The sequence below is a fragment of the Oenanthe melanoleuca genome, chromosome 1, assembly GCF_029582105.1.
Source record: "Oenanthe melanoleuca isolate GR-GAL-2019-014 chromosome 1, OMel1.0, whole genome shotgun sequence".
NCBI lineage: Eukaryota > Metazoa > Chordata > Aves > Passeriformes > Muscicapidae > Oenanthe > Oenanthe melanoleuca.
The window spans coordinates 5,725,155-5,869,333 of record NC_079333.1 but is presented as its reverse complement, the minus strand read 5'-3'; the positions used below and the strand labels follow the sequence as shown (position 1 = coordinate 5,869,333).

General features: G+C 40.2%; 2 protein-coding genes across 5 annotated transcripts in view; one reads left to right on the top strand and one right to left on the bottom strand.

Moving 5' to 3' along the window:
* The first annotated feature begins 24,650 nt into the window (after positions 1-24,650).
* Positions 24,651-127,519, top strand: HTR1F (5-hydroxytryptamine receptor 1F). Of its 4 annotated transcripts, XM_056493352.1 has the most exons (4): positions 24,652-24,804; positions 72,469-72,569; positions 116,467-116,604; positions 123,523-127,519. In XM_056493352.1, exon 4 carries the CDS (start codon positions 123,561-123,563, stop codon positions 124,662-124,664), a length of 1,104 nt encoding a protein of 367 aa, XP_056349327.1. In that variant the 5' UTR covers positions 24,652-24,804; positions 72,469-72,569; positions 116,467-116,604; positions 123,523-123,560; the 3' UTR covers positions 124,665-127,519. The 4 variants fall into 4 exon arrangements, with proteins under 4 accessions (XP_056349318.1, XP_056349327.1, XP_056349344.1 ...); XM_056493343.1 differs by lacking the exon at positions 116,467-116,604 and having other exon boundaries at positions 24,651-24,804; XM_056493369.1 differs by lacking the exons at positions 72,469-72,569; positions 116,467-116,604 and having other exon boundaries at positions 24,658-24,804.
* Positions 127,520-142,807: 15,288 nt separating this feature from the next.
* LOC130250821 (cell surface glycoprotein CD200 receptor 1-B-like) overlaps positions 142,808-144,179 on the bottom strand; it is a 12,023-nt gene continuing 10,651 nt past the window's right edge. Inside the window, exon 7 of the mRNA XM_056486919.1 lies at positions 142,808-144,179. This exon is cut by the window's right edge and continues 2,740 nt beyond it. The gene's annotated coding sequence lies outside the window, so the exon portion shown is untranslated.

Sequence of the window (144,179 nt, the reverse complement as noted above, 5' to 3'; positions counted from 1 at the left end):
CCTCCATGCAGATGGCTGACAGTGGTGCCCTCAGAACTAGAATTGGGGTTGGTTATTTTACTCATTCTCCTCCCTGCACAGGATCCTTGGGTAAGCCATATTCTAGCTTTGAGCTGAGCCAAACATAAGCTCCCAAGTTGTGTTTTTGAGTAGATTTAATTACAGCACCATGCAGCCTTTAAAGAGCTCCCCTGAGCTATCACAGCATTGAGGTTTGGTCCAACTCCTACGTGCTGTCCTGGAACAGAAGCATTTGGAACGTGTCTTTCCAGCAAAGAGCCAATTACATCAAAATATTCAGCAAGAAAAAATACTCCCCAGTTCTTGTGAGGGCCACATGAGTTCACCTGGGGCTGCAGGCAGGATTTAAACAGCCTGGGGATAGCCAAACACCCCCAGTGGATGCACAGATCAGCTGCTAAACCTCTCTCCTGCACATGCAGCTTCTCACAGAGCACAGCACACGCTCCTGCTGGCAGCTGCAGCCTTCCTGCCTCAGGCAGCATGCTTCTCAGCCTGTGCTCTCCAGGCTCAAAAAAACTCTGCTTCTCTACTTGCTCTCTGAACAAAAACTCTCCACAAGCTGTGTTGAGGCTTTGCCTCCCCTCAGTGAGTTGTTTTCCAGAGCACATCGGCTTTCTGCAAAGTATTTCCTCCAGCAAAGGGCTGGTTTTGACTTTTGGGCATGATACAAAGCTTAAACACATTAATCATAGATTTATTTACAGGATTAGCAAAGACCCAAGTTGTGGTTTGGATGGGAAGGGAAGGATGGTGTTTGGATGTGAAAACTGTGATAAAAGAGAATTAAGATTAAGGTGTTAAGATATGAAAATCAGCATCTCTTCCTTGATCAACTAAAACACAGTTTACTCTCTTTTCTCCTAGAAATCTGTTACTAGGAACAAGATGTACTTTACAATATTTTCATGCTTGTTGTTTTGATAAATCTCTTCCCCCATACAGGATCACTCACACAGAGCAGCCACTGTGCCCAGTGTCAAAGAGGAGAGCCTGAGATGTGCTGCATAAAACCTCAGGCTTTAGAGTTTCAAGCACAAACCAAACACCATTAAATCAACACAGAAGTCCCAGGCAAGGTAAGGCAGGAGCCAGGCAGGATCCCAAGACAATCTCTAAACCAGTTCTGTAGGGCAGGACCTGCCCAGAGGGTCCCCCATGCTTCACTGAGGAAAGACAGGTCTCTCTCCCACAAGTACTCCAAACCTCACTTCTCTCAGTGAATGACAGTGTGAATTATTTTTTTATAGAAAATGACCAGCCATCTGCACATTAATAGCACCAAGAAAGTTTAGACTAATGATCTTCCAGCAGCTGGGGGTGACCAAAGCTTAAAAAAAATATGGTGAAAACACCATATTCTCCATACTGGCAGAATTGCCACTACTGCATTATACTTTCCATGCTGGTAGACAAAGCTAGCAGGAGCAGCAGGTCAGGATTTAAGATAAATTATGGCCAGAAATAGGCTACCACAAGCCAGTGGATCACACTGGGTAGAGCCTGCCCTAGGAAACCATGGTCTACTCTACAGGCATGGCTGAATCAGTCACCAAAGACATGGCTGCAGTTACCAAAGCCATCCTACAAGAAACATGCCCATGACACTGCATGCAGTCTTAGTGGATGACTTGAAAATGACTAAAATATTAAAAAACCTCACCCTTCTCTTCTGCAAAACAGTTCCTGTGGCTGCTTAAGCAAAAGGGAAGATGATACCATCTCCTCTACCAACATTTGCGTCAGAGCAACAGCTTGCAGCAGCTCACACCACATTCCTGTGATCACACAGAATTTCTGGCCAGTACCATCTTCAGATTTTGTTTTTCACTTTTTCTGAAGGGATGATGAGTCCATGCAGAGAGCACATCATTAGAAACAGGAGCAAGGGGCATGTAAGTGTCTGTTCAGTTCCATATCCCTCCTGATAAATTGATAGTTCACAAATGTGTGCCAGCTGTTCGTAAATGGATACTCGTTCACTTGAATTACAATAGGCACTTGTTTTGTATTGTTGCTGTGGATAAGCTACATCTACCTCTTCTCATCCTTGAAGTCTTGCAGCAGCTTCAAATATTTGAAATGCAGTGGAAGTTTTTCATGTTTAGCAACAGCTTATTTTGTAATGTTCTTTGTGTTTGTGAGCTGTACAAAAGAAACTGAACAATAGCTACTTGTACTAGCAAACAGCTCTGTTGGATACCTTGGGATACAGTTCACCTCTGCCATGCCACCAGCATGACACTAGCAGTAGGACAAAGCTGACACTCTTCCATATTTTCTTCCAAAAAAACATTGGGATTCTCCTTGAGGATCTTGCTCAGTGACTATAGTAGAATCCTAAAGATCCAGTAAAGTTATGCAGATTTCTTTTTAATTAAAAGGGCATCTGCACAAACCCAGGCCCCAGAAGTGCATAACCAGTTAGACGTGGTTAAAATGCTGCTGTGGCACAAAACAGACTTTCAAAGCCTTTTGCAGGATCTTTCCTTTCACTCATAGCCCTCTGATTTTCATTTTCTTACAAGCTTTTTCATTCTCTTTCAAGTCTGACTGCAAGGCTTGCCAGGACATCTCAGGAGATCCACACAGAAGCAGTGAGCACTTTTCTGAAGGCTCCCACATGCTCAGGGAAGATGCAAGAGCAATCTTGAGATACAAGTGCAAGGATTAAAGCAGAATTTACTCTATTTTGATACCATTTTCTCTGCTCAAATGTAGGTTTCAGTAAGACACTGGACAACATATCCTCTACCCAGGGCTTCTATCCCATGTCACTTAGCAAGAGCACCCACTCACATCCAGGGTCTGGAGCTCTCAGCCTTGCCAGGAGTGTTTGAGAGCCAGGTGTGCTCAGAAACCCCCCAGCCTTTCTCAGCAGAGGAAACTGGGACTGCAGACCCTCCACTGGACTCTGCTCTTTTGTTTTACAAGTGAGTCTAGAAAATAGTGCCAAAAATGTCAAAGTGGAAAGGCTTTTTATTGCTCCTCAATTAAGACTTCTACAAATTCAGCAAATGGTATTTTCAGACAGTTTTCCAGATTGCAGATGTTGGCATGAGCATATCAGCTCTTGGATTCTTTACCCACCAGTCCAACCTTCAGATTTTTTCAAATGATTAACATAAGTTCTCCAAGTAAAATATTTTCCCTGATGTGAAATAGGAAACTATTTCCAAAGATATTGATTGCTGAACTCCCACTCTCTTCAGAAGAATCCAGATATAGACAAGGATGTGCATTATTAGTTTGATGACATACAGTGTAATCAAGCTAATTAATTTGACAACTTGAGATTGAAAGGTACAAATTGAGGCATGTGCTGTAACAAAAGTAGGAAAACATGACAGATTAAAGCCAAATACTGCACACAGAATGCAATGCTAAAAAAAGGAAGTTAATTAGAAGCATCATAGTTTTTATTATTTTGAAAACCAGTAACTAGAAAAATTTTCAATTTGTTAATTGGAGAGAAGGTGAAAAACTCGTCACAGAGATAGAACTGAAATAATTTACATACAAGCAAGCCAATAAACACTGCATTAGAAGACTCCTACAAGTTTTAAAAAAAAGTTCAAAATGTCATAATAAGCTGGCAGTGTGAAAATCACTTTTTGTTTCAGGCCTGTAGTAACTTTTCTTTGAAAAATCACCAAACCAGGCAACCCTGTTGAAGTAAATTTCACTGGAGGAAATATTTTACTCATTATTTTATTGCTAACTATCTAAAATCAGCAGTGACTTCCAGTTCAAAGCTACATCTCTACCATCCAAGCCTTCTGACAATACTGAGTAGCACACAATACTCCACACATCAGGATTCATTATCTTAAGAGCTTAAAGGAAAAAAAAATGCCAATTGCAATGTCTCCCCTAAAAAGTTTGTTTTAAAATCATTCCTTCTCAAAAAGGAAAATTTAACCCTAAAACATATTTGTGAAGAAAAGGCCATCAAGTTCAAGTTACTTTTGCAACCAATACCCAAACACACCAATTTCATTTAAATGATACAGCTTCTCAGTTAAGAGGAAAGGCTTTAAATTTTCTACTTCAACTGGAGACTTCTGGTTCTCCAACTCAAAACAGTTCACTCAACTCCATGCTCCCTCCATGCTACACAATTCTGTCAGATCTTCCAGTGATCAGAATATATAAATGTAAATATATAAGAGTAAAAATTTGATCTTCCATCTTATAATTCATGCTGTTACTAAGTGTTCATAAATATATTTTGGGAAATAAAAATAATCTTTCTATTCCTGCAATGTGATTAATCACCATCAACAAAAAACTGAAATTATTACACTAAATCAACAGAGTCTTTTTAACCCTCTTAAAAGTTAATAAGAACCCCTTTCTATGATATTAAACTGAAAACATTGAACTAACATCTGTACATCTTACAAGAAAAAGTGAGTGTAATTATGTGGAAAAGATCAGTGGATTCCTGTTATAGGAGATTTAGATCCCTCAGACCCACACTCAAGTCTGACAAAGTTGTGTTAGCCATTATTCACAGTGAGGGTGAGCAAATACTGAAAGAGCAAAAGTTCTTGGCAAGATCTCTCATAAGAAAAAAAAATTGTTCCTCTCCATACAAAAGAAGCTAAATCAGAGTGCAGAAACTAGATAAATTATAACTGGAGTGTTATAATAAATTAAAGTAGAAGAATTACTTATGTTTTTTAGGGAGGCAGAATTTTTTTGTACAGATACCACTGCAGCCCTGCCTAGTGCATGCCAAACATGAAAAATTACAAAGGTGTGAGTGCAGCAACTTTAAAATAATTTATGAAGGTTTATATATATAAAGATTAAAATTTTGGCATAATTTTCTCTTGTTCCAGCATTACCAAAATTCCTTCATCCTCAAAGAACTTCCTTTTGCTCCAGAGCTTGATTAGATAGAAACCAAACCATTTTGTTGCAAATGCCAAGTCTAAACAGGGAAAAACTGCTAACTTTGCTGCAAGTTTGTATTTTGGTCCTTTTCATGAAGAGATTATGTCAACAGCCTTGGTATTTAGTTAACTTTCTGTAATAAATCACATCTCCTAGTAATTATACTATCACTCATCATAAATTGTGTCATCTTTTCACTGCTATGATTGAGACAGATTTGCAATCTTATAAGAAAAGATTTCATTTTTGTTGGGGTAACAAAGAGCAAAAGGGAAGAATCCAAAGGGAAAACTAACAAGTAAGGGGATTTTGGGAAAGAAGGAGAAAAGAACTGGTATAGGAAAACAAGCAAACCAAGAAAATTCAACATTTCATACCTTTGTGAGAGTTACTTTGCACTCACATTATTCCATGCATCCAAAGCAACATATACACATACAAGTGGCAATACCAGTGGCAATGACCCCCTTCCCCATTAGATAAGTACATTTTAAATTAATATAAAATTGTATTAGTATAAATTATAACAAGAGAATTATTTATGTTAATTGTTGTTAAACTTAAGTGGTAAAATATGTTACCTTTAGAGGAAGAGGAGTAAAATATTTCAGTTACATAAAATGAACTTAATCAGTGAACCTACACCACTGAGTACCAGAAACAGGTGGTAAACTTCTCTAAGAAGAAAAGATAGAACACAAAGTTGTGAGCTCATGTGCACATCCATACAAATCCTCAGATTCTAAATTCCTTTATAGTAAAATAGGCATTCACATCTCCACAGTGACTCAGTGATGATTTTTGCCAAGGGCCAAGGCTGCAGCTCACTGCACTTGTACATAAAGATGGAAACATTTTTATTCCTGCAAATTATGCAGCAATCACCAAGCATCAGAAAAATCAGCTATACCAACACCAGAGAGATGCTTACCAAAGAGGACTTGTCAGTGTCACCATGTCCTACACACATGGGGCCAGTGGAAAGAAATGCTTAAAAAACATCCCAAAAAGACCTTATCAAATCAGAAGGCAGAAGACAAAAATTTTTATATTTATACTGCAATTGAAAATCTAAGTACTTTCAGTAAGTGATCTCCATAAAGTGCAGCCATTGAATTTCCCATGTTTAGCATCTTGCAGTATCAAGAAGAGAATCAAAGTTAAAGGTCCAACCTTGCCCATTCATGACAGATATTTCAGCAAGCACTGTACCCATGCAGCAGCATTAGTGTTCTGCAGGCATCTTTTTCAATCTGCATCAAGAATAGCTCTACCATTGTAATTCAACCTAAAATCCATTTAGGCTACTATATTGTGCATAAAAATTGATGAACAGCAAATTTTTGATCAAACTTAATCACCCATATATTTGGAAACATCTGTTTGATTTTCACAGGAAGGCTCAGCAGGGTATAACATGTGGCATAAAGCAATGTATGTCTCAGTTAACTATAAATCCTGGAACTAAATTAGAATTACAACAAACATAACAAATCTGGGGTTACCCTGTGGTTTCACAGCAGCCTCCTGCTGCAAATGACAGTTTCAAAATACTGATCTAATCTTACATTTATCACATTGCTATTCAGTCATTCTCAGAAGGAGTAACAGATAGCCTGATTTCATATCAGCACAAGAAATAAATATGAACCATACTGTTCAACAGCTTAAGTCACCACCTGAAATTCAAGGCAGCTGAGAGCTTAAGACTTCAGGTCAGAAAAAAAATAATTCTTCAGTGAAAAACAAAAGGAAGAGAAAAATAAAAGAAGCAGCAAGGAGTCATTGGTTGACCTTGAACTGCTTTGACTTGTTTTATTTTTCAGTCAACACCTTCAAGCACAATTAATTCTCATCTTCCTCCCTGTTACACAGATGCTTTTCTAAGTTTGCCTGAGCTCCACATTTTCAGTGAAATACAAATTTGTAAACTCATGAAAACATAGGTAGGAGAATAAACAGCTATCTCAATTTGTCCTCCTGAAAACCTGCTTGTGTCCACAGGAAAATCAACACACCATAGTTAAAAGGGCTGTTATACAATGGCAAGACATGCCAGCACTCCTTGAATCACCCAGCACAAACACCAGCACTCCATAACACAACAAAAATGAACTTTTCCATGCCAGGATTTTACCTATCCTCAGTATGGGCACTTCCTACAAATAAGAAAGCTTTGTCCTTAGACATTTCCTTAAGTCAACCCTCAAGAAGCTGTGTGACCTTTAGATAATCTAAGGAGAAAAACAAAAGCTCTCTCAAATATCTGCATTTATTTGGGTACAGAATTAATGGTGCCAGCCCATCTTACAGATGACACATGAAGCAGCAGCAGCTGCTCTTTCAGACACTGACTGTAGCCAAGTGACCATGCCTTGCCTTGAAATATGGATTGCACTTCATCAAACTTCTCTGGGCTGTGATTTTATGAAGGCACTGTGATTTAATTCCTGGCATAGAAGCAGATATTTTCCTGCATGATAGATTTCACATCTAGACATTCAAGATACTGGACAGATCAGGTTTTTCATAACTAAAATACCAACTTCTTATTAAATTGACAGCTGAGTGAGTGTTCATGCACATTCACACAGTTGCAAGGAGTTTAGGAAGCACATTCCAGTGCTTGGAGCCCTCCTCCAGTCCATTCAGGTTCCTATGGACACTTCAGAACCAGGCTGGTACCCTGGAGATGGTCAGGAACAGGCAAATGAAGAGCACACCAAAGAACTAGGTGGTTGTTACATCATATCATGATGGGGTTCAGCAGCAAAATCAACATGGTGAATCCAACCACTTGATGATGAAAAAGGTTTGTATGAGCATGTGTTTCATGGTTAAATGTTCTGTCTGCCAGCACATGGATTCGTTTAAAACTCTATAAATCCATGTATAGAGTACTCTCTCCTTTAACACTGATTGCCTTGTCCTCACACTGTTCCCTCTCTCGTGGGGAGAGCAGCTCTCACTCCTCCATCACCTCAGCCCCCTGTAAACAGACATCAACACTCCCACAGCCCACCAGAGTGGGCAGGGCTCCCTCCACTACAGGGCAGAGGAAAAACTTGGTGTCTCCAGCAACAGCAGACTTCAGGTGCTCAGTGACTGACCAGCAGTTAATTATCCCAAAGGAGGAACTGAAGGTTTAAAGCACAAAGCTGATCAATACAGTCATTAGAAAGAAGGATGCTCACCAATCTTCTGTGCCATTCTGGAACTGCATCTTTCAAAAACAAAGTAAAGTATTTACATTGTGTATCTAAAAGTAGCAATCAATTTGTTTAAGAAGCATTTTTCATTTGGAACATGAATCTGAAAATATTCCAGATTCCAAGACTTCCTCAGTTGCCTGATTACAGAAGATCCTCTGTCTTCTACTACTAGTAAAGGCTTCAGCTGATTTTGGGTCTTTTAAAGACATGTAAAAGTCTCTCTTCAGCAAACCCCATATGATGAAACCCTCTGGAAAGCATTCAAAGAAATACATATCCATCCTGAGTAGCAGTCAGAGCTTTTCTACTGGTTACACAGAAACCACAGTCAAATTCTTGTTATATGATGCAGCAGAATATTTGTGCTCAGTCCTAACTTACCCCTAACAACACCTTACCACAACAGGGACCAACTATTTCCTATTGCAGGTGGTTCTCCATTCCCAATTATGACCATAAATTTTATCCAGGACCCAAGAGAGTCTTATTTTCTAATTCTCTTAGGTACCTAAGAGAAACCTCCATTGCAAATTCACAGTAACCACTATTTTGAAACGTCCTCACACAGCCAGCAGGCCTCAGAGAGAGAAAGGGGTCACTGTGAAATTACTGCTGCTTACAAAGTTTTTCACTGGGTAGAAAAATGGGCCATTATTTCCATAACTCATATTTTCCATACACTTAAAATTATGCAAGAAATCACACTTCTATCAAAAAGTATTCTCCATTAAGCATTCCAGAGAATGACAAAATTGGGAAGTATTTTTTTAATGTATATTTTATAATTCTCCCCAGTGGTCAGTTAAGCCAAGTTTCATAGCATTGTTTCTTTTAAGTTTGTTTTATAAGTGATTGAATGCTAGAGATGAGCAAAATGCTGCCTGCAGTACTTATGCTTATTTGTCACAGCTTGAAATTGGACTGGGATACTGAGAGCATTTCAGAGCCTGTGCAAATCCTCTTTGGATTATTTACAACCTGTTGATGCATATTCAGGAGCACACCATAAAATACCATTAAAATGGTAAATCTGTCCTCAATTACTATGAGCCTCCCCATCTCCTCTTGGGCTTTCATATGTTTTCAATTGTTTTGCTTTCACTGCTAATCCAAATATGACATTTTCAATAATAAAACAGAGAGTACATGATGCTAAGATGTGTCTGATATCTTCACCACTGGTGCTGTGAAACTGAGGGCAGAGACTATTTTACTGAAAAACAATGATACTGAGTGAAGAACAGGAGTGACAACTACTTGCTGTAAATGGATGCTGCAGACAGCAGCTGGAAGCTAAGATGCATCTCACTGTCACTAATTAAATTTGGATATACAAATAGTAAAAAAACCCAAAAAAACAAAAAACAAACAAAAAAACCCAAATCAATAAATTGTTCCCACCCATAGCAGAAAATCTGTTTTGTTGAAATCAAGCTATATAGTACTCACAGAAAATATTGCTGTTAACAGTTTATAGAGCAAATTTTTTCCCTCTTAGATCTCTAAATCACCATGCTGCAAGTCTCTATTTTATTTGTTTCCCCTTACAGTTCTTATTCTTTTAATTCCAGACTTCTTTGATTAAAGTCAAGAGAGTTAAATTCTTAAATCTTGCCATCATTTCTGTGCCCATATTGTAGTCAGAGGGTTTTTTTGCTAGAAATATTCATATTTTAAAATAGAAAAATCAAATTCCCCTGGAGTGGAGAATTTCTTAACTTTATCACAACCATCCTGTATACTAAATGGCATCTGTCTCCCTGAAGAAGCAAATTTTCCCTCCTCCCAAAGCACTCAAATATGGAGCACACTGCTAGCTGTATTTTGTGGTTATTACATAAAAGAAGAAATACCCCAACATTTATTCCCTTTCCCCAGGTGACTATCAAATTACAATTGTAATTCAGAGAGAGGCAGGGGAGAAAGCAGAAGTGCTTAGTCAAGGAGAATGGTTCACAAGTTAAAGGCAGTGTGTGCATTTACAAGAGAGGATTTTTGGTTGCAGGAGAGTTTGACTGTATCTTAGTCGTGTGCTGCTTCTGCCAGCATCAGACCTGATGTTCCAGAAGAACCACACACAGTTAAGGAGCAAAGATTAAACAAACATTTTTACTATGAGCTCTCACATGCAAGCACTTGGAGGAAAAAGAAGAAAATCTCTTCAATGACAGTTACAAGACAGTCAGGACTCCTTGTTTCTGCCAGGAGAACACTAAAGCCAGGGAATCTTCCTCAAGGCATTGCCCTTGCCCTGCCTTATCCAAAGCATCCTCTAATCCCTCTCTGCAGGCTGTGCTACAGCAGCTGGCAGCATCCTAAACCACAGCTCCAGATTCACTGAGGCTTTTGTCCCAGGAAACTCAGCTCAATTACCATCCCAGGAATAATGGCACACTACCTCCTAACTGTCTTTTGTTTGATCCCCAAGCTCTTAAAGCACTCAGCCTCTAGAATGAAAATAATCTTGTCTCTGGTTTAACTGTCAAACCCTGGCCTTGCACATCGTGCTGCACAAACAAATCATGCACACACACCCACCAGACAAGGAACATTATTATTATTAAAACCAAACTTGCCAATCTAACGTGGAAACAGGAAAAAAGAAAAGAGAACAAAAACAAAACACCCAAAAACCCCCAACAAACAAAAAAAAACCACCAACAAAAAAAGAAGCAAACAAAAAAAAACCACCAACAAAAAAAGAAGCAAACAAAAAAAAAACCACCAACAAAAAAAGAAGCAAACAAAAAAAACCACCAACAAAAAAAGAAGCAAACAAAACCAAAAAACTTAAAAAAAAAAAAAAAAACCCAAAAACATATGAAGAAATGCAGCATCAGGTTGATAACCCATCTTCCCAGATTCTATAAAGTTACTTCATTTTTGTTAAACACATCTTTTTCAAGCCAGATATCAGCTTTTATTTACAGTGTTCACTATTAAGCATTCCATATACTTAAGATGGCAACCATACCAAAAATTATATTTCTGCTGTAATAAAAAAAAAAAATCTGCAGCACCCAGAGACTTCCATAGTGCTTCAGAATTGTCAATATTATTACCCGAAAGTTGCATTATGCCTAGTGTTTTATTCAGCTTGCATTAAAGCTGTTTGTAAGTAACTTCAGTCTTGCAGGTAATTAACACTGAACTCAAAATAAAGCTAGACATGCCATAAAGGGAAAAAAACCCTCATGTTGTATTCAGTTACTGGTTATTCTCCTGCACAAGGAGTCAGGTACTGCAGCCTCACAGAGGGGCTCCCCCAAAGAAGCCCAGGCAGCTACAAAACAGCCTTTACAGCTACTGACAGCACACCCACCCCAAAACACTGCCAGTGCAGCTCCTAACTTTCACCTTGACCTGAGCATGGAGCAATGATAGTGCTGGATTTGGAGCAAAACACAAAAATCATTGACCAATTTATGCACAGACAGTATATTGAATATTGCACACAGAGAGGTGGATGTAGACATGATGTCTCAAGACTTATAGATATTTGGGGGGGGAAAAAAAAAACCAAACTTGGCAAAACTAAGTCTCCCAAGTTTCTTTTGTAATGTTGCAGCCCTGAGCAAAATTCTAATAGCATCATTTGGGTTTTACATTCACAAAATTGAGTGTGCAAATTCTGCTGCATACAAATAAGAGATTTGCATATATTTGGCCAACTTCTGTAAGTTTTGATAAAATTTATTAACTGCTATATCAGTACAGTAGAAAAATCCACCCTAATGTTGATATGAACCACTCTGAGGAAGAAAAACAGGAATAAATCAGGCTTGGCAGAAATTGAAATTCAGAAGGTAGGCTGATCATCAAACTTGAAAATGTTATTTAGTGATACACAATAAAACAACCTTCATTCTCCAATTCCCCAGTTAATGTTTATTGATTAAGTTTTGTTAGAAAAAAGCCATTAGCAGTGCATATCCTTGGACAAGTGCTTAATGCAAGTGGTGTAACTTATACCTAACCATTTGTTCAGTGAAAAGCATTTACAAGGAATTGTTTTTCACTCTTGAGGGGTTAAAAAGAGGGAGTACTTTGCAACAATGCAAGCAGAACAAATTGAAAAAAATGCTTTCTATTTTATTGGGTTATAAAAACAAGTCATTGCCAAAGTTTCATAGAGGTACAGTTAGTATGTCAGCATTACATTGTATTGAAAAAGTTGCTTTTCTATTTCCAGACTTCAGAGCAAGCTTTGGAAAAGAAACCCCAACATTCCCTACTGCATTAGAAATAGATATTGAATTTTAAGTACATTAATTGCACACAGCATTCCATTTACCTACAGCTATTCTGAAATTAAGCCAGTCTTGAAGATTAGAATTTCCACCACCATTCTTGCATGTTTTAAACCTGCAGAGCAGTTTTCATTCTGAGTGAGTCAAGGAAAAGGAAAGAAAAAAATACTGCAGAGCATTATCAGGCAGTTATATTATTGCTGTAAAGGCATCAACCAAGTGACTCACAAATCTAGACAGAAGAGAACACTGTGTTCTTCTTCTGTTCTCACCTTTCATGGAAAGGAGTTTAGTAAAATAACAGCATGATAGCAATAAACTTGTAAACAAGGGTGGACATTCTCTTATGACCTCTTAAAGCAGTCACAGGCTTCTGTCCCAACCAATATTTGTTTCTAATTGTATTTTTCAGGGGATCCTGCTTTAATGGGCCCAGCCTCACTCATTCCCCCACAGTGGGATGGGGGAGAGAATCAGAAGGCTAAAAGTGGGAAAGCTCATGGGTTCAGATAAAGACAGTTTAATAAGGAAAGAAAAAGCCATAGGTGGAAGAAAAAAAAGTTAACTCACCACTTTCTGTGGGCAGGCAGGTGCTCAGCCCTGGATCCCCAGGAGAGCAGGGCTACTGTGAAGAAAGTCACCTAAGCCAAGAACACCATGATTTTTTTCATTTACACTACAAAAATTTTTGGACAAAATTATTATGACCTGAGAAAACATTCTTATGTTTTCTCACTCAAATTTGCCAAGCCAAAGTAATGAATCCTGAAATTATTTTGCATATTCCCAGAAATACCCTCAGCAAAAAATTACTTTAAATTTCCAGAGAGCACAGTACATTTTTAGATAGCAAGTAGTAGTCATCACCCAACAGTTTTCTACTGGGTGAGTTTTACATCAAATAATTAATGCACAACATGTTTTGTGGTCTTTTCTGCAAAAGTTGTAGTGTTTCAGCTTAGTATTCAACAAAATAAATATTCTTAAATACATGTTGGATCATCATCAATAAACAGCAAATTCTAAAGGTCAGTATATACAAACTCAAGAAAGCATAAAGGAAAGTCAGCTTTAAACTGTGGGAGAGCAGGAAGAGTCAGAAGGATACTGAAAATATTTCATTAGAGTTCAGAATCCTCTCAGGAACAATCTCTCAATAATACCACAGGTACCACTCTGCTGAATCCTCTATTTCTTTCTGAGCTTATGTTAGAAAAAGTTAACACAAAGGGACAGTTTTGCTTAGGAAAATAAATGTGGGAAAAGGCTAGTGCTGCAGGATTTGCATTTCCACCAGTTTTCAAAACCTTTCTGTAAGATGTTATTAATTGCTAACAACTACACAGAAAAGGAGCCAAGTACTCTTGCCCAACCTCTGTTTTGTCCCACCAAATTATTTCACAATTCCATTTTTAAGGAGTTTTCATAAAGTCCAACCTATTCCTATTTCCATCACCTCCCTGGGCTCTGATTTAGGCTAACAGTACTGTGTTATAACAAGAGAACAAAAACATACACTAAGAGTTAAAATAGGGATATGTCTTTTCAGAGCATCAAAGCATTTGACTGCCTTAATTCCAAATGCTTATCTCAAGGTTAATGGCAAAATACAATTTCATACTCTCAACAGCATGCTCAGCTGAAGCTTAAGCTTTGCAGAATAACAGGACCACTCAGCCCTCAGTTATTGGCACAAACATTTCCATTCAAGGCCACAGCAATGTCTTCCCAACAGAGCCATGTACTTCCTCAACTTTAAATACAAGAATCACAACATGCATCAAAGCTCTGCTTCATCAAACAGCCTCAAGTGTCAGGCAGCAGAGACGTGGAGATGACCAGCAAAGACAAAACTGTAGTAATTATGCAAGGCAGACTGGACTGACACCATCATCAGTCCTTCATGAAAAATTTTTTGTGCCTTCTTTCAGGCAACAGCACTGACTCCTCCTCTCTTCAACTTTCTTCTCTCTGCATGACTGGCTAAACCCCAACCCATCCCTTACCTGGCTACCTAACCAAGCTGCATTTTCTGCATTTTTAACCATACAGCATTTTCTTACCTTGTCTGTTCCTTGCACAACCCCATGTCCCTTACTCCTCACAGCACAGCCAGCAGATTCCATCCCAAACTGCAGCAGACTCTGGGTCTCAATCTCCAAATCCAACTTATTAACAGCCAGCTACTCCACTCTTTTATAGCCCCCATCTCCATTGGGCAGGCAGGGCTGTCTCCACCGCTCAGCAATCAGTACAGCTGTAACTCATTGAGGAAAACTGCCTTCTGCACTGTCCTTACAAACTATCTTCCCACATATTTGTACCTTCCCCAGAATGTTCTTCCCTCTCCTGATGCCCACTGGCTCTGTTTTGCCACATTGCTGCAGTCCTGCTATCCCATTATTTCTCCCAGTTGGCTGCACCTCTGCACCACTTTCACCTATTCCCATTGCCCCTTAACCCTCAGATCCAGAACCCTCAACCCCATCTTGTGTTTGTCCCTGGCCCCTCTTGGAGACAATAAACTGTTTTTGGAGACAAAGACCCATCCTTCTCCTCCTTTCCTCAGCCAGTTTTTGCAGGCAGGCTCTGGGCTTTGAGTGCTGGCTGCTCACAGAGACCAGCTGAAATGCTCTGCTTCAACTAAGGTGTCACTTTCAGGATACCATCCAGCCCAGGCAGGCTGAAAACAGTTTAGACCCCCCCACACCTCCTCCAAACAAGCAAACCCAGCTCCTCCTTTCTGTTGCTTTATGGAATTCACCTATTTCCCACCTGGATCTGATAACAATGTCATCTGGATCCCAGCCTGAAGCTCCACTTAGTCTGCAGAGCAGATCAACAGTTCCATTTGTGAACTCAGAGCAATGTTTCTATAGTTTTTAATGTGTTTTATTATTAACTTCAAGTGCTTTCCCTCATAAACACCTTCCAAAAGACTGGTGGATTATGTTCCCATGCTCATATATACATACATATATACATATATGTGTGGTGCATAAAAATTCAGGAAAAACACTAGGAAGAATCTTGGTTTTCACCTAAGATTTCCTTTGTACTTTGCAAGACAGTTTCATAACAGTAATGCAAACCAAGAAGGATTAAAGTTCAAGGAAAGCAGTAGCTGAGCTCCACACAGATGTCAGGAACAAACTAATGAGACACTGGTCACTCCTACATCAAATAAATCTCAAGATTATGGATGTGACAGATGTCCTAATGATATTTTACTATTCCTCATAAAGATTCTAGGCTATTCTAAGACAAAACAGTAAGAAGCAAGACCTATCTTAAGGGTATGAAAATGATTTTGAAAGATTATCCCTACTAAGGGTTAAGACCAAAGGTTTTGTTAGAGGTGGAGGAGAAGATTAAAGACTGAAAAAGCAAAAACCATCCACAACACAGGAATCAGAGGAAAGAACATGCTCAGCAGGCACCCTTCTCTATGAGGGAGCTGGTGAAGATCTAATAGCTTTGGAGGCATGCAAGGGTTTGCAGGGCAGAAGAGACAGAAAAACACAAATGGAATGATAGAAAACATATGTAGAAAGTGGATGCTCCCAAGAAATGTATGAAAGAAAAATGTTCAAAGCTCCATGGTGACAGAGAGATCCCAGCACCTCTCAGAAAACTCTCAGAAAAATAAAAGAGAGAGGTACAAGGATGAGTAATGCCAGGCAGAAAACTTAACAGAGGTGGTTTTCTATTGGGAAAAAATGGGGCAATTAACTAAAGTTTTTCATGGCAAAGAACAACTGTCAATAACTTCCTCAGTCTTCTTATCTTTGGAGAAAGGCAACTATCCCTAGAAGTTTTCCCTCCATTTTAAATAACTGGAAGGCTGGATGTAGTGAATGACCATGAAGTTTATCAGCCTCAGATACTGGGGGTTCTCATCCAACATGCAGCCAATCAATACAAATCTATGTTTGTTTGGGTTTTTTTTTTTTTAAACCTGCTCTCCACTAATGCTTCTCCATGACAATCTCATCATCACTTACAAAGTTACCTTTAAATACCTCTTGAAAAATAAAGGCATAATCTAGTGATTTAGGTAAAAAATAACACCACAAAGCTTTACTTATATTCTTCCAGCAGGACTTTTTACAGATTGAAACTCATCTGAACTTCAAAATAGTATTATTTTACAGAGATGGATAAAAACATATATATAGTGGGGGAGTGTCCTAAAATACCATTTACATTTTTACAAGTCAAGAAACTGAGGGGGGGGAAAAGATTACACATTTAGAGAGATGTAGCTTGGTGACAAAGCTTCTTTTTAGAAAACAGAGACTTTCAAAATCTCTAACACATTCATTCCACAGTCTGTACTCAAAGCAAATGCACTCAGCTTTTGCACAAAAGAAAATGAACAATTAGCCAGCTATACACTATTCACTAATGATGCAAGAAGTTTTTTCAGAGACTGGGATCTTTAGAAGCAAACATTGCCATGGAAAGATGCATTTATTTAGAAGTCATTAGAATACTTGTCTCATCAATTCTTTAAATTCCTCACCTGAGCTCAGTCTGTTTAAGAGCAACACAGTCAAGCTGTTTAATGATGGAAAAATTAAAATCTTTGCAATAAATATGTTCCTAGGCTATTTATTTTCCAATGCAATTTTTAAAATATTAATCAAAGCAGCAGCAAACAAAAAAACTCAGAGATATCTGAACAAATCTAATAATTGTAATTTATATTAAATGTTTTCTCTCTTATGTGAGCTATTTATTGTTTAGTCAAACAGAACCAACCATGCACAAGGATTTCTTTAAGAGAATCAGCAGAAGCTATTTAGTGCCAAGCTGCACTGGATGTTTTTTAATATCTTTCTGGATGAGGTGGGCTGACACCAGGTGCCCATGGAAGCTGGTCTATCATTCCCTTTCTCATCTGGAAAACAGAGAGAAAATATATCAAAAGGCTGATAAGAAAAGGGAGAGGTCACTCACCAGCAAAGCAGATTTGACATGGGGAAATGGTTTATTACCCACCAAAGTCCTTTTTCTCAGACTCAGCTTCACTGACAATTTTCTCTCCCTCCTCCCCACCAGCAGCACAGGAGTGGGGGCTGTGCTCAGTTCCTCACACACTGTCTCTGCTGCTCCTCACACCCTCCCCCTGCCCCAGCCTGGGGTTCCTCCCACAGGAGACATTCTCCACAAATTCCAACAAGTTCCCTTGGGCTGCAGCTGTTCATGAACTGCTCCCAAGGACTCACCAGTTCTGCCAGCAAACCTGCTCCAGCATGGGCTAAATCCACTAACAAAGTTACATTTGAATATCAGGCTGCACTGTGGGATCCTCCATGGGCTGCAGGGGAATCTCTGCATCCCTGGGATCCTCCATGGGCTGCAGGGGAATCTCTGCATCCCTGGGATCCTCCATGGGCTGCAGGTGCATCTCTGCATCCCTGGGATCCTCCATGGGCTGCAGGGGAATCTCAGCTCCAGGGCCTGGAGCACCTCCTGCCCTTTGTTTCCCACTGACCTGGGTCAGTCTGCAGAACTGTTTCTTCCCTTCTCACCTCTCTCTCCAACCACAGTTGTTGTGCAGGTTTTCCTCTTCTTCCTTCTTAAATCTGCTGCTCCACCATCCCTGAGGGGCTTGGCCTTGGCCAGCAGTGAGTCTGTCTTGGAACCACCTGGCATCAGTTCTGTTGGACACAGAGGCAGCTTTGCACAGAAGCCACCCCTGAAAACCCCCACCATCAAAATCTGGTCATGCAAACCCAATATATTGAATCAAGAAGGGGAAGAGAAGGGAAGAATAATTTTTTTTTTAAATAAGAAGTCCTGCAGTCTTTGTGGCAGCCAGCAAAGAGTGGCAAATACTGATCTAGCTGTGCAAAAAGTCATGTTGGTCTCATCCAGTCAAAATAATGACAAATGTCCATCAAAAGTGTAAAAAAAGCTTAGAGCAAGGGATGCTAGATTTGACAGTACTGAAATAAATGGATTCTCATCATTTAGCCACCTTGGAAGGCTTGCTTTATTACTCCTCTGCTGTTTGGCTGTCTTTTTCTGTCTCTTCTCCAGCATAGATCCTAGGTTCATTTTGAATAAGGTTATGTAGAAACCTCCTTTGTCATTCCTGATGACTGATATAGATGACTTTTTCTTTACTGAAAAAAACAGATCTAAGTACTCTTTAACATTTGCATTGTTAGACCTGCTTTTTTTACATCAGGTGAAGGCATTTATTCCTTCAACAAGTTCTTATTCATTTTAGAACTATCTTGAAGATGACAAAGACTCTCATTCTCAGTGAAAGCAACTGAGTCTCACAGACTTTAGTAAACATTCAGTAAATTCTGCATCAGAACAAAATCAGCCCAGTAACTGGTCAGCACCCCAGGGCAGAGACCAGAGTGTTTCTTATTAAAATTATGCTGGTAGCTTTTTGGAGGGAATGAAGTTCTGGGTTTTCTAGACAGGAGTCTCAACAAAATGCTTCTAAACCTTTGAAAGGGAAGGGGTGCTGTAAAGTAAGAATGTGTTAGGGTTTTTTTTTGGTTTTTTTTTTTACTTCTTCATCAAATCATAGAATGGGTTTAATGATGTGCTGCAAGGGCACTATTACTGTAGCTATCAGGATATTGTACACCAGTTTGCTCTGCAATTAGCAACTTTCCCTTTTGCTGGTCAAACTCCTCCCTTTCTCTTCCACTTGGATGTTGCCTTGATACCAGGCTCTGTGTTTGGGTTTGTGTGCATGTGTGCAAATGTGATCACAGCAGCTGACAGAAGAGCAGCACCCAGCCAAGTGGAAAATACAATTTTCAGAAGATAAAAAATATGCATTCCCAGAGACAACAATCTGTCTAGATAAGTCATCTGTTAAATGTAGTTAGCCAGTAATTGAGCAGTGAAAATGATCAAGATTTCTAGTGGCTTTCATCTTAAGTTTTTCTATGTTCTTTGCTATTAGATTTCATAAAGTCATAGAATATTAAGGTTGGAAAAGACCTCTAAGGTCTTTGGTCCTTGGCCAAACACCACCATGTCAACTCAGGGCTGTCATATCCACCTACCTCTTAAGCAGTTACCACTTTGGATAAATAATTGTATTTCCTAGAATCTGAACTTTATAAATATGTGAAACATGGAGGACATCCTCACTTTGGAAAGAATAAGGAAAGTACAGGCATTTTGGCAGCTTCTATAGTTCTTTCCAGTACATGAATATACACTCTGGTATATGGTGGCATGAAGAAAGCCACCAAAGTCCCAGTAGAAAATGGGAATAGAAGTTACTAAATATAAAAAAGAGGTAATAAACTTGTTGCTGACATAAGAAATTAGGATATAAGCATCCTTGTCCTCCCTCTCAGCTGTGGTCATATCCAGTTTCCACACTGAAAACTCAAATGAATCTGGTAACAGTATTTACTTACTTACTTTTCTTCCTAGTGATTTCTCACTGCATTCTGCTTTTCCTGTCCATTGTGAAGTAACATTCATGCTTTTTGAAATTCCAGTCTTTTTCTTCAGTCACCAGGTGCTGGGCATCTCTTTTCCCACCATCTGACATAATAGGTGTGGCATTTCCTTTTTTCCAAGAGGCAGCCTTAGCTTCTCCAGTTTTCTTTCAAGGAGGGTAACACACTGTGCCCTGCCCCATAGCCCCTGCTAAATGTGCTGGAGGGGACCCTTGAGCTTAATGCTTTGGCCTCTGTGATGACAGCAGGTTTGAACATGTGGAGTGTAAATATTATTTACAGAGAAAAACATCTTCACGTTTCCCCTCTTTAGATAGATAGCAATGACACACACACATTTCATTAAGCAAAAATGATCATCTGTTTTCCTAAGCAGCAATCTTCCTTCTCGCTTAATAATCAGCCTTGAAGTGAGCTAAGAGTGTTTTAATTAAGGGATGCAAACAAATGGTCTGATTTGGAGCTGCTGAGCACCCTGCAAACTGCAGATGGTCTGTCCCTGCTCCCCCTGCTCCTCTGACCCTCGTTAAGGGCACACACAGCACATGATGGTTGTGCAAGGCAGAGTCAACTCTCACCTTTCTGGACATCATAATCTAAATAACAGCATCATAACCCCTGTCATCTAGCTGAAGCTAACCTGCCATCTGCATGGCATAGTTTATACCAAACCTGTAGGTATTTATAGTAAAGTAGAAAAGGCAAGGACTGTGAGGAATCAGGCTCTGGGTCATCCTGGGACTCAGCACCAGCTACAAAAGATGGCTCTGATGCCAAACACTGCTCAGCCAGCTCCTTTTCATCTTTCCTGTCCACAAAGCCATTGAGACCCCTCACACTGCTCTGAGGGGTTTGTCCTAGGGCTGAGGCCCCCCCAGATCTCTGTGTTACACTGATTCAGTTTCCCTTCACCCCACATGAACTAGGCAGGATATGCACAACAGACAAATATGCTCAGAAAGGAAAGCAAAAGAGCTGAGGGATTTAAAAGCAGGGGGAAATGGTCAGCTAGATCTCTTCTAAGAGCACAGCAGTAAAAATCAAAAAAGGATGTGCATCCCCTGCAATGCTGAGTTATTGCCCTAATAAATGCCACTGCCAAGGGGGAGCTTCTTGCCCTAGAGAATAAACAGCAACTTTTACACTTGCCTTTCATAAACCCAGCGGGAAGAAATTTTTCTGACAGCAGTATCTGCCACATTAATTTCTTACATCAGTTCAAGCTTTTTTATCTTCTGTTTGGTGTCTTTGGTTATATGCACACAAATGTGTTCAGGGCCTCTTCTCCACTCCCCAGAAAGCAAAAATCTGGGGGGATCTGATGGAGGGTGTAGTGGTGTCACAACTGTAAAAACCTCACTAAAACTTTCCTTTGTCCCTCTCTTACAGCTGATAGCAGCAGAGGTAAGGAGGTAATATGAGAGGTAAGGAGGAAGAATAGGAGAGAAAAAGCTCTGGCATCCCAATCTGATTAACCCCCAAACCTGCAGTTACAACCCAAGAAGAGAGGAAAGGAGTCTGCACACAAACTTCAGCAACCTGATCCATGTAAGTGAATGGGAAAGGATGAAGAAGCAGGAAAAAACCAAAGCTTCCTAGCATTCCTGGAAATAAACATCCCAGAAAGGGATGCCATAGAGGAAATATGAATTATTCACCTGATGTATTGCACAAGGGGAATTTAAATGTGATGGAAACTCCCACAATTATTATTATTATTATTATTATTATTATTATTATTATTATTATTATTATTACAGCCTGAAAGCTGTTTAAAAGTTTCAGATGTATCAAGTCTACTCTGTCAAGAAGGGAGGAGAGTTTACAAATGATGGGGGCTTACAGACACACTCCTGTCATTCTTTTACTCCATAACCATGTGAGGCAGAGTTTGAGAAAGAGGAAAGCAACCTGGACTTCACAGCTGGATACTGGAATTTCAAACAAGGTGTTACACTGAGGGTTTCCTGCCCTGCTCTTCTCCAATACCAGCTTTACACACCAGGTCAGAGACCAGCCAACATATCATTTTTCAATTTTCTTTTTTATTTACCATTCAAACAATCTGCTATTACGATTTTAGTGTCATAGTGTCTTAGAGCCTGAGTCCAGGATCAGGACTTTAATGCAGCAGGTGTTGTGCAAATTCAGGGCAAAAAGACTGTCTCAAAAAACCTTGAGATTTAAGTACACAGGATCTGTGGACATTCTTTCCCAAATAAACCCTGCATGCAGCTGTTTCCAGTTCAATTACCCATTTCTGTTTTTGTTTTTCTTTTTAATTTCATGCAGGGGATTAAATAACTTTATCAAAACTAATGCAAATATCCCTGAAGCTAAATAAAACTTTCCTACCACTTCTTGACTTTCAGTTTGACACATTTTTTGAAGGAAGCTTAAAAAAATCAAGAAATACTTTTTCATAAGCCCCATGGCTATGTGTATCATAGAATGCCTTGCTAGACTGACAAAACAGACACCAAAAGCAGAAATGTGTTCAAAAAAAAAACACCTGTAGACTTAAAAAAAGATTCTTCAAGGTGGTTAGATACAAAAGCACAGGCAGCATTTCAAACCTGCATTGCCTAAGCTCCAGCCAGATGAGAGGGTGTTCCAGGACAAGGATCTCCCTGTATTGCCCAGGTCTCACACTCTTTTCCTAAGTATGCACTGCCAGCCCTCCTCAGAAAGAATTTCTGCCTGCCCCAGCATGACCATTCCTGTGTAAAAGACAATGACAAAAAAAATGGCTCAGAAAAATAAGCTTTAAATTGCTATCTGATAAGACCAAAACAGAAAAGCCCCTTGCTACCATCAAATCTATTTCTGTGAGGCACAGCAGCTGAACAAGGTGTCACTGCACTGAGCAGGGCACAGTCTGAGGATGAGCCACAGTTTGAAACCAATACAACAGACAAAATAACAAAGAGCAAACTCTTAGCAAACACCACAGGAAGCAAGAGGTCCTAAGGAGATATTTGAAGAGGATGGAGAGACTACTTGCTCTCACTGTGACATCCAATGCCCTTGCATATTGTTTTGGGAATTACTAGAGAGTTTCTTCCACCATCAATGTCACTCAGGCAGTTTTCCCTAGGAGAAAATATATTTTAAAGGTTTACAGACACAGCAGAAAAATAATATACTAAATTGTCAGTTCTAGAGAGGCACTTTCCCATTCCTGCTGGACTGAGTGTAATGGCATCAATCTAACACTAGATGCAGACTACGGTGCAGAGATTAATCATAAACAGTTGACTCTTACTGGTCAGGAGCAATGGACAGAGCAGGAATGTTTTGCTATTATTTCTGCCATTTCTAAGGTCACTTGTGGTATAATACATTAATTCAAACAATAGCCAGTGATGCATGTAGCTGAGAGAGGAGATTGTATTAGTGCCAAAACTTGCAAAAAGAAAAACAGGCTTCAGCTCATATAAAATTGGAACTTAAAAAGCCTGCAGAAGACAGGTCCTAAGCAGGAAGTTCAGCACTGGCAGGCACTAAATGAAACTGCATCTAATTGGACTGATGAAGCTAAAATGTGGGTGTGTGATGCAGGTAGTTGTTAGAACTTCTGTCTTTAAAGGCTTTGCTTTGCTTTTCTTAATAAATAATATTAGAAATTACCTTCTAGTACTTTCAACTCTTTAAAGCTTTGGCGAAATGAATATTTGCAATGGGATGTAGGGGCTGGTTTCACTGAAACACATTTTGGGTTTGCTTCAGAAACAAAATCTCATATAGATAGAGGTCCAAGCAGACAAGAAACATGGGCTAAAGGAAAGTGCACTGAGTAGCACCCTGGATTACTTGGCACCAAGGTAAAACGTGCACCATGGAAGGGAACTGCAAACAGCATGCAAAGAGGGGCTCAAAGCACTGCCTGCAAACAGGTTGTGTGGCTCTCAGCCCTCTCAGATGATGGGCTGGAAACAACCACGGAGAGCTGTTGAGCCCGAGTTCCAGCGCTGAGGGCCGAGAAGAGGGAGGGAGGGACGGAGGGAGGGAGGGAGGGAGAAGGCACCGAGTGTTGGTGGGTGCAGAGGAGCTGGGGCTCAGCCCAGGGACAGCAGGTCACAGCTCCCAGGCGTGTCTGGGCTCCTCGGCAAGGTATCACTGCTTCAGGCTCTGACAGCTCCGCTCTTTCTCTGCAGAGGAGCTGAGCACCTGCTTGTCCACCTCTGCATCACTTCACACGCACCCTGGCACCCTTTCCTCACAGCCCGGTCGTAACATTTGGGAGGAGGTTAAAGCCTCACCCACGAGCACGCACTTGTGAAGATCCCAAATCCCACACAAGTCGGGCGCTTGAAACAGACCTTCCCTTCATCCCCGCTCCAGGCAGCAGCCTTTCCCCCCAATTTAGGATACACTAGAACCCTTCCCCACTCCGGAGGACTCGCGTGGCCCCTCCCAGCCCTGGAGCCACGGAGGCGGCACAAGCGCAGGGTCCGCGGTCAGCATCGCACCGGGGCTGCAGGTGGGCGCATCCCGGGAGGCGCGGGTGGAGCATCCCGGGCATCCCGCCGGGTATCCTATCCCGGTATACCCATGCTGCCGGGCACCCCGGGTATCCTATCCCGGTATACCCATGCTGCCGGGCATCCCATCCCTCCGGGCATCCCATCACTCCGGGTATCCCATCCCACCGGGCATCCTATCCCGGTATACCCATCCCGCCGAGCATCCCCGCAGGTTGCGGGCAGCGCGGAGCCGCAGCGCCGGGCCGGGAGCGCTCGGGGCGGTGCCGGGGTTTTCCCCGCCGGCTGCCGCTTCCCCGCCCCTCCCCGCCTTCTCTCGTTTTCATTTTTGGCGGGGGCTGCGGTGGGAAGCGCTTCGCTCTCCGCGCTCCGGGACCGGCGCCTGCCGCGGTGCGGATGCGTATGGATGAATACAGCTCCCGACGTTTCCCCCCACCCAAAAAAACCAAACCCAAACAAACCACCCACTTGGATAATTAAAACGGTAAATCTAGCTAACTTCTCATTTTCTTGCTTGCTGTGTGCTTATGTATGTAGGTATTTATTATTTATCTGGCTTCATTTCGTCATCCTTTGGTTTTTGTTAATTATCTGGTCTTGTGCTGCCGGAGAACTTGAAATATTGGGGTTTGAAACAGAGGAGGACTCCGTTTCTGCTTTTTGCTAAAGTTGGAGTGAGGAATTAAGACGTTCCTAGTTCATACCAGCCTTGTGAATATGTTTACTTGCTTTACCAACCTGAACGTAGGTGAGATTTCCTTTTTTTGGCAGCATTCTCTTGAGTTTGCTTTTGCTTTAATTTTTGCCGATAATACAGCAAAGATGTGTGTATGCTACACATACACAGACTTGTAGGCTGATGGATTTTGTATGCTGGCATTCCCAGCTGAGATTCCAACTAGGCTTTGAATCTCTTTAGTTTATGATGTTAACAAGTGAACTGTGTTCTGTTTTCATCCTAATTTAACTTGTGGATTCTGCCCAGAGATCATCTAACCCAAATCAAATAGTGTTTCTTAGCCCTGTAATGATTTAGTTGTCTTTTCAGGGATAGAAGCATGCTCTCACTTGTACAGGTCATACAATTTGTACAGCTTCATAATCCAGAGGGCTTTTGTTCAGAAGGAAATTCATTTTATACTGTCCCTGTATTGGTTGGATGCTTTATGAGACTGCACATTATGAAAACCAACTTTAGGAAATTATATGTCTTTGCTTTGTTAGGTATTATAATTTCACAGATACTTATGCTTGCTACTATAAGCTATTCTTTTTCTTGGAATATTAATCCAGCAGATATTTACTTGAGGAAAATAAAATTAAGAGGCTAGTTTTTGAAAAATAGAATGTATACATGGAGAAAAGACTGTCTTATTTTCATCAAATAAGAGAACATGAGAGCATCAGTTGCATAGTTGGTAAAAATTAGTGACCTGAACTTTGCTGTAAAATGTGGGCTAAACTTTGAAGTATGACTTGGGAAAACTTAGCTCAGGGTAGATCTGTTGCTCTTCATTGATTGTGTTTCTTTCCTTTCTGAGAAGTCAATCGTGTATTGATGTACCTACCCACCCATACATGCATGAGCATATTCACCTGCACAGGCACATACCTGATACTGTCCAAGTGCAGGACTTGGGAGTTGAGGTTTTGAGTCACAGAGGACTACAAACAATACAGGGGAAAGGAAAAAGGAGGAGGGATTCACAATATTTGCTGTTGGGCACATATTTTAGGGACCTTACCTTGGATATGAGTCTCAGTAGTCAGGGAGGCAGGAGCTCACGTGCAATTGACACAGCTTCTGTTCTGAACTGCTGCCTGCTGTGATTACATCTGTATTTAAATTAATATTTGGAAAACTTGTGTTCATCCATCATTTATCTTGTTAATGTTAAAAATGGGATAAAACATGCATTTGCTGGTGAATTTGGTCAGCTAAATTCTAATATCTGTTGACCCAAGAGACAAGTACTTGGCATAGGGGCTGAAAAAATATTTTTGTTTGTGATCATACAAACTTCTGTGTGCTGATGCTGCATGCTTCACTTCTTGCAGCGTTGCATGAAACAGGAATATGGAATTAGGAGTCATTTTTTCTCCTACACAAAGGACTTTAAGGGTTAAGTGATTGGTCAGCAGCACTACTCAGAGCATTAGTAACTCCAAGGTTTATTACTTTCTGAACACTTGGACAGGTACAGCCTTTGCCTCAGGTTGTTTTAAGGTACTGTAAGTAAACTGCTCTTGGTACCCCAGCCTCTTCACAATTACCATTCACACCCTCTCTCTTTGGAGGGATTTCTGCAAAGTCCAGATTTCCACCAAGCCTGTCATGAATATCTGGATGTTTCTTCTTTTTGATCGTGGAGACTAAAGCACTTGGAATGTTAAAGGAGGGGAAAAGGTAATCAGCACCAAGCCATTGTGAAAAGTTAATACAATATCTAAAATAGGATTTCTGACTTACCTAAAAGTCTGCTTTTTTAAGAGGAGATTAATCAAGCCTTTGTTGTTTTGGAGTTCCATTGTAATTACTATTTTTATTCCCAGAAGTTTTGGACTCTACAGCTCTCACTGCACTCAGTGAAACCTGCAAATATGCAAGTTTCCTTGCATGCTTCCTCCTCCTTCCTTCTCTGAGAGCTCCAAGTTGCTTCTGTTTTCATCCAGGCAGCAAATGAAAGGGCTGACAGAATACACTCAGGCAGGAGGCACCCACTGCATGTGGAATCTGACTTCTCAGTACTGAGGTCCCTCTTGAGCTTGGGTTACAGGACATCTCTCAGGTGCTCACAGCATTTTGTGCTAATTCCACATCTGAGGGTGATATACCACTGTTCTAGTGTTTGAGAGAGCATAAGAGATTAAAATTCAGTCATTTTAAATGATGATTTTAAATTACTGATGCACAGCTGTTAAAAGCAACAACTGAATTTATCTGATCTGAAAGAGTAACACCTTTTTGTCCCAATTTTCTCTAAGGTATTTATTGGAAAAAAGCCTCATATGCTGCCAGATTCAGTGTTTTGCCCTACTATTAACCCCTCACCCAGAAACTGGGAGAAAAAATGCACAGCTTCAAAATGCATGAAAAACTGACTCTAAGACAGCTTTAGCAGTTGAAATCAGTTTTTATACTTTTGTCTTTTAAATGACTAATCTCTGTCTGTGGGTGTCCATTTAACCTGTGATACAACTTTAGAAACTGCTGGAGGTAATTTGTACTATAGGATCTGAAGTGATTAACATTGGGTACACATATACATAAAGCATTTCAGTATGTGATGGGTTGCATCTCTTGGCTTTGGATGCCTTTCTCTTGTTTTTTAGTGTCACATTCTCATCTGCAGGGTAATTTATGAGCACAAGCAGAGGTTACAGACTCTCTAATTGAAGCTTCAAACTGTTATGGCATTTCTATACAAATGCTCATTTTTTTGTCATACTATTTAGCAGAAAGGATCAATGTGATCCATTATCCTGCAAGTATTGCATAAAAAAAAAAAAAAAAGTGGTTCTATCAAAAATGTGTCCCCTGGTTGTATTTTTTTGTAAACTAATTATACATGTCAGACATAATGTTGCCCTCTGCTATGACATTACATTTCCAAATGTAATAAAGTTGGGGAAGTTTCAATGCATGAAAAAAACAAAGTATTTTTTCCACAGACATCTGATGTCCATGGTTGGAGATTTGCTCCTGGCAGAGAAACAAGTCCTTCTGCCTATATAATTCACATTTTAATTAAAACCAGGGCACATTTTTAAAAAAATGTTGGGAGTGTATATTATATATATTGCATTTCAAGTGTTACTTTCTTGATGGTTCATCTCACAAATTAATGCTGGAGTAGGAGAATGGAATTGGAGGTCATTTCCTCCACATTTCACTTTAGGTCCTCAGTTCTGCAGTTACTGGAGGAAGAAAAGCACATGGAAGTACAGTAAAACATACAGACCTAGACATCCTTACAGTTGACTAAACACTTTTGAGTTTGCCTTGCCTGCAGTAAGAGTGTGTCACATGGTAATTTGGGAAGCTGGCTTGGAAATGGAAGAGTTATCAAACTGGGTTTGCCTCCTACAGCTGTGCATCCCTGTGTGAGCATTTGCAGGTCTGCTGTAGGGGAGAGGTCAAAAGCCCAGAATTAAAAACAGGATGGCTAATTTTAATTAGGCTTGCTCTGCCATGAAGCATCAGCTCAACACTACAAAAAGTCCAACCTAAGGACTCCCACATCATTGGCTTCTCTGCAAAATGGGAGAATTTGAAAAGCTCTATCAGTATATGAAAAAAGTATCCTTGCTGACTATGTTTAACCATTGTTTCTTCTTGTCAAAATGCAAGATAAGCTTTGAAAGTTTTGAGTGGCATGCACCCCCAAATTTAAGACAAGGCATATCAAAGTAAAAAAATGGCTGCTTGAGTTTTGAATCTGGTGCTTAATTCATTGTATTTTGTAAAAAACCACTACTCCACTATGTTAAATGGCAGTGTTACCTTTTCAGGCTTTGACTGAACTAGATTTGTGATGATCATGGAAAATAGAATGGTTTGATGGTGAAAACATGCAAAAAGAATCACCCAGTCAGCTGGCTTGTGCACAAACACAGCAGTTATGCCCTAAGTGCCTAACTGTTAAAAAGTCATTCTCTGCCACAGGGAATATTGGATTGCAGAGTGACAATCCTGCTATTGAGCTGTCTGTGAGCTGCAAAGAGGGGCCAAGGTGATTTAGCTGCCTACTTGCATAAATAAGTAGGTGTCTGTGCTTACATATGTACACAAACACACAGAACAGTTCCATGGAGGGCAGTACAAAACCCATGTGAATGAACAAAACCTTGGGGTGAATTGTGAAGCAACATTGGGACGATGACCTGCTGGAGAAAGAGGAAAGGAAAGCAGAAATGAAAACTAGGAATCACAGAAATATCTGATCTAGTATGTGGATTTTTGACATGGGTGAGAAGGGTTGGAACTGGCTACCTCACCCAGAAATGCTTATGCAGTAATGAGAGGGGATTATGATTTGATGGAATTCAGCCAAAGGGTACTTTGTACCTATTGAAGTGTGGCTTCATTTGGCAGCTTCTCCTGACTTGAGAACTTCCAAGCTCTGCTGCTGTAAGTCACAGTCAAAAATATGATGATGTTAGAACACTTTGACCTTCGAAATAGAATCTGAGAGTATTAAATTACTGTACCTGTAACATAGTCGTGTCTGCAATAACAATTGCAGGCAAAACTACAGGAGTCAGAATCCCCTTCCCCCTTTTTCACAGCAGTGGAAATAAAAGTTCATTTTAGTCAAGTTTCATTCCTTTTCCTTTCTTCCTAGAGCTGTCTGTAGTTGGTTCCTTCAGCAGCTGAGTGAGCAGAGCAGGACAATTGGCTTTGGTCTTTTCATGGACTGGAATGCCAAATGTTCCTGGTTGTTGTTCCCTCCCTCTGACAGAGGACACACTGTTCAGTGAATCATTCTTATGGCCAGCAGCAGAACATGACTTCAGCATCACCTTGCATCCTCTGTCCTCCCAGCCCTGCTGTTTTTCTTGCCTCACAGCAATTAGGTTTCAGGCAGCCCATCCATCCTCATCTTCCACTGTTTGAGTTTCCTGGGTTTTGACTTGCTGGATTGCTGCTGATTGCACTCACATGGAAGCACTGACACTGCCCTGCCTGGAAAACTTCCTGTGTGGGCAGCAATAATCCTTTGGGCTGTTGTTTCTGACTCAGTGAAGAAGCCACTGTGCATGACACTTACTGGAGGGTGGCTGTAATACATCAAAACAAGCATTTTCCAGTTTTAAGTGCAGATGATTTATTTGCATTATAACCACATTAGTTGGTCTCTAGATACATATATTTGGGCCATAATTGGATCTATCACTGTATAAGAGTGATCCTTCCTCTAGGAGGAAAGAAACACACTCTCTTTTTGTACCAGCCTGTTGATTTGATAGCATTAAATCCATCCAGTTTATTTGTATTAAGTGTAAGATTAAATTTAATATGGGGAGGGAGGGAGGGGAGGGAAGTAGCTATCAATACTCATTTTCTTATCCTTAGCTTTGTGCTAGATTTTAAAAGATCAGCCTGGCTTGGAGAAACCACTGCAGTAGGCAGTGGTGGTGGAGCCCACGGAGTACAAGTTTGCCACTCACTGTGATGACTGTGGCTCACTGAGTCACTGAGGAGAAGGGAGTGCTCTGAAACCAGCAGAGACAACTGAAAGCGGGACATCTGTGATCAGAATATGATCCCTGAGAGAGATTTCAGGCCATGGTGTGTGGGTAATTCAGCCACTAAAGGATGTAGGCTAACTTGGACCACATCAGTATTACTTAGAGATGCAGCCCAGTCAGTTATCAGAGTATCTGCCTCTAATTTGTTTTATAATAAATCCTAGTAAGCACAGCACAAGCTTTTAACAGTGCCACAGACACAAAGCAATAAATGTGTGTTGGATGAAAATACTAGGAGGATGTACCATTGTCTGGAAAGCTTTAATCAAAAATAGCTCATTATAACAACTATTGTCATGTTATAAACCTTACACCACTTGTAATTGTTTAGGAGACTCTCCTGGGTACCCTGAAGTGTTTTAATTAATAGTTTGATAAAAATTAGTGTTTAATTATTCATTAACAGTTGAGCTGGGGGAATAACCTGTAAAGTTGCTAAGTGTGCAGGTGATGAAAGGTTGGGGAGGCACACAAATGGATGGAACAACTGAGTTAGAATTAAAGACTGTCTTAAAAAATGCAGCTAAATAGAAAACCAGTATCAGGGATGCTCCACATCCTGAACCTGGGCACGTGGGGAAGAGAGCAGGGCTGCTTTGCAAGGGGGACATGCTGGGAATCCAAGGTGACCCCAGCACAGGCACTCCTCACAGAAGGAACACAGCCAAGCACAGGCAGAGCCAGGTGCCCATAATGGGACCAGTGACAGCCCCAGAACAGTGAGGGAATGAACCAGGGGCTATCTAAGGGAGCAGCCAGGAGCAAATAATGACAGCCATTATTTAGTGACACAGAAAAAAATTCAAATGTACCAGAGAAAACAAGTAAATAATATAATTATCCTCTCAAGAAAACAAGAAACTCAAACTTTAGAAGTCTAATAGCATTTTGGTATCTGTAAAAGATGCATTTAAGGCTGTTGATTTCTTTCCTAGGGAAATGACTTCCATTCTGTCCTAACACTTGTATCTACATAAACAATCTTCTGTATTGGGCTTGCCCAACATAATGGCTTCATTACCATCTCTTCTGCACAAAGAATTTTTACATTAGGGTCATAAATCAAGCTCCTTCTCACTCTGCCTTTTACTGAAGGCCTTTAATGAGTCAAGTCTCACTCTTCTCAAAGACTGTACTGCAGGTCTTATAATGAAATTACCTGAAGACTGACAGTTGCCAGTGGCAAAAGGGGCCCCTGCTGTTTTGTAAAAGGCAAAATGTGTTTCTTTTCATCTAGACCAAAGCCCTGTGTGATTATGGGGTTTTGGGTTTGTTTTTTTTTTTTTTAATTAATATTTTAGGATGTTTATATCTCAAATAAACAACCATTTTCTATCAATAATAAGGATGTGTCTACACTGTCACTTATCTGGTTTGCTGTTAAATCCCTATCTCCTGATCATCATAACTGTATCACTTTGAGTTTGTTTGGACCCTGTTATGCAGAAAGCCAATCAGTTCCTTTCAAGACAAAAGCCAGATGTGGATTTAGAGGTGATTTGTTGAGGAGAACATTTCAAATAAGCCAAATAGCCAGGGCCATATCCAGATTGAGATCTTTCTGTGCTGCATAGTGTTTTCCAGCACTCTTCCAGCAGATCTGCTCTCAAGGGCTCACAAACCTTTGTGCCATGTCCAAGGATTTATCCCCCCTTTGATATTAGGCCATCAAACTACCACTCCACTGATTGAGCCTTCATGTCAACTTAGGTCTTTTGAACCATAAAAAATCCCTAAAAACCAGTGAAAATGTATTTCATCCACATGGCCACACAGTGTAGGCACAGCTGTTTGTTCACACTGCTCTAGATGGAGTTCACAGGAATATTGTGGGCACCAGCCCCACTTCAGCTAGGGAGCAGGGAACTCTCAGCAAGAGAGACATCTTTTTCTGATTGTTCCAGAGATTTGTGATTCAAGATGAAGTTTTTTGTTTGCATTTCAGATTTTGTCAATGGCCTAGAGACAGCCTAAGATTTTTCCTTGGGAAAAGCAGATCAGGCTCTCCTCAGCCCAGGGCAACCACTGGGCAGATGACAAAATGAAACAGCAAGATGAGCAGCCCAGGATGCATCCATTAGCTTTTGGCACAAAAGTCAATGGTGCTTTGAGCTCTGTGTAAAGACAAATCTGACCTACAAAATACCTATATTTGGATCCAGCTGCCAAGGAAAGACAGGTAAAGAAGCCATTAAGTGTGGAGCCTGCTCGTGACTGTAGTGGCAGCCAGCACCTCTGAGTGCTGGACCATCCAGATCCCCTTTGTAACAACAAAGAACAGGAGCCTTACAAATGCTGTCACTTTACCAGAACATGATTTGCTCTTTGGTGAGGCAATTACACAGTCCCTCCTGAGCAACAGCCTGGGCTCTGTGTGTATATGGTATTGGGACACAATGTGCTGTTCACACTGGAATTCCAAATCCACTGCAGTCACCCAAAAGCCAGGAGTGTCATCTGCACTTAGATACGTGATCTTTAATCAGCTGCAACAGCTCCAGGTGTATATCTTGTTTTTAAGATGACCTATGAAGCTGTCAGCTGTAGCTGCTTGACCTATAACAGATAATGCCTTCAGGAGGAGCAAGCACTAAAATGAAAAACAGCTTTCCTTGCTTTGCCTAACATCCATCTGACACTCCTAAAAGCACAACTGCCCACAGAGAGAGTTTACTACAAAGGTGCCTCTCAATCACCTGTTTCTAGTGGGCTTATGTTTCTTCTCTCAATTTTCAGGTAACAAGTCAAGTCTGTTCCTCATTAGTCCTATTTATTGGCTCTCCTGGTAGTTTGTTAGACTAGTGGCTCATTTCTTGTTATATACAGCAAAATGTAAGAAACAAGCAAACCACATTTTGTCATTTCAGTAATTTCATTCTACAAAAATCTCCCAACTAGAGCAAAGAAAACAGGTGCTTATATGTGCTGAAACTTCATCGGGTTTTTAGTCTTAAGAAGGTAAATTCAAAAAAGGTACCAGAAAGTGAAAAGTATTATTTAAGAAAGCCAGGCATTAGATTTACAGTGAGATTCTTTGGGGTTTTTTAGATATTATCCTTCAGAAGCAGCTGCTGTCTCAATGGCACACATCACTGGATACATGAAAGATTTCTGTTAAAATTATTTCAGAAAAGCAGTCATTAATTTCTAGCTTCAAAAGTATGTAGAGTATGTCAATAACTAATGACAATTAACAAAAAATCTCAATGTAGCAATGATTTAATCTCTAAAAATGAAAAGAGGATAAAAAATGTGACTTGGACATTTTCAGGGTTATATAGTTAAACTAGAGAGCTTTTGTCAACACATTTTGCCTTCAGCTTCAAAATATTTCTTGTCTTTTGTTCTGAAGAGCTGAAGAACTACTATAACTGACAGAGAAAATAATAATCTTAGTGGAGACCATATATCCACCAAAATTATGCCATTTAAAGAAGTAAAATTATTTGTGGATACACTCAATTTTTTTTTTTGCCAGAACAAACCTTAACCACACGTTATTGAGCACAGATTTGGGGCTTTTTTAACAATCCTGATACAGCAATAAAAGAAGATAGTTGCAAGAGGATGGCAGTATTTGGAAAGCACAGTCCAGACATAACTTCTTGTTCTTCAGGGGTTTTTCATCTTGCTGCAGTTTTAACCTCACCAAGGACCACTGTCACAGTCTCCTGCTCCTTCTGCTCATTACAGGCTGTCCTCAAACAGGCTTGGAGCCACAGAGCAGCAAGAAGAGCTCTCTAACCAGCTTTTATGGCAGTCCTGAAGACAGAGATGCTCTGGTTCAAAGCTCTTTTATCTCCATTTAAGAGGAGGGCTGAAATGGGCTTGGGTTAGTGCTGTGAGGGGCAGTGGGAAGAAAGCAGTGCTTTGTGTTGCAAGGTGTGCAGGAACCCACACTTTGAACTGCTTTCTCCATCCCCAGCACAGGCAGAGCTGACCTCTGCTGGAATCCAAGAGTATAGGAAGTAAATCAATGGATTTAATCTATGTCCACATGAAGAGAGGAACACATTCTTGGCAAACTCCTCATTCCTTTTCAATATGCATTTGCAGAACTCAATCCCATTAAGCTCTTCTTTGTCAAGACCTATCTGTGAAGGCTGGTGGATGCAACTCCTGATAAATCAGAAAAACAACACTCCAGAAGCACAGGGTCTGTGTTGCACCCACTTGCAAGAATGGGCTGGGTCTGCTTTATCTGGGCATATCCTGAGGCCAGGATGGAGAAAGGAGGATGGGTCCTGATACTTTTTGGAAAATGCTTTCCACTGGAGACCCACAGAGATGCTTCTCTCCCTTTAAAGGCTTGTGTGGTCTCCACTACTGCTGTATCACCTGGGTTTTACTGAATGTCCATCCCACTGCAGTCTGTGAGGTTGGAAATGTGACATTCCTTTCATGTTACTGATTGAGAGGAAGAGGCAGAGCCCTGCCTATGGATGATATAGGGGGTCAGGGAGTTTGCCTCTCATCTCCCCAGATAACAAGCAGTGATGCTGACTGACTTCTCAGGTGTGTGGTGAGGATAAACTGGTGACCCTCTGCAGGGCCATTACAACACACCCAGTCAGCTCAAAACAGCCAAAGGCTCCTTTAGAAATTGCCCATCTCTGCTTCATTGGAAAAGTCACAGGAAAGTGCTCTTTATGAAATACTGGAAAATTTCTCAGGGAAAATGTAGAATTAAAATAGACTTAAATGCATAAAGATGACAAAACAACCATTTTACTGACCTGAAGGCATCAGTCTGCTGAAATCTGACTTCCATGTATCAAAGAGGTATGTAACTAAGAAGGAAGGGAACAGTACATATATTTTCATTCTCTCATAAATCTGGGAGGTACCTTGGTGGAAGTGGCTCAGAAATCTGGATTGAAATTCAATACAACAGCATAGAGCCTGAGTTTAAAAGTTAGGCAGACAGAGAGATGTGCTGAAAATACATATAAGATGAAACACCATTTACACAGGAAGAAGCACTGGAAACTTCAGGAGCTGCTTTAATTCATCAGAACTTACTTCTCATAGGAGCATAATTCTGACTTTTTTACTACCAATTCCTTTCATAAAAGCTGAACTTTTTTTTTTTGTTGTTGTTGTGACCAACTGGTTTAATCCCTTAACTCTTACTTAGAGAACTACTTATGTAATGACATAATTTAGTGATTCCTTTTCTGCATCTTAATGTGTAGTACACCTGTGACTAAGTGATTTTTACTTTCTCATTTTTTATTGAGACAATATTGTGCAGGCTTCTTTGGCAGGAACCTGACATAAAGCTCTGTCTGTGGAGCCCAAACACATTTACTTTCTGGAAACTCATCCATTTAATCTAGAAAAGCATAGATCATTTGAAGAATGATAAAATTACATGGTCAGCCTGAAAATTAAGCCATTTATATGAAGAGGTTTGCTCTTATGCAGCTGTAGATATGAGTCACTGACCTAAAAAGTTAAGGCATTGCAGGGATATTAAGAAAATAAAAATAAAGAATTTAATAAATTGGTGAAGTAATAAAAGAAGACAGGAAATAAAAGGCTTATTTGTCCTGACTGAAAAAAAATCTTCTTTTTGTGGTAATGAGAACAGATCATATCCCATGTTTCCTGTTACAAATCTTCTGGCCCAACACCAGTCAAATGCAACTGCTGGATGTTCTGCCCTTTAAAGAGCTGTAGCAATCAATGATAAAGAAGTATTGCTCTTGCTTTCAGTAAAGAAGACTTTGTCACTATTTTCTTCAGACTCCTCCTTGCCTGCAATTGCTGCCAGCTCAGAAACAGCTGAACTGCAACAAGGAAATATCCAGGAGGGGTGGAGAGGGCTTTGTGGGCAGAACTGTTCTTCCCAGGCACAGCCACCCCACAGCCAGGGAAGAGAAGGTAGTTTTGGTTGAGGGTAGAGAGGAGAAAAAAGGGGGTAAACAATACCTGTCTTTGCATCCTCATCTACCTCTTAAACCTATCCTGAAAGTGAAAATCAATTTTTCTTCTGTCTCTGTCGTGGAGGGAACTACAGGAGTCTGTTCTCACCTCTCACTTGGTGCCTTTGAGGGAGAACTGTGTCACTCTGAGCTCTACAGGGGAGCAGCTCATACCTTGCAATAAACTGGCTTGGAGTCAATTCAATTTAGATCAAAGTGATGATAATGCCTTAAAGGAAGTAAAGAGGTGATTCAAAAGATGTTTCTGCCTTCTGGAAGGTTATCCAGCTAGCTACTCTTATCCCTTAGGTTTGTTTGCAAATGTAGGTTCCAAGTTACTTCTAAGTACCCCTTGCTTAAGTCACAATGTTTTCTGTGTGCAAGTGCTTGTCTGTTTTTTACTCCACTTTAGCTGAGTGATTGCAGAGGCCAGTGGGAGGTAGAGGAGTCCTTTTCAGAGCAAAGGTAATACCTTAACAAATAAATTGTGAAGATATAAACATTCCTAGTGTGGTCTCTGTTTTCCAGATTCAGATTCTCTGTGATAGAGAGGAGGCTGTACCACAGACTGTGCCATGGGGCTCTGTGTCTGATCACAGAAGTAAATCCTTATTTAAACAAGTTTTCCTGCTGCTAACTTGCTGTCTCTCAGACACAGACACACCACCACCATCCCTTTGTTCTCCTTTTCAGGGGCCTATGAATGTGCTCCATGCCAGCATCTGCAAGTGACTGCAGGGTGCATCTTCCTCAGCAAGAGGAAGGAGCTGGGCTGGACTCGGGGACTGTGCCTGCTGGTGTGGAGTGGGGACACAAAAAAGTCATCTCTTAGGCAGAGGAATCATTCATGGATTGCAAAAGTCCAGCAAGTCTGAGCCAGGAATTCCAGTAAAATTGTAATCAGATTGCAAATATCCATATTAATATACATATTAAACATGATCCTAAAGAAGCTGCTAAATCAAAATGCAAGAGGATAAACATGATGAGAAAAAGATGGAATAATTACAAGCCAGAGACTGAAACTTAAGTTCTGCTATATCATCTACTTGTTCTTCCCTCATACCACCCCAGCATTCTTGCTAGACCTTTCTGAATCACGCTTGTGATATATTGTCAGTTCAGCAGCAGCAGCAGAGCTAGGGATAAGGCACCATCATTAAATCCTCACAGAGACTGCAACAGAATAAATCAAATTATGTAAGTAGTTAATTTTCATAATTTGAAATTACTTGTCTTTTATACAGTCAGAATCAATCTAGGCTATTAGCAACTACTTTGGAGTATTTTTGGACATAGTTTATGAATGCTCTAAGGGAAGGCAGCAAGCCATTTTTGTAAGCAGGTTTGTCTTGCACTGGGTTATACTCAAAAGTCATTTTGAAAGTGATGGCATAATGGTCAGTTCTGGGAAACCTGACAGGCCAAAGCACAGTCAGAAAAGTGCAAGCAGGAATCAGAGAGCTGGTTTGAGAAGGGAGGAAGGGCAGAGAGCACATGGAAGAGCTTTCCACCCTGCAGAGAGCCTGAGGATGCTCCTTCCCACAGCTCTCAGAGTCACTGGCTGCAGCTCAGAGGGTTTGGGTTTAACTTCATCCTCTGCCAAAATGTGTGACCTTGGTGTAACCATTTAGTCTGCCTGCATCTCACTGTCCTGACTCATAAAGCAAGGTGAGGAACATTGCCCTGATTAACAAAGAAGTGGGAATAAGAACTACATTGAACAGTAAAAGGCACTTGAGCACTGTGAGGATGTGCCAGTGCTTGCACCAGATCTTCCTGTGAGGAGCTTCCCTGCAGCTTCCAGTCAGGGTTACTCAGTCACTCAGTTGGTACGGCAACAGGCAAAATAACTACAAATAAGTTTTAAGCAGGACATGCAGCTCTGGAGGCCTCCACACAAGAGATGTGCCTCTGATTTTCTCTATAGCCAGCCATAAGTGTAAAGAACAAGAATTCACAAGTGGTGGCTTGGCCTTACAGCTCTCCCCTCCCACCAAGCTGACAGAAGGCTTTCACAGCTCCCTCTGCAGACCTTCACTAGACCTTTCAGTCTTCTCTGCAAGCAGCAATGGCAACTGAACACTGATTTTCAATGTGACTTTTCATCACTGAGACACTGACACTTTAATTATCAGGAGACCCTGCACAGGTTGGAATTAGAAAACAATTACAAGTACTTATACCACAGAGCTTAGTACAGCAACTCCCAAAAAGTTATCTGAGCAGTGACACTTTTGAAGCTTGCTTGCTGTAGTTTTTGTTCTTACAAAAGTTTTCAGTCCTTCTGTTCCCTCACACTGATTCTCTAATGTCTAATAATATGTTGAACACATGCTGTGGCCTTTCCATTAACAGGGGCTTGCCTTGTATCTGCTTGTTTTCATCAAAGGCAAAGGGACTCTTGATCTCTCTGCAAGTTTAGTTGAAACTGGGCAATGAGTTCAAAAGGAGCTCGTGAGGACTGACAATGGCACAATCCTGTAACTGTAATTTCCCAAGGAAACTGGATTAAAAGGAAGCATCTGTCTATGTGGTAGGCTAATTCAAACCTTCCTCTCTGTCAGTTAAAAAAAAAAAAAGTGAGAAAATGTATTTTTTACACAATGTTTACTAGCTGAATTTCAGTCAGAAGGAAACTAACTCCTCAAATTTTATTTTTTTCTCATCAGTGGGTCTAGAAGAAGGGCAGGTTTATGTCTTTGGACATAACTAGAAGAAATTCCTCTTTTAAAGTTGCCTCTTTTATTAATTACAGGCCATTTGCTTAGTCAGGGTTTTCCATGGCGTGGTGTCTCCTTTGAAATAATTGCAAAATAATTCTCTCTTTAAGGTTGTTTTGAGCAACATTATGGAAGTCTCCCATAGCCTGGTTTCCCACTGGAATTTTTATACTTCTTGATTATAGACTGTGTTCCCATGACAATTCCTGTGCTCATGCATCCCAGAATTAGCTCCTAACACGTTCCAGCCTGATGGTACATTAAGCCCACTCAGTGCTCTGCAAACTACATGTACACTCTAGGCTCTGAATATGTGGGGTGAGGAAGGTCTCTAATTTGGGTACTAAGGCTATGGGATTTAAATGTGGGAGAAGGGATGGGCAGAAGGTAGTGGAGAAAGTAAAAGATGCCCAGGTTTATTCCTTTTAAATTTTTTTAATAGAAATGCCTCATGTCTGCAGGCTAAGAAGGGTATATAAGAATAGTAAATATAAACTTTTGGTGAAATGGAACACTTGCTTGAAAATGACATCACTTTAATTTCAGTCAGCTGATACAGAAGGCAGTTCTGTGTTTTGAGTTAACTTTCCTGCAGCTTTCCTCCCATACTGAGCCCTCAGTTTACCTGCAAGCTCCTTGTTTCCATGAGGTGCCTGTGTGACATTCCTACTTTAAGCACTGCAGCATTCCAGCTGCAGAAATACACACCTTCCTAGAGATCTCATCTTAGCCCAAACCTGGAATCCTAGTAAAGAGCTCCAAGGAGCAGCTCTGTGCTCAATCCTAGCTGCCAGAGCAGTGCCAGAGCTGATGGTCACATCCAGCAGGGCCAGGAGCTGAGAAGGGAACACCTGGATACTCCACCACTGCAAGAGAAGTCAAGGTCTGCTGACAGAAAAGGCTCCCAATAAGTGCTGGTTTGGCTCCAGATGGCACTGATTGATTATTAGGAAGATCACCATTGCATTCCCATGTTTTGTGGACATTAATGTTTCTCAGCCCAGGCACAATGAATTCCAGCCAGGAGTCCTGATGGATCTTCATGGACACCCAGCACTGCTACCAGAACATCTTCAACCACTCCAGCTACTGAGAGAGCTGCTCACTGACTCTTCCATCAGCAGTTGCAGTTCACACATTAAAGCTGTTCTGAGGCTTCCTGGATGTTTTTGCCCCCAGCCTGTTCTCAAGAAGCTCTCCAGACTGGAGAAGCAAAACTCTTCAACATGTTTCCATCTGAGAGCAGCCTACCATCTCACCATCTGTCACAACAGCACTTCATAACATTTTCTTCTCCCTCTTGGTGCTTCTTATGCTTCTTCAAAGTTTGCCCTCTGGCATTCTCCAAATGGCACAGCAATGTTCAGCAGTGTTGGGACACTTGCATTTGTGGAATTAAAAAGTCTCCTCCCTCCCAGAATTTTCTTGCTCAGTATGATGGTACCACGAGGGTTAAAAAAAAAACCCCAAAGTTTGTTATAATGTAATTACAGTTACCGAGATATCAGGTATAGGAGAAAATGCAATTGAGATTGTGGTTTGCTTTACAGTTTGAATGATGCTCTGAGCTTTCAGCTACCTTTAATTTCTACAAGATACATTGCCCAAACTAAGATATGTAAAGGTACCTACAGATTTTAAGATACTCAGCTTGCATTAATCACAGTCTCACACTATTAATGATTTGAATTCAGAAACAATAGTGCAAAACATCTAATTTTTTGCTATGCAATTTACTCAGACCTTCAGATGACCTAAACCCAAATTTCAAGGATAATACATTCAAAGGCAAGAGTGTCTCTCTGAGAGGTCACCTATAAAAGAGGCAGTGACCTCTCATCCCCACAGAACCTCAGTGAAAACTCCCCACAGAATAATTGCTGTTTATTGTACCAGCTGCCATCACCTTCTCAACCAGACCCTTTCTGTTCCTTGGTGACAAACTCCTGGTCAGATCTGTCCCACGCCTCAGGGGCAGCCCACAGAGTTGCATCATGAGGTTACTACTGATTTCTTCAAATCTCATCCATTTTCCAACAATCCAAAGCCATACAGGCACCCTCCCAGTCCCTGTGCCAGTGCTGGTCTCCAGGCTGAGCCCAGGAGGAGACCATAGGAGGGAAATTCCAGGGGTGAGGGAAAAACATTGCATTAGTGTTGCTATGGAGATGAAAATTAGCACAATAACTATTGTGTTCTGTTTCAAAGCTCTCCAGTCTTCAGTTTTAACTCCTTCCCCTACTCTACCACTGTTTCAGGTCTGTCCCAGCAACATTCCACGAGACCTGACAAATTTCTGGGCCAGGAACTGGAAAGGGAATGGCAGAACACATAAGAACCTGAAGTCTGGGCACAGACCAGAAAAGAAGGAGAAAAAAGTGAGGGAAGGCCTTGTAGAAGGAGAGGACAAAATAAAATCAGGGAAAAGAGAAAAGGAATCAAGGGGAAAAAATAGAGAATTGTAAGAGGCAGGGATATGGAAAATTGCTTTTGAAGATAGTGCAGAAACAAAATTGGAAAATACTTTGGTACCATATGGTCACCCCCTACCATTCCTTAATAAAGCCCCTCACAGAGAGCAATGCACAGGCTGTGAATACTGAGATCTCTCCCTTCCAGGATGCAAAAGCCTCTCACTTTTCTTCAGCACAGAGAGGAAATAAAACATCATGCTTTCTTCTCAGAGGAAGAGCAAAAGCCAGAATTGATCATTAATTTGATCATTTTAAAGTTTTCCACATCCACACAGTTACACTGAATTAGGTGGTTGTGCCATTTCTGATAGGGTTTATGTTTCAGTTCCCTAAAGCTTGCACTTCTTATAGATGAGTTGTTGTTGACCTGAGTTCAATCCTTTCCATAAAATCACTTGGGTTGTAAAAGTAATTCCCTGCCCTTCTCCAGAAACACTAGAAAAGCATTCAGGGAGGTTAATAAAGATTCAGTGGAGCTTGTAGATGAAAATTAGGAAGATGAGGCACTTAGGATCAACTAGGCTTCACAACTACTCACAAGGGCACCAGAGCTTTACACATCATCAGCTGTGTAAAGTGTCTCTGAACACACCTCTCACCCATGGAAAATGTCTTCTTGCTGCCACAGCCCTTGTGCAAAACCCAGTGAACAAGCCTTGCTCTGTTACCTCTGGCTCTGCAGCAAGCACTGCCTTTGTTCTTCCAAAATCTTTGTAGCCACTGAGGGTACAGCTGAAATTTTATTTTTCCCACCCAGCAAGAGACACCATCAACCAGTCAAAGAGCAGAGGACAGAACATGTCTTCCAGGAAAACAGCAGGATGCCAGGTCCTGCCCAGCCGCCCTGTGCCAGGGAGCAGGGCTCCAGTCACAGGGAAAGGGGGCTGCAAAAAGGGTCCAAAATGTGGCTGGTGGATATTCACACTTATATACCCTCATCCTATATCACATCCATTCCTAGAAATGAATACTGGTTTCCTAAGCCCAGAAGTTGGGTTGGAAGTCCATTTGGTGCAGGCAGAGCTCACAAAAACTACCCCTTAGACTCTATTCTGACACAGCCACTGACTGTTGTGGCCACCTGTCTGTGCCATGGCACACCCAGAGACAGCAGCACCCCTACAGGGATCTCACTGCACACCTGCCCTCCCTCCTGGCACACAACAGCTGGAAAATGGGCATGGTTTGCAAAAGACACATGAATGATACAGAAGATTTTTGAGTCTATGTTGGTCTCCAGTCCCAGTTATTCCCACAGCTTCTTACATGGTTTCTCACCACCCTTTGAGGGGGAAAAAATGTTCACAATAAATTGTCCCCAGCCCATCAATTTGAGAGAGACTAATCAATCATGTAACTTTTTTGGGGTGCTGTGGTGTCACAGATGCACAAATTTAAAAGGGTAGTGAGGAATGACCAATCTTGGCTATTAGTTGCTTTGCAAAAATTTTCAAATAAAGCCATAATTTCTCAAAACTTGCATTGTAGGCAAGCCTTCAAGAGCAGGAAGATGAATGTTTTCCCTTCGAGAGTTTAAAGTGGAGGAAAAGCCTTCACTCATTTACTGATTTATAAAGCAGATTTTGTGGAAGCTCAAGAAAGTCCAAAACCAGAATAGGAACCAGTGAGACTCCCAGTTCAACCATAATTCTACTGTTACCATCTTGTTTCCATCTCCTTTCCCTCCTCCAGCCTTGCAAAGGAAAATAGCTTCAGACTAAAAATTTTCTTTGTTTTACTTCTGAGGGCTCGTTCCCTTCCTTTCTTGTGAAGAACTACAGAAACGCCATTCTGAGAAAACTTCAGACACCAAACACAGAAAAACTGCTCTTTCAAGCTCACAAGGTTAAGGAAAAAGGCTGTTGCAAATCAAGATAAATTCAATTAAACCTTCTCCAGTCAACAAAACATCAGATTATCTTCTTCTTCTTAAAAGATTATCTTATCTAACAAATGATCAGTTTAAACTTGAAACTCACAAGCATTGTAGAATGGCTGAAGTCTGAAAATACAGGAATCATGGAGCTGGGTGATTATGCTACTTTCCCTGAAAGTCTCATTTTCTTTTTATGAAATATATTACATAAATCTGTGACAAATAACTAAGATATTTCTAATTGAGGAAGTATCAGGAAAGAGAGAAGCAGCAGGGTATGGATTTTGTTCACATGCCAAAAGCATGGTATATGAAATGTCGCTGTGAGTTCCAAAAACACTGAAGAGCCTTTCTTGGCAGCTGGTTAGTTAGGGAAGATACTTATATGCTTAACTCTCTAGCAGTGCTGAAAGTTTTAAGTGCAATTCAAAATCATCTTTCAACCATGTTTCCCTCTCATGCTTTTGCAAGACAGGGTGATGAAATCTGTTATTTTGTAAACCCTAAAGGCAAGAGATTACCAAGAGATTTTTTAGCTACTGTATGCTAACCTTTCTGGATTTCTGAGAAGTTTTGTCTTTAGGATGATTCACTTATCTTTATCCCTGGAATTTTATCTACCACACAGAGAATGCAATTTTTTAACAACTGAGTACATGCTCATGTTTCTATTGAGGGGTCACTTCATAGATAAGACACTTGTATGAGTACCTAATTTAATTCCCAGTCACACTGAAATAACCCAAACACACAAACTACAAACACAGTTTTGGAAAATGCTATGTTAGGCTATGGCTCTTAATCTAGATATTCACATCCTGATGATGTCACTGAGAGAGGATTGGTTTTTGATTAATCTCATTTTCTCTGTAACATCATGAATTCTACTAACCACTCCATCTAAGTTTGTGCAGTGTTGTTATTAATATCATCTCACAAATAAAATTTAGCCTGACATGCCAGTAACTTGGGCATCATCCATATTAACAAATCCTTCTTACAAGATTTATTCTATACCTCTTGGGTATCATCCATATTAACAAATCCTTCTTACACAAGATTTATTCTCTACCTTTTTTAGGCCTTAAAACAACATGGTCAGTGTTAAGGTATGGGGAACTTTCCCACCTTTAGTGAAGGGCTGGAGTGGATGAGGGGATGTGATGAAATAGCTCAGATGGGTCACAGTGATGGTCTGGCACGTGCAAAGCCACACCTTTGAACAACACCTGGATGAAAAGCAGGAGAGCTACTCAGGGTGCTCCATCCCTCCTGTACCAATGCCTCTCACAGGAAATGTGCTGCCTCCCTGGGCTCTGGCTCTAATGCCACCTGATGGTGAGTGAAAATGTCTCAGGTGATGTGAAAAAACCAGAAATGTAGGCTGAGCTGGATCAGTTGGACTCTTGAGCAGGCAGAGTCGTGCCATGCAGTCCAGCTGCTCTCTTCAAGGAATGCCAAGCACTTGGGAAGCAGAGTTAAGCCTTTTGCACATAATGGCACGTGCTGGGGTCTCTCCACTGTCATGTAAAAATCACAAATGTTGCACCCAGCGTTGTGCTGTGATTGCAGTGTTTTTCAAGCCAAATTTTTGCTTTCCCTTATGCTCAGCCTTTCCAGCTTTGATCACAATGCAGCACAGCCCCTGAGAAACATTGCTAGGCAACAGATGCTGCAAAGGACAGCTTCCCCTCCCATCACACTGAGGTGGAAAGAGACCTTACAGTGCTCCAAGTTGCCTGCCACAAAATATTCAAGGCAAAACATGCTTAGTTTTATGGAGGTGTTGCCTCAGTTGAAGCAAGAAATTATTCTCAAAGTAGGAGCTGAAAACAAACTGCAGTAGGAAAAAAGAGGCACTTCAAGGACATGAAAGAGAAACATGATGGGAGACAACAAAAGGCAGCATTAAATAAGGAGTTATTAGACGTGTGGGAGCAGGTGGAGAATATAAGGAATGAAATTAGCAAAACACGTACAAAACAGAGTTGAAAACTTTTGCATTAGTATAAATATATCTAAGCTTAATTTACTGTCCTTGTTATAAAAGTTTATTTATTGCTGAAATTCTGGTTAGTGTTTGTTTTACACCACCATATCAAAAATTATGTCTTCCATGAGAAAACCAATACTTTTGTTGTGTTTTTCTTCTGAATTACCAGAGTACTTCACATTCATTTTTGCTCCATCCATAAATGTCTTCCATGGAGTAAATAGAAAAGTTTCATTTAATCACCATTTAGGAGTGAATATAGGAGCCACATAAAGCCACATAAATCTTTATAGAACACAAATGGGTATTTCAGCCAGAATATAGCTTGAAAGCCACATATAAACAGAAAATGGTACAATACTAAGCAATGCTAAGTAAGCAAAGGAAATGTTGCATCTGTCTAATGAGAGCTTCCTCTAGGACAACAAACAAGCTGTTAGAATAACCTGACCTGGAAGCTGTGAAGCACAGGGCAGTACCACATTTAGGAAATGTGTTTTTCTATCATTTGAATCTCTGATTGCTCTTTTAAATGTGTAAATAGGCTTGCCCAGTAGGAGGAACAGTGGCAAGGAAAACAGATGTTGGGTGTGAAGAACTAACAAGAAAGTACTGAGCATCAAATTAAGCTGTGTGTTAGAAATTTACAAATGCAGACTTAGAGTGAAAATTAGACTTGGAAAAGGATATTAAAGGAAACTGGGGAGAATGAAGTTACTGTGGAGGAAGGACAGAGATTAAAGATAATCTGGGTACAGCCCAAAAACTGTGTAAGTACTCTGTGCCTCATTTCAATCAGGAGATGATGTTGAACAGGGAACAGGAGGCAGAATGGCTAAGGGAAATCAGGTTAGGAAAATTGTAAGGAGCTTATTTGGTCTTTTGAGACCAAATAATCATCACAGCAGAATTCTGAAAGAACAGGATGCAAAATAGCAGGTAGAGCAAATACTTTGAATAATTCTGCTGTGTCAATCCATTCTTAAGTGACCATACAACTGCAAAGAGTTGCTGAATGACTGAGTTTGCCAAAGTAACAGCTTTGGCAGATAAGGATTCTGTCAACAAACATACAGTTGAAGTAAAACCCAGAAAAGGGAAAATAGTATTTTAGCTGAAGAGTGATGTTGCCATGAGAGCAAACACAACATGAAGTTAGAAGAACATATCCAAGCTTCAGTGCAATGAGGTTTAGTTTGGGGAACAGTTGTCTGAGGGTAATTGGCATAGAAGTATTTCAAAATGGAGATTGATGGGTTTGAGTAATTAATTTAGAGATGAATTTGCTTGAGGTAGGTAGAAGAGAGACCATTCCTAGACCAGAAACAAATGGGTCTGTGCTTTCTGTTCTCTCAGAAGGCAAAGGTTTCTGTTGAGTGTGCTGGCATGGCACAGACTGAGTTCTGCCATTTGTTCCTGGAGAGGGGGGAGGAAATGGAAAAGTCAAGCTGTGCCTGCTGTCACAGGGGGTGAAATCCCTGCATAGCTCCCACTGCACTTGTGGAATTGACTGTACCCATGATGCCCAGATGAGAGACACACTTAGGGAAAACCAAACAATTATTTTCCCTCAATCAATTACTTTTTAACAGAGTTTATGTAGTTTGTCAAACCTAAACCAAATTATTGACTGTGTTGAAAGATGAGAATAGAATGGAAGGCACGAGTATCTTTAGATAAGTGCTGTTATGCTTTTCAAGTTTCAAGTAAATGGGATATTCCCTCCAAGGGCTTAACCAGACTTGGGTATGTTTTGTTTGTGAACTCTCCAGCCAGCTCTCTCTGCCACTGACACATCACTTTGATAAGCCCCTTTATATTTGCTTCCACACACCAGTTAATATATCTGACTCATTTCACAAATGCACTTTAAGGTTTCTTATTAAAAAGCTTTGCAATAGTCCAAGAGAAAAAGGGCTCTGCAAATAAAAAATAAAGTTGACTATTCTATTTTTGGAAAATGAGAGCAGTGCCAATTAGCCTGCAGCAGTCTGATGGTGAAATTCCCCATGCCCTACCAGGCAAGGTCACTGGAGTAGTGCCTGCATGTTGACACAACCTTCTAATGCATATACACATTTAAAATAATTATTTTGCACGTCAAGCCATATCTTCCTCTTCTAAGCTCATTTCCACTGTGTAATGGATGGCTTGAAATCCAATTTAATCTGTTTTCTTGATGCAATTTTCTTCCATGTTACTATTTTCAGTGCATATTACATCTTTACTACTTCTGAATGCATCTTATTAAACAATAATTGCAAATATATATATATATATATATACACACCATAAATTTCAATTCTGTAATTTCTCCTTTCAGTCAATTCTAATATTTGTCATTTTGAAAATGACATTTCTTTTAAAAAAATCTGTTGAATAAGTATGCACTTCAATTGTTCTTCAGACCCACTGAACAAAGACATTTCAGAGCTAACTTGCATTTATTTAGCCCTAAAACCAATTCCATTTTCTATTGAATCTTCTTAATGTGTTTTTGTTTGGTTGGGGTTTTTTTGCCTTTATAACAAGTGATATGCAGTTATGGAATTCAATTGGATCACAGAATTTTTTTCAAAGCTGGAAATGAAATTTGCTGGCATCTCTTTTCTCATCCTCAGTCTGATGTGTTTGAAACACTGCTACAAACCATAGTGTGAAACAAGAGAACTAGGGGCTGTGGGAAGAGAGAAGCTGCTCTCTTTCTAACCCTGAAGCATGAAGGAGTCTGGAGGGATGCTGGGACATTGTTACCCTTATATTCCACCAAGAGAAGGGTTCAGGAACTGGGTTTTGGACAAGGGCTGTTTTGTTTAGTTCTGCAATCCTCATTTGAAGTTCCTCCTGCTTATGCAAGACTACTTCTTTAAAAAGATTTAACTTTAGGAAGAAAATTCTTAGATTTATCTACTTTAAAATAAAGCAAACAACAACAAAAAACCCCCAGTCTATCTTAAATCTGGCTACCTCACAGACTAAATTTCATAGACCCTTCCATTAAAGCTGTTTTTTTTCTCTAATTCTATTTCACAGAAGGGACAGGCTGTTGTATCAACACGTTTTTCATGGTGCATTTAAAGGTGTTCTGTACCCAGCTATTCCATTCTAAACAGATTTAACTTGATCACAATGAAATCTTCAGGAGATTGGTAATGCTTTCTACTTCCATTTAAATGATAGTTCTGTCTGCAAAGTGGTCATAAAAGCAGCAGGCAGGAACTTTATAAGTTGTTGTCTCTCAGTTATTTCCTTGTAAAGTATACATTAACTGCAAGTTAAATCTGGCTTGGTTTCCCCAACCTGTCAGTACCAGCTCAAGCTGACAATCAAGCAAAGTCCTTCTCATGCATAATTACTTTAATGAGGAATCCCCTGGCTCAGTTGTTTCCTGAACACTTGAGCATTGTTTCCTGCCAGTATTTTTTGCAGACAGTACAGAGCAGAACTCAGTAAACAATGCCAGTGACATACAGGAAAATGCTGAACCTGGTTTACTGTCAGCACATCTCCTGTGCTGGGCTTGCACACTGAAGGAAATAGTTAAAACATCTGTTTGAAAGGCAAGCAAGTAACTGTGCCTTTGAATACACATAAATAACATACTGAGTAGGTGGTAATTTTACATTGAAGTGGGAGATGTTAGATAAAGTGTCTTCTCAGAGTAGTTTTTGAAATACCTGGGACTGAGTGCTGCTTTCACATTCATTTTACTATGCCCTTTGCTGAACTGCCTCTTTACCCAACCCCATGGAAAAAATTTCTAGGACAAAAAAGTTTCCAGGGCTTGGAAAGAGCCAATTAGACAATTAGTTTAGCTTTCTTCTTTAAGAAACAGTGTAAATTTTAGTGCTTAAACATTTCATGTTTTCATCCACTTTTTGCCTTAGAAAGTTGGAAAGTTTTCTATGCATTGTGCATAGGTAACAGCATGGCCTGAGTTGATTCTTTTTCTGATACATGAAGCTGGAAGCAACAAACTGGTAACTGCTACTTAAAGAATGAAAAAGGTATTTCATAAAACATGGTTTACCAAGTAATATTTGTCCTATATCCAGCCCAGCAGGCCAGATGTCAATTTTCATTTGGAACAAGGGTCAGGAATCCCTGCCAGTGTGAGTTCAGTATTAAAACTCTCATGAGCAGGAGTGAGGCAATCTCTCCATTTTTTTCCTGTGTTCACACAGGGTAACATACACTGGTTCCTGCTATCAGCATTTACTTTTATTGTACTGCTGTCTGCTTTTCACAGTAATTTATGGAATCACATTACACACCACTCATCTAGTAGCTCTGTGACCCATAAATTCTGCTCTGATGAAAGACCACTGTGCTGCACATAATATCTGTGAGACATTTATGTTGTACCCACTCACATCCAGAATCAGCCAGTCCCTCATGCCTAAGCAATTGCTTTCACTGGCAGATGAAACTGTCTTCTCTATTTCTCCAGATGCATGAATTTTTCAGCTTATTGCATTTTTTTGGAGGAAAGAGGATCAAAGTAAAGATGATGATAAATCTCTCTAACTCCATCCATATCAACATCTTCAGACATAAAGATGAAGAGCTTTAAGTATGTTTGCACAAAGATTCTTTCAGCATTATACTGATCTGCTAGAAATGATCTATGGACTAGTGTCAGTGCTGCAGAACTTTATAAATACACTCAAAGATGAAATGGTCCAATAATAGCAAATAATCCTAACATTTGCTGACACAGTCAACAGAGGACTGTTTAATACTGACAGATTATTATTTACAGCTGTGCCAGATGGGACAGTTTGAAATATGCTTAACTGCTCTTTAGTTGACATTTAAAATACATTCCTCAACATCCTCAAATAATTTTAAGTTGCTGAGATTTTTGAGTAAAATTTACCTGCAAATATTTTTATGTTCCTGCTGTTGACTACAATTATATGTGCCTGTAAAAAAAAGACAAACTGCCTACAGAAAACTCTTACTGGAGCTCACAGAGTAGAAGCATTAAATATTAATAAATTAATACATTGATTTCATACAAACTGAGTGAACTTTTTGGGAAACTTATGTGTTAATTTACAGTAATATATTATTTTAATATGACATTTATCCTGCACTATGCATTGGTGGGGAATTACTGCCATCTGTGTGTCTAGCTTTCAGATAAATGGTTAATAACTAAACCATTGAGGAAGGGGCATTGAGGTGGTGCTCTTTTGATTGTTATTTTCATTTTTTTAGATCCTACTTCTTTCTGCTATTTTCATCCATCCTTTTACAACATCGTCTGAGAAATGTAAAATTACTTTAACAAAAGATTTTAGCAGAGTGGCTGGAGTGATGGGGCAGAAACCTGCAGATCTGAACACAGCTTTATGGCTTAAAACTAAAGGAAGTGTTAGCTTTTCTATCAAACCAGAAGCAATCAGTAAAATACATTTGTAGCATTCTCATCAGACCTCCAGTGAGGTATTACACAGCCAATTCATATCTGAGCAGCAAGCTATACTGTTTTACAAGCTTTTAGAAATTTTGTTAATAGTGTTTGTGTACAGGACATGTATTTGGTGAATATACCTGGGATTGTACCTATGTGAGCTGCTTTTTGGTTTCCCTCCAAAACAGGTTTGTAGACCTCCATAATTACCTCCCATTGCCCCTTGGGTATGATTTAGCTCAGAGCTCCAGTAAGATCTCTGGAGCATCATGACTTCAGTCTTTGGCTTCTCTGCTAAGACTTCTGGCAGCACTATCAATTATTTTAAGAGGTGCAGCCCAGGATCCACTGAAACCTGGGAAAAGTTAATTTTACATACACTGAAAGAGCCATTGTTAACTTGGGCTGAATTTGAAGCATCAGCCTGAAGCAGCAGCTTTAACTACAATTCCCAATTCCTTAACAGCCCAGAGACAAGAAGGAAAAATATTAAAAAAAAGCATAGATAAAGGAGATCAAACAGGGAATAAGCTTGCCTTTCCCTCTGGTACCCCAAGGCATCATTTTTCTGTGGTTCAGGAAGCCAAAATCATGTCAGCAGGGGGTTGGGGATGTCATGCTGAGGGATGGAACAAGGACAAAGGGGTTGCTGTGGTGGTACCTGGATTGCCCCAAGCACAGGGGGCAGACCCAGATCCAACCCCATCCTTTTCTAACCTCACAAAACTACAACTCTCTTCCCTGTGGCAGGGCTTTCTTTGCTCTTCCTGACCTCACACATTTAAAGAGGAGATAAAATATTTTTTGTTTTTAGAAGCACATAATGCATTAGTACCATGCATCAATGTGCATAAATAGAAGCCTAAAGTTTCTCTCATGGCATTGCCTTGAGCATGAATTTTAGCACAGGTGCAGAACAGAATCTTTGAATTTGCAGTGATATTTTAAGCACTGTGTGTTCCCTTCAGAATTCTTATTGCATTTTGGATGTATGTCTAAGGAAACCCAGTGAGAACTTGATCTATCCTTTTATTTGTACAAGCTGTTTGGACAGTCACTATTTTATTAGCTGTTAAATCATTTAACCTCTGCATTGTTCCTGCTGTTATGTGCTGCAAACACAAAATACAAGATTCTTGTAAAGGTAAACCAGTATTTATTCATTTTTGGTTTACCACAGGGGTGGATGGGGGTGGCATAGTTAGCCACTGCTTTTATACATCTATGGCTATCAAAAGTGGTACCACACACTGATGAGTTTGGTGGGTTTGCCTTTGAAGGTGGAGGTTTTTATTTGTTTGTTTTGATATTGTGCAAATAAAAGTAGTCTCTATCACTCTGGAAGAACAGAGTCATAAAACCCAGTAGACCAGCTGGAGAAATTTAAGAAAAATATTTCTTTTGCTTTATTTTCCAACTACAGTTGCTCTAGTGGCAGTGGTAGAAGCATTGGATCAATAGCCAAATGAAATCTACTTTTCTGGTCCTTTTTTCAGTTTTCAGTAGATGAACAGGGAAAAGGAGGAATAGGGAACAAAAAGTTTTAAAAAAGAACCCCTTAGAGATCTGAAAGATGAGTTTGAGTTCTCTTGTTCTCACTTTAAAATTAAATTTGCAAGATGATTAATGCAGAGCTGTTTAGTCATGGTAATTTCAGATTTCAGCCCTTTGTGTACTGTGCACAGATCAGGAAAGGTCTATATCCAGTTTCCAAAATTCTCACTTGAGACATTAACTAAATAACACACACTCTGTATTGTAGTTTAGCACACGCCTTCAAAACAGATGTACTATTAGGAACAGATCTTTTCCAGAACTGTGGGAATTGCAGCCAGTTACAGCAACTGCAGAGATCTGGGACAGTTACAGGCCCCCTAAAAAACTTCATTTATGGTGACTCCTGACTGTGGTGAGGACAGGGCTGTAGGCTCTGCTCAGAGCCCTGAACTGACCCAAAAGTAGAACTTCAAGTATTTGACTCCTGCTGGAGGTTTCAGAGTAGGGACCTGCATAAAACGTGAGCTACCTAGCATCTCCTCAGCCAAGTGGACTCTGGAGTACATGTTTAAGTATAAAAAAATCTGCCTTACCCCCATTTTTTCAGTAGAAAAAAAATCCTGGCTTAGTAGGGGAGATTTGCCAAGTGGTATTGCTGATCCACTTTAAAGCACACTGGATTTATCACAGCCAATTTTCAGTCCAGCCAGATATTCAAACAAAAGATAGTAGTTCAGCAACCATATATTTTCTAAAAATCTATTTTTTTTATGAAGTTATATCAATTAGTGCCATTGAGACAAGATTTTCATATGTAATTTAAAAACCTATCCAGGCAGGTCATCCCACACTCTCTTTGTACCCAATAAAATGAAAAAGACAAAATTAAAACCCTCTCATCTGTTTTAGACATTTTACTTTCAGATGTAAAGCACTGCAACATAGAAAGACTATTGAACATAAATGAAAAAAAAAAAAAAAAAACAAACCCAACCCACAAAAAACACCTCAGGATTTATAGATCTTTGCATTACACACATCCAAAGAGGAACAGAGCTGGAGAAGGGTTTGGTGCACAGGGGTTTTGAGGATCAGCTGAGGGAGCTGGGTTTTTTATCCTGGAGAAAAGGAGCCTTAGGAGGAACCTTTACTCTCTACAACTCCCAGAAAAGAGGGTGCAGTCAGGTGGGGATTGGTCTTTTATCCCAAGTAACAAGTGACAGAACAGGAAGAAACAGCCTCAAGTTGTGCCAGGGGAGGCTTAGACTGGATATCAGGGAAAAAAATTATTGATGGAAAAAGTTGTCAAGCCCTGGAACAGGCTGCAAACAGAAGTGGTGGAGTCACCATCCTGGAGATGTTTAAAGGATGTGCAGATGTGGTGTTTAGGGACATGGTCTAGTGGAGGACTTGGCAATGCTGGGTTGATGCTTAGACTCAAGGGTCTTTTCAAACCTAAACACTTCTATGTGTCTACAGTTGAGGAAATTTCTCTCTTCCCTGGCAGTTTTAAGCCTGCTGCAGAACTAAATTTCCATTAAAAGTAGAAACCACATCTCTTCTTTTAAATGGAAAGATTAAGGTTGCATAGAAATCATGCTCCTTAGAATTGTGTCACTGGAAATGCTGTGTTAACTTCCTCAAGTAAAGGGACTCTTACAGTCTCAATCACAGACTGAGCTGATTCAGGATACTTAAAGTGGAATGGGGATTTTATGAACATTTACTCTTCCTAAATAAAATTATTTTTAAAAAATCAATCCAAAAAGTTCATTTTTCAAGGAACAAAAGTTCATTTCTCAATATGAGAGAAGACCACTACACTAAGCATAAAGGATGTTCAGCTGATCTGAAAAACTTTTAATTTCACCACATATTCTCTTCCAGATGCAAAGATACCTCACCCATGCCACTGTCTGGGATTGTTTTAGCTTCTAGCATTACAAGATTAATTAGTTGTTCATCAACCAAGATGGATATATGACATCCTGCAATATGATATTGCCACTATTGTGGCTTTTAAATAAATTTCTGACATTTGATATTTGTTGGATCTCATCTCTTGATTGCTTAGCTTCCTTGTTATAGCCCAAATTGTCTTTACTCAATTACTCCTTCTATAGCTCCTACAAGAAAATCTTGCCACACCACACCAAACTATCCTTGCACAGTATTTCTGTTCACTATAAACATTTTATTTCAGCACATCAGTTATTAATTTTCTATGCAGAAATTTATTCTCTAGGTTTCTGAGCATTTGAATTTGTAAAGCTCTGGTAAAACTCCTAAATTTTCAGATAAACTTTTCTTCACAAGGCTCTGTTTGCCTAGTACAGAGAGCTGCCCACCTCCTTCTATTATGAATTCATCTGAGTGCATATGCTCCAGTGGCAAAAATGTTGTTTAGTTGGTGCTATTTTCAGCCATCAAAGTACTTTACAAACATTGTCTTTGGGCACTGCAAGGATAAGATTTTGGAGTATCATTAGTGCCTTTAACTACAAGAAATACCAAGGAGAATAAATGGCACAAAGCTTCTGAGGGAGCACAAGGTTGTGATTAGAACACACTTATCTCTCTTTTCAGGCTCTGTTTGAATCTCTTCTTTCCTTGACAAGCTGTGCTTTGGTGACACATATCAGACATAGTAATAATCCTTTTCTAATGCATTTTGAAAATATGTAGGTATTGAAAACACGTCGGTGCAGAATGGGGCTGTTCAGCTCTCATGTGTCTCGTCAGGGAGAGAAGAACATCACCTGCTCTTCCCTCCATCTTCCCATGCCTCCTCCATCCCACTTTGTTTTCAGCATCCCTCACAGCTCAATATTCTCTGAGGAGTGACTTGTGTTTAGTCCCTGCAAGCATATCAGATGTAGACTTGTGGGAGTTGTGGAATGTAATTTTTTGTAATCTGTCACTATTAGGGAATGGAATGCTGGCTTTTTTGGCTTAGGTATAGTCCACTTTACACAATATGAATAGCTTCAAGGTTTTGCAATTAAATGTATTTTATTTGATTGTGCCATTTGTAGTTTACCTACTTCTTCCCCATAACTAAAAATTACCTGATAAATAGTCTGGTTATAGACAGGAGATGAGAGCAAGGTCTGCAACATTTCACTACAAAACTATAGGAAAAACTTCCAGATCATCCTCAATTATGGCAGCTTGGAGTGGTGTTTTTCATACTGACTTTGTTTTTGAAAATACCTACTCAAAAGAAAAATCAGGGATGAAATTGTTCATACAATCAGAATCACTTCACTTTACAATATTTCTATTATATTCAAATTCATGTTTGTTTTGGCTCTTACACATATTAAATGCATAAAAGATAGGTAAGTTTGAGTATTGTGTCCAATTTAATTATATTAGTTCTGCCTTTTTATTTATGACTTTAATCCAAGAGAGTGGATTTGGCAACCAAAGCCATGTCAAGGTTTGTCATGCTGCTTTAACCAAGATCACCAACCTGCATGGGCCAAATTGTAGGTTTTATATGAGTCTCTGGAAAGCTTGGAGGTTTTACTTGATCAGTGAGTGAGATGTATGCTTTTATCCTTAAACATGACCTTGCAGGATGCTGCCCAACATGATTGGAGCTCTCAGGTTTCTATGCCAAGAGGAACACATTCCCACCAAAAACAAGGGAAGATATTTTACAGTTTAGGAGATGGAATAACAAGAATTCACCCTATTTCCACAGAGATTGTGTCCAAGTGATGGCTAAAAGGAGGAAAATCAGGTTGCACTGGTCAATCAGTACTTAGCTATGAGCTGTTGGGGTGATACAGGTGGGAAGAAGTTGATGACATCAGAAAATGCTATAGGCAAGATAAAATTGGAAGAAAAAAAGACTGTTGTTAAGGACTTCACTGAAATACTATTTGGATAACTTTTTGGGCACTTACATTCTGAAAAAAAGTAATGTAAGTTAGAATGGGTACAGAGGAAGAACAGAAAAATGATTAAAGGAACGGAAAAAGTTACAAGAGCTTGGATACTTTTGTCATGCCAATGTTGAGAGGGGGCAAACAGGAAGATAAGAGAATATCTGCTTCAAAGGCATCAGTAAAAATTCAAGTAACTACAAACTTATAATGAATCAGCTAGTACTTGAAGCTGGGCAAGGAAAGAAAGTCAGCATGAAACTGTGGATCAATCTTCCAGACAAAGCAGTTGGGACAAGGAACTCTCACTGTTTTAAAACATGGTTCAATCATATTATGCAGGGATTTATAAACCTAAGAACTTCTGCAGACAGAGAAATAAGTCTGTGCTACAGGTTCTTGAGTTGTTGGTGCAGCAGGACAGCCAAAACACTATTAAAAAAAAAAAAAAAAAAAATACACCTATACTGTATTAAGCCTCTGCATCAGAATTTCTTTTGTTTACCTTCCAAGAACAAGAAAGTTCTTTCCACCTTTGACACATCATCTGTTTTCCAAGTTTTCTTCCTGCCCAAATCCTGTGACATTAAGCCTAGAGTGTCTTTCAGCATTCAGCTTTAGTGCCCTGAGGTTGGCCCCACTGACTGGCTGCAGCTCAAAACAGGCTGTGAGTAGCACGTGCCAACTTGCCTGCCAAAATTCAATTCCCAAGTCTAGGGGCAGCAATTCCCCTACACTTCCCTCAGGCTGAGCCAAACCATTTCAGCACCAGCTGAGAAAAGCAAAAAGCTGAGCCAAAAAGAAAGGGGAAAAAAAAAAAAAAAAAAAGAAAGAAAGAAAAGCAGTTCACTACCTTTAACAAGAGAGAAAATCTTTTGGAGCTCTGGACAATTGTTGCATCATATTACCTACTACTGCAAGTACTTAGCCTTTTACAATATTTTGTTTGTCCCTGGCTTCTGTCATTTTACCACACATGGCCTGTCTTGGTAACAGCATTAGCAAGCAATTTGCTCCTGGACTGCTTGCAAACATGCAAAGTAGAGGTTTTGCAGACCTTCTAAATCAGACACCTGTGGTCAAACAGCCTGTGCATGCAGGAGGCTGGCACAGGTCTTCCAACCATTAATAGCATCTAAAAGAAAATTAATCCTGTAAACCAAATAATTGTAGATGTGGAACTTATGTTTGTGTAAGTACTCTAAAACAGCAGTTGAGCTCTTCTGAAGTTGATAGTATTTACCTCAGGCCAGGAGCACTTTTCAAGCTCTGTTTGAAAATAATTGGCAGCACGCCCTATATTACTTACTCTGAGAATTAGGTTGCTAAAACACAGTAAAATGCCCACATCAATTTCCTAATAAACTTCCAGCTCAGCATCTGATTTTAACACCTCCCCCTTGACCAGCAGCTCTGGCTGACAATAAACTGAGACCTTTTCCTACTTGTGAAAATATATTCAAGTACTCACTGCAGAGAGAGCTCAGAAAGCTTCTTCCCCTCCATTGATGGCTCTGACTAGCCTTGGCCTCTCCCCAGCTTCACTTTGAAACTTCCCCTTCCCCAGGTGGCCTCCAAAAACCACCTGGCCCCAGCTGGTCCCATGGCCTCCCCTCCCAGCCCATTCCATGACCTTTCTCTGCCCTTGCCCACAGGGCTCAGCTGGATTCAGCTGGGGCTGGTCTGCCCCCACCACGCTCCTTACCTGAGTCAGCCATGTAAAAAGCAGGAGGGAATGCACTCAGCAGACAATTTTATCATGCTATTAATAATTGGAATTGTTTTAACTGAACAAAACATGCTGCCAAATGAGTAGGCAGTAATGGTAACTATTATCACTTGCACTATTCATGTGCAGTGACAAGGCAGTATGACCTAACTGCAGCTTTCCTGTAGTTCAGCTATTATAGATACCACAGCTGTGATTTCCAAGAATGGTCTTGACAGTCTGGACATGCTGCTGCCAAAAATAATAAGTGAATTGCAAGTTCAGTGTCGCAGCCAGCTTTAAACATTAATTCATCCTCTGATTTTGTTTACTAAGATCTAAAATCTCTACTTTTACTTTTTTGTAACCACAGTCTTTGCTGAAAGAGGATCTTGGGGATGTATGCAGGAGGATTCCTTCTCAAAATAGGAATAGACCAAAAATTAAACCACCCTACCACATAAATGGAGGAGAAAATTCCACATAAAAGCAGAATTAGTATGCTGATTGAAAGCAAACAGAGAATAAAAAAAAGAAAACAGCTATATCCCTCATTTAATAATGGGTTTTCATTACAGTTTTGAAAAGTGAGATCTCCTCTAGCCACACATTATGGTTTAAAAAACGTGATGAAACTCCCAAGGTGTGGGAGTTACAGTGCAGACTATCAAGGAAAACAATATATAGACAGATACAAATCAAAACACAGAAAGATGATCAATTTAATCATTTACATAGGGCTGTAGTACCTTATGGTTTCTCCCAAATACCATTCACTGTAATACCAGAGATTAGTTTTCTCCATAGAATAGTACTTTTAGAGGCAATCATCTACCAATTAGTATTAATTAAGATCATAAAAGATGAAGTATTGTATAGGAAGCAACTCTCTAGGGTGAGAAGCATTAAAGCATCTGTCTGCTTAATGGATTGAATCCTGTCTAAGCACTCAAGCCCACCCTTCTATCAGCATCCACACAGGCAGTCTTGCATCCTCCTCTCAACCTGGTTCTTTTCCTGCTTCCCTGGAGTTTAGAAATGGAGCCTGTAACACTGATTTCAGACATGCCACTGCAAGAATTTGGACCAGGTTTCACAATGGATCTCCTGTTTCCAAATGTTGCTGAGTACTTTTAACTTCAAGATTGAAAAATATGTTCAGGCTAGGGAATCTGTGGGAAGTTGTGAGCTAGGTGCATCTATAGATAGATCCTTCATCTCAGAAATGTTCTTTCCCCTTCCAGCAGTCATATCCTGGAGATCAGAGTGGTCTCTGCAAGCTGCAAATGTATCCTTGGTGCACTTGTTATCAGGGGAAAATAACAACAACAACAACAACAACAACAACAACAACAAAAAAAAAAAAAAAAAAAAAAAAAAACAAACAAAGGAAACAGGAAAAAGAAACTGGAAAACTTACAGATCATAATTGATGATAACAAGGAAGGAGATTAAACAGGACCTTTGGTAGAGGAATTTCAGCCACCATCAGCCCTGGAGATAACATCCAGCAACAAAGAGCTGACAACAAATGCCACAGCCCTGAGCAAGGGCAGCCAAACCCCTTGGGCCAAGAGGTGGCAGAGGTGCTGATGCCCTCAGTGTCCTGACAGGGAGCCCATTCCTTCTGTGGAGAGAGAGGTCAGGGACAGGAGAGCAAGCTTCAGGAGGAGGACAGTTCTCATGTATACAGATACTGGAGGAATGGGGAGAAAAGATAGATCAGTTTATCTGTAGAAGATTCCAGTGTCAAAGCCACTATTTTGGAAGGACAACATCAGCCAGCAGGTTGGACTGCATGCTGGGTGGAAAGCAATGAGGAAGATGAAAGGGGAAAATAACAAAAAGAAGCAGCAGTTAATGGAATCAATTTTCAATTTCTGAAAGTGAGCCTAAAGAGTTAGAGATTCATGTCCCTGCCACGTAGAGGTCTAAATGTGTGTAGGAGGAGAGAGGGGGTGGGAGTTCATGCAGGCAGAATCTGACATCAAATACTGACTCTCTCTATTGTCTAAAGTTGTTGAAACCCCATCCTAAAGAAAGCATGCTATTACAGAGACACTCTTCTAAGAATTTCTTCACTTCAAACACTGAACAAAAGAAATTCAGGAAGAAACTTTTAAAATCATGATGGAAGTAAACACACCATTAAAAGGTGACTGTTAAAGCAGGCATCACCTGAGTTTATTTTCATTTTATAAATCCAAGAAACAGTGTGAAATCAGAATATAAAAGAGAGAAAGAGCTAGCAGGTCATTTAAACAAGGAGCTTCTTAAGAGATGTATAGAAATTCAGCATTATGTAATCTCAGTCACTCAGCAGGGTGTCAGAGACCTGCTCTATAAACAGATATCCCTCTAGACTATACCAACACTTGAAACACTGCAAAACACTTATTTATGCTTTTGTATTTTATAGTGATCACAAAGAATAGCCTTCCCTGGTTTCCAAGTGTTAGGAAACAAATCCTACCCAGTTTTGTGAGGAAATCTCTCCCACTGATGCTGTCATGAACCCACAGAGCAGACTCACAAGTTCTGGGCCTTATTTACAGCCATGTAATCCCACTGCTCCCTGAAGAGAAAACAACACATGCAATAGAGATCAAAAACACTTAATGGCAGAGACCCAGATCCCTAGAGACAAACTAACAGCAGAATAAATGCTCTGAGTCACAAAATAGCCAAAAGGACAACTACTGAAATGAGGTAAAGCTGAAGTCTGACAGAGTTTGTGCTTTTTGGCATTAGCAAAGAGGTTAAACAGTCAAAAGAAATCTTGTTAAACACCTGTTCCTTGTATTTCCTTCTGTTGCATCCAAATGTTATTTAAATTCTGTGCTTTCCTGAATTAGTTTTCAGGTTACAATATCGTGTCCCCCTCACAGGTTTTATTCAACCTAGAAGCAGATCTGTTTTTACTGAAAGGTGGAGACACTTGTTGTCCTAGTCCTTCACTCATATGCAAATATAGACATAGATACAGATACATCTAATACCCTGTTATGCATTTTCTTCATTATCTACAGTAGCTGATACTTTTTTAACATGCTCTTCCTGTGCTTGTGAGTGATGAAGACCAAGAGCCAGAAATTCTAAAACACACAATATGAAAATATTTACTTTAAATGCTCAAAACAAAAGTGCCCTTTTAAAAAATCAGCTGTGTCCTGTTTTCTGCTTAGAAGCAGAGATAAAGAGGTGAAGAAGCTGCACAGGTCACTTCATCAGCCATCAAATCATTTAGTGTGAACATAAAGGAAAGCTGTAGCTTTCAGTTTTTCCCTCAGTTTTTGAGAGGGCATTGGTTTAAGTCAGGGTATACCCAGAAGATGAGAAGGAGGTCAGGGATGAAGAGAGAAGCCTTTGGAAATTGCCCTCGGCTTTTGTCTCTTCCACTCATGTTTCCTTCTTCCACTCATATTTGTTCTCCTCACTCTGAGCAGCCTCCCTTGAAACTCCTCTCCTGCTGTCAGCATCCAGCATTCACCCTGCTTGTACCTACTCTCCTCCCAATCTTTCTGGCACATCTGGAGCCACCTGCTCTATTTTATCATCAATCATTCCCTTAACCTGCCAAGCAAATGTGTTAGGGGGAAAAAATAAAGGTAATTATTGAATTTTCATTGCCAAGCTCCTTAAATGTAATCTTTGCCTCAAATGCAGCCTCCATCATAGTTCAGCAACATCTTTCTCTTTCAAAAGCATCCATATGCTAGTGGGTTTTGTCAGCAGAAGTTCTCAATGTCCTGCACCAACCAGCAGTAAATCTTAGTCTTTAGATCAGCATCAGCTATAGACATTCACTCTGTAGGCATTACAAATTATATGTTCAAGTCTGCCAGTGCTGAGCCCACATACTCCATTTGGCTGCCCCAGAAATATTTCCATAAAACAGCCAGAGCAGCAGATGTGATTCTCCCCACCCCACCTTCCACCCTGCTCTACCACTATCCCTCTGACTCCCCTTCCCAAATCTTGGCCAGACCAGACCCTCATCCTTGGGATCAAAGATTTCAACTGTGTCTCCACCACTAACACACCTTGAGCATGTTCTGTCTCAGCTGTTAGCATCCCCACACTAAACCAGGTATTAGTCACTGCAGAGACTTTCCCACAGCAGAAATCCTTTCTCCTCAACTAGCCACGTGGGTCCTGTGGTATTTAGAAGTAAATTTAATTCCTTAGACTCTTTGAGCACAAATCATAAACCCAATACCAGCATTAAACACATCCATGCAGACCATGGCTAGTTATGAGCCATTTGTCTCATCTCCAGCATTGCTCATCCAAACTCTTCTCCTGCAGAATCCTCCAGACCCTGAAGGTTATGGTTAAACTGAGGGTTAGCAAAATCCCCCTTTCAAAGGAACACTGCTCCCTTGCTGTGCCCTCTTTATTTTTCTTTTTTTTTTTTTCTTTGCTGTGTCTCTTGCTCTGGCAAAGTAGCTTGAGAACAAGCCCAGTGGGGCAGAGGAGAATCTTGGCTCAAATAATTCCTTCCCAGTAAAGGAAGAGCAGCCATGGGTGAATTTTTCCAAGCTTACTTCATATTCCAGTCCCCAGAAGCAGATTCTGCCAGAGATGGAGATGGCAGCAGCTGCTAGGAGCAGTTTTGGGGCAGTCCCAGTCTCCACAGGAGCCACCCTGGGGCCAGTGCCAGCTCTGCTTTGCAGCACATGAAGTGAGATACAACAACAGCAGCTATCAGCTCACACTTCTCTGTAAACACACAGCCAGGTGTTTGAGTCTTGACAGGTGCCACATTGGCTAAGAGAGGCTTCAAACAACAGGGACTGAATAAAATCCCTGAGATCTTTGCTGTTTCAATCTCCTCACTTAGAGGAGTTGATATTTTAAGACTCTTTTCTTCATGGCTAGCTGAGCTTGCAGCTCTGCCTTAACCCTCCAGTCAGGATAATGAGACATTTGGTTAGACCTCACCACTTCTGGCTGGGGTTGTACCTTGCTCCAACATTGGAAACTATTTTAAGAGGTGAGAGAAGGGTGTTTAGGAAAGGGAAGCATTACTCATGATTGACAAGTAAGTGGTTCTGTCTTCAAAAGCCAAGGGGGAGGATATGAGCCTGAGGTTTAGGACAAGAAAATAGTGAGATGAAACACTTATCTGCCTTTTCATTATACATCCAGCTTTCTTAAAGATGTTTTTTTCTCTCAAGGAATCTCAATATGAAACTCTGAGATGTTATGCACATTTCCTCCTTGCCTCACAGTTTTTTATCTGAAATTTTGCAGCATCAAATCTTGGCTTCAAATTCTTAAACTGTCCATAAAAAATAGTGGAAAATTTATGGTGGAGCAAGCACAATAGAATTATCATAAGAATATAAAAGAAAATATTCTATTACTCCCCCAAAAATGCTCTGTGGGCATTTCCATATTTTCAGGATAAAATTGATTATCTAATCTTCTGCATGAACACTGTGTACTTAAAATCAATAGCATTCTTCCAGTTTAAAATGCTCAGATTTCGAAGACTGATCTTTCTTCTGCCTGTACATTCCTGTCATTTGCAGTGTAAGTGGATGCTGAGGACAATGAAAAAATTGTTTTCTGGAACAGAGTAAAAGATCCTCTTTCAAGTATGAGTAGTTACAGTAGCTTTGCTTACTTTTACCCCCTCCACTGCACACCTCATTCCAGCCTCTTGTCCTGCTCTGACCTCTCCTTGCTTACTCTGTCCTTGCCTCTGGCAGGGAGGTTGGAACTCAATGATCCTTAAGGAGGCCAAGCCATCCTAGGATTCTACTGAATGTCTGTTCATTAGTAGGATAGGCAGGAAATGTCATGCCATTGGTATGTGTCTGCTTTGAAGAACATCTACCACTTCTTGACAGATTGTGTAGATTTTTCCATTAAGGAAGGAACAGATTTACTCACTTCTTTGAAAAAGCACTTTCACCTATTGTTGCTACCTACAGTTTCTTCAAGGCAGATACTTAAATACTAAGAAGTTTTAGGTCCTAAAAGTTTCTAACAAGCTGAAAGCACCTTTTGCAGGTCTTGTACTCATACCAGTACCTCCCCCTCTCTCTTCCCTTTCCTTATTGTTAGATGCTCAGTTTCTCAGAACTGCTATACATGGTGAATTGATGAGCTGTATCTTGAAAATTCCCAACTTTTCTGCAATAGACATCTTCTCCAGAGAACTGGCAAGCCTAAAAAGTTCAGCTGCAAAAACGTCAGCCTGAACCGAAGAGGCGCAGATTGAAGGCAGTGACTCACCAGCTCGCGGTAAGAGTGGCTTTGTGCACTCAGCTTTTTCCCACATTAAACAGTTCTAGGAGAAAAAGTTGTGGGGCTGGAGGATATTTCCCACCATCCAATTCCTCTTGGAATTTCCCAAGATAGGCTCAAGTGTGCATGGATAACCGCACCAAGTCCGTGAAAGAAAAAGAAAATTTCTGTAGAGAGAGTGATCTGAAAAATGTGCATATTTATTTAAGCCTGGAGAAACTGGATGTGCTGCAAGTGACCATCCTTAACATTGAAAACTTACCTGGTTTCTGATCCATAGTGAAAGAGAGCACTGGCAAATTTAAAATTTTTCCACAGAGAATGGGCAACAGATAGTGCAGCCATCTCAGCAACTGGAGCAAATGAAAAATAAAGTGGTTTCACCCACAGCAAAAGTCAAGCCATTAAGAATTTGCAGCCTGTAGTTGGAGAGGGGTGAATGAATGTTTTTGTCTGAGAATAAATAATAGCAGCAATGGTCTGTGACTTACACTGGAGTACAGTAATTACCACGTTGGATCATGGCAGTACCTCACCTTTAATCAAAAGCAGGCAGAATGCTAAACTGGCCACCCTGGGCTGGAAGAGGACAAGGAAGAGAAGGGCATTTTCTACATTTGGTACTAGAAACTGAACTGGTTTTTGAGCCCTAGCACATAATTTTAAAACTAAACCCTGCTGTGAAGCATGGGCACCTATAATGGATAGGAAGATATGGTTTAGTGCACAATTCGGCAAAAGACTTTGGAGAGCCTGTCCCTGAAAATGCTGTAGAAAAATCTAAACATCTTTACCTAAATCTGTTGTCTCTCTAGTTGATAAATTTTTTATCCTCGAATGTAAAAGAAAGCTGTATTTCTCCCTCCACTGTCTTTTAAAGAGAAATGCAATTACTTTTGTGCAGCTTTCAGGTACAAAGCCAAAATAAAGAGTGCACAGTATTTTCAAATTTCCCTTATTTCTATGGCATTAAAAATTGATTTTTTTTATAAAAGAAGACCTACTTTTTTCTCATTTGATTACAAACCTCTCTACAATGTTCTCAAATACATCAACAGAAAACACTCTTTGTGCAGAAAGTTAGAAGTGATTTATAACTGCATATTAAAATGATGTGCTTGAGATATAATCTCAGCCAGGCTGCCAGTGAATTTTCCTAAACTGATCCAGCTTTTGGGTATGGCTTAAAGATTGGAGTGCTGAAACAGAATGTAATTTAGCAGAATGGAGAGCAATTCTTTGACTGCACATCACCATTAAACATCTCTTTTTCAAAAAGTACCTCTGACAGCAGCATCCTTTGGAGCTGCATTCATTAAGGCCTCACAAATACCAGCCAATATGGAAAATATTGTGTAAAAGTTGAGATTCTTAAATTGATTTTAATTAACAACAGGAGTGAAGGATAATATAAACATTTATGTTAGGTCTGCAGGCCTTCTCTGGAAGAAAAACATAATCAGTACCTCTAGTGGCCCCCTGCTGTTTCCATCACCATTTCTGTGTTCCACAACTCTTCCCCAAAAACTCTTCCAGCAGCAGCACCTGCATCAGGAAGAAAGGAATTAGTCTCAACATGTATCTATAAGCCAGTGTGGTGTCCAGAACCCCAAACTCTGAGATTAAAGATGAACCAACACCAAAGCTGTCTGTCTCCCAAAGGGTTGCCAAGCCACTGATAAAGTTTATGGCAAGATTCCCTTTTATTTTCCAAGAATTTTGTCTCTTTTAAGTGCTGCATCACCAATAGCTATACTTTAAAAGAGAGTGACTGTTTCAGGAAAGTTTGAGCCATATGATAACTTTGCTGAAAGGTTGTTACATAGGACTGAAGGGCTGCCTGCTCCAGAGACACGACCTTTTGATATGTAAGACATTTGTCTGTCAAAGAGACAGCACACAGTCTATCACTCCAGAAACAACATTCACATTTTTGTAATCACATACTTAGTCCTCTGCCTGTTAATTCTTGTTTTTCCTCACTAGAAGTGCCCTAATTGAGTGATTAAATGACAAGAAGACTAATCCATTTTGGCAACACAGCTTTCACAGAGAGATACTGGGGTACATCATAAACTCAGATGACCAAGAACCAGCAGGTTACATCAACAAGTCCATTACTACAGCTAAAAATGTTATTTACCTTTAATTCTGAGAAAACTGAGACATTTCATTATTTCCTTAAGTAAGTCACAGATTGTTCTCCAAATGACTTCAAAAAAGATGTTTTTATTCCAAAAATGAGAGCCCAAAATTTGTCATGGGAGAGACAGAGATGTCAAATTATGGTTACAACTTTGTTGGCAGAGGAGGTAGTTTTACTGCATATTTCTTTATTAATTAAAATGAACATACTTTCTCCTTGAAAGTGAAGTTCGGGCTTTATTTTCAATCTTAATCCAGAAATGATCCTTTTCAGTTTCCTGATCTGTCAAGGTTTGACAGACAAGTCCCAAAAATTGTCACAAAACTCTGTGGTTTCCGTTAGAAGTCTGAAGTTAATTTAATTCACTCTGGCTCAGCTTTATCAATTTTTGGAACTCTTGAGTCACTTTTGACCTTGTTGCAAGGCCTGAAAAATGTAGAATTGTTTTTGAAAGTAGACAAAGGGGCATTTTCATTAAATTTCCTCTACTTATGTGACTCACTGAGGAATGATCTGTGCAGAAGAGTGTAAAGCAACTCTGACTACTTGGCCTTCCTTATTGTGTCTTATCTCCTCAAGCTTGAATCTTTCAAAGAATGCTAGGGCTAGGGTAAAATGTTCTTCCAAGTAGTTCACAGCCCTAGATGGGAACTTACAGGTTCTTTATGATACAACATTCATGTCCACAAGAAAAAGTTCTCTAAGTCACGGTTAATCAGTGCCTCGGAGTCTAAATGGTTATAAATATTGTATCCATTACTCTGATTTATGTTTCTCAATTGATTCATCCTGAAGCAAAAGAGAGGGGAACACACACTGACATAATTTTGTTGTAATTCCACTTAAGTTATGTAATTCCTTAACCTTATTAGCCAAACTGGTACTGGTCTGACACTAAGCAGTGGGAATGCTCACAGATGGCGGGGGTTGCTTAGCCATTGCTACTTCCACACTTTTGTGGTGTATGGGAGGATACAGTGACAGTACTTAGTTTACAGTTTAATAGAAACAACAAAAAATTTGTTGAGGAGAAAGAAACAGTCCCACGAGTGTAATCTGGCTTTTTTTTTTTTTTTTTTTTTTTTTTAGTTTAGAAGTGATTCCTATTTACAACTTCACACTCCTTTGTGCTTTATGAGCCAACTAACTTTATGTAGTCCTCATGGCAGAAATGGGACTTTAGGAACAATAAAGAAATCAGTCTTTCATCCTGTTCAACAACCAACAATTTTCCCTTGCCATAAGATGAGGACAGATGTGGGAGGCAGACTAACTTCCTGGAGCAGCAGAGGTAGGCACAAAGCATCCACAGTCTAATCAAGACAGGCCAGGCAATCTCATCTTTGTGCTTCTCCTGCCCAGCCCTGCTTTAAATCCTCATCTGCAATTAGTGATGACATGTTTCTAATCCTCTTCATACAAGCCATCAGAGGATTGTAACTTCATGTGGGAAATGTCAGGGGAAGAAAAATACAGAACAAAAATACATCCTTCTTACAAAAGCATTCAATACCAAAGAGAGAGGAACTAAAAATAAAAAACAGACTGGAAGGGAATTTTGTTTATAACTAAATAACTCCAGAAAAATAACTGGGCTTGCTGTTCCTTTGTGGGATTGAGATTTTGTTTGAGGGTACAGTTTATGCCTGCAAAATTTCATACTGAAGTAGTTGCACTTGTGAGTAGGTATTATCCTCTTTAGGTAATAAAAGAAATAATGATAGCAATCAGATTTGTTTCTAGAATTGAACAGTAGCTTAAAAACTGTCAACAAGAATTACTCACAAAACCAGCCATCCTACATATTTAACTCTTTGTTTTGCTGCCACTTTCTAGATTGCAAAGGTTTCTTTTCATTTCGTGGCAATGAACACTGGAAAGGGATAATTTATTTATAAACAAATGATGTCATATAATGCTTCACTCTCAGCAATATTTATTGTGCTCAGATAAATGTTGTTATTAACATTATTCTTATTATCATTATCACCACCATTCCTATAGAGAGAAAATACAGTTTGAACATATTTCTCCTTTTTTTTTAACTCGTGGCAGGGAGATTTTGACATTTGAGCATCAACTCTTTCTTCTTATTTTATGCATTTGCCCTCTGGCCATTGTCAACCCCTGCAGCCTGAATAATGAATTCCTCTTTATTGCACTGTCAGTGTGCTGTCATTACTGCAGACTACTTCTCCTCTGGAAGGCTGTTTTGTAAGTTATTTCTGAGAAGATATACCACATATGTGGTTGGGATTTATAGAACTGTACTGATCCATCATTTTCTGGAACATCCAATGCAGCCACTGTAAATTTAAGGAAAAGGAGAATTCTCATCCAGCTATGGATGTCAAGCCATTCTAGGGAGTATTATCTGCTTCCAACTCCTTGCTGCTTCTATACAGGAAGCACAAACTCAGCTCATGAACAAAGAGAGATTTCAGTTTGCCTTTGCAGTAAGATTGTAACTTTCTTTACTCCACCTTCACTTCCTGCTGCCTTGTGAGAAAACAAAAATTTGTGTGTGATCTTGAACTTAGGTCTTCTGCATGATAGGAAATGATGCTACCAGCTGAGCTTTCAAAACAGCTGTTAGATTCATGGAAAGCTGTTTTTCTTCCATAATTATCCTAGAAAATGGTACCATTTTAAAAAGTCTTATTTAGCATCCTCCACACGGTAAGAAAGTCACTTTTATTCTTCTCATGGAATTAATGCAGATGCTATTTTTAACCACAAAAAAACCACGTTTCTTCCATACATTTCACAAGATTTTTCCCATTGTGTTTCACAAGACCAAAGCTCTCATAATATCAATGCCTTTGCTGAGAAAGGAAGGCTGGAATTGATAGTTCTAGGTTTTGGTTACTGGCAGACTTCAACCTGCATAATAAATATTCAGAATTGAAATAGGAGAACCCTGAGGCTTGAGAAGCAATGGAAACAATAAATGTGTTTTAGAGATGGAAGCAGGTCCAGAATTCCTTCTGCTAGACTACCTTCCTAGAGGAAGTTGCTGCCACCCAGAAACTGAGACTGCTGAGATTTTGAGAAGATGTGAAATGATTTTATATTGGGTAAAAAGGTTTGGGGTTTGTTCAGAAATATTAAGTACTCATATGTAGAAATATGCTACTGCAAATCTCTTAAAAGCTTTTGTTTATTAAACAAAACAGAGACTTCATAGGACTTGCGGGTAATTCCCCCTTTTTTCTTTTTTTGCTTATGTGGGGATGATCTACCAAAACAAAAATTGCTCTAATTGTGAATTATCTATTATTCTGCATTTTTGAAATGTCTTCTTCTCTGTCCTTGGCTTATAGGAATCACTACTCTAAATGCAGCCTCACTTAACTCATTAAAAATTACCTGGGTTTTTTTGGATGATCTTAGAAAGTTGAAAGCATAATTCCATATGAACATTGCTTGCCAGCTATGTAAGATTCATCTTGGAGGTGTCTGTTCAGTTCCTGTGCTGGTCCCCTAGGTCCAGGGTACTTACATTTTAATTAAGCTGAAAATGATAAGGTAATGATAATGAAATTATAATGATAATGATAAATGAAGAGGTAGAACAGCTCCATCCATGCAGCTGTATCATCAACAAGGACTCCCACATCCTTCCCATCCAGACAAGGTCTTCACAAGAGCTTGTAGACAGCTTGCAAATCTCCCTGCACAGGAGTGGCTGGCAGCACTCCAAACACGAAAACAGGGAGCAAATGGTGATCTAAACACCCAGGGGGCCTCCAGATCCCCTTCAGAGGTCACTCTCCCTGTTCAGACAAGAATGAAGTCATTGGATGGCAGTGCCAACAATGAAATTCTTAACTGTGTAAGCACATGCATGGAAGAAATATTTCATTTTTGCATTAGATGCAGAAGCTGAAAGAGAAGAGATAGGGAAAAGGATAGACTGCAGGGGTAAGGCATGTACAATAAAAACCTTAAGTTTGTGAAGAAACAGAGACTTCTTATTTGTCTAGAAAAGCCAAATAAAATCTCTGAGGCTGCCTAAATGGTCTGATACTTAAAATTTTTTACCTGGGAATGAAGGTGCAAGATCTCAAACAAGAGCTAAAGCCAACTTCCTCTCCATTCACCCCTCTAAGATGGAAATCCTTCTGAGCATTTTAAGATCATCCAAAAATTATCCAGCTCTTGTGCACTCCTGCAGACTCATTCAGAACAGAGTTTTGCTACGTCTGAGGGAGTCTGTTGAGAGAAAAGGATGGAGGCAATAGTTACACCAACAACTTCCAAACAAAACCAGACAAAAGGGCCACTCTGCCTCTACCTTGAAGTTACTGATGGTCATCTGGTGGATGCTTAACAAGATACAGCAAAGTAGATCATTGCGTCTTGAGTGCTGCATGTTCCCACAGTAGGTTATGGTGGCCCCTCTGCCTTCTGTCCTTTCTGGCCTTGCCTAGAGAGAGAGAAATCTGAATTACAAAGGAGAGCAAGGAAAAACAGAGCATAGGCACTCCTTTTACTTTTTAAACTCTATTATTACTGCCAATGAGTTACTTTTTGAAGCTTAATGTTCTGTACTAAGCATGAGACTTAATTCTTGAAAAATGTCTTACATCTACCAGTGGCATGGGTACAAAAGTATGAGAGCTTTTACTTTTCCAAGCTTTTGCAACCAATGCAGCACTGATTTTGTAATTCATGATTTGCTGGTTGCTTTCACCCTTCCTTTAGCAATAATGAAACCAGAACTTCCCAAGGTTGCACTGACAACCTCAAGAAGCCCTATCACCTACTGTCCTAGCCTAGCCCACAGAATCAGTAAATTTGGAAAAGAAATCAAATATCATGAAATCCAACCCTTGATCAAGCACCACCTTTTCAACTAAACCACAGCACTAAGTTCCACACCCAGTCATTTCTTGAACACCTCTAGGGATGTTGGCCATAATGCCAACAAACAGGTCTGTAACCACCCTCAAAACCTGCCCCAGAACACTCTGAGCTGTAAGAACTCATCTGATACCAACAGCCAAATGTTAGCATAATTATATTCTGGATAAATTACCATGTTATTTGATAATGTGAGAAAAATTATTAGGTTTTATCTTTTTCCCAGGAATTTAATGGTAGTTCCTTATTTCTTTTGTCACTATGTCTTCTTTTTATTCATTTTTCTCACTGACTGCAGTTCTCCTTTGAAACAAGAACTGCTTTTGTTATCTGATTTTTTTTTACATTTTAAGCACATTAGCTATTTAGAGATTTTATATTTAAAATTAAATCAGCCTACTCTTGGTAGAATGATATATTTCTGCACTTCACAGCACAGACTTTTCACAGTGCATATTCTTTTGCATTATATTTCCCCTTTAGGCAGCTGCTTGCCGTAAGACACTGCTAACTGGGGGAAAAAAAGATATTAAAGTTGGGAGAAAGCAAGAAACAATGCCTTGAAGTTCAGACATCACATAATGTGGCATGTTCATCTCTTTAGCTTAATAACAGCAGGTTAATACTGCAAAATGCCAAGTGCCCCGGGCTCCTACTGCAGTCAGCTGGAGTTGACAATTAGCACCTGACAGATGCACTCAGGTGCTAAAAGCTTGAGACACACTAAAACTGCTGGTTTGGCTAAACAGCACAGGCTTCCTTCCCCCTTTCCTTTAACTGCTCATTTATCTTCAGGAAGGTGCAAGTCAGGAATTTCGATTTCTGGAGCTCCTCGAGTGGAGTCGATTTCTGGAGTGCCCAATCCTGCAAGGTCCTTGCTGGTCATTAGCTCCTTACAAAGTATTCCTGTCATCACCAGCTAGGCTCTTGTGTGAGCTCTGAGCAGGGGGAGTTCCTGGCACTGGTCTCTAAGCTTTTAAACAATCATTCATGGTTATTTGAAGAGATACTGAAAATTACAGTTTAGGCCTTTCTGAAGAATCTTTTCCTTCCTCTGAAGTAGACATAATTCAGTCATTTACAGAGTCTATATTATGGTTTTTTGCTTTCTTGCAGGTTTTTGGCAGTATCTGGTGTTGCTAAGGCTGATTTAATTCCTATTACCAGTCCTATTCCCAGAGGCAGCTTTTCCAAGGTGATTCCTGACACAGGAGATGGTGAGTTGCTTTTCACCCTCACACGCAGAGACTTTATACATGTGGTTGTGATGTACCTGCTTTAGTGATCAAATTAACTTGGCTGGATCTTCCAAAGGGATTCTGCAAAGCAGGTTGAATACAGGGTTTTGCTGACCTCTGCCAGACTGACCTTTCCTTAAAGCAGGAGAGGAGCAGAGAAAAGTCTGACTGCAAAAAGCCTCACGTGGGAACAGGGAAATGCAGCCAAGGGAGGGTTGACCTGTGAGGTTATTGAACATTAATGGGGCAATCTGAGCACACTTAGTGCAGTGGAAAGCTGCAGACCAGCCAGGAAAAGATGTCAAAGAGGACAATCAGTTGAGAAAAAGAGAGCAGTGGCTGACAGAAGGATGTCTGAATAAATGAAGGATGTCCAGCCCAGTGAGAAATTCAGGCACTGCAGAAGCAGCTTAGTCTGCAGTCCTGGATCTGAGCGACCTTCTCCACAGCCTTGGACATTTAAACACCCAACATCTACTTTAACTGAGGGGAAAAAAACAATGGTGCCAATATAATGCTTCATTGCACAGATATATTTTAAAGACTTAACCTTTGCAAGACATTTTGAAGATGGAAAGCCCAGCAGCACAAAGATATTTTGTGAGAAGACTTTTCTCAATTTTTGCATTAGCCACTGTATGCTTGGTTTTATTTCTGGTTTTGCCTTGTGCAGTTTTACCAAGTGACTTTTTCCATAGCCTACTTGTAGATTTTTAACAGCAAAGATGAAATCTCAAAATCCTTGTTTTGAGTAGTCATTCAAATTCAACAGCTTAACATTGATAACATTTCAGAAAGGACAATTGGTTTGAATACAAAAATGTTTAAAAATAGAAGGATAAAACTTCCTGCAACAGTATCAGGAGAAGAAATTGTCATTTAACACTGAGACATGAATAATAAAGCAAAATAAACAAAATAAATCTTCACCAATCATTTAATTGCCTGAGCAAATGAGCATGAAATATGATTGCTCATAAGTGAACCTGAAAATTCCACATGTTGAGACAGAGTCATGTGCCACCATTCAACATTCAGAGACTTTCCAAGGTCTTAATTAATCTAAGGTCTTAATTTAATCACATAGCATTTTTTTGCTAGAGGAAGAAAAATACCCTTAAGGCTGATGTTTTCCCCATGTTCAGCTCTCCTTATCCTCATCTATATCTACACAAGTTCTCACCCCTGCCATCTCAGGATTGTGTCCACATTCTGAAAGATGCAGCAAATTGCATTTTAAAAGTCTTACAGTGAGAGGTAAAGACAAGGTTGCTGCATTTGTAATAACAGAACACATAAAAAATGTTACTGAGTAGCTGTAAAATGGACTAAAGTCACCCAGTTCATGGTACTGTTAATGAAACATATGGATTTTAGTGAAAAATAGGGGCCAGAGCAGGGGCCAATTTCAGCCCTTACAAGCCTTTGCTGCTGCCATAAAGAATATATACAGAAATACAAAGTTCACAAACTTGTATTATTTCATACTGCTAAGCTGGATTTTACCTTGGCCAGGAATTCCTCCAACTGCCATCTGTACACTTAATAGAGAAAAGGAAATCTTTTATACTGTATCTGGAAGGTTTAGCAGACTCAGGTGTGGGGAAGGCTTGGTTTGAAAGCTTTTCTTCCCTTTACTCTTGTCATTTTTAAAATTTACTTTCTCTCTTCTAGTTACTGTAATGAGAGAGAAATTTTGGCTGTTCCTTAATTCTACTAAAATACCTGTGGTGACATTAGAAAGAGAAATTACCTGGTAGGAGAAAATGAAAGTGAAGTTTAAACAAGGCTTCTGTTCCTGATGGAAATGGTTTTCCTGGCTGCATGCTGGTTTCTAAAAGACAATGACAGACTGGCAGCTTGAAGAAAACAGGTCTTGACAGCACATGTTAGTGAGCCAAACATTTTCTAACACCTTGTGTCACACAAACCACTTTCATACCATCTGTGCTCCAGCAGTGAAGGGTTGTCCTGTCCCAGGCAAAACCTTTTGTCTTTGCACAGTCACAGGAAGCAGAGAGCAGGTTTGTAACACCTGTCTGAGGCTGGATGTGTGCAGGGTGTCAGCTCCTCCTGTAAAATCCCTCTGTGTGTCCCTGGCTGCCACAGCCTGCCAGGAGCAGCTGCACAGCTCAGCAGACAGCCAGACAGGAGTCATATGGGCACTGGTTTGCTTGTTTAGAGCTGCCTTGGCTGGCTGAAGATGAGAAATAAAGATGGGAGGGAGAGGAAGAGGGGATGCAATTCAAAGGCAAGCACGTGCCTCATTAGCACAGTATGTAAGTTCCTTGTATTCTGGAGAAGGTAAAAATATTTTTCAGCACCTTTTCAAATATTTCTTTTTAAAAAAAGTCTTTAGAAAGACAACACATTTCTAAGATAAATATAAGTAGCACAATCTGCAACTTAAATAGAGACCAGGAGGGCAATTAATTAGAAAGCATACCTTGATTATAATAAATTCCCTTCTTTGGGCAGCTTTGGTGTTTGTCATTATTAAGTTGCACGTTTCTCAGTATTGGAAGAACAGAAATAAATAAAACTAACTCTTACATAAGTAGCATAAAGGATTATCCCTGATATCACTATCAGGCACAGGTTTTGTGCTAGTAAATTCCCATATGCCTATGGCAATTTAAAAGTAACTGAGTTGCCAAAATTTTATGTGATTTGTCAGAATTAAAAAAAAATGCCAAGATCTCTGCAAAAAGAAAACAGCCCCTCCCATGCAGCAAGTAAGCTCTAAATGCAGTCTCTTCTTTCAGTATTGTCATTTTTGAGGCTCAATATTTTTCTCATTATCATCCCTGTTTCATGGATTTTTTTCTTACTTTAATGAATTTCTGTTCTCAGGCACATAGCTATTTTCTTGGCTATCTTGCTTCATTATGCTGATGGAAGCAGCCTTTTAATTTAAGACATTATTATTAAAAGTAATGCATGAAAAGGCTTATCTGAAAGATGTATTTGGTTGGCAATAGATGCAAATCAAAATGCAACAGTCTAGGTACTCAATTATATATTTTAATGGAAGAATTTGAGTAAAGCTCAGGCAGAAAGGAAAAAAGCATCTATCATTTAAATTACCAGCATATTGGTAGACTGTTCCTATATTTCATACCCTTCAATAAAGCTGAGACTGAAGCTGGGTGAGTGGACAGCAGTTGGTTTCTGACGTCTCCATCCTTGGAATACACAGACAGCAGTTTTCCAGAAGCATGAGATATTCCTGATATATATATATATCTATATATATATATATAGATATATATATATATTTTTTTTTATTTTATTTTTTTTTTATTTTTTTTTTATTTTTTCCTGATTTTTTTTTCTCCCATGGATTAAGTACTTACATCTTCCAACATCTGGTAGGCTAATTCATCTTTTGTAATCTGTGTAAACATTTACCATCTACTTGCCTTTGGATGGACTCCATACCTTTTTTTCTTTGGTGTCTTGGGAGATGCACTCTGACCTAGGCTGAGGGTGCTCCACAAGAATGCACACACAGTGATGCCTCCACTGGGGCACTCATCAGACATTCAGCTGTCCCAACCGTATTTGGGGTAATTAGGTTTCAAATTTGCAGGCTTTTCTTCTCAGCTCAGTACAACACAAGTTGTACTGAAGTTCATTGAAGAGGGTAAGAGCATCCTGCAGACTCCTGCTGACCAAAAGCTCACATGACACAAGTCCTCCTGTACATGAGCAGAGAGGATGCCAGTGAGTGAGAGCATTCCTGCTCCATGGAACTCAGCTTAGCTCTTTGGAGCTATGCTCCTTACTGCTCAGCCTCCTGGCAGTCTCTGTAATGCTGGGATCTGGGATCAAGCATCCTGAACAAGTACAAGAGGAGAAAATAGGCACACAGACTCTTCTAAAACATGAATGAAGAGTCTCTGTAATCTACTCCTTCCTAAAGGGGAATGCATGTAAGGCAGATTTTAAGAGCCAGCCTTTAAGCCCACCTATTGCTGTGCATGTAAGGAAAGCAAATGTGCTCTGAAAGAAACCTCAAGGTCATGGAGTACTCTGCTTCCCTGTAGAAGCACCTCCAGCAGGACAGAGAATGAGGTTGTCATCTCACTCTGTATCTGATTCATATCTAATGCAGAGCTTAATTTAATTTTTTTTAATTGTTGTTCATCTTTTTATTTTATAGCAGTCTGTCAGCTGAAAACTGGCTTGACAATCAAACAAAACATCACCACATAAATATAAACGTTTCTCTATTTGTAGTAACTCAGCTTAAACAATTTCTGGAGTTTGTGGGCAGCAACAATGCTGGTAAGTTTTGCCTCATCACTGAGCTAGAGCTCATCACAACTTTTGGATCATCTACTTTTATTTCTGATCTCTGTACCTGCACTCTTCTAACATATGCACCAACCTAGACTTTTACAGCAGCTTAACAAGACATCATCACTGCAGACAGAAGTTAGGCTTTAAAATGGAAAGCTGAAATGACAGGAAAATTTAGATTTAAAATGGAAAACTGAAAAGATAGGCCCTGCTTGCAGAAGGGTTTCCTTTTGGCATAGTTCCCATTAATACAGAATAATTGCTTCAGCTGGGCTTTTTTGTTCAAATATTTAGGAATTTGCCTGACATTCACTCAAATCTTAGCAGCCTTAGCTACATTCAGAAGGACTGATAATTTAAAGATTGTTTTACTTTCATACAATAGAGTTAACTCAAAGAGTTTTATCAAAATTCTCACCTGTTAAATTTGACTTTGAGGTTATTTTAATTATACTGGAACCTTCTAACTTGTTTAAAAAGTCACTGAGATGCCAAACTTCAATCAGAAATTCAGGACAATTGGTACAGACACTGAGGCAGAAGAAGAGGACCTATCAGAAGGCTGTACTTAATGAGATTTCCACAAGACATCTGAAAAGTTGACCTTTGCCAAGTGCTTCTTTTATCATGTATTGCCAGAAATATGTTACTTCTTTAGGTTATGTATCTGCAGTAGAGTCTATCAGCTAAAATCATGCAAGTTGCAATTCTGCTGAAGCCAGTGCACTCTGGGGAGGACAATTTTAGCTACAAATGAATGGGGTCACTTACAGTTAAGATAAGGGAAAGCAAGTTACTGCTACTTCAGTAAAATGCATACACTTATAATAATAGGGGAAAGGAATGTTCAGACTTGAAAAATTTTTAAAAATGATGACAAGTACAATGTATTTAATAAGTTTGTGTCCTGTTTTGAACATAGTGTTGTCATCATCTAAACATGTTTAGTTGAATTAAACTAAGCTAAACTAAGTTATTGCAGATAGGGTTGGTACAGCAAAGCTCAACAGATTCATTTTCAAAAGGCTCAGCAGATGAAGGCTCAAACTTGAGATTTCAGTCAGGACTTAAGATAAAGTACTAAAGGGTTTTTTCTCTTGCACTTCAATCGACTTCAGAGATGAGACATCTTTTTCCTTTCAAAAATGTGGGATTCTCAGGACACTAAACACTAGGACTATGCTGTAGTAAGATCAATTATAATCTATTATAATATATTCCTGCTGACTATCACAACTATCACCTCTCCCATCAGAAAATTGCCAAATATCCCTTATCCTCAGCCAAAGCTTAAACACTTAGTACCTGCAAATGAAGGCTGGAATTCAATGGACCAAATATAGACACCCTGAACCAATCACTCAAACTTTCTTTTTGCAGCAATAGAGAGAAGCAGACACTCTTAAGGTGCAAGGCACTGGTGTAAATAGGTCAGCACAATCTCACCCCAGTATTTGCTTCTCTCCCACAAATGGTGCCTAAAGTGCCAAAGAGTACCTGTCTAGTGCAGATTGCTTTTAGCTTAGGCAGACACATAAAAGGAGGTGAGAAGAATTCTACTAAAAGAAGCTGAAAAACTTAGAAAATGACAGTTTTGTTTCCCTTTATATAAACAGGTGCATGAAACTTTCTCACTTAGTGGGAGTTGGTAACTTCAGGAAGAGGAGTTTATCAGAAATACAGGAAAGAAAAACTGAGGAAAAAAGGTTTAATTCATAGGATAGATTAACCTTTGCCATGTCCCCAGTGCAGGGGAAGAGGTTGCATGGTCTGTTCAAGAAACACTGGGAAATCTTCAGTGAGCAACAAATTCCATGGGTTCCTCTGTGTGACAGCTCTTGTGTGCTTTCAGAGTCCTTGCTGCAGAGTTTTTGACAAGGTCTGTGCTGTTGTGAGCCTTGTCTCCCATGACAGCTAAGGGCTATAATCCATAAAAATCAAAGTTTGTACATAAATGTTGTCTTGAAAGAGTGTGTTGGGTTTTATCTAAGCCTGTCATTAGAAACTTTTCCCCTGAGGTCTTTCAGGTCCTTGGAAAGAAAGATCAATATTTCTATAGAGAAAAATACAAGGCAGCTGATACAGGATTTCTTGATGTGCCTCTCTGGGTCAGAGCAGCTTCCAAAGATTAATCTGCTAACAAAAAGCAAAGCAGGATCCTTTGGAATCAGCTGCTGACATGCTGGAGATGATGGAGCACCTTAGAGACTGATGATAGCCTGGAAATGGAATGGAAATGCAATGCATTGTGTTTTTCCTATGAGGAAACAATACTTAGCATTGGCATTCTTGGCAGAATTCATTTCTCAAAAATCTATGAAGTCTGTACTAAGCCTGTACACATTGTGAGATTTTATTTTTCTGTTACTCAGATTTAATTGAGCTTCCACAAAAATGTCAAGGCCATGTGTCTCACCAACAAGGTCATCCTGTGTCAGAAGTCAAGGTCATAAAAGACAGCTAGAATTTCTCAGCCAAGAAAAACATTCACAGACATTTTACATTGGCAAAAACAACTTAACTGTTTTCTGCCTGCCTCTAAAAAAAATGGCTGCTGGAAAATATTCTACCTACATTTCCTGGAAATGATTCTTTCTTTTCCTACACTGAAAAGAAAATAACCCAAGGCAGACAGAAATTTCAACCAGCTGATTAAGGTTAGCTTAGAAAGTAGAGAGCAATAGAGAAACAGGGCTTTGGAATGCAAATTTTAAGACAGTGATGATCAGATCTTCACCTACCCCTGCAGCAAGCTGAAAATTTGGATTTAATGCTGTAGTCCTTCAAGGAGTTGGTATTTACTTGGCCAGGCAAACAAAGGTCCAGTTCTCTGAGGTCTGTAATGAGAATAGTATTTTCTTTATTTTGGAACAGGATTTGGTTTAAAATTATAAATATGTATACTGCTAAGCTGGACAAACACACACATCATGCCTTCAGCTGTGTCTGAAAGAGCAGGTAGGGTAGCAAAAAAAACCAAAACAGGTTACCTGCTTAAATATGATGGCAAATTGCATCAGTAAGCAGTTTACTTTTTGTTATTGCAGCTTACAAAAAGGCAACCCTAAAACACAAAAATGCTGTGTTTGACCAGGAAGAGACATTAAAACTGTATTTGAACTTCATGTCTTGGTCATTGCCTCCATAAAATGACTTTTTAAGTTGAGTAATTAGCAGTTATTGCACTGATTGATTACATAAAATAAGGAAGGAAGCAGCTGAGAAACCTGCTGGGGTTTCAGGCTGGTTTTTAAAATAATAGAAATGGACTATTTGGCAACAAGGCTAATTGCCAGATGCTGAGCTGCTGCTCAGAGAGATGGATTTTCAACTGACCCATAAAAAGAAAGGGCAGAAATTGACAGTTTTGCTGCTTTTGCTCACCAGCACAAAGATATTTCTGGGTTTGGTTTTTTTTCTTTCCTATCTCTTTCACTCCTTTAAGACACACAAATATAAGCCCCAAGCTTCAACATTTGCAATTTATATTTCAAAAAGATAAAACAGTTCCATGACTTGGAAGCTACAGACATATGTCATAAGTAGGCTCAGATTAGCTTAATTAATCGATGCACTGAGTAAGCTGTGAATGTATCTGAGGTACAAAAATGTGAATATGAAGGTCTGTATAGAATTACCCTGGAGTGGTTATGTGCTCATAATTGTGTTACTGCAGTAGTGCCTCAAAACCCAGGCACTTGTACTGAACAAAAATACAATAATAAGTGATCCATTTGCCAGAGAGCTTTCAGTATGAATAGGCAAAATGAATGCTTGGGGAAAAGTGGTTTTGAAAACACTTGTGGTCTTTCTTAGCCAGATAAATTGCAACAATTATATTAAATATATAAATTATAACTAAAGCCCTTCAGAAGCTGAAGTTATGCCAGGCAATTGAAGCCCACATAGGTAAGGATTTAATAGTTTACATCTGCTGCCCATCAAATACACCTCCAGTTGTAAACTTGCAGGCCCAAGAATGTTTCCACAGGCAGCTGTTTTATTCTATACCTAAAACATGTATGTTCCCATACCCAGCTGTCCTCAGGTATTGACTCAAAGCAGCTAAAATTGTGTTTTGGACTCACAGCCCTTCAGAAACAACACAACTATAAAAAGCTTCACTGTGGTCTAAAAAGCAGGCAGGCCAGCAGAGCCCTCTCGGGAACTGCAAGTTGTGGTTCCAGCTTTTAGTAACTTTTCCATCAAGCATGGCAGCTTTGTGCTTTCACCAGCTTCTGTCCTTACTGGAAAGCAGAAAGGAAAACAAACAAACCCAACTTTGCCTGGGTTTGAAGGAGCCCTGTGCTCTCCACTTTTTTTTTTTTTCTTTGTTTTTTTTTTCTTTTTTGCAAGCTCTGGAGGAAGAGCAAGTGAGAGTTTGGGGGTTTGGTGCCTTGCTGCTGCTGTGGTCACTCATGCTGCAAACACAGAGGGTGCAGCACAGCAGAAGCACAGAGGATACTCCTGCCTGTTTCAAAAAAACCAGCCTTCTAATCTGAAGAGTGTTGAAAGAACATTTCTTGGTATCTTAGATACTCCAGTGGGAGAAAGAGGTAGTGGCAAAATTTAACAGGTTATCCTACAGAAAGGAAAGTCATAATTTTGTGGAGAATAGGGGAGCCACATTCCTGAGCTTATCTGAGGTTCCAGCTAGGAAAAAATAAGGCATCTAGAGGAAAACCTAATAAAGTTAGTCAAACTAACTAGAGGCTTTTTTACTTTTGAAGTGCTGGGCTAACTTTCCAACTCTTGTATCTCCCTCCCATTCCCTCATGAGGCTCACACACAAAATTACTTGTATTCAGTGACAGCTTTTATAGCTCAGTGTGCTACAAGCTCTGGTACAGCACAGCCCTCACTTATTCTCAGCTGAAGAAAGGCAGAGCTTAGAGCAGCAGCCAGGGAAATAAGTCATTGTGCCAATGGAGGGGGGTGACCGAGCCCTCTGGTCATCAGGGCCCAGGATCCATCACTGCTACTTTGCCACAGAAAACTTTTCAGCCTGGTTCTCCAGGGCTGGAGGAATCCTTTCAGTCAGTTAACAGTCTGGCAAAAGCTTTCCATCTTACATGCAAGAATCCCATGGCACTAAACAGAACATTGTCCCTGTTAAGTTCTTTATAATTCACTGCTATAACCCAAAAAGATCTTCCATGTCACTGCACAGATGTTTTTCACTAAGGCCCAAAAAACATTCACTTTCTGACACTATCTAAATACAGCCACACTGGAATAGTCCTGCTCAAAACAGCTTAGGAGTTCCTGGGATGGAGGTTACCTGTAGCATCATCACATTCAAATAACAGTGGTGGATCCTTGAATTTGCTGTGATCTGTTTCCAATCTGTTTTTCTTGTTGGCTGTTTGGACATCCTGTGGTGATCAGTGCTGCAGTTTTAATAATTTCATAGCCAGGGTCTCATGAATTCTGTAGTAGGGCATGTGTGTTGTTATTAAAACCATGCTTGCAGGTACCTTCCCTGCTTCCACTGAAATTTCTCTGTAATTTGTCTTGCATACCTAAAAGACAAATTTGCAACTTTGGGCCTCAGAAGCTGCATATCCATTATAGTGAGTTGAAAAAATACAGGAGAGGCTTTTGCGTGCTCACTTCATCTCTCAATAGATTTAAATCACTTACCTTCAAATTGCTTACCTTCAAATAATCACTTTGCTAGTGGAAATTAAAATCCAGAAACTTTCTCCAAGTTTAGGATTTTCCTCCCCAGTGATGAGCATCTGGGAACAGCCAATATCATTAGAGTCCTGAAAATTATACATAAAATGCATATTTAAAATTTTAAACAAGTCTGACACAACTGTATAACTTTTACTTAAGGTAATTTGAACTTTGAAAACCCTTACTTGAACTGTCCTCACAAAGGCATTTTGACACCGAAAAAAAAAGCCCAATGTATTTGGTTATACTTTAAAAGTAAGAAAAAAGAGATTTCTTAGGAAAGCTTTTAGAAATTTTAGGACCAGAACAGAAGACTAGCACTTCCATGAATTCATTATCTGCTTCAAAACAATTTATTCAGAAGCAATGGAACAGAAACAAATTAAAATGTCCCTTTAGATTTCACTCAGGAAATATATTCTTTTATAGGTCTTTGACTCCAACCTTCTGACAGCTAAAATTAACTTTGCATTACTGAAACAGATAATGTGCTGTCCTTATTCTATTCAGAGATAATACAGTAAATACTGATTAAGTTTAACACATGAGGTTTAGAGCAGAAACATTTCTCAATTTACATTAGTTTGTATTTGTGAATGATGTCTAGCTGTCCATTAGGCTTCACTATTTCAAAACTTTATTTAAAATCAGTATGTCAGCTTTAATAATTTTTGTTGTGAGGTTTTTTAGTGCTTCTATGTGTATGCATTTATACAAATATTACTCTGAGTCACTAAAATTTAATAATAAACATTCTCTTTATCTCCTGCTGCCTGCCAGACAGCTTGCTTGTATAGAAAAAAAAATCCTATTTCGGATTAAATCTGTTATTTATTTTCTGGGAATGTAATAATCTTCATACAGTAGCAGAAAAATGATAACTTTATAGTACCATAAAATGTGTCCTTTTCCCAGGATTTTCAAGACTGCAATATGTAGGTTAATACAATCAAATCCCAACTACATAATGTGACTCAGGTGATGAGAATGATGTAAAAGCACCTTGTGCTTTATAGGTAAGGTAGATGGTTTGGTGGCTTTTTTAAGCCATCTTGTCCCTTTTCACTTTTTGGAAGACAGCTTGGTCAGTGCACAAATTTTTATGTCACACAGTGCACTTGTCCAACACCTCTGACCATCCCATTTATTCCAAAGGCTCTGATATCTTTCTTAATTAAATCTTGACAGTGAAATTGTAGTTCATGAAAACAATCCATGGTGGTTTGCAAGCCAGTGTCTGTGCATATTAAACCAGCACTTGACCAGACTGGGTTTTTTACAGTTCAGTCAGGTATGCCTTGAAAGCATTATCAGGGATAAGTGGTGGGTATTTGAATAATAAGCACTCCATGTCTGCCTCTGGGATGAAATACAAAGCTCCTCAGGCAGTCTGCAGGGCTGTAAAGCTCGGTCAGAATGTTTGGTATTTTGTTCTGCTGCAAGCAGCCACAGTTTACTTAGACACCAAGCTATTTTTCTGATCCTTTTTCCCTGGCAGCAGTGGTGCCTCATCAGCCCATGTAGCCAGAGGTGTTATTATTCCCATTCTCTCTAACTCCCCTCCCTGACCTATATTCACTCATCTGTTTGTTAGTCTTTCACTTATAAATAGACTTGAAATGTTACTGTGTGAATTCAAACTTATGTTAATAGATAACACCACCCACTCCTACTAAATAGAAATACTATTTTTCACCATCTTACAAGCTTAGAGTCATAATTAAGATAAATTTCAAGCACACTTAAACATCTCAGTCCCAATGCATGCACATTTCAGAAGTGCTCTTATTAGTAACTCAGTGATAATTATTTTCTTCTTGCAGTTAGAGGTGAATTTTATTCCTGAAAAACAGAGTTGCTTTTCAAAGGACAAAGCTAATCTCCCCATTTATTTGAACTCCTGCTTTTCATTTGAAACAGTGACAGTTTTGACTTTGCTTGCCCTGGTGACTCCTTTACAAAACCAAATGCACCAGTCAAGCCAATGTTCAGCAGCATGAAAAAAGCCAAAGGGATTGGAAGTGTAGTACCTCACTTAAAACTTATCACCAGAGGCCAATGTGTAGATTAACATGGAAGACTTAAGGGAAACCAGGAATTCCCATTCCAGTTAAAAATATTCCTACAGAGGTATATGCCATTTTCTACACAGAAGAAGTACATACTAGAATTTAGTCCTCATTTAGAAGATGAAAACACTGAAATTGTAGAATAGGCACCTGAAGCCACATGCAAATTGTCCCTGTGCAGCACACAAGCAAAAAGAAACACAGCCACCAAACCAGCTGGTGTAGATGGTCTCAGGCTGCCCAGACCTGGCACCCTCTGAAGCAAACATAATTTGACAATAACTAATATTTGGAAAGAAACTCATGGAAAATTGCTGCATGGCCAGGATGTTCCTGAAATGTCAGGAGAAAATAAGATAGACCAGAAAAGTTCCTGGGGCAAGAGCTGCCTGCACTGCATTTGTACACTTACCCATAGGTATTGGGACAATTTTCTGCCCTTTAGTCCTTATCACCCCTTCAATTGCAGGAGCCAAGAACAGAGATAAAGACTGTCAGGTGTGAGTGTGCTTAGAAAACAGCAGCTGGAATGAGACTGTTCTCTAGGAAGGCACAATTCATCACTCATTTTACTCAGTTTCATGGTCAGCACAGGAAGCTGACCCAAGTTTGAGCCCCAGAGCAATCTCCAGTGTGCTTCCAGAGCCAGATTTAGCACCTGCTGGGCAAGTTCATTTGCCTGGTTTTTACAGTGGGAAATGCTGCAGCCATGCCAAAGCAATGTTTGATTTGAGCCTATTCTCCTTCAGGCTGGTAGCTCTTGTGGCACCAAAACACAGTCATTATATATAATTCTTATCAATGGTTGGGGTTTTTTTTTCACATAAAAGCTAAAAAGATGAAAACCCACATCCTAACCTGGCAGAGTAACATTTTCACACCATAACACTTGAATTACATGGCATGAGGGAGTCAGAATTTGGATACAAAGGTTGTTCTTGGAGGGGGACAGAGGTGGTGCTGCCCTGTGTCATTAGTACTGCTCTGCAGCAGGCTCAGGCATAAAACCTGCAGGCTTTGGTGTTCAGGTTTGTCCTGCTAGAAATTGGTTTGTTCTCTAAGAGAGCCAATTTTAGTGCATAAACAGAGTGGATAATAAAACAGGAGGCAAAAAGGCAACACAGCCAGAGTGCAAGGGCAGCATCATCTCCTCAGGAAAATTAGGGAAAGAGAAGAGAGCTTGAGTGAAACCATGACAAGAGAGGATTTATGAGGCATAACAGTCCACAATATCCCACAGCCCTCCTAGAGGAGAGATGGAGGTTGCTTTTACACATTGGGATCAAAATTTAGGAAAGGAACAAGAGGAAGTCTAGAGGAAGTCCTCTCCCCTGCATCTCATAGCTACTGGTGACAAAGTCAAGCAGCCATCCATCAGTTCTGTGAGTAAGACAGAATTAAAGAGGAAAATTGCATATCTCAGATTAATTCCTACAATTTTAAAATTGTACTCTGTTAGTATAATAAATATAATAAATATTCTTTCTGAATCAAATTAGTTTTTTTCAGATTTTTTCCAGGATTCTAAATAAGATAAGAGTAAAGGTCATAAAATGATATATTAATATTTATCTGTGTAAATGATAGGAAGACTTTTAAGAACCACATTTTACATACAGTGCAGTCAAAATTTAAACTGTAAGTTTCCTTATACTTATAAATAAGTATATCCATAAGAGATGGTATTCAAGGAGTTTAGACAAATTATTTCTAGAGGAAAAGTAATTAAAAATATCTTCAGAATGATCTCCAGATTAAAAGTGACACAACTGAAGGATGACTTAATTTATTCACTGACATTGAGTAAAGTAGGTTTGTCTTACCCAGAAATGTAAAATAAATAACTGCAAATACCGATGGTGAAAATCTAAAGGATAAAATGATCACACAAAAACCCCACAAAAGTTACATAAGCAACATTTTTAGACATGTTTGGGAAAGTAATACTTTTACCCCATAGTGAGTTAGAAGTGCTTATGGTGTTTTCCAGTGGTGTTCATCACTATAGATTTTTCCAAAATCCAGTGAAGGCCTTTTACCCAACCCTCATGGGCAGTGGCCTTAGGTTTTAGTGATGCACAGACCTTTATTTTTATTCTATTCCTCCTGGATATCAGCTTTTCATATCATCTCATCACTCCTGCAAATCAGAGATGGGCTCTGAAGCCCATGGGCATCTCTAAGTCGAGCATTAGAGATTACACAGAGGGACAAATGCCTTACTTAAGTGACTTCAGAGTTAGAAACTGATATTAGAACAGAAAGAGGACTTGATCTGATTTTAAGATCCAGAGGCAATTGTCTAATCCTGAAGTCTTTAGTTTCTTTTCCCTTTCATTACCAATTCATCCTAAGGCACAAAATCAGCATGACAACTCCTTTTTTTGTTTGGCTTGGGTTTTTTTGGGTTTCTTTGGTTTTTTGCAAAGCTGCAGGAAGACAAAAATCACATTTAGAGTGGAAAATACATGGATAGATTTAGGCATCAGCACCTGAATTAATTTCCTGATGATTACATTCCTCTCTAAGGTATGAAACTGCAATCCTATTTCTCTTTTCACTCTTCTCTAGCAAACCTGGACATCCAATAATGTCATACAACATATTGCAATGTGACAGTAGAATGCTGATATGTCCTATAAAGGCATTTGTCATTTTAGGTGTGGGATGGTTTTCCCAGTATATTCAACAACTTTGAAATATTTGCCTAAATTAGATTTTTTACCTTCTGTTGTGCAAATCTAGATTCTTTTCATCCATACAGAGACATTCAAGCTAAAAGGAGCTGTTATCAACACTAACAGAAATATTTTATAGGAAATAGAAATCCCTATGAAAACAAACAGGATGCAGAAGGAAGATACTATATTCTGTAGCATGTACAGTAATAGGGATGCCAGTTTTACCAGATGTTTATAATTAACTAAGGAACAGCCAGACTACTAAAAAAATTGTACTGCTCCCTTGTTCTGTTCAGAAATGTGCACATTCTGAACTGAAATACTCTGTTCATCCATTCCTTCTGAACACAACAATTAACTGGTGGTACAGGTAACAGAACTGAAGGGATACCACCTCTCCCCCCCCTCACCCCCCAAAAAAAAGGGTTTATAGACTCATGTTGAAGTTTATCTTCCATTTGGAAGGCAATAGTCTGCAACCCAGATAATGCTGTTACTTTTATGTCTTACCCCAAGTGCTTCTAACAATGTTCAGGACACATTTTGAAGAAATACTAATCTATAATATTATGCATCCATCCATTTTCCCTGCTCAAAGCAGCTGGAAAAACTGCAGTGTTTCAAACATATTTCCAGGTTAGTTGTTACAAGTGACTTCATAGCTCAGACATGACAACAGCTGGTAGAGAGAGGAATGGTTCCACAAGTAATTTTGGAAGTGAAGGAATTGAAGATTCTGTTGTATATTTGTTAACCATGCTCATTAGCTAAGTCAGAATTTAATAAAACTAATTAGATTTTAATTTAGTTGAATAATCTACCAAATGAAGTTAAGTGCTTCCCTAACTTTTTACATAGTTTACTTTTGGTTTTTTTCCTCAATGTGTTGCCATTAATCCTTGGTGTTGAACAAGCCTTTTTATACTTAATTTATTTGGAACTTGCCATGACTTGTAGAACTGAGAAAAGATGCTACTTAAAGACACTAGGCAATGAACCTGACTTTTAAAACTATATACTCATTTTTTCCCTTAAATACTTCTTTCTTTTTTTTTTTTTTTTTTTTTGTTCTTTTTTTTTTTTTTTTTTTTTTTTTTTCATTTTTAACCTTCCCTGAAGGCCTATGGTATTAATATCTCCTGAGCAGCAAGTTCTCTTCTAGAACAACAGTTCCATCACAGACAATTGCCACTTTCTGGTAAAATGTGTCATTGATTGTGGCACAACTCTGACAATTCAGACCTAAATCAAGAATATCTGTGGGCAAGCTAGAGGAACAGCCCATTTAAAAAGAGGCAGCCATTGTCCATAGTGAATTTCAAAGCACTACATTGAGTTAGGAATAATCACCTGTACAAAGCAGGGCTGTGAGGGACTCTGCAGAAAAGGATTTAAGGGATCACAAATGATGCCATGCTATTGGAGAGGGGAAAAAATATTATAGTGTAATATATAAAACATTATCCCAGACCACCTAAAGTGCTCTGTTCATTTTTGACCACTATAGGAGGGTCAAGATCATACTGGAAAGCATGCAGGAAAGAACAAGGAAAAATTCAAATAAATAGAAAATGTGGACTAAGAGGAAATATCAAAGAAAATCAAGTTCTTTAGTCTAAACAAGGGAAGTACATTTGGAAGCCTAAAGGCTGGTGCAATAAGGGAAGGACAAAAAAAGCCTTCATGCCCACCCAGAGCCCAGCACGCCTGGCAACGAGGAAGGTTTAGTTCCAAGTTCTGCCTGTGTTGGAAGATGGTGCCTAGGAATTGTTTATTTCTATTGCAGGAGTGCCTTAAACAAGAAAAACCTAAATATTTGTTAGATATGACAGTAACACTGGCATGGTGAAACACTCAAGATTACTGTTCAAAACCAGTTTTCCAGAAGATTGTATTTCTGCCTTGTATATACTATTTTCACAAAGTGAGTTTTGCCTCCACGGATTAAAATTGGGATTGGCATTGGGTGTTTGGCTAGTGTAAATGAAAGTCTTTAAGGGGTAATAACTCCTTGAATTTCATTTTTGTCAACAGCACACAGGCTCTGGCAAAACATCAAAATCCAAACTTGCAGTCCTTGGAAGTCTTTCATTGCTCATTTCTGGCAAACTCAACAACTACTCAGACGTTCATATAAGCTTTTATTCTAGCTTTTATTTCAAAAATACTTGCCAAACATAGTTACACCCTTATTTGTTTTACCTACTTCATGTTTTCCTTTTGATCCCCTCTCTAACACTTCACATTCAACACCTGGGGGACAAAACATCCTCTGCAGTTTCCCAAAGCTGAGGTACCTCCGTGTCAGAAGAATGCTCATGCAGGAAGCAGGGAATGTTTTACACTCAGGGCTGGTTATTGGGTTTCAGAGAACATAATTGCACACTTGGGAAGCAGTAACTTCTTAATTACAGTGCTCTGGGGAGTGGGAGGAATCAAAGCAGTGGCATGTCTGAAAGGGACTTGACACAAGTAGCCAAAGTGGCCTAATCCCATCAGAGGAGAAAGCACTTGATCTGTGCTCCAGCAGCACCCAGCCTTCTTCAGGCACTCCATAATTAACTACTTAAAATGCTCCCCTCAGTGCACTTCTCTGCTTCTGCTCTTCTATCAGCCTCATCCCTGAAATCACCAGCCTGGTTACCCAGCTCTGATTTCTGCTTCCTGCCCCCTGCACTCTCCAGTTTCAGGGGCTGGGGGTGGGATAGTGGTTGAGGCACTGGGGGTCAGCTCTCAGTTCCTGCACAACCCATATCACACACACTCTGAGTTTTGGGTGTCTGTCATGAGGCATGTCAGCTGAATGCCCACGGGAAATCTGAATGCATGAAATTATCCTAGAAATTATCACTTTTTTAAAAGTTAGGGCCTGGACGTTGGAAAGAACTCATGCTTGAGAACAGTGTTGGAGCACATGCTAGTTTTATTTATTTCCAAGTATCATCTGAGTTTAAAAAGAACTAAACCACATTGCTGCATCAGGACATGTGACTGACTAAAAAAAGGGAATATCCACACCACTTCTAAAGTGTGCCATTTAAAAAGGAATGCAATTATTCATTCTTCAACCAGCAGCCATCCTGCAGCTCATGGCAGTTAGGAGCAAGCACTTTCTCAAGGCATACTTTTTCCATGCATCCATTTTGTGCACTTTTCTGCTTATTGTCTAGCCCTAGTGCCAAACAAAACCAAGATCTTGGAGTTGAAAGAGAAGACACTTAAAATCAAGGGTGGCTTCTCTTACAAAGCAGTGTGAAGCAGGCACTTATTTTAGCTGAGGAGCAGAGTGCTGCCCAGCCCTCCAACACCACCAATCCAGAGACCACTCTGAACTGTTTCAGGTCATTTTTCCTACAAACCCCACGTTGCACAGTGGGAAATAATGTAAGAAACTTTCAGGGTTGTTATCTGTAAGTTCTCTTTCTGGGAATACAGCAAACCACCAAATCCATGAAAACTAGGTACCAATAACACCACCAGACATGTCCTCTGGTGTGGGTAAACTCATCCACAGCTAAAACAGGGTGGAAGACTATAAAATTACAAGCACTTAACATCTCTTTATATAAAATAGGTAATTTTTTAATGCTATGACCAAGAAGGGAAAAAATGAATGAAAGAATCTTTTTGTAAAAAAATATAAATATAAATGCAGAAAACTAAACATTTTCAGACATTTTTACCAGTCTTGAACTTTGGCACCAGAATGACACACTCCACAGGACTGGTGCCTCATTAATACAGACACAGCACTGCAATCCATGAAGGAAGAAATGGGGGAGGAGAACTGTGCTAATTTAGCTCTGAGTTCCACAGAAGAGAATGTCACACTCACTCCCCCTCAGCAGTGGGCTTTTCATATGGCTGCATCCAGGATGGCTGGTGGCTGAAAAGAGAAATTGCTGCTGCTGAGAGAGAGCAAGTCAGTCACTCATCAGCCCAGAGCCTTTTTCTGCTGTCTTTAACAGCACACCTCTTGCCCTGCTAAAATACTCTTAGTTCAGGTCTGGGTTGAGATAGAACAGTGTGAGGCATGTTGATTTCATGTTGTTTTTGTTGAAGATGCCTATCAAAGTGAATGATCTTTGTGGTTTCTCAAAAACAGGTTTTGCTTATTAGCCCTTTATCCTTTAGTGAATAAAGGGAGTCAAATATGTGTTTTGATGTGAATCCTGTAGGCAATATCAGCCAGATATATATGTACTTATCCCATGTGACTTTCTCTACTGTAAGCTACAGCCTAAGATTATTCCTTTTCTATTTTCCCATCAGAAAAAACAAAATGGTTGTTTTCATCTTGGGGTCTGTAAACCTTTATATGAACAGCTTCTAAGAGATCCACTCAAAATAATTAGGCAAAAAACAAACCCACCACATGACTAGTGCATGACATCAGTTATCACATGGGGACCTGCATTTCTACTGAAAGATTTTTAGTAATCTACACCTTGGCTGGCCAAAAAAAATAAATAAAACACTAAATACACCTAAATAATATCTGCATGGTCAATAGCAGAAGGCAGATAACACTTGAGAGAGACTATGAAAATTAAAAGAAAAGAATATGCACAGAAATAAATCCATGGGGGTCCTACTGTCTAAAATAAAATAAAAGGGACACCTGATGAAAATACAAGAAAAATTGGGGAGTATCAGATGTTAACAGGAAGAGTAGCAAGGAAAAACCACCATGGGCACAAGTTGCCCTGTTTACAAATAGTGGAACCTTAACAGAAGGGAATAGGCAGGAAGGCAAGCCAACATTTTATACCAAACAATTATTAATGCACTGACAGTCTGAACATTAAGTTGAGGCTCCATAATGAGGCTAACAGTCTGTGGAGATGGTTCAGTCATAATACTGTTCTCGCCCTAATGGGTGCCATAACCATTAAAGATGAAACACAATTTTTGGAAGGCAGAATAGATACAAAGCAGAAGAACATCACAGCAAACAACAAAAAAAGCTCCTGTTCCATTCAGGCTTGGCACTGCACATCAGGATGAAAAGAAAACACAGTACTAGTTTCACTGTATCTCCCATTGTTCTCACTTCTGGAAACTAAAGCTGAAGACACTCAAAAGCCAACCACAGATTAGGGAATAAGTCTTCCATGGTTCCCTCTATAGTTAATGGATAGAGAAATCTCCCCCAAAATAATAAATCAGAGCAGAAACTTGCCTGTGAATTTCTGTATCCTCTAGGATAATAGATTAGAAGTTTCTGACATGACAAAAGACAGCTTCAACACAAAGAGAGCTGGCCATCAATTTGAGGACTGAGCAAACAAACATCATGGAGTTCAACACAGCCAAGTGCAAAGCTATGCACTCAGGGAAGAAAAACCCCAGGCACCTGCAAGGCCAGGAAACCAAATGGGCTGACATTAGCCCTGCCAAAAGGGTCCTGAGATTACCATGGATGCCAGATTAATATAAACCAACACTGCACTCCTGTCACACACAAAGCAAATGATCTCATTAAAATAAGCATGTCCAGCAGGTCAAGAGGTTATTATTCCAATCCAGTCAGTACTGATCAAGCCAAACTTGCAGTACTTCAGCCACTTCTGGGAAGAAAGGTGAGATCAAGATGGATGTGGAGAAAATGGAGACAGTCCAGTCTATGAGATGGTCAGGGCTCAGGGCACATGGCTTGTGAGAGAGGGTGAAGAACAGGGGTGATCCATCAGACTAAAGAAAGGATGATCTAATGCAAATATTAAATACACAAAGCCAAACTGGTTTTTTGAGGTAAGATAATGAAGGATGACAACATTCACAAACAGTGTCTTGATAGGTTCAGGTTGGACACAAAGAAAAACTTTCTCACTGGTAAGATAGGGCAGTGCTTTTGTCCTCAGAGTTTGTAATGTCTCAGTTATTGGGGGTTTTCAAAACTCCTAAATACAAAGCCATGGCTGACCTGGTCTCTAATGCCAGCAAGCCCCCAGCTACTGGTGGAGGCTGGATGAGGCAAATTCCAGCTGCCCCATCCAACCAAGACCTCTGTGACTCCCAACAGGAGCCACACTATTAATGGGTTTAGGAAGAAAAGTGCCCCCACACAGAATCAAGCTGTGTGAATGAACCTCTCTGAACTTGCAGGAGCAAACAGAGCTTCAGATCTCTCTGGCCTTTCTGTGGATTGTGTAAGTTAGAAAGAAAAGCTCACTGCCATCTTTTCTGTTTCACCAAATTAATATTACAGACAGAGCTTCAAAGTGAGAATCTGTAGGATCAGCCTCACACCTTGCAACAGGAAAAAGAAAGCCTTTGAAAACAATGTGGCACTGAATACAGGTATTCATCAGCTACATTTGGAGTCTCTAGATAATAAGCAAGTTAATGGCAGCAGTAAATTTCAAGTTGATTACTGCAGGCTGGGGAGCAAACTAAGCATGGGGGATGGTTAGCAAAATAGACCTAGGCACCATGTGACTGGTAACTGTAGATCTCAAGTCTTTGGCAGTATTTTTTGTAATTATTTTTTATAGTGGAGTACTGAATTTAAATGAGATTGGATTTTAACCAGCACTGCATGTTCACTATGAGAGGTGGAAACTGCATATTTAGTAGGAAAGTAATCTAAATATGTGCCCGGAATTATAAATAAATAAATAAATAAATAAATAAATAAATAAATTAATTAATTAATTAATTAATAAAAAGGAGAGGGAGGGGAATTGTTTGAGGTTCTTTTGAACACATTCTAAGCTTTATTTAGTAGAATCCTCACAGTCCTCTCCCATATTTGTGGTGGGTTTTTTTTTTTGTATTTCTGCATTAGCTGGATGACACCAGATCGAGGAATGTTGCAAAACACTAAGAGAAGGTATTTCAGGCTATTTGACTTAGCTTAAAGCATGAATTACAATTTTTGACATCCCAAAGAGAGCTTGTTCCTCAGAAAGTTTTGGAAGTTCAATCGACTTACCCAGTATTCATTGCAGAAGCATCTGAAATTGCCAAGGCTTACCTTGGCACAAGACTTTGTGACTAACACAACACTGCCCACCCATGTCATATCTAGAGACTGACTGAAGCATGGTGCAAACAGATTAAATAATACATATCCATCTCCTTGCTTCTATGTCTCTTTTAGGACTAGTGTGGTATGAAGATTTTATCAGAAAAACTGCAATAGCTTCAGAGGCAAAGAAAGGAATGAGCTGTAAAGGCCATTCCATACAAACACTGCTAAAGCTTGTTGTTAGCATCTCCAAAATGATCAGCCCTCATTTCTGAATTCAGAGGCTTCTTCTCCCCCAGAATTCACCCAGTTCTCCTAGGGTGGACCTCAGTAGTAGCACTCCTGTTTCTAAGCACTGCAGTGTAGAATAGCATTTCTGAATAACCTCCCAGGAGATCACAGCAGGGTAACTCCTGACCTGTGTTTCTGATCTGTACAGCTGTAGGGGGTGAATGAAGTGGCAATTGGTTTCTTACTTGGATGTGCCAGTATGGGCAGTAATAGGGGGATAAAATTGTTCTGTACTCACCAAATTAGAAATGAGTAGCTGAACATACTTGAATTTTTGCCAGTCGTCTCAGTGAGGTAGGGCAGAAACTGAGCAGTGACTTATGAGATCTGCCATCATCACCCAGGAGCTTGTTTTATAAATAATAGTTGATTGGCAGCAACTCAAAGAGTAAAAGACAGAAAGATTAATCCCCAGTTAAAGGATTTAGCAGCGTTGCTCCTTGTGGAAGAAACGATAAATTACAAGTGACAAGGTGCCTCTGCAACACACTATTGTTGTTGTGCACGCTTTGGAGAGGAAGGGGTTCTGGGGTGAGAAAGGCAACTCACACATTTTCACTGGGACAGGCTGGGAGAGGGAAGTGAGGGGGCTGTTCAGCCAGAGGCACTGCACTGCACGGGAAGCAGCAGCACACAAACCCAGAAGGGCTTTCTGCTGAGCCAATGTCAGCGTTTCTCACACTATCAGTGCAGACAAGCACTGTAAACAGTGAACAAATGCCCACAGAATACATACACTGGAGTTCTGGCTTACACACAATAATGTACAGGACAACATGCACCTTTCTAAATAATTTCATGAGGCTCATCCAGAGCTGTACAAAATCCTGATCTTTTATGGGGATACCACTGTAGGGAGCAAGAACCAAAAAGCCTGTGAAGAGAAGTTTCTAGGGACTATGAAGTACTTCAAAAGAAAGAAATCCGATTTCTCCATCTGTTTTTACCTATTGCACAGGAAACATGTTTTTAGGTAATGCACAGAAAGATCAGGAAAAATACCGTGATTATTCTTCCAAGCCCTACGGCTGTCAGAGACAAAAATACTAATTTTGCCTTCACTAAATAAATCAGCACCTTAAATAATTCAATCAATTAACAAGACAAGCCTGAAGCTAAAGATATCCCCATGAACAACAGGTAGTAAAACTTGGGAGAATTCTCTTTTCTTCCCTCTGAAGGTCTCTGCTGTAAATGTCAGGTGGGAGGCATTATTGTATTATATGCAAATAGCTTTTCTCACTTAGAAAACGTGCTGATACAGATAATAAAATTCTAGCTACGACCAACCCACTTCAGCACAGAGGGAAAGTCTCCCACAACAGGATCCCTCCAGCTATAAATTTTTATATCCTATGATGAGCAACAATGCTTTATATCCAGAGGTCCCACACTTGATCTATCAGCATAACTACTGGTGTTATTTCTGAAAGGCCCAGCTGGCCTTTATGAAATTATACGGCTGCACTTCTGCTTAGCAGTGATGAACTACCAAGGGCATTGCAAAGACCTAAGTCTTAATAAAGTTCTACAGTCTACCTACAGATTTACTGAGCACAGAGGATCCCCAAGCAGTAGATAGGTGTTGTTTGATGATAGCTTTGCAAAAATCTGGCTCCTGCACAAGAGCAGAATCTCAGCAATAGTTTAGCAAAGCATGCACAGCACGAAACAAATGCAGGATAGATAAACATCAGGCTATCTACTGCCCAAGAACCCAAAGTAACTATCTTAAAATGACAAAAAAAGCTCAGTTTTATTTTTGTCGTACCCTAAGGCCGAATTCAGCATTCACCTTACCCAGCTCACAACAAAACTCAAGTCAGGTCTCTTTTTCCTTCTTGTGCCTTCTCTACCTGTGAAATTAGGATGAGCCATAGACAACCTGGGCTCTAGATCTTGCAGCAGATAGATGAAGCCCTACCTGGTGCTAGAAACATTTTGCATGCTATAAGACTTGTATCTGCCAGCCTCTCATGATCCCTTTTCTACCAAAACTACAAGAAAGAATAGTTATGACACCAAAGGAGAAAGAAGACAATTTTCTATGTTATATGCCTGCTTATCATTTCAGTTTTGTTGCCTTTCAGGATTTGTCACAACTTTGCCATTACTCTCTACAACTTTCTAGAATTGCCATAAAAAAAGTCAAAAGTTGCTGCTTTAAAAGAATATTTCAAGGCTGAAGCAATATTCTAGAGTGAGACACTGCACCCTATAGTTTTTCTTTAGATACCTGCAGTCACCACTGACTCAATTTAAGGAGATGGCAAACTGGGGCTGAGAGCCATCAGCTGCAATAGTCAAATGGCCTTTTGCCTAGGGAGCTGCACTTGAAAGCAAAAAAGGTACAGAAGGACTGCACATCTACCTGTCCTTTTCCTTTTCTTCCAATTCATTGAAATGTAGCTCCTTTGGGGCTTGTCCTTTGCAAGGCAGATTGTAAATCCATGCAGCAATAGCTATACTGTGTCTTTAATGGTAAAGGACAAACAATCACTCATTATCACATGTATCATGAATATCATGAATAGCATTAAAACACATTATCTGTGGACTAGCAGATGAATAGATATTTCAAGCAACCTCCTGTCCTGTTATTTCTGATATTTAAAAGTAAAGAGTCTCTAACTCAATTCTGTTATTCTCCCACTCAGTATTCTCTTAAGTTAGGTGCAATCCTCATAGGGACTTTTAGCCAGGGCAAAAGTATTCTGTGAAGAGAATAGACAATCCAGAAAGAGATGGAGATCTCCTTCATGGAAACACAAAGGGAAGAAACTCTGAAGTTATTTTGTGAAAGCAGTTTGTTTCATTTGTATTGAACATGAAATTAAATGCTCCAAGCAGCACTGAAAACAGTAATTATCTTCACGTAATATCTGTGACATTTTTCACCACAGCATGCATGGTATTGGGTCTTGAACTACAGCAAAATAAAAAGCAGCCAGGAGACTAGCTGAGAGGGAAAGGGGAGATGTTTGATTTGGTTTGGTTTGCTGGGGTTTGTTTTTTTAATAAGTAAAAATTTTAAACTGCATCACCCATCAGGAATTAATCTTTCTTCATTGCATTCTCAAGCAATTTAATTCAGAATGTTGGTGCTCTTGCTGTAACCAGGCTGGTAGCAGAGCCTTCCAAACCCATCACCAAGACATTAGAGTGATACTGCATCTGCTTCCCACCTGAGGTTTTTGAGACACCACCCACTCCAGCTGGAATTTCAGTCTCTGTAAATTCAGACCTAGACATATCCACTTCAGGGACTGTGCCCTGCACTCTGCACAGTCTGTGGCATTCCCAGAAGAGGAATTTCTTACTGGAGGCATAGGTTGTCAGAGAACAAAACAACATTCAATGAGTTGGGAATAAGAAATCTTGCAATGTTATGTAAGTATTGTTTAGGATATTTTCAATTCCAGTGACTGAGAGGCAGAGATATAGAAGTAACTGATTTACTTTAAAAAGTTTTAAAATCTACCAGACTTTCCAGAACACAGAAACTGAGCAACTTTTACTGCTCTTTATCCTTCATTTAAAAAGCTTTCACAAGTCAAAAGACTTTCTCCTCTCTAAGAGAAGACTGTGACACAAAAAAGTGCACAAAGCTGCATGTTTTACAAGACTCAATAGATTACCCTGCCATGTTTTCTAGGAGATCCCAGTGGTTTCAGTGTATCAGGCTGTCCTAGGCTGACAGAAGGCCATAAATCTGCTGTAGGTTTACTTCCTCTCCCTCCAGGGAGGGGAGAAATCACCATAAGAAGATAAGGTTCAGGCACATAAAGGGGGAAATCTGTCCAAGCAGGTACAAGTTTCAATATTCAGGACAGTATGGGAAGGGAGGGATCCCTCTGGAGCTCCATCTCATAGCACAGGCTGTGGATTGCAGGAAGAACATACTTGAAGCACCTCTGCAGCAAAATCCTTGTTATTTCCAGTGGTTTCATTCCCAAGGGCAGTGACAGCCTCATGCTGTGGTGCACTTTGAACAGAGATTGCATTTGTTTAGCCCAGGAGTGGATAGCACTACTGCCAGATCCACACACCCAGTGGCAGAAGTTTCCTCCATTTCAACAGAAGGGAACAAAATACATGTTTTTAAAGAGAAAAAAACCACACACAGTGTGGGTAAAAGCTGTCCTGTCTCTTGCTGTGAAAGCAGAGAAGTAGAAAGAAGGTTCAGGATCATTGACAATAGACTGTCATTCATCAAAGCACAAATGTTTACAAACTGAAATTAATACTTCCAAAATGCTAGCAGCATCATGTAAATTGTGCTGCAGCTCTAAGAGCCCTCAAATTTGAAGCCTCACAGTAGGCCATTTCAGGATAGACAATATGGTTATTTCAAGCAATTGAATCCTGCCAAGATTAACGATATTCAACAAATCAGAGATGGAAAAGCAAGAATAGGATCAGTACTGATGCTGAGAAAATAGGTTTGCAAATTCTTTATACAAGGATGAATAAAAGAACTGCTCCAAGAACAAAGCTGTCTGTAAGTCTGATGCTGAACAAGTACATGATGCTTTTAGCAGACAGCACATATTTGTTTACAGTAGCTGCAGGAAACAGAGTACTAAACCTCAGCATGACTTGAGGCTTCTGGCAGTCAGTAGTGCCAAATTAAGTTTGTCCTATAATGAACAAGAGCTTGGCAAGTCAAAAAGTGCTGAGCAATCATGTCCCTTCAGAAGGGATGACCACAGCCCTCAGTCAGTGATCTGCACCTTGAACCCTTTGGATCCCAGTTATTTTGGGGCCCCCATGTCCCCCAGGCTCCCAGTACAGGATCTGTAGCCCACAGGGTGATGCTCACTTCTGCTCAGTCAGTTCTAGCACAGGGGATCATTAACTATTCTCCCTAGGACTTGAACAGGCTCTCCTTGCAGCTTTGCTGAACAGCAAGAATTAATAACAAGCAGAGCAGAACCAGAGTGAATGGAAACCCTGCCAGCAGGACCTGGGGGAGGCACTGGGTCTGAGATAAAGGTTGTGATGCTCATCTGCTGTATCCAGAGGCCTTGGAGCAAGAAAAGCACCAGATCACTGTGCCCTGACGGTGGGGTGGGTGCTGCCTTGCTGCTAAGCTCTTTCCTCCCCATCAGAGTAGCTGTGAATATTTTGGCAATTTGTAGCATTGGACAAATTCCATGGAAAGGAAAAGGGAACACTAAATCTCTGACCTGGACTCTCCCATAGACTTAGTCTTCCCGTTAATTAATAAATTAGCCTGCAGCCATCCTACCTTCAATTTTAAGATGTGTTGGGCCACAGAGGTCCCTTTAGACTGGAAGGGCAGTGCAGGAGAAACAAAGTAACAACCCTCCAAATGCAGTTTTTTAGTAAGTGCTCTGTCTGTAGGTTACATAACACATTCACCTGGACAGATAAATTTTACAGGTAATTACTACAGGCTTATCTTTTTGCAGACCCAAATTTAACTATCAGAAAATGAAAGCAGAAAGTCTTTTTTAAAAAGTTAAGAGAGTCTCAGTTTTTAAATTATTCTAAGGCTGTTGAAGGATGCTGTTCCAGTCCAGAAAGCTCTGGGGAAAAGAAAATTAACTGGTCCTATCTTCATTTGTAACAGAGTCTAGTCTTCCATAAAGGGATTTGCTCACATAAAAGAATTTAATTTTCATATCTTTCTCATCTCAGAATAAAAGAAACAAGTTCTTACAAGCATAATGCCTGACCACAGAATTTTTGTAAATAGCATGAGCTACTAAATGTATCCATGAATTGCCTGTTTCATCTGCAAAATACTTTTAGAGCCTTCATTTTTTTATGCATTGTTACCATTGGCTCTTTGGTACAGGTCATTCTTCCTCCCCTGAGGCAGCTCAGCTTTGACTGCTCTGATGAGTAACTTCTGCCCAAAGGAGTTTGCTTTCAACTGAGGCCTGCAGAGCAAAGTGCTAACCCAAAAAATTAGACCAGAAGCACATATTACATGCTCAGTGTTCTCCTCCCAGCTGCTGTTACCTCCTTCAGTATCTGATCACACAGCTGGGATAAGCATTGTTGGCCACAAAAACAACTTCCTTGCTAACTGACCTTTCATAATACACTTACTAGTTGTATTCATAATGGTTTTGGATATCCTAAATTATTTACAGCTGAAAACTGTTTTATACTGAGCACTTTTTTCTTATGGAGTATATTGTTTCAAACAGCCAAAATTGTCTTCTGAAACAAATTAATTTGTGTAGCTTTATAGTCTGACAGTAAATCAAGGTAGTTGCAAGTTCTGGTCTATCAGAACAATCTTAAAAGATGCAAGTTAATTTCTTTCTGGAAAACATATGCTGTTCCTTGTTTACAGCAAAACCAAACTGCAGTTACATTCACTTTGCAGACCATGTGTAACAGCTGATGCCCTGCTCAGTCATATTCCCCTAAGTAAAAGCAAATCTTACAGCATCTGATCCATAAGGAAACACAAGGACTTATTTCCCTTTACGTTGCTCTGAGATATTTAAACTCATGGAAAGCTGTTTGTGACAGCTGTCAATGGCTTCCTGGAACTGGCACCCATTGTATCGAGCACAGAACAGCATTTCTATGGCAACTGTCTCATCACATTTCAAAAAACAGACGAACAAGAAGCATTCATCACCATCTACATTTCCTATTTTCTCAGTAGCATCTTGTCTTTCCTTCTCCCAATTCTTTAGGGTAGGAAGAGAACACTTTTCAGTCAAGCTCTATAGAAGTTTCTGGCTGCTTGGCCATTGGTCATTAAAGCTCTGAGCTGATGCTTCCAAAGGATCTGTGTTGTTATTCCTGCCTCTCCTGCTGACCCACAGCAAGGCACAGCCAGCTATAACTTGAAGTTGTCCTAGGACATGAGGCTGCCAAGGATGTCCAGTTTATCTCTGCCAGAGGTAAACACAGCTAATGCACTCTGGGCTGGCTGCTACCAGCAGCTGCATGGAGGGAGGAAGGCTGTGGTTCATCAGCTTTTTTCCCCCTAGAGGCCTCCAGAAAGGCATCACTCATGTTTGCTCTGCTCTTCTAAACACTCCTCTGCAATGCAGCTCATGTAACACTGAAGAAATTGCTGTGTGAGAAGTGCAGTCTGACAAGCAGCAGGAGCTGGGGTGGAAATACAGGACAGCAGCATCCCCAGGGAGATTGGCCTTTGTGCTGCATATTTGCACCTGTGCTTGCTGAGACTGCAGTGATCTGAATGCAAGGCAAAGCTGCTCAAATTTTAGAGATTCTGAGGAAGAAATGTAATGGTTATTTTTAACAAGTACTTCTCTGAAATAGAAAGAGACCTAGAATTCTATCTTTTTTTTTTCCCTCTGTTTCTTCCCAAAATGGCCACTTTAGTATCCCCAGAAAGAAAAAAGTATTTAAAGCATTATGTGCCTATATTCCATTCCCCTTTGAAAAGAACTATAAACAGCTACATCTCGTTCTGCAGCTCAAACTGGCTATCATGGAAAAGACAGGCAAACAGCATGATTCAACCATTCTTACTTTCGAGGTCTTTTTTGAAAGATGTTCAAACTTTTACTGTTTTCAAGACTGAAACCTGTCAGTCACAGCCCCCACATTTCTTTATGCTCTGTTCAAAGCACAAGATATGTGATTTCTTCTGTTAAGGAACTTCTGCAATTTTTTTCAAAGAATGAGCAAGTTCTGTCTTATTTCACTGTTTTGTTCCTGTTCTGAATAGTATCAGTGTGCTCAGATTTAGAAACACTGCACTGACCTGCTCTAAACATAGACATGCATGGGATGGAGTTTGGGTTTCCAAACTTGCTGTGTGCCACATCAGCTCTATTAACAGCTTTGCATACTGTAATTGTACTTGACTTACTTGGCTTATTACTGAGAATGTCATTTAAAAATAGTTGTTTTAAACATTTCCATTAGATACCTAATGGGTTGCCTAAACCATTAGTCCAGCCAATTTAAAAAAAAATCATCAAGCCAGTAAAACATGCTTCCTTAGCAAATTTCTCTCCTTATTTGTCCTTAAGGATCACTTACTTTGGATATGCACTCACAAAATCTTTCAAATAATCTCGCTTTCTCCAGTCATTTAGCATTAGCTTTATGCAAGGTTATATTCATTATATCAATGAAATTGTTCATCCTTTAATACTTCCCACAAAAATTAAAGCAATAAGTCTTGTAATTGTAGCTTTAAAAGTAGCCATATATTTATCACTAAAAGAAAGGCATTACTAAGAAAATGCATAACACGTTGTTGTGCTGTTACAGCTTCACGCTGCAGCTTTGTGCTAATCAGCTTTCTTGTACAAATGAGGTTTACAGGATTTGAAATAGAGAGAATAAGATAATTAGAGAATTGATATTCTATTAATGAACCAATACCATTATTGCAGAACTAACATGATTATTGCAGTTGCTCATCTACACTGTACTGTAGTAATCCAGAAGGAATTCTAGAGGACTGGACTGTTCTCTAAGGAAAAGAATGTCTGGGGAGGGCCTTCATCATCCTACAATTCTTAAAATCAGCAGGGAATTCACATAAAGCTCATATGACAAGATTTTATACATATATCTACTCCTATATTTATATAAATATATATATAAAGTAAGGGAAATTAACATCAATAAAACCAACAGTGTTGGTTAAGGCTCACTTAATTGTTGGCTCCTGAGGGCAAGCAATTCTGGGAGCCTTTTGGAGGAATTAACCAGTTTGAGGAAGGCCAAGCAGAGGCTGCTCAGGTACAGCAAGGTGGGCAGTGGTACTGTGAAATGTGAAACTTCCTCTCTTTCTGGGTGCACAGGTCTTAAAAATCCCTGCCAGCCATCCTTTCTAAACACAAAATAATTAACTGCACAGTAATTCCCAAAGTTCTCCTTCCCCATAATAGAAAGCTGCCATTGCAATTCAGGAGCTTGAGGATATATAGAGCAGGAGGACTCTTATCAGATACAAACACTCATTGCATTACTTATAATGAAGAAAAGTCTTCTGCTTACCAATATTATCATAAGTGCTATGATGCAGGAAATATTTATCTCTCTCCTGCTAAACCAATGCTTCCTACTAGCCTAGTACTTATAACCTTTAAATCCCAAACTCCAGATCAAAGAAATGAGCAGAAAATTGCAGTAAATTGCCAGGCAGCACAATTGAATGAACAAGACAACAACTAATCTGATGATGAGGGGGTAAAAATTTGATAAGCCTTTCAGAACAGATGTTTCTTCAACAATCCTGTTATGCTGATGAAACAGTTAATGTAATTTTGAACCTGGCAAGGAATTTTAACAACTCAATTGGACATTTCCTGCTGAGAAGTTTATGAAATACTTCTTTCTGAACTGAGGGATAAACTCATATAGGATGTTGCTGGACTTAATAACTTTTACATCAATTGAAGAAAATTAGTATTAACTGATCTGAAACTACCAGGGAGCAATCTGGTACTACCAGTCTAGCAGCCTACATTACCAAAAGTAACTCTCTGTAATTGTTCAATTACAAAAAATGCTGGGAACAAACATGACTTCAAACACAGATAAAGTATCAAAGTCCCTTAAAGCCCATTGCAAGCATATTGGATCAGCTGGGTGATAATGGAGTACAAGACACTGTGTACCAGCTTCCCACAGCAGCATCACTCACAGCTGCCAGTTTAAAATAATGGCCCAAAGGAGCTTCTCCAAGTTATTCATGGATCACTTCAGAGGAAGGATGAGACCGTTATTGGAAATGACTCCCAGTGTTATTGGTGTGGGAAGGGTGAGGTTACCAAAACCCACATGGGGAGGATGACTCCAAGCCTGCCCCATTAGATTTCCCCAAAAGGCTGTGAGCACAGCAGGTGGGGGCAGGAGGGCAGAGGGAGCAGGCACCTCCTCACTGCACCTCACCTGGCCCAGGGCAGGCTGGAATCCATGAGCTGGGAACACCAAGCCATGGTGTCCAAGAGGACCACAGAACAGCTGCTGGGAGGAGATTCCCCACTCCCCTCCATCCCTGACAGCTTTTCTTCATCAAGGACCCATTGCATGTACTGAAGTCTCAGAAGTACCACCAGCAATGAAGGAGGCAGGAAAGGGTGATTTTATTCAGGATTGTCAGCCCTGAGAATCAGGGGTCCCATCTTTGGCTTCAGTTTTCCCTTTAAGACTGTGCTGTTTCCTCATAACAACTTCAGCTACCACCTCCCCTCCCACACACCAGAGCTGAAAGATCCTGTTTTTGGAGGGGGGTTGTTTTGGGATTTTTTTAGTATGTATAAAAATCCCTATGTGTTTATAGACATTTTTCAATGTTATGCACACAGAGCATTTGCACACAGACACATTCTTCAAAACTACTAAGCAAACGCTCCACAGTTAAAGTTCTCTGCCTTCAAATGCCAAGGTCTCCCCAGTGATCCCAAATACTCACACATCTGCTGCAATTTCCTTTGAGAGACATTTCTTTCATCCTGGAGGAAATTTATTAAAACGCTGACTTTTCATTTAGGACACTTTCTAATTAAGTACCGATCTTTAAAGCTTCAGCCTTCTAAGACTTATTGTTCTTTGCACAAGATGAGAAGGCAGTCACAATTCATTGTCTTTATAGAGACATATATTGGTTCAAAAAAAAAATATATATTTAGCAGCTTGCAGTTCCATGTCCTTGAAGTTAGAAGGGCTTTTATAGTTTAATATAGGGAAATAGTCAACTTTTGCTATTCTAGACAGAGGCCCTCAACACATCCCTATGTCCATGGCACATTTTAAAAATATGTAAACTCTTTTAGACTGTAATTACATTGTTGAAGACTCACTGAAAGTTCTTTAGTTCCATAAATTGGGTCATTACCTCACATCTTATATTCCCATATTCTCGTTTATGAGAAACTGATTATTGCCAATAAGAGAAAATCCAAGTGGCACCACATACAATTTTCCAGCTGGAAAAGAGGAAAAATAGAATTTTAATAACAGAAGTAATACAGGAAAGCACCTATCTTCTAAGAGTAATACAAACAGGCTGAAATGAGATGAAGCCTAAGTTCTCCTGCTTTTCCTCAGAGTTTCCCTTTACAAGGGTGTAAAGACAACTGGTGAACCCCAATGGGATAAATTCCCCAGCAGAGGTCATCTCAATGTTGACATTACTACAAACATCCTAAAAAATGCTCTTTGCATGCCCTGCTCTGTTGAACCACTGCAGCTATGAAATTTTCATGCTTGTCTACAACCTTCTCTGGCCACTGGATAACACCACAATGGATATGATAAATGTTCTGCTTGGAAATTTTATCTATCGACTTTCTCCTATTGATCTCTTGGGCAGGTTCATCTCCTTTAGTTCCAGAGGGCCACACTGCACACCTCTATATCTGACTCAGTCTTCCCAAGCTGCCTTTACAATCAGTGGGGAGAAATAAACACCTCCGGGCACAATTGACCTGACTAACTGAGACAGCTACTTCAGGCTGAGAATAAGTTTGCCCTAGAGAGGGCTGCTTCCCTATGTAGGGTGACAATTAAGGATTAGATGGCTGTATTTAGTCAGTTAAATCCCACCATTTGTGATTGAAAATGTTATTTTCCCCCAATTCTCCCAATGTGAGGCATGACACATGGGTAGTGAAATCTCACACGGTCATAAGTGGAGCCTGTACACAATAACCTGCGGGAGAGTTTTCCCTCTAAAGAGCTGATTTTCTTTTGAGTGTACAGACTCAACATTTCCCAGCAGAAGAAAATCATCAGTTTGCTCTAATTAATGTGGCTGAACATGTGTACTAAAATGGACTTCCTCCATTTTTCACCCTTATGTTCAATGATTTAACAGCATACTTCGCACTCCTAGGTGCCTGTTTCAATACAAAACACTCTCTGAATAGCACTTGTAGCTAATTGATTTGTCCTAATTTACTTCCAGCTTGCTCTCTAATGCTCCAGCATGGTACTTTTTAAATTTTGAACACAGCAAAAGGCTCTCCTGGGGGAAAAGCTTCTCAGAGCTTCCCCATGGGGTTTTCAAGCCACAGTTCACATATGAAGGAGCAATGGGAAGATAAACAGCACCTCCAGCCATGCTAGAGGTGCATGGGGCAGCTGTGACTCCCACACACCTGAGTGACAGCATTTCATCACTGTGACCAGCACTGACAAAGAGACAGAGTGCTCCCTGAAGCTTGTACCTTTGGGATTTATCATAGGGGTGGCTGCTAGGACCATTCCTCTCCAGCTTATAAATGGCAGTTTCCCAGAGCGAACAGAGAGGTCACTTTGGGAACTATCTGATTTTCCCAGTCCCCAAGTCCAGTATCATCAGTGCAAAGACAGACACAGGCAGGTTTTATTTTATTCATACACTCAAGCAAGGCACCACTGTGTCAGAATAAACATCAGTTGTGGATCTTTCTCTGCTACCAGGAGCTTAGGCCTAGGGATACCTTTCTCCAGCATAAAAATAAAAAAATATATTACTTTTAATTCTTTATGTAATCTGCCCTAGGAATAGCACTGGTGATGCTTCATCTGGAGCTAGGTCACCTGCCATTATTGGCAGAAAAGTGTCTTTTCTGGTCCCACTGCTTCCAAACAATAGCTCTTGCCAACAGCTGTGGGATCAAATATGTGCCAGAGTTTAACTTCAACCATATGAAATGGAAAAGGGATCAACTTTCAAGTATAATGTTAACTTTAAAAGGAGGAGACTGTTGCCCTTTGAAGCACAGTTATTACTATACCAGAGTTATTTTCAGCCACACGCTTGTTTCTGGAAAAAAAAAAAAAAAAAGTTTTCTTACTAGAGAATATAAGATTTGGAAAGAAATTCTACAAAAATTGTCTTTCATGGATACATCCTTGACCTACACCATTTTATATAAGAGATCTTCCACCTGTAGCTCTGCCTTGGCTAGAAGAAAACCCAAGAGCCTCCTTCTGTCCTGTTATCCTGAACCACACCAAGAAGTACTTAGTCAAAGAATTTGGGCTTTACTTGGAGAGAAGTTTACAGCTGCTGTCCAGCTAAATTGTCTTTAAGTTATTTATACTCAGCTCTCTTGCTCACAAGCAACTAAGAAAATTACTGCAGCCTTATGCAAGTCATGGTGAACATGTTGATTTCCCATGCCTGAATCCCTGGTTTAGGTGTTTAAGGTGCTTGAATGGCTTCTCCTGGAAGGAGGCACCTTTTGGCAGGGGGATTGTGGTGGATCATTTAACAGGATCAATCAGCATTTGATTTCAGCTCACTCTGTGCATCCATCAAGGCTCCCAAGGACTGGTGCAAACTCCAGCTTGCACCTCCAAAAATACTCCTACACTGCCACACCTGGGTGAAAACATAATTGCTTCAAGGTAAAAATCCTTATGCAAATGCTGCTGAAACCAGTATGTCATTCTTAATGGTAAGCTTCTTTTCTCAGACAGCTTTCAGCATCCTAGCCACCCATTAATTTCCAAATGGCTCTCCAGGCTTAATAAACCACCCCATGAAGTTCAAGAAAGAGCTCACAAAGTCCTCTGTAACCTTTCAGTGCACCTAGGCTGGATTTCTACCTGAAAAATCAGAGTCAGCAGACCCAAGAAGCATATCTCCTCCCCAGGAGATGCATCAGGAAGGATTTGCTGCTGGGTTCTCTGCTGCAGAACTAATGGACAGTGCTCATGGCTCAGACTGTGCAGAGATTGGCAGGGAAAATGTGACCAGCTCGCTGCTGCCAAGGGAAAGGATTGGGAAAGGCAACCAAATGGGAGCATTTGGTCAAATTGCACAGAAAGATATTCTAAAAGCTCTATGAAACAGGGGACTGAGCTCAGCTTTACTTCAAGACATTTTTGCCACTAGAGAAGAAGGAAATACTTATTCGACTTCTCCTGGGGCATTTTTTTACATTTCTTTGCAGCTAAAGCAAAAAGGTAAAAAATTGTTGTCTTTAACTTCCCTAGGGTCTGTGTTTCTAGTAGATGAGGAAGGAAATGGGGGACCAGGAAATATTCAATTTCTCTCCCTACTCATAGATACTCTACTGCTAATGTTATCAAACATCTAAATGATTAATAAAATAAAGAAACTCAAAAATCAATTAAAGTACCATGAGTTGTTGGCAATCCAGATGTCCAAAGACAAAAAATGGATAATTAAATTTATGTGTATATGAATTTTCCATTGCCACTCTTTATTAGTGTCATAATTCTATGTGCTGAAGGAAGGGTTACATCTCCTTGATAGAGAAGATTTATTTCATTAACTCCTTATAAGTAGGAAAATTGCAGTAGTGCCTAGAGGAACAGGTGCACCATTAAGCCTAAGTATTGAAAAAACAATTAAACAAATACAGTCCCTTTTTTGTGTCCCCTCTATACTGTTTGCAATATAGCAGAATAGGAAAATACTATTTAGCTACATTTAATTCCTTTAAATCACTTCAGTTTTAGATACTTAACTATAACATTTCCTAAGGTTGAGACTTGTTTGATTTAAATATCTAGGCAAGATGAAATGTTCTTTAAAGGTGTGCAGGAAGTCAGCTAGATGTTGAAAGGGTTTCTCAAGAAATTGATGCATGAGATTTTTTATCCAGTTTCATGGAGAACAGATCTTTATGAGCTTTTCTCTGGCCATAAACAGAGCTTTAGGAAAAGCAAACAGCTGAATCTATGACTTTTGGGTAAAGTCAATAAATATAGGCACTATGGTTGTTGTCTTTTCAAAAACTCTCCTCTATGTGACTACAGCATTAGCACTAAGAGCTTCTTTATAGCCAATATAATATAATATAATATAATATAATATAATATAATATAATATAATATAATATAATATAATATAATATAATTTCTAACCATACAAAACCAGGTCCAGAAGGAGGCACGTGGATTCCTTACTCCCTACCAACTGAATTGTTAGTTCTCTAGAATCTGTAGCATGCATATAGGAATAAAAAAAATCTCCTGATTGAACAGGACACAGAATTTGAGCATGACTTTAATGTTCTGATCAAATGGCAGTAGAATTTTAAATGAAAAGCAAAGGCTTGAAATGGCAAGAACTGCTCAGACTGACATTTTTACTGTAATCAGAAGAAAAATTCCTGTGCTCATCAGTCTCCTGTTTTGATAGATAAATGATCCAAATAGTGCTCTCCCAGCAGTCCAAAGCAGCATTTGTGACATTCTTGAAGGCACTTTTCAGACTACCTGCCCTGAGACCACACAGATAAATACTTAATAGCACAGCTTATGAAAACTTTTCAAAGTCAATTGCCTTTCCTCTGACACCCCTTTTGCTGGTTTTACATAACTGCTTTCAAAAGTGCAAATGCAGTAACCATCATCCATGGTGAACTGAGAATATAAAAAGACCTATTCCCACACAGAAGCCACTGCAATCTATAACACCACTTTTATTAGCAACCTGCAATGCAGCCAACACATAGAGATGAAGAAGCATGAAGAAGTAACTGTTGTTATTATTATTGTTCTTATGAGTCTCTCACACAGTGGCAGTCAAAAATCCAAATAGTTCCTTCAGTTCCAGACTGGAAAATAACTTTGTCATGCCACAGAGTCAAGCAAATGAAGAGCCCCCTGCTGCCAATCTCCTAAACGGATGTCTCAGCAATTATTCTGCAGATTTTTGTTAGCACAATACCATCACTGACTTCTCAGGCATACCCACACACACAAAAACTCGAGAAAGCACACTCCCAGCAGTAGAAAAAAAAAAAAAAAAAAAAAAAAAAAAAAAAAAAAGTCAAAAGCACCTCTCCCCTACTCTTACATGTGATGAAAAGAAGAGCCACAATGACACCAACTTCTTGTAATTCAAAGACAGTTCAATATCCTCCTTCTGGGTATTCTGTAACAACTATCATGGCAGTAAAAGATTTTTAATCACACTAGGCTGAAAAAATTACTTACATTATTAAGTAATAATCAAACAGCTCTTATCTTAAAGCCTATTAAGGCTTACAGACTCTAAGCCTTGATCTGGCAATTGTTCAGCCAGACATAGAAAAACGTCATTGGCACAAGGCAAGGAGCCCCGGCTGGAATCCATCTATTTTTCCAGCTGTGAAGGAATTAGTGGGGGAAAAGGACTGATAAATAATTGCCTTTGTGTTCAAAGCATCTGATGAACAACCCCTCTTTTTGTTGCATTTCATTATGCAAACAGGAGGGGATGAGAGAAGAAAGGAGGACCTGCTGTGCCCTGAACACAGCACTGCTGATAGCAGCTCCCTGAGACTTCAGCCACTCACTTTTTCAGAGACCCAAAGTTCTCATCATCACTTGTCTTTGGAAAGGTTACTTAGAGCAATGTGCAAGCATTTGACCATGCTGACACCTTTAAATACTGAGCATTGTTATTTTTGAGTGGTTCTGCAGCACAACTTGCTAGGGGTCACTACTGGCACTCCACACCACAGAATCCAAGCAACCTTGGATGAAATTTAACAGATGTGATTAAAGTATCTCACACTCATACTGAAGGAAGAACAACTGGAAGCTGTAACAGATTATTTGAGCTGGATACTTTCTAGCCTAAATGCATTTTGCACCTTAATTCAATCTTTCCATCCCAGGACCATCTGCAGAGCTGGCAGTTTTCAATGTATCTATAAAGCACAAGTGCTAGATTGTCCGTTCTATACTGAAGTCATTGACTCACCGAGCTCTCCTAGTACATCATGAAACATGATTTCCTAGCAGTCACAGTGGAACAGTAAGGATCTCACAACCCTGCTTGGCACCAGCTGCTGGACACTGTGGGATCCTGGGCATGCAGGATGGATGCCAAGGTGGCATAGAGGTGATAGGATTTCTCCATAGAGAGAAATCAATTCAGGGAAGAAGGAAGGGGCCAGCTTGATTGTATTGTCCTGCTCGGGCATCCAACAGGGACCGTTCCAAAACAGTTTTGCACCAGTACCAACTTCTCCCCACTGAATAACAACCTCTAGCATTTAAAGAGATGCATCTGTTTCACAGGCCTGAAGAGGCACATTTTGACACAGTTCTCTAAATTGGGCAGGGGCAAACCAAAAAGGGCAGCCAAGTTCTCTGAGCTGGGTAGATGCAGCTGGTTTTATCGAGGATTACTCACATGGACACCGGCTCCACCACTCCTGATGCAGCATCCACACAAAGAACATAATTCCTTCTTGCCACTCAAATTCAGCACTGCTCAGTTCAGGAAAAGTAATTATCTGTTAATCATCACAGAAGTCAGAAGCCAACATAAAAGCAGCAGTTATATATAAATTTAAAAAAAAAAATACCACAAGAACAGACCATGTCAGGTACCCATTTATCTAAATTAAAATCTTTATCCATTTCAACGTAATAAGGAGCATAAACCTACTGATCCCATTAAATATAGCTGAAAAACATCTTACAGCAATGCTTTTCATCATAACAAAAGGTTAATCTAATGATCCTGTGCCATATTTTATGGTTATAAGATGTAGTCAAATTTTATTTTGGGGGCTTGGCTTGTTGTGTTTTTTTTGTTGTTTTCTATTTGGTTGTTTTTTTCTTAGGCTTGGGGGGTTTTTTGCTTTTTTTCTTCAGTGCTCTTCTGCACCTACTTTCCACTAAATATCTTATCTCCAACCGAGATAAGAGAAACCTTCCTGGTATTTAAAGGTCTGCAGCATTTTTTCAACTACTAGCTGAGAATAATAGGGAAGCAAAGACTTCAGTGTGTTGCATTTCTACCTCCTACAACACAAATCACAAATTTTCTGAAAGCTCCTATGATTTTTTTTTATAGGAGTTTTTTTCCTATAAATTAAAATTCGAATTTGGAGTTATAATAGTTGATGAATGATTGGTTATGTCTTTGCAGTTTTCTTCCATGCAGTGCTGCCTATTATCTAGTGAATAGAGAATATTGACAGTCAATACTGTGGTCAAACAGGATCACACTGCAGTAATCAAAAGAAAATGTGTGTTACACAGTTACATATACAATGTTATTTCCCACAGCTGATTCTAAGATTTTAGGACAATGTTTGCTTCATGGCCTAAATTAGTGCCTAATGATTTTTTTTTTTTTTATTACGAGGCATTATCAGAAACAGAGAGGACAAAGAAACTCAAACTCTTTGCAGGTGGAAAATACTGTGACTGCTTGCCTGTGTGTAAAACAATCCATTTGAATTATCAGAAAGGATAATAATCTTGCAGTAGAGGTCAGGAACTGCAGCTTAGGTGTTGAACTTCTCAACCTCAATCCCAGAGCTCAGCAAGTACAAACAGAAGGAGCTTCCATGGCAAAAATACATATAATTTCTTCAGATGCTGGCAAATCCATTTTTTGTGTTCCAGCAGCTGGTGATCTGGCTACTTCTCTTCAGTCTTACTTGAAGCCTTAGATATTCAGATCAACTGCTTAGAGAAAGCATCCTCATAATTTATCCATAAATAACCACCTGTGTCTTTTTGAGAAAGACTCCAACTGTTAGGACTGGGAGGGGTATAATTGGCATACATGAACTACTCAAATCCAAAACATTGTTATTTGAAAGAACAAAGAAAGAGGAAAAAGAATCACAGAATGTAATGTCAGCATTTAGTGGCTGAAAATGGGAAAAACTTGAAATGAGGAAAAAAACCCCAAGGTATTATAAGGAATTGAGCACTTGCCTGAGTCTGTTCACAGCTCCTTTCCAGAAGAGTTAACATTATAACATTCTTCAGCTTCAAAGAGCAAAGAAGCATTTTGAACACTAAGGAAATGTAGTTTCCAATGATGACTTCTTAAAATAGAAAATACAGAAATGATGGGGAAAAATATGATGCAATATACACATGCACCTACACAAGGGCAAACAATGTGAGAACCTGTACTACAGTTCTCATTGCTTATCAACAGTACATTGATGTTAAAATGTTAAATGCCTTTTTCCATAAATTTCAGTAGCTTCAGAGGTTAAAACATTTTTGAGCAGACAGCTTTGAAGTTATAATTTTGTCTTTTCCAATCTCCTAGTAGAAAAGTAGTTTTCCCTATAGTTCATAGGGAAATCCTCCAGCTTCCCAATGTTGGACAACCCAGGGAAAGAAATTCAGCATTTCCAGCAGTGCTAAGCATGATGTTGTTGTTCCCATATATAACAAACAAGCCAGATCATGCAGAAGCAAGGGCTCACCTTTGATTTTTCCAGGCCTCTTGCAGTCTCTGAAGATCAGCACTTTAACCATTTGCCTCTGTCCTTTACTCTTGCTTTTTACCATGTTATTATGTGAAAGCACATCTTACAATCTTGATCCCTCTCAGAAACAACAGGGGCCACAGAAAGCCTGCAATTGCTGAGAATCCACTGGAGGTTTTCTGAACTCTCCTGCAGCAGTTCAGAGCACTGAAATGCCTTCTGTAGATTTGGGCAATTAGACACAGTCTGCTCAATGCTTCTTTTTGCAACTAGTATTTCATGTTATCCTGTGCAAGTATGGTCAAACAGCTTTTTTTTAACAATCATGAAATGTATTGAAATGCATTGCAAGAATGCATCAGGTTTTCAAATAAACATTCTTACCATGAAAAAACACAAATTTCATTTTCTCAGCATACAACTTAAGGAGAAATCAGATTTCCTCTTTATGTTATGATTACTATCTAAATCTAAAAGTTAGATTTGCACAACCCTCTTTTGAAACTGCATATTTTGTTCTTACCCAAAATAAAGAGCTGAAGTACTGCCTACAAGAATTCCTAGGATATAGTTGTATCCAAACTTCTATACAGTGCTGAAGGCTTTTAGAATCACAAAGTTATGTTTTAAAAGATCTTAGAAAGCCAGTATCAATAGATTCTCAAAGGCAAAAAAAAAAAATTCATCAACAGGAAAACCAAAAACTTTTAAATGCTTCCTTAGTCTATCATTCAAGATTCTTTAGCTTCTTTATCAATGAGAAATTTTGGGAACCAACTGGAGCTGGGTGATTTTCTTAGACAATGATCATCTGCACTGAATTTCTGGGACAACAATAAGGTTGGTTTTCATAATTAATTCTGAATCATCTGTTTAAATTTTAAGGAGCGATTCACAGTCATCTGTGCTGTGTGTCAAGTGTCACAACTACATCTGAATTATGCAAAGGAAAAAAGTTGTGTGTGACAGTATGTTATTTTCCTATCAGAAATGAAAATGAGTTCACAAGTATTAGGGAGCTTAAGAGCTGATTTAATAATCACAGCATCTACAACAAGAGGACTGGCAGATCCAGGAAGCTTCCTAAGATAAATCTTTGTTTCTGTGTTTGGACACTTTTTATACTGTCCTGCTGCTACAAGCTTTCTGTAAAGTGTTGTACCCCTAAAAATACACCCAAGGCTGAACGTTTCCAGGAATTATTCAGCAATCTCTGATGGCAGCTGATCACAGAGACAGTCATTCTCTGCCAAAATAGGATCTTGGGAGATTTTGCTGGGCTCCCAGTCCTGACCACGCACAAGTCATTTCCAGACCAGCTGCCAGTCTGGGCTGGTGGCAGCTGCTCCAGTTTGCCTTCCTCTTATCCTCACTGCTGCAGACACACACTGAGCCAAGGAAACTTGCCAGAAATCTCAGAAATCCCACATGCTGACTTCCACTGCACCACATGGATGTGCCACTGGATGCATCTTAGCTCTTCAGGGAAGTTGCTGTATTTGTATCATTTCAGAGCAATTCAGCACCAGTGAGGGATGCAGACACATGCAAATACTAAGCAGGGGTCTTGCCAGCATAGCTGCATCCTAGATCTCAAGACACAGATGGTTTAAACAGCCCTGGAACTAATGGGGTTTCTGCCATTAGCATTTATGCCAATTCACTGAGTGAACATAATTCTTCTGGCTAAAGCATTCAGTTGTGTCAATGCTAGGATGTAAATCCCTAAAAAAAAAAAATAATTAGAACCAAACAAACAGGAAAAAAAACATAAACCAAACAACAAAAACTCCACACAACTGGAAAAGCACATGAAAGTAGCTAATGAGGACTTCCTGGTTATCCTGTGGTGCTCATGGAAAGTCTGATCAGTTACCTGCCCATATTAATGCTCTGCCTGCATGCAGGAGAAAGCAGGTCCAAGAATAATTCTCTGTATTGTATCACCAGCACTGTGGCACCCCATGCAGAGTATAGCAAAAATCATGTCCTGGTTAGTATAGATCTAAATTTGAAGGCACAGAATTAGAATTTTAGACAGTCCCCAACCTAAGTGTACAGGTCATCAAGGCAAGGCAGCCTGGCATCCTCTGTCAGAAAAGCAATGTCTGAAAGAAACAAACCAAACATTTCTCCACAAAAAAAAAAAACTGTGCCATGGATGCATCACTCTGAGAAAGCTTTCCACAAATTCTTCCTGCTTTTCTGGCAGCTTTCCTCTCTGTTTTGCCCATGGAGCCTGGGAAAAAAAAAATTGAGTTCTACTTCCTCTAAAATGCTCTTAATATCCCTCCCTATTCCAAAAACATCAGCTTTAAGGACTGTTTTGTTTGTTTTGCTTGAAGTACTTCTTGGCCAGGGCTATGTGCACATCATTCAATCCAGGAAATAGCCTGGATTGACTCAGTTAGTCCTGATAACAGAATGTTAGAGAAGTGCTGTTTAGGGCAAACCCAGTGCAGAGTTTACATCTGATAGGATTATCCCATGCCATGTGGATAATAAGATCAAAGGGGAACGACCTTCAGTCTCCAAGATGATCAGATGAGGGTAGAACAAAGACAAATGACACAGTAACAAGTAGTACAGAGAAATACACTGGGAAATATCAGTAAGACAAATACTATCTAAAATAGCATCAGTCTCCAAAACCTAGTCAGAGATGAGATTAAAGATTAAGTGAATTTTGCCTTCTCTCCTAACTGTAAGTGATCAGCCATAGACTTGAGCTGTTCTTGTGTCACACAGAATCCTGCTGCAGAGGAGGAACACAGGGACGTGCTGCCTTCACTCCTCTTCCAGCAAACTCTTCTGAGACCAATTCTCCCTCAAAGCTGTCCTGGTGATCATACAGCAGAAAAATAATTCCCCAACTGTTGGACCAGGGTATAGTCTGAAAATTATGTTTTCTTACATTATAGATTGAAACAGAGATATTTTCCAGGCATACTTTTTTTTTATTTTATTTTTTTTTTTTTTTTTTGTTACTGAACCTTCTTCTTGTGAAAGAGTTTCAGAGAAATCTTTCAGTGACGGAGCTTTAGGACTTTCAGCTGCACACACAAGAGTTTTCAGAGGGCTGTCAAAGAACACATGGCTTCAAAGCATAAGGATGAGTGGGAAGTGGGAGAAACAAGGCTGCATTTTATGACTGTTCATGCAAACTAAAACTGCCTCTTGACCTCCTTGCTCCAGCACTGCTTTGTGATTCCTACAGGTTTCAAGCCCTTACCTGAAAGGACAGTTTTTTGGAATACAAGCAAAGCCATTCTGCATTTTCAACCCCCTGTACAAATTCAGTTGATAACAATGAAAACAAGCCACTCCTGTCTAGTAAGAAACTAATTGTACAAATTAGATTAAAAATGGGTGATTAGTCACTTCTTTGATTCACTACCAATAAAAAAAAAAAAAAATTAAAAAAAAGCACAAACAGGAACTTTGGCTTTTCTTCACCAGGAATAAAGTAAAAATTTTAAACTTTTTTTTAATACAGAAAATTTGTGGTTGAATGAAACATTTCAGGTATGTTAGATCCAAACTAAACAAATAATGAATACCAAAGGATAGGGATGGGAAGTGAGCAGCCCACTTATGTTATGGAGGGTTCAAGTTCAGATCCCAACCCCAAGTCCAAGGGGATATTTGCCTCTAAGGAAAGGGTGATGGCCATGTGGCTACATGGGATTTTGTCTTTACAAAACACTTGCCACCATGAATGTGTCACTCTGCTCAGTGGGGAGCTCACACTGGGAGATGGGTGCTCAAACACTATTTCTCACATATATTTATTTATTTAAACAGCTATGGGCATCAGCAGCAGAAAATATAGCAGGAAACAGCTCCCATGGGCACTATTGTTCAGGACCTGATCCTCTGGGCTTCTTCCACAACATACACAACTCAACAGATAACTAGCCAGGCCATTATCCTGAGAGGTCTGGCTAGGGGTTCAGACCAGCCTCAAATAAGAGAGGAAAACAGATCCCTTCATCTAGCAAATTATGGAAACAAATCACTGTCATCTCTTCTGGAGAACTATGAATAGGGGAATAAAATTTTCTCTCTTTCTCCAGCCAAAAATGATCAAATCATAACAGGTTCACTCTGTGACCACCCAGGAGCTGAAGCTGGATTTGGGAGTCATGTGTTATATAAGCAAGTCCATCATCCTGTGTTCTTGCTGTTCCTCCTTCCCTCCCCCCCACACCCCTCAGCTAGATTAAAACAGATGGCAGAGGGACATGAAATAAAGAGCAAATACAGGCAAGTGACTAATTTTCCAAAAGGAGACAGAAAGCCAAACCCTTAACTCCAACATTAGAAGCAGCAAGGAATGCATAATTACCCTCTTAACATCACATTCTTCCACATAAGCAGATGCAGTGGCTGCTACAGATATGATGACAACAAGCAGGGGAGGGATCCTCCGGGCAGGCTTGACAGGCAGTCTGGGACTACTCTGCAGTCCTAGAGACACAAGCAGAGAACCTGGCAAAGGAATCACAGTAGGAAACATGAAGGTGAGTTAATTACACCAGGGACATGAGGACAGAACTATTCCAGTGCTTCCCTTTTACCAGAGAGCACTGTCTTCATTCCAGTCCTGCTGGAGTTGGTGCTTGCATCTCTCCTGTCAGCACCCAGTGGCAGAGGGCAAATTCCCCTTCCCTGGCAGCTTGAGGAAGGCTTCAGTCTTTGCATTTGAGCTGCTTCAGTGGGAGCACTACTTTCCTCTGTTGGTTTTGCTCCACGAGCAGTAACATGACAGAGCAGACATTTGCAGTAGTAGTTTTCAGGTCTAAGTCAATCAGACTTTGTCATTTTAGCCATTTGGGATTATTTCTGCTGGTTGAATGAATTCAAAGAGACATCCAGAAAATTCAAAGCAAGCATAATCTTTGTTGTGCCTGACACAAAGCATACTGCAGCACATCATTTTGCCAACAGAAGGACTTTTTAGACTTACACAGCTAAGAAAAGCACCAAATCCAGGTTTGAGGATTTTCCTTTGCCATTCTGTAAGAAGTCAGAGTACCTGTGCTCAGACCTGGAGGTACCTATCCTCCAGGACTCAGATTTATTTCCTTCCTGTGTTATATTGGTATTCAGGGCATGCTGCAAAGTCTATTTATTTGCACATGCTTCTCCTGAGGCGTGCTTGGGAGACAGAATTCCACATTATCTTTAGTTGATATTAGTTCAATTGATTTATCTGTAATTTTGCAGTTATTTGTCGTCTGTGTTTCTAGGTCTGTTGTGACCTTTTACAAGTGAAAATTATAAATAACTCCAGTCTGTGAAGACTCATGGAGCAAAACCTAAACAGCTTTTAAGATATTCCTCCAGATGCCAATACATTTCATGTCCAGACTGTGCTCAGTCCCATGGATTGGACAGCATCACCCAAACAGGGAATATTAAGCATTACTTTAGCATGCATATACTAATATTTGCTGACAGATTAAGAACAGGAAATAACTCTACCTCAGAGTTAAGTTGCAGGTACAGGGGAAAAAAAGGAAAAATAAGGTTTTAAGCATGCAGAAATGCAGACTGGGTAAGGAGACTTGGCAACCTTGTAATTTCTGCTTCACACTCCAATCTGCTGACAGAAATCTACTTCACATTCCAGGAAAGGCAGGTGTGCTGCAGCAGCCTTCAGCTGGCAAGGAATTTCCCTTACAACCTTCCCTGCCTTGTCCCAGAGATGCACTGTGGCTTTAGGAGCCTTACCAAGAGTTATTGGCAGGAAAGGATTTAAGGACACCAAGAATCAAGTGTCCCTCTACCCTTCCTCCTCTGTTGGGACACAGGGTTTCAAGCTCAAAGTACACATTCCCCATCAGATCCAAGTACAAGATCATCTTTCTTAAATGGATTTTTTAAATCCAAAGCAGCAATATTTCCCTCTCTTTAACTTAATATGATGGATGAAGCTAATTGTCATTAGTACAACACTTGGTCAGTATTTAAAGACACACAGTCACATTAGGAAGGATTTTATAAAGCCTCATAAAAAAATTGAGATCCAATTGGCTTGCAGGTCAGAGTGCCAGCAGAGCAAGGGACTCCTTTGAAATGTTCCATTTCAAAGCCAGCTAAAGCCTGGTGGAAGGTGGGAAAGTAGGAGCTTCCTCTGCCCTGGCACAAAGGCTGCTATTGCTGCTCTGCAGCAGTTTAAATGCCCTAAACTCAATCCCTGGCTAATTTTGCTGTCTGATTACTGTTACTATTTTTTAATTAACAGACATTTTGCTAATGAACCCACATGGAAAAAAGCAAACACCTTCTCCCACCCCTCCAAGTACTCTCAGAAAAAAACACTACTTAAACCCTAATCAGCAAGTTTTCTCCCTGCCAATGTTTAAAGAAATATTTAAAAAAAAAAAAAAAAAAAAAAAAAGAAACAGGTCCTCAAATCAAGAGCTGTACATTTCTAGCAGTTCAGTGTACATTCAGAACCCCAGACAGCAGACTGAGAATGCCTTTCTCCAGCATTAGGCATTTTTAATTATTTTCCAGATTTTCAGAGGCGGAATAGCACCATTTTTCAAACCTGGAAGGGCAGGTTAAGGCTGTTGAACAAGAATTATATTGTTATTTTGTAAATCTTAGTCACAAATAGGGGGTTAAGGTCTTAATAACACACACACATACTCGGGAAAAGCTGAAACACCAACAACATCCATTTTCCTTGAGTGGCCACTAGACAAATTCAATGTTTACTTCTGTGATAAGGCTGCACAGAATTTTCACCCATGCCTTCTAAACATGATCAGTAAGATGATATATGTGTCTGTTTACAGACAAGGAAGTATTTACATTCAGGTCACCTTAATATGCCAGATCTGGATGGGAAGGAAAAAAATATTTGTAGAAGTGGCTAATTCCTCCAAAATAATAATATTCCTGTCCCCAAGATAAGAGGAATGCTATCTTACATGAACAGCAGCTTCCTTTGTTTACAGAGGAATTGTTCAACAATCATAAATAATAATAATAATAAATATATAATTAATAAAGTACAAGACACCATTTTCACCAGTCTTCCAGGCAATGTGATGCAATCAAAATTTCAAGTCTTTCCAGAGTTTTCCAACAACAGCTGACTATTGAAAAGGCAATAAAAAAGACAACACTTCCATCTGCAGCAAGAGCAGCTGCCATGGAATTTGAGTTATCAGTGATAAGCTGATAGATTCTACCAGAGGGGCACTGAGTTGCCAGCTCCACAAAAGTAGCCTTACAAACACCTGGACTGTAGTAAGTCTTCTGAAAATAGTTGCATGCTTAAAATAGTCACTGCTAAAACCATTCCACAAGAGATAAATCATGATACTAAAAGGAAGCAATAAAAATGAACAGACTAAGGTTCCAGGGAATTCCTGTTGTTTTACAGTGAATTAGAGGAAGCACTGTAAGGAATTTGCTCAAAAATTGACAAGGAAAGGCTAAAGCAGAGGAGCAGAGGCCAGCTCTCGTGTATCCTAATCCAGCACACTGTCTACAGGATCACCCTTCATACTCCTAGAAGTGAGTTGGTTGCTTGCTGAGGACAGAATACAGCTGACTGAACTGAGCTCCTCTTAAGACAAAATCTAGAATTAGGTCACTCTGGCCATTATCAAAAGAGTAAGAAGCAGCAGTCCTTAAATAGTGCCAATGCTTTGACTCCACTTATTTATAAAACAATCTTTTTCATTAACAATCACACAGTAAAGCTGTACAAATGTTAGAAAAGGATCCCCAACCCACCCAGTTTTGTGACTGGCAGTCCTAAGCAGCACAGCCCTCTGCATGGCTCTGCCTCCCCACAGAGAGGCATCATCACTGCACAGAAATGTACAAGCCAGCATATTTCTGCCACTGTGCTTCTCAGAAAGAGCCTCCAAATCCCAGCAGCACTAAGGAAACTAATTATTCCTACACACCACTTTTACAAATCCACCCATACTATCTTCCTTACTCCACGGTCTCAAACTAAGGAATCTTTCAAAAACGATTAATCAGCTTTCATCAGCTCTAAATTGCTTTTTCCTTGCTTGCAATTAAGGACTAATATCCAAAGAGTTAGAAATTTATAAGGTGATTAACCATAATGAGTAACTGTTTTAAAGTATGATCAACTGCTGAATATCAACAGATATCTTAGATTTTCCCAATAAACTTCTTTCCCTATATACTTGCACAAGCTTGAAAAGGAAGATTTATTTAACATTGACCATTCACTGGGTAATAGCAAATGTATCTTTTCTTTCACTAGAAGGCAGCTAGTTATAGACAAAATATCTGCAGAATAGAAATTAAGTGTGGATTCAGAAGGTTCAAAGGTGACACTGACATGATGAAAGATCTATTTTTATGTGTGTAAAGTATATCTCAAGTTCAGAGAAAGGAACACAGAAAGCACACACAAGTTGTGATCAGCTCATGTACAGGACAAGAATCTGCTCAGCATATGTAAATATCACCATATAAAATACATTTCCTTTCCTTGTGCTTCCATTCAATTAAATGTTGGTAACCAATGCTAAAAACATTTTTGAGTAGTTAGCAGCATATTAAGCACTGCCAGAGTTAAAATATCAAACCAAGTGAGTGAGTTGAGTTCAAGGTTATAAACAGTAAATGAGATTCTTTTTTCAGCCACTCCAGCATAATATCAAAAAAGCTTTCGTAATGTTAATGAATCCAAATTTCTGAAAGAAAAATTATTCCCTAATTTCACACATTTCCCTATGTGGTATCCAATGTAACACAAGTGCAACTCACTCACTACATTCAAATCTTCAGAGATAAACCCACTTAAGTGTTCATCAAGTAGATCTTACACGAGAAATTGCAGGTCAATACTCACTAGAGGATGACACCTGATCCCCTTTAGAGTAGAGCTTGTCACTCGCAGTAAAAGCTGGAAACTCCACCTGCACTCTGCAGGATACTCAGAAATTATTCCTGATAAGAACATATTCCCACAACACAATCAAGAATTTATTTAATCACTATTTCCCTGCATTTTCCTTCCTGCAGAGCCATAGGAGGAGTTAGGCTATTTCCATAGAGAGAGTCATTAGCAGAACGAGTAGCATCCAAGTTTTCTGCAGTTTTCTTTGGCAAATACTACAGGACAGCAAAACTGGGAAAAGTAGAGATGTTCTCAGGACTCTAATTATGTACAATACTTCAATTAGACAATAAGTGAACCATTTGAAGCTTTAAAACAGATCAAGCTGTTTCATTTTAGAGATGTGTAAGAGGAAGACGTAAAATGACACTTTCATCACACTATTTTTTTCTTCTCCCATTTGTGTGCTGTGTATACAAACCAGCCTAGGACATATGGCAATGTTTCACATTTCTCTTTTCTCTTCAAAACTATGTCCCAGTTAAAAAATCCCATGTTTAGCTAATACACGAGGAATGAGTCATTTAGTGATGGGGGGAAATGAGTTTATATGGGGAAAATAAGCATTATGCCTGCTGGATTAATGTTTTCAACAGTCATTACATTGCTTAGTGGAGCAGACAGCACGAGCCTAAAAGTAGTATTAGTGCTTACTGTAGGATGAGGTTGTTCACATTTAACCAGTTTCAGGACTCCTCTACAAAGCATTCCAGAGCAAGTGCTTTTAGCTGGAGGGGAAGTAAGTATTTATAGCCACTCGAGGAACCAGGCTGGAGTTTAGAGCCTGAATAATTTCTAATTTTAAGTCTGAACTTCTTGTAAGCCTAGGGCCTGCAGTCTTTTAAGATGACAAAAATCAAGGGTGCATTACCTGAATGTTTTTACTTTTCAAACAGGTAACTGCTACGGGTAAAGATCATCTTTAAAAGGGAACATGGATATAATAAACTCAACCGAACAAAACAGCACATCAGAAGAACCTTTCAAATGGGCAACATCCAAGATTCTCATTTCCATTACCCTGTCTGTGCTTGCTCTAATGACAACGGCCATCAATTCTCTCGTGATGACTGCAATAATTGTGACAAGAAAGCTCCACCACCCCGCCAACTATCTCATCTGCTCTCTTGCAGTGACTGACTTCCTTGTGGCAATCCTGGTGATGCCCTTCAGCATTGTCTACATTGTAAAGGAGACCTGGATCATGGGGCAGGTGGTGTGTGACATTTGGCTGAGTGTGGACATCACGTGCTGCACTTGCTCCATCTTGCACCTCTCTGCCATAGCTTTGGACCGGTACAGAGCAATCACGGATGCTGTGGAATATGCCCGGAAAAGGACACCTAAGCATGCTGGCATCATGATAGCAGTTGTATGGATCATATCCATTTTTATCTCCATGCCACCTTTGTTTTGGAGGCACCAGACCACCAGCAGGGAGGACGAATGCATCATCAAACACGACCACATCGTCTCCACCATTTACTCCACATTTGGCGCCTTCTACATCCCACTGGCCTTGATCCTGATCCTTTACTACAAGATCTACAAAGCAGCAAAGACCTTCCACAGGAGAAGCATCAGCCGGATCGTGAGGGAGGAGGGAGTGAATGGACAAGTCCTTTTGGACGCAGGTGAAAGAAGCACCAAATCAGCTTCAATGCCCAGCACAACAGAGAAGACCTCAGATGCCCTGGTGAGCTCTGATAAAATCAACATCACCCTACGAAGCCCCAAGTCTGAATCCAAGCATGAGAAGTCCTGGAAAAAACAGAGAATCTCCAGCACGAGAGAGCGAAAGGCAGCAACGACCCTGGGTTTGATCCTGGGGGCATTTGTGATCTGCTGGCTCCCATTTTTTGTAAAAGAAGTAGTTGTTAATACCTGTGAAACATGTCACATATCAGAAGACATGTCTAACTTCCTAACATGGCTGGGATATATAAACTCCCTTATTAACCCTTTAATCTACACAATCTTTAATGAAGATTTCAAGAAAGCCTTCCAGAAGCTTGTGCAGTGTGGGCAATACCTTTAGGAGCATTGGTTCATATAAGGAGAACATAGTCATTGTTTTTTAACCTGTATAAATTTATATAACTGAGATGGCATTTGTTGTATTTAAGGCAAAGCACCAAGACTCTGCATTTACATTATAATGACTTTTTTTGTATAGGTAATATTGGGATCATTGATTGCCCAAGCTTTAAAGAGATGGATCATCTGGGATTGGTTTTGCTCTAGAAAAAGAGTTAGCATACTGTGGCTCTGATCCTGTTGGGATTTGCACAGCTGCCTAGCTTGAAGCATAAGGTATTACCTTATATATGAAAGAAATATGCACTTGAAGTAGACAAAGAAACAAAACCTTTTTTAAAAGTAACCCTCAATCATCAATGAAATGTTAAGTAAAACAACACACACATTTTAAACCCTACTGATATAAGATAGAAAATACATAATGTAATGACAATGTAATTTTAACAGTCTGGCACAGGTCTGCAGCATAGAGCCAAGCCATTCACAGCCAAGGGTAGGAGCTTTAAATATATCTACCATCATCCTGTGTCAGTCAGCTGAGTGAGCTGCAGCCTTGCCTTGTCCCATAGATGGGCTTCCCTGTATTGCACAGCACCCCAGCAGCAGGCAAGGGGCTCTCATGGGTTACCAGCTTCACAGCAAGTCAATGTTGGGAGCCCTCTGCCACTGCACACCCACAGCAGATGTGAGCATATCCCCAAGGGAAACAGCCAAACATCTGGGGCACCTCCAGTGAGCTGGGTAACTGGAGTGCCCAGTGCTCTGAGGCACTTCTTCTGTGAGGAAGGGGAGGCTCATAAAGAGCAGCTGGCTCTCCTTGTGGAGATATTAGAAGAGAGAGAAGCAGGAGACAGGGAGACACTCCTTTCTTCATGTCCTCACACCTGGCCAGGCACAGAGCATGTGACCTGCAGCACCAAACCAGCTACAGATCATGCCTGGGCTGAGCATTGCTGACAGGGGGTGGCTTAGTGAGGTTTGAAGAACTGGGGCTGACAGCTCCAGCCCAGCATGTCCAGCCCTCCATCCTCAGAAGCCTGATGCCCCCGAGCCTTTTCTCAACTGCCCCAAGCACCAGGGCTATGCTTCCTTTCCAAGCAAGTGAGAAAGTACCACTTCTGGCAGTGTGGGTCTCTGGAAAAGGCTGTGCAGCACTTTCTGCCCCAGGAAAAGAGGGAGCAACCTCAGTATACATTGCACACCTGGGCAGGGGATCCTGTGGGATGCTCACTGAGAAACTCACCTCTAAACCCTCCTTCCCCAGAGCATCCGTCCATGTCCCCATTCCCAGCAGAGTTAAAAGGCATTACGGGAGTTCCAACTCACCCTAACTTATTTAGTCAAAGATGACCTCTATGAACAAATCCCTTCCAAGCCCTGAAAGATGGCACCTAGGCCAGTCCTGACTGACATGCTCTAGATGCCAAGCCATTAAATTGTTAAGACCCAGACCAAAGCTCAGGTTTTGCACTTTTCAGGACAAACAGATTCAGACTGTGTCACTAAGAGCCCAACTTCAAATTCTTTGTCAGACATTCGGTGCTGCCCCACAGGAACAGGGACTAGAAACCCCACTGCCAGCAGCAGCAATCTCCTGCAAAGATGCTCCAGCTTGGCACCTGGGCCACCACAAAGCTACTAAGACATGACAGCACCATGGTCACCTTTAGCTGGGGAAAGGTGTCACTGGCCCTTGCAGTTGTTCCAAGAGACTTTCAGTGTTTACATTAGACAAAAAAAAAACCAAAAACACTGGAAAAAAATCATCACTATTGTTTCTCTCTGCCCCTCTCTTCCTCTATATTACAAACTCTGGTTTGTAATAATTTTGTGTTTTCCCCGCTGGCTACCAGCTGACACAACAGCTGTGAAAAGGGTTTCCTGCAAGTTGACAAGGTTTGAAACTTGAAATACTGAACTAATTTGTTTCTGTCACTTGCAACTTACTGTATTCTGCTTTCACATTGAGGTCTAAATGAAATGCTATTCAGAATTACCAGAAATGGTGCATTTTCTTTGCCATTGATTTTAACACAGCCAGGAATCTAATGGAAAGCTCACTTGTCACACCATGGAGCTCCAGCACAGCAGTGGCACAGCTAAATTTTGAAGATATTGGGATGCAACAGAGTGGAATTGGCTCATGCTCAGTGCAAGCCAGCACACTTTATTACCATTGCAGTCAGAGCACAGCCTCTGTAGCCCCCATGACCTCAGCACTGGCTGCATTATGCTGAGAGAAAAAATTGCTCTCAGCATCAGCTGCGCTCTGCTGTCTCCAGAAAAAGCCATGGAATTTAGCTTTCCAAAAGGATTAGCAGATTTGCAGGAGGTAGCACAGAAAACCCCACTATATCATCCACTCTTGAAGACCTCTATTTCCCACATTTCCTGAGTCATAACCCTAGGTGTCTCAGGGGAATCCATTTCTCTCCCCCTGCCTCTCTCTTTATGGCTGCTGGAGTACAGACTATATTGTTTATCCTCTTACTTGTAAGATGTTTGACAATATCTTGTGAAATCAAATTGAAAGGAAAAATAGGGGCTGCTTTTCAGGAGAGAAGATACTTAAAATACTCATTTAAATAATAATGGGTGAATCTCAAAGAAGGAACCACATGTAGATAAACAGAAAATATCTGTCATTTATGGACTATTAACAGTATTATACTCTGAAACTAATTAAGCTGCTAAACATTCTCAAGATCCAGGGGTTGTTTCTTTTTGTATCGTTTTCACTGAGCTGTATCTGCTCACCTTTCAAAACGGCGATGGGAGAGACAACCACAAGAAATCTGATCAAAAAAGTGGGCAGTTATTCCATTAAAAGCACTTGCAGCTTGTGGACCATCATTTCTTGGTGTCTGACTGCGACTCATCACTCGTTCCCTTACAGAACCCACTGTGCCAAACACTTCCCCACACAGCACCACACAGTATAATTTCATCTCTAGCATCTACCCATGCATGTGATGTGTCCAGAATAAAAACAAGAATTCCCCTTTCAAAATGGATAGAGGTTAAGATGTCTGCAGGATGCTGTTTTCCCTCCCCACGAAGCACACAGGCTTCCACTGGACCTTAGCACCAGGCTCAAGGAGCACAATGGAGCAAGATTTTATGCACTGGAGCTAAGATGGTTTTTTTTTTGCAAGTAGCTCTGTGCCCTGTGAGAGTTCAATCACAGCAAAGAGAAAAAAAAAAAAAAAGTGTCTGGTTTCCCACCTCTTTAAGAAGACTCTGTGTGTATATTTCAGAGAAAGGGTCCTCCAGAGCTTGCACAAAGCTTCCTGGGTCCCTATCCCTACTGCAGCTCCCCTCCTTATTGCTGTTTGCTGTCCGTGCATCAGTTTAGGTTTCTTCCAACACCCAAAGAACTGGATTTGGAGCAGCTGACCCACTGCTGCATCTTTCACAGAGAATGGTTCCTGAAGCAGCTGTGAACATGATATCCAGCTCAGGTAGATGGTTTTTGCTAACAACAAGCAGTTAGATACACCTCGTTATATTGTACTCATTCTTTTGCCTTTCCTCCCTGCCAGATGCTTTATTGGCGTCCTTTCCTCCTGAGGATGGCATACCCCTTACAAAGAGCTCGGGGACTCAAAAATGCATTTGTTGTAGTGATGCAGTCACACTTGTTAGCACATGACTGTACCACCCAGAAACACCCACCTCATCCAAATGTGCTTTTGGCAGTCGCTGTCTTCAGCTGGTGCCTGATTGTTCTCGGTGCTGGGGAGGTGCACGGGAACAGCTCCGTGCCAAATTATTTTCTCCAGCAGTTACAAACTCAGCACATTATTTCTAGGCAAGTACACATTACTACTCAACCTTTGCACGTCAGATTCCCCTTGCAGAAGAGAAATAGAAAATCACTGCTGTAGCTGCTGCAAATATCAAATTAAAAAAAAAAAAAAAAAAAAAAAAAAAAAAAGGGCTTTTTGGAACTCTGCAAACCAAAGAGTAAATCCTGCAAGAAAGTGAGAGGAAACCCTTGCAGCAACCCTGTAAAGATTAAGAAGAATCCTAATACTTGTGTCCTACTACAGGGAACAGGGAAAGTACTACCAATAGCAGAATGCTAAAAATTACCAACAAGATGTTGCTATGTCCTCCCCTGTGAAATCCTGAAATTTATTAAACCAAGTATTTATTTTTTTTCATATTTTTCATTGTCTTTTGAAGAACCAAAGGATTTGAAGGATCAAATTTTTTATTTTGCTCCTCAACCAGAAAAGCTAAATCTCTAAAAGAAACAGAAATGGCTTTTTTGATTTAGTGTTTCTAGCCATCGTAAAGTAACTCAAAAAAATTAAATCTTTGATGATACTGATCTTGGCTAAGAGTAAAGATTACAGAGAACAGAACAAACAGAAGTCAGCAGCAAGGGCTGTGAACAGCCAAGGTTACCAGGCAAATTCAAAACAGACTTTCTGGTGCCCACACATAATGGAAACCAGTGACTGAAAGCAACTTTATTTCCTCACATTCTATTCTAACTTAAAGTCTGAGTTTCATAAATTTCAATTGTTTACTGCACATTCAAGTGAGTTTCTTCTTAAGTAAGATCTCTGCAACTCAGGAAAATTTCAGAAGGGACTATTTTCAGGCAAGGAAAAAGCACTGTGTTTCATTAGTCAAAGTACATTAGTACAATTATGAATTTAAAATCCTGGTTGGGCAAGTGTGAAGTCAAAGATGCTGCTTATCAAATGCTATTGCTTTTTATCCACTAATAGCTCAAATCAATTGTATCTACTCTTGTTTATAATATAATACTATTCTATATATATATATTATAGTCCTAAAATTATTTAAAATATGGTTTTGAAGGTATTCATTGCTATGCACCAGATGAGCAGCACTAATAAAAATTAGCCTCTCTTTCTACTTTAAAGCAAGATACCTCCTATACATGGGTGATATTTTCCCCTCACTAAATTAAGACTTTTCCTTTTTTCCTGTACACCCATTTATCTGAAACTCAGGAGCTGTATTTCATGGTTTGGGTTTAAAGATGAAAAACATGTTTAACACCACAAAAAGGGCTAACTGCTAAGGTAATGCTAGAAGAGCAATTAATCTTCTCACTTTCAGTTTAGATCATGACTGGTGGTAGACATTTAATGCAATAGCTGGTTCTGTGCTGGCAGTACTCCAAGATGCAAAAGCTGTGGTTAATTTGTATGACAGCAAGCGTCTGCTAAGCAACTCACTCTTGGCTAAGCTTGGTTTCCCATCTTCCACAGTACAAAGCTGCATGAAACAATCCACTGCCACAAAATAAGGAATCAGCCAGTTTGCACTCCAGTTGTTTCTAGTCTGGTAGTATATCTGGAAGATAGTTATCCCAAAAACACACACCACTAACCAACAGCAGCAAAGCTGTGCCTGCATCCACAGCAAAAAATAATCATTCACATTCATCTTCTACTTTGGAGGCAGCCTGAACTGACTCATGGCCAGGTGGGCTCAACACTGCTCCCCAGCCAGATACAAAAAGAGATCCCTTCAAGGAGAATGCCAGTGATTGGCAGTGTTGAATTACCTCAACAGCTCTGGTCAATTCAGGGCTTGCATTCTCTGTTCACCTCTGAAGCTTGAGGTGATCCATCAGCTTAAATATATGCAAAACCACTGGAATTTAAGATAAAAATTCAAGCTAAGTGTTTTCAGTTTGGGGACTTGTCTTCCACATCTACTTTTACAACCAGTAAACTGTGGTCATTTTGAACCCAAAAGCAGTTTCTCAAGCACAATACATCCATAACAGCTAAGCAGGATTTCATTTGTCACAGACATAAATATAAGATGTTGTTACTATTGAACTGTTTTAAACCTCTTTCATCGATGGTCTCCTGCATTTTGACAAGCATGTCTTCTGTTTTTCAAAGTGTGGAAGCAATACTAATTAATTATCTCAGGTAAGTCTTATCTCATTTTTCTAGTTAAAAAAACAAAAGCAAGGGAAGAAGGCAGACAGTACTTTATCCTGAGGTCCTGGGGTGGAAGACAGGAGGGGAGGGGAAAGGAGGGGAAAGGAGAACAGGAATCCCTTTGTTAACAACATAACAAATCACACACTACTGTCTGAGAGATGAAAATAAGAGCTGTGGAGCAAAGCAAATCAGGAAAGGAAAAGGAGGAGGAAAACAGGGAGAAAGACTGAGCAATTTTCTCCTTATAGGGTCTGGCAGCCTTGAAATAAACTTGCTTGAACTCATCACAGCTCAGATCCAGCTAACAGAAGTGCCAGTTCACTTTGGAGCTGCCTGGCACCTCCCGGAGCTGAGAGAGGGAGAGGAGGTGGTTTTGCCACCTCCATCCCACTCAGGGTCAGTGCAGCACTGCACAGCCTTCCAAGACTTCTCCAAAATCCTTCTCCAAGACTGCTGTGACAACTCTGGTCAGCACCAGCCATGCTCAGCCAGTGAGTTTGGGGAACTGCAAGTACTGAGATCTTGAGAAGTACAAACAGCAGAGAAAAAAAATAGGAGTAAGAAAGGATATCATAAAATTTTATTTGCATCCCAATGCTCTCCCACCTTCTCAAAAGCCACCTCCAAGTACCTGGAGAGCTGAATGGAGACTTTGTCCCTTGCTTTTGACATGGCAGGAGTAGATGCTCAGCTTGCATTGTATTTCAGAAGTACAACTTACACAGTCAAACCACATGTTTCCCACATTTCTTAGTTAAACACCCCAGTGTTTGCCAATCCTCCCCAGGCCCTGCCAGCCTGGCCCTCGCCTGTGTCTCCAGCTCACTGAGCATGGTGTTAAAGCGCTCTGTAACAATTTACTCCAGCACTCCTCTCTTTCACTTGACTGGAGAGGAATAACAAAAAGTAACTGAAACACTCTCCGAGCTCTAAACCTGCAAATAGGGCATAAAATAGAAATAGAAGGAGGCAGTCTAAATTTAAGAGAAAATAAATCAAGTGGCACTCCTCTGAACCACCCTTTCTATTTACCCCACTTCACACTCTCTTCTCACCCACAACAGACTGCACACTGTGAGGGAAAGGAAAAAGTTATTTCAGTACCACGTTTGACTTGTTTTGTATGGTTGGGCTAAAGAGCTCTCAAAAGATCCTTCAGGGAAAGGAGGAAGGCTGTAAATGATAACGCTCTGCCTTCTCTCATCCTCAGCTGTACAAAGAAGACCAAAGAGGAGCGAGGGGTTGTTGACTCAGGTGCAACCAGAGAAACACACACGGATGAAAGGGGAGAAGGAGGGAGGAGCAGGCTCTCACTGAGGGCCGCGTTCTCACTGCACAGAGCGGCTTTGCCTCAGCCCCCGGACACTTCGTGAGGGGGCAACCCCAGCTCCCTCCGCGGGCAAGAAACACGAGTGGGAACAGGGGGAACGGGAGGCGATCCGGGCCGTTCCCCCCGTGCCCGGCCCGGGAGGCGATCCGGGGCCGCTCCCCCCGTGCCCGGCCCGGGAGGCGATCCGGGGCCGTTCCCCCCGTGCCCGGCCCGGGAGGCGATCCGGGGCCGTTCCCCCCGTGCCCGGCCCGGGAGGCGCTGCAGGGCCGGGATGAGCCGGGACGCGGAGCCTTTCCCGGGCGGGCGGGTCCCTCTAGCGGCACCTGAGCCGGCAGCGGCCCCGGCCGAGCTCCCGGAGCCCGGGCACAGCCTGCGGGTCACCAGCCCGGCTGCCGTCCCCACACACACACCCTCCTGGTCACGGTGGGCTTGGCTGGCCCCGCTCCCCGTGTCCCCAGCATGGGAGCAAGCATGCCGGCGAGCAGGGAAACCATCAGCATGGGATCCCCGCTTTGCCAGCAAGATTCTCAGAACCCCCGTGTCTACCCGCACCCCCGTTCGGTAGGGTTTATCCTAGAATCACAAACTACCCTGAGTTGTAAAGGAACCACAAGGATCATCGAGTCCAACCTCTGGCCCTGCACAGCAATCACATCATGTGCCCAGGAGCTTCGTGCCCAAGCAGTTCCTGAACTCTGACAGGCCTGGCTCTGCAGCCAGCTCCCTGTGGAGGCTGTTCCAGGGCACAGCCACCCTCTGGGTGAAGAACTGTTGCCTAACATCCAGGCCACTTTCTCCTCCTCGGCACAGCTCCATGCCATTCCCTCAGGGATGGATGCAGAGCGAAGGGAGCTGTGTCAGCCCCTCTGCTTCCCTCATGAGGGTGTTGAAGGCCACAAGGAGCTCTCCCCTCAGTCTCCTCTTTTCCAGGCTGAACAGACCAAGTGACCCCAGCCACTCCTCATAAGGCTTTTCCTCCAATCCCTTCACCATCCTCGTGGCCTCCTTTGGACACTCTCCAATAGCTTCATGTCTTTTTTGTATCATGACACAAAAATGCCCTCGGGACTCGAGGTAAGGCCACACCAGAGCAGAGCAATCACCTCCCTGGGGTGGCCAGCGCTGCTGTGCCTGATGCACCCCAGTGTCTGCTCACGTACAGACTTGCTGCACCACACACACTAAAGGGAGGAAAATTTCAGTGAAAGGTTGATTTGCATAAGGAACCATTACTGAGACAGCAACCTGAGAAGAGCCAGTGAGCAGGTTGAAGGCTGGTTGGTGAACAAGGGGCTGCAGTACAGCTTTCCTCTGGTTAACACTCCCATAGCATGAGGCTCCTGGGACAGCCCAGTGCCAGAGGAAACCGAGGTTTCCCAGAAAGAGAACCGGACATTTGCTCCCTCTCATGGCTGCTGCTTACTGAGGTAGTAAGTAATATTTTGTGAGCTGAATGAGACTCCAGGGCATTCCAATTAAAGTTGGGGAGTTCAGCAGCGTGTGTACAACTTCCCAAGCAAAGGTCAGAAAAGACAGTCATTTGAAATGGTGTGCAGAAACACCTATGCAGTTGAAAAATGTGTATAGGGGAGGAAAATTACAAATCACCAGAGATCAGGTGTGCTGGCTTGGCACTAAAGACAGACCAATGAAGTGATTTTTTATGTGAGGAGCAGCTAGGCTCCCTCTATGTCTGACAAAACCAATCAGTGTTTGGCTTTGAGAACTGACAATCAGTTAAACCACTGAAAGAGATGGACACGCCTCTGTGAAATTCACATTTCGAAACAAACAAACCATGGGAAAGCCCCCTTTCATTTCCAGCCTCTCAGAAGGTAACTGGCCTGGCAGGATTTAATTCTAAGTACTCATGAATACCAATCACTACAGAAATAGCCACTTACCTCTCTATTTAAAGTAAAGTCATTAATTATAATAACTATTTTTGAATTGGACTTGTTTGTGGTTACTGGACTAGAGCTTTAAAGTCTCAGCTCAGACCAGAACATGTACACAAAGAAACACATGCAGGCCACACAAATATTGGTACATGAACATGGACCTAAAGTGTTCCTTTTCAGAGTTAGAAATTACCAAATATAAGGGATTCATGACGGCAGATTTTTTTCTGAGCAAGAGGAGAACTCATTAAGAAAGGATTCTTCCCAATTCCCTTAGCATTTTTCATGTTAAGAAGTTGTCTCTCTTGCATTGCCTAACCATTGATTTATACCCAAGTGCTTCAGCTGGTTCCTGTCAGCTGTCCTGTTCCATTCCTGTTTCTGGAAAAGTGAATCTAGAATTGTATATGCAATTCACGCACAGCTTGAATTTTCTTTTTCTTCTTTTTTAAAATATAGGCAGCACAAAAGCCACAGAAGTACTTGAGCTGCTTTGCAAAGCAGAAAGAAAAATTATGACAGATTTTCTGACTCCTGTGCTTCTGTCAACATCTTTTTTCTGTCCCATATGCTTTCTTCACTGTCATACAGGCACAAAACAAACAAAACAAAGAAACAAATAAACAAAACAAAAAGCCCACACAAACAACTTCACCAGACCTGGAAATTTCTTTCCAAGTTTTGTTGGATTCCAAGGGGAAGGGGAAAAAAAAAAAAAACCAAAAAAAAAAAACAAGAATCAAATCAATCCAAATCTTTCATCACAATTGGCCAGTGCCAGTTATTTATGCTGCACTTCCAAGGGAATACACAGTGGCAATATGATCCCACCTCATTCCCTTCTGCTGTGGAATATATTGCTATAGAGGAGGCAATTACAGATATTCAGACACCCTCAAGACAAGCTAGTTTTAATAGCAGAGAATTCACATTTTTGGGTTGTTTGAAGAGATGTTCAAGCAGCAACCCTGCATTCATCATGGTCTAAGTGGTGCAAACCACATCCTCCTATTCAATTGCCCAGAAATGTGTAGGTAGAATTTCTTGCCAGATAGTGCTCTTTACAATATTCAACAATTGTTTGGTTCAAAAATATCACAGGAACTCTTTCTAGCTGAAGTAGTTCACCATATAATAAGCAAGTGTGGAGTAAACTCCTTCCTTTATTCCCCATCTCAATTTTTTTCTTTCTGCCACTACATGACTTATCCAGACAAATGTTCTGGCATGGGAGGTCTCCTTGCTCAAATGCATCTCCTGGAGTTTCATTGCTGTTCCAGGGAAGTTCAAACATTGTCACCAACATCACAGGAGATATAAAGTGAGTGGATGTCTCTGCATCCCAAGGTACCTGTCAAAGGCCTCAAGGTAAAATGAAGCAAGTTGATCTGAAACAAATAAGGATTGGAGCTTCCCCAGGCTCTGGTAAGGAAAAGGAAGACTGATGGTGAGCCAGTCTGCTGAGTGGGGCTTGGAGAACAACCAGAATAAGTGAAATCCACAACCCAGCACTCAGGGAGAGCAGCCTCCCAAGAGGTGTGTCTGTGTTCAGCTGAGCTGGTGTCCCAGCAGCAGCTGCAGAAGGACAGTGTGGGGACATGCTGGCTCACAGATCCACAGGGCTGAGGTCACTGCAGCCAGGGAAAGGCCAGCCTGAGCACACAGCCAAGGAAGATGACAGGCCTGTGTCCTTTAGCTCTGCCACTGAAATACAAACACTGCTTGCTGCACAGTCTGCTGTCATTAAGCTATGGTCACCTCTGAGCCTTTTGAGGGCCTTTTTCATACAAGCAAGTCCCCTGCTGACCAATTAGTCCAGCTTGCACTTTGCTTGGCATCACATTGTGGAAACAGTGCAGACCACGAATATACTCCAGATGACTCTGGCCTTGCTGCCAGGAATGGAATGAGGACTACCACTGCCCTCAGCAATGCATTTTCTGATCTGGCTCTCCTTACATATAAAGCACAGCTTAGTAACCCAAAATAAAAATTCAAAATAATCCTCTTTTAATGCAGCAAAGATTGACATACATTACCATTTCCTCCCTGGTCTTTAGAGCTGTATTTCTATTTCCTTCTTTCACACTACATCCCCCACACTGTGGTCATTTCCTTGTTCTAACCTCATCACCGTGATCTTTTCTTAGTTCAGTACTACTCACTTCTTCATAGGTGACCCACTGCTCAGAGAGGCTGCACAGACCACAAAGCAGCCAGAATCTGATACATGGCTTCTACACGCAGAATTACTGTCCACAAATTCATGGGTTTTTCCATTTGCACATTTCCAAGTGTGTCTAAAGAGAGGTCAAGCACCTGGACTTGTTGTCAAGTACAGAAATACAGATATTATCTTGTTCTAAAAGGCTAAAGAGTGCTCCCCAAACACATGGGGATTTAAAAAAAAATAAAAAGAGAAACTAACAATAAACCAGACATTCATATCAGCCAGCAGTTTGTCCTGTCAGGTGGCTGTTTTGTCTAGATGTTGCAGGACTCCTTCCTTCCAGGCTACTTCTGCCTGAAATTCATTAAATTTGAAGGTATCAGCCAGCACCATTTGTGGACAGCCTTAATAGTTATGGGAGATCAATGTGATGAACCATTTCCTTGCTGATCTACTCATCTCCATTTCAAAGTTGTTAATAAGCCCAAGCTGTAGCAATCTAGGCACAAAACTCAAATAGGAAAAGAGGAACTTAACAATAAGTACCTTATTTTCTATTTTAATAACAACAACAAAAAAACCTACCAAAAACCAAAAAGAGAAAAAGCCACTTCATTCTACACTTCTGTTTCATAGGTGGTTGTGTTTTCTACAGTCTTTTTCAACATCAGAGATTAACAGTTGCAAAGATATTTGTAAAAGTGAGACTGAGGTTTGAGCTGGCAGCAGAGGTTGGACCTCTAACCCAGTAAGGTGCAGATGTTATTGATGTCCTCACTTCCCACATTCACAGAGAGCACAACAAATTGATGGAAATATTTAAACAATCCAAACATAAGTCAGGAGCCTCAGAGTGGCTTTGTTGTTTTGGTTTTTTTTCCTCTTTGTATTTAACACAATCCCCTTGCTTTACTGTCTGAGCTCCTCATTGTCTTTTATAGTAATTAAAATAATGCATCTCCAGGAGAAACAAGGAAGTTTCTTTTGTTCTGTGTCCTCAGTTAGAGATAAAAAATTCATGCCAGAGACAAAAAAGGAGAAATGATTGCCGAAGATGATAAAAGAAAACAGCTGCAAAAAATTAAACCCAAGTCTCCTCACCTACTATGACATTATTTGATTCTCTCCTTAGGCTTATGTTATTTTTTAAAGCCTATAAAATGTTAAAGTCAGGAAACAAGTAAGAGAGCCCCTTAGACATAAAAGTGCAGGGTCTAGAGTAGAGATTTGATGAAACAACATAGAAATTTATTATTTTTGGCTAGTCTCTTTATTGTTAACCTTTACTGTTTGAAACATAGCTGGGATTTCAGAAAATAGTACAACTGAGATTTGCTTAATTTGCCATTAACAGCTGTGATGTCAGATCCACTGGGTTTTCAATCATTTTAAAATCCAGTAAAACAGTGTAAACCAAACACTAATTCTGGGACTCAAACAAGTGGGATTTTAAGGTAAAACAAAGCAAAAACCATCAGAGACTCTGTGAGTAATCAGTGAAAACAAGCAAGGCTCTAGTCAGCTGGTGTTTTCAGAGATGGTAAAAAGTGAAAAATTATTTCACATGAGAAAAGTCTGCATGAAGGCAGTAGGAAAAATGTTAAGCAGGTTTCTGTGGAAGGCCACAATCAAATTTTCACTCTGTCCATTCAACATCACACTAAGATAGCTCCTCAGGCTGCCACTTGGTACCCTGAGGAAGGGTGTGATCTTCCAAACATCAAGCAGGTGTCAAGATCTTACCATATCCAGCAGTTTTCTGAGGAGTGCATCCTCCTTAGGCAGGTGGTGATTTTTGGTGTGCCTATTTATCTCCCCCACACTCCCAAAGAATAGACACAAAAAACATCATATTGAATATCTACCTTGCATCAACACAGACTCATTTCCATCTCTGCCCAAACAGCTGCTGAATCCTCTGATGTGAAGCCATCACACATCAAATTAATGATGAGACTGATAATTAAAATTTCCTAACACTTTGCAATAAAAGACTTTGTTTGTATCACTTCTCAAGGCTTGTCACTGCTCAGACTGACCCCCCTTCTGCCTCATATCACAGGAGTGTCTGGGCCAACACAGAGTCCTGTCCCAGCCCACCTTGCCGGGTACCAAAAGCAAACTTAGACCAAAATGCTCTGCTCATTGCAGAAAAAACTCCAAATGTTTCTCTGTAGCAGTTCTTACCCCCGCACACCCTTTTCCTACCTTAAAGAGGCTCTGCAAGACTCCAAACCCCAACCCCACAAGATGTTCTGGCTCTCCTAAAGTACAAGGATGTAATGAGAGCTCTGAGGCTCATGGCTGCTCCCACCACAGCTTTTCTTGCCCCAAACCTAGCAAGCTCCCCTGCTTAGCAGTTAAAGGTATTTAAAGGCAGCTGTGCAATTGCACATCTGTTGGCAATTCCCTGAGCTTCTTGAGTCTTAGGACAGGCCTTTTTACAGGACAATTATCTTTCCCCATCCTTGCAGGGTTTCCCTGTGTTCCTAATGTCCATTTCAATAGAATTAACCTTTATTTTCAGAGCTGGCTGTGTTGATATTTCCTTTGGTTCAGAAGAGAAATTCCCAACATCTCTACATCTTTAACATAAAGAAATTGCCAGCTTCATTTAAAATGAAATCTTGAGCTTTTTGGTCTGTTCTTCACCACTTAGTTGCCCCTAGTTATGCACGATTTTCCCTTTTTAAGCATCTCCATGTTCCAGGTCGCATCAACTAAATCAACCTCGCTTGCTCACTCAAGGGTTTTTTCTACAGTTATCTCATCTAAGTTGATATTGTTAATCTCAAAAACAAAATTTAAAGTCATATCAGCCCCTGGTTCATTGACTGTGGAGTAAAATAGATCTGTTGTCACTCCTGTGGTGTATGATTGCTAATGGTTTTCAGTCTGGATGACTAAGAAAATTTCCTGTGACACAAATCTCAGGAGTATTTCCCTCTCTAAAAGTGTTCAGTAATTCTTTATTTGCATCCAAATTCAACTTCACAGTCTATCCCAGGAGGACCTCCTTTGACATCTTTTCCTGGAATAATTCTGATGGAAACTAATCTACGTTATCCACATTACCTCTTTTTTTGTTCACATCTTAATATGTGTTTCTACTCCTCCAACACCTTTAAAATCATTATTCTATCATTTCTGTACAGCCCATTTCCAACATGATTGCTCCTGTCAAGCAATGATCACTGCTGCTCTTCCACCTTAATTTAGTTTATGTAATTGATGATGATATTCAGTTTCCTGTTCTAACAACACCTGCAATAAACACTTGCTGGTGTGAACACCATATCTGTTGCCTCCTGACCATACTTATAGGCATATAAAAGTAAATACTTTGATATTGCCCACTTAACTACAGTTGACAGCAGTTTTACTCCCTTTTCCCCTTCTCCTTGTATTATAAAAATAACTGTAAGGACTTCACTACTTTTCCAAACAATTTTATTCATCTACTTATTTAGATTTCTTTTCACAAGTCTTGTTAAGTGTGATTTCAGGAAGCTGTGTCTTCAGCATTATCCACCCCCAGATGAATCCCCTTTGCATGGCTTTTCCTCCTAACCACACTCCTTTCACAGACTGCAGTGATCTGGAGGAACTTTTCTGTCCTTCCTTTCAAAGCATTTTACCAAATTTCACTAAACCAAGTCTTTCTTAACTATCACTTTCACACAGTTATTTTTTTATTCCCTTTGGGCATTGACAGCTTTTTTAACAGGGAAAATCCACTGTTGATCTTTCCTATGACCTTCAGAATCTTTTTCAGCCTCCACACCCTGCCCTAGTCCTTCTTCAGTGATGTGGTTCATGAGTCTCCCACTCATCAGTGAAAACCTGACCAATTTTTTCTTTTCCATGGTTGTTTCCACTCCTGGATGTGCCCTTTTGTGAGGTCCTCTCCCTACTATCCTTCCTGACTCTTGCCTCTCTTTTGGAGTGAGATGCTTTGCTGCTCTTCTTTGCCACTTGATTGTTTTCTTCAGCTTCACCACAGTAATGCCTCCTCCTCTCAGCATTTAACTATCAAGAGGTGAGTTTCAACCACCGGCATAAATATTTTTTCACAGACCACAATTAAATTTGTGGAGCTCATTGCTGCATCTTATAGATTAAATAGATATATTCCAAGAATTTGGCTTTTTACACATTGTCACACACATCCTCCTTTTTTTTTACAGATATGTTAATTCTCTATTTGCACTTAAGCACGATGACTCTTCAAATGCAAGCTCTTGTGCAATAACAGTAGAAATTCTATGCAGTTTTTTTACATATATTCATATATACGTAACTACTGAATAAGGGAAATGGGACTAATGCATTTGCAAATCATTGTGCAGATTGATCTTAAATCATTCTTTGTGGTATTTCAGCATTTGTGAAGAAAACATGAGGCTTAGCCAGCAATAATGCCTGTATAAAGCCATGTCTGCTGTGTTGTCTTGCCAAGCAATCCAGTTTTAGCATATCAAGAATCAGTCCCCAGTGCTTTTTGCTACACTGGAAATCACAGGAGCACACTCAGTAGTTGGCCCCATCTTTTCCACGCACACCCTTTGTGTGATCAAGAAAGATTTTCAACACATGAGCAGTGCTAATTAGTATTTTTCAGTGTCTTCTTGCAGCTGATGCTGAAGTTATTTCTTGCATACAAAACAGATTTTAAAAAATCCCACTGCAGGAAGAGCTTGTTTAACAAAAGCTAAGTTTATCTCATCAGCTGCGTAGCTCAGCAGGAGTGATTTGACAGAGCACAGCACGGGTTGGGGGATTTTATTTTGGGCTGGCTCTGGTCTGATCCTGTGAGCTGAACACCCGTGAGCAGCTTTAGGTGAACCCCTGGGGTGCTGCAGAAAAGCTGCAGCGTTTGCTGTGTGCTCCAAGGCTGCTGGACAATACCAACCCTGCACAGTGAGCACGGGACCACCGGGAGTTTCCTTCCAAAAGCACATTCCTGACCCGGGCTAACACTGTGTGAATGCATCTGCCAACAGATGGCTGCAGAAAACAACAGCTACAGGAGAGTCCCAAGGACAGAACATGGACACCAGCTCTGGTGTGATCCAGCCTCTCCCTACCAGAGCTCAAATCTCTTTTTGCTCATTTGACAGGCCCTAGTTGAAATGTGTTTTTCTAAGAATGTGCTATAGAGGGATGATGACAGCTGCAAGCTGAGAGCTAAAGAATGTTTTGTGTTTAGCCAAACATTTCCTCTGTGCCTTAGCATCTTCTATGTGTTTCTTATTCTCTCCTCTATACCCTACCCCAAACTGTCTCCTACACCAAAATTGGCTCCAATTAAGGCATTAATATCACCAGTTCAAAACTGCTGCAGCTGGTCAGAAGTGGGCAGTACTGACCAACTGGGATTACATTTTTTCCTGTCTTACACCAGACTGATACTAGGACAAGAGAAAGGCTTAAAATACTCACAGGAGAGGAAAAAAATTCCATTAATCTGAGATGCACCATACAGTCTCTGTCAAGATGGGATTTTCATTTGTGTATCAGAAATTCAGATTCTTTCTAAAAGAGGGAAATTATATGCAAACAATATTCTAATAGAAGACAAAGACTGGGATTTTGGGTGCACAGAAGAAAGGCTTATTTCAGGTTATGGTTTCCACAGCAACTTTTCATTTTATCCCTCATGTCTATCTGTCTTATAAGGTCTTTCACAACATTTATATATAATGAGATATTCTGTTGATCGGAAATTATTAAGAAATTAATTTCTCAAGGAAAAAATCTTGTAATTTTTCCTGTGTATATTCACAGCTTCACACACACAGACACACAGCAACATACCTATGAATGAAGATGTTTGCATATAAGCATAATTTTTATTTTTGCTATCTATAGCAGCATGAAATTGGCAGCCACTGTTGATTACACAAGAATGACGATGAAGGATGTGATACTAAGTGTAGCTGGTAGATATTCAGACCTGGAGGCAGGCAGTGCTCCTGAAGATACCAGAACTTTGCAGGCACTAACTTGTCTGATTAAGGAGACAGCCCTAACACTGACTGGTGGTGTTGGATTCCAGTCTTCCTGAGTTGCACAAAAAGATGAGCAGCCAGACCAGAGCTTTTCATAGTGGGCTCACTCATCTGTTTATTCCACACAACACTCCTCTCACACAAGACGGAGTGAGTTACTGGACATTCATGTACTAAGCACGTTGTTCTGCCACATGTGGCTGCGTGTTTTGCACAGAGGAAGGGCTTGTACTCTTCAGAAGTCATAAATCTAACACAAAAACTATTTCAGGAAGGTTGTCCATGGTTTCTTTTTTAGATGTACACATGGAAATCTAAAATACAAGCACAGCTAGATAGGAACATTATGAAATGACAGTATAAACACTGTTGGACTGTGGCAGAACTGAGACAAAAATCAATCCCAAAAGCACTTAGCCTTGTTTGCTCAGCAGTACTTATTGACAGCTGAGAGAATAGAATGAGTGGAAATGAAATTTTCAGAGCTCAGTACACAGTGATGAGATTAAAGTCAGAAGACCTAGAGAGGGACCGTCGGCATAAAAATGCCTTAATAATGTAGAATCTGATGTTTACAGCATCTTCTTTCTTATTATAGCCCTGCTGGTGACTAAGCCTGGCCTAGTGCATTGACCTTGGCTGGCTACCACCTGACAGTGCCCAGCCAGACACTCTGTCACTCTACCTCCTCAGCACAACAGGGGGAAAAAATATGATGGAAAAGTTCATGGGTCAAGATAAGAACAGGGACATCACTGGTTAGTGCCATGGGCAAAGCAGACTTGACTTAGAGAAGTTAATTTCATTTATTAGCAATTAATAACAGCATAGGATAATGACAAATAAAAAACAAAATTGAAACCACCTTTGCTCTCACTCCCTCTTGTTCACAGATTTACCTCATATTCCCCAGCAATTCAGAGGAGTGGGGAATGGGGGTCAGTTCAGACCTCTTCACCTCCACCACTCCTTCACACAGTTCCTCTGTTCCAGCAAGGTCCTTCCCATGGGACAGAGTCCTTCAGGAACTCCTGGTGAAGTTCTGCATGAACTGCTCCAGCATGGGTCCTTTCCATGGGATGCAGTCCTTCAGGAGCAGACTGCTCCAGGGTGGTTTCTGCCAGAAAACCTGCTGCTGCACAAATCCCTCTCCAGGGTCACAGCTCCTGCCAGAAGTGTCTTCCAGGATGGGATCCTCATGAGCTGCAGGTGGAAATCTGCTCTTCCATGGACCCCCTGGGCTGCTGGGGCACAGCTGCCTCACCATGGGCTGCAGGGAATCTCAGCTTTGGCACCTGGAGCACCTCCTGCCCTCCTTCTCCACTGACCTTGGTGTCTGCAGGGCTGTTCCTCTCACACTTTTCTCACAGGTGCTGCAGAGTATATTAAATATTCAGAAAAGCTTCTTCACTGAGAAGCTGGCAGGCATTGTAACAAGCTGCCCAGGGAAGTGGTGAAATCACCATCCCTGGATGTGTTCAAAAACATGTAAATGTGTCATACAGGAACACAGTTTAGTTGTGACCACGATGGTGCTGTGTTAATGGTTGGACTTGATGATCTCAGAAGTTATTTCCAACCTTAACAATTCTATGATTCTGTAGGACAGATGTCAGCCAAGAACAAACAAAATGCTGCATGTTTATACATTTGGATTTGGTAAGTGAGCTTAGATTCACAGAAATCTGAGAACAGAAGATGTTTCTCATCAAGAGTAATTAATTTCGTATTATGCATTGGGGGAAAAAATTAAAAAGTGATGGAGACCTGGAGTAAGTATGTCTCTATGGAGAAGTTCAGTGAAAAGCACTAAAAAATTCCAAAACAAGTTACTATTTGAAACCTCTTCTTGCACACATACAAAAGGCAACAAAAGGACGAAGAATAAAATTGGATTTGATGCCAAAAAGAGAAAGAAATAAAACTAGACAATAAAATTCTTAGAGAACATAAAAATCAATAAACTGAGAAAACTAGTGCATGAAAAGATTGGGAAAGAAGAGAAAAGTAGGTACTTGCTTAAAGAAGCACCATTAAGAGCAAAAGTACAAACTATGGCATGGCAGAGAAGTCATAGGAAATGTAAAATAAGTCCCACTTGGTTAATTCCTGAGTTCTTCACTGCCTCCAGCCCATGACAGGCGTGTACAGATTGTAGA

Bases quoted from the DNA above. Each gene is read 5' to 3' on its own strand.
- HTR1F (XM_056493343.1), top strand. From the start codon at position 123,561: ATGGATATAATAAACTCAACCGAACAAAACAGCACATCAGAAGAACCT.